Raw genomic sequence first — 141621 nt, forward strand, 5'->3', positions numbered from 1 at the left:
GAGAGGGAGAGAGCGAGACGGAGGGAGAGCGAGACGGCGGGAGAGCCAGACGGGAAGAGAGCGAGACGGACAGAGAGCGAGACGGAGAGAGAGCGAGACGGAGAGAGAGCGAGACGGAGAGAGAGCGAGACGGAGAGAGAGCGAGACGGAGAGAGAGCGAGACGGAGACAGAGCGAGACGGAGACAGAGAGAAAGCGAGACAGGGAGACGGAGAGAGAGAGCGAGACGGAGAGAGAGAGAAAGTGAGACAGGGAGAGAGAGAGCGAGAGGGAGACGGAGCGAGACGGAGACAGAGAGAGCGAGACAGGGAGACGGAGAGAGAGAGAGCGAGACGGAGACAGAGAGAAAGTGAGACAGGGAGACGGAGAGAGAGAGCGAGAGGGAGACAGAGTGAGACGGAGACAGAGAGAGCGAGACAGGGAGACGGAGAGAGAGAGCGAGACGGAGACGGAGAGAGCGAGACGGAGACAGAGAGAAAGTGAGACAGGGAGACGGAGAGAGAGAGAGCGAGACGGAGACAGAGAGAGCGAGACGGAGACAGAGAGAAAGTGAGACAGGGAGACAGAGAGAGCGAGCGAGACAGAGACCGACAGAGAGGGAGACAGAGAGAGACAGAGAGAGAGCTTGTTTCAGGCAGCCAGCAGAGTAGCCAGCAATAAAAGATGAATATATCAAGAAACCCCAATGATCAAACAACTCAGAGACAGAGGCATCCCTGTTCTTTGATTAGCCCAAAACTTTCCATTTCCATTGATTCGGTATGCTCAGAGAGAAACAAGAGCGCTTGTGCAAGTTGCAAGACACTGAAAACAACCCAAACTTCCAACACGGCGGTTCCCAAGCTTCATTAACAATTAATCTGTGGAGCTGGAGGAGCATTGTTCTCGTCAACGTTGACATCATCCACCCAGAGCACAGTGAAGTAATCATTAGGACTGTTCAAGGCAAGGACTCTGAGGCAGAGCAGAGCTAGCTCATGGGTCCTTTGGCCAAGGCTGTTTCCATATCTAGTGCACTAGAGCTCATTGGGCTCTGTCTGCCACTGTCACTTTTCACTCCGTCTCTCACATCATCATAACATTCATTTGATCAGCTCATACGATCCTGTAGAACACACTCGGCCTCTCTCCTATCATTATCACATATATCTCATGTTGCACTTTCATCAGTTCAGATGGTCCTTTAAAACTTCCCCGTAGACACCCAAGTTCACTTTCATCAGTTCAGATGGTCCTTTAAAACTTCCCCGTAGACACCCAAGTTCACTTTCATCAGTTCAGATGGTCCTTTAAAACTTCCCCGTAGACACCCAAGTTCACTTTCATCAGTTCAGATGGTCCTTTAAAACTTCCCCGTAGACACCCAAGTTCACTTTCAATGTCGTCCATAACAGTTTTTAAATATACTTTTATTCACCAGTTTGACTATGTGCTCTGACAGCTATCAGAATATGATCGATTGAATCTAATTAGATTAGGGCGTTGACTTCAGTGTGTCCCCCGATGACCCAGGGGGGGTGTCCTCCGATGACCCGGGGGGGGGGGGGGGTGTCCTCCGATGACCCGGGGGGGGGGGGGGGGTGTGTCCTCCGATGACCCAGGGGGGGTGTCCTCCGAATTGATGTAACAAAGACAAGTTACAGAAGAACTGTCCTATGCACAGTATTCAGTCCAGACTACCTTAACTATGATCAACTCCAAACAGCGGAGGAGACATCTACCCAAACATATTTTTGATAATAAAACCAGAAGGTAGTTACCTTGTTTCTTTTTCATTCTGTTTGTTTTCTCTCATCATGTCGTACATTGGGTCTTCGTGCACCTACAAGAAATAGATGGTTTAGGTACTTATTTACAAAATGTACAGGATAACACACATTGCAAACACTACAACGATAACAAGCATGGCAAGATAAAACTCCATTCAGCTACTGCTCTTAGGCAACATTATTTCCCCCCATTCAACGCTCTCCTCTGCCACATCCGCATTTTTAAATCCGGTTGTTGTATCACAATGAAAATATGATACGCTTGTACTTATGGTAATCATTGCAGTGGCATCGTAGCAAGCAGGGCTACAGAACAACTGCACTGTGTGAATCTGCAGAGCCCAGAAGCATCCAGCTGCAGAGGATAGAGATGCTGGTTGCATCCAAAATCACACCCGTTTCCCAATGTAGTGCACTACTTTTGAACAAATCCCTATGGGCCCTGGTGAAAAGTAGTGCACAAATGGGGAAAAGGGTGTGATTTGGGATGCGGCCTTAATGTATCCAGTTGCATCAAGCAAGCATGCTCCTGGTCCAAGGCAGGAAGGCAGGCACCTAAACGTTCCCGCGAGGTTATACACTGCTCAAAAAAATAAAGGGAACACTTAAACAACACAATGTAACTCCAAGTCAATCACACTTCTGTGAAATCAAACTGTCCACTTAGGAAGCAACACCGATTGACAATAAATTTCACATGCTGTTGTGCAAATGGAATAGACAAAAGGTGGAAATTATAGGCAATTAGCAAGACACCCCCAATAAAGGAGTGGTTCTGCAGGTGGTGACCACAGACCACTTCTCAGTTCCTATGCTTCCTGGCTGATGTTTTGGTCACTTTTGAATGCTGGCGGTGCTTTCACTCTAGTGGTAGCATGAGACGGAGTCTACAACCCACACAAGTGGCTCAGGTAGTGCAGCTCATCCAGGATAGCACATCAATGCGAGCTGTGGCAAGAAGGTTTGCTGTGTCTGTCAGCGTAGTGTTCAGAGCATGGAGGCTCTACCAGGAGACAGGCCATTCCATCAGGAGACGTGGAGGAGGCCGTAGGAGGGCAACAACCCAGCAGCAGGATCGCTACCTCCGCCTTTGTGCAAAGAGGAGCACTGCCAGAGCCCTGCAAAATGACCTCCAGCAGGCCACAAATGTGCACGAGGTTATGGTTGAGACCAAGAGCAGACGTCTCCACGAGGTTATAGTTGGGACCAGGAGCAGACGTCTCCACGAGGTTATAGTTGGGACCAGGAGCAGACGTCTGCACGAGGTTATAGTTGGGACCAGGAGCAGACGTCTCCACGAGGTTATAGTTGGGACCAGGAGCAGACGTCTGCACGAGGTTATAGTTGGGACCAGGAGCAGACGTCTCCACGAGGTTATAGTTGGGACCAGGAGCAGATGTCTCCACAAGGTTATGGTTGGGACCAAGAGCAGACGTCTCCACGAGGTTATAGTTGGGACCAGGAGCAGACGTCTCCACAAGGTTATAGTTGCGACCAGAAGCAGACGTCTCCACGAGGTTATAGTTGGGACCAGAAGCAGACGTCTCCACGAGGTTATAGTTGGGACCAAGAGCAGACGTCTCCACGAGGTTATAGTTGGGACCAAGAGCAGACGTCTCCACGAGGTTATAGTTGGGACCAGAAGCAGACGTCTCCACGAGGTTATGGTTGGGACCAGGAGCAGACGTCTCCACGAGGTTATAGTTGGGACCAAGAGCAGACGTCTCCACGAGGTTATAGTTGGGACCAGGAGCAGACGTCTCCACGAGGTTATAGTTGGGACCAGGAGCAGACGTCTCCACAAGGTTATAGTTGCGACCAGAAGCAGACGTCTCCACGAGGTTATGGTTGGGACCAGGAGCAGACGTCTCCACGAGGTTATAGTTGGGACCAAGAGCAGACGTCTCCACAAGGTTATAGTTGGGACCAGGAGCAGACGTCTCCACGAGGTTATAGTTGGGACCAGGAGCAGACGTCTCCACAAGGTTATAGTTGGGACCAGGAGCAGACGTCCCCACGAGGTTATAGTTGGGACCAGAAGCAGACGTCTCCACGAGGTTATGGTTGGGACCAAGAGCAGACGTCTCCACGAGGTTATAGTTGGGACCAGGAGCAGACGTCCCCACGAGGTTATAGTTGGGACCAGAAGCAGACGTCTCCACGAGGTTATAGTTGGGACCAGGAGCAGACGTCCCCACGAGGTTATAGTTGGGACCAGAAGCAGACGTCTCCACAAGGTTATGGTTGGGACCAGAAGCAGACGTCTCCACAAGGTTATAGTTGGGACCAGAAGCAGACGTCTCCACGAGGTTATAGTTGGTACCAGAAGCAGACGACTCCACGAGGTTATTGTTGGGACCAGGAGCAGACGTCTCCACGAGGTTATGGTTGGGACCAGGAGCAGACGTCTCCACAAGGTTATGGTTGTGACAGGACCAATCCTAGTCCTAGGGACCCATTTGTTGGTTTGAGACCAGCAGTAACACATTATATTCAACTAGTCAAAAGGCTTGATGATTAGTTGAAATAATCTCTTGTGGGCAGATTAGGTAAACATAAATGGTACCGTATATCTGTCTTTATAAACTATGGGCACCAATATCTAACGAGCAGCAATAGTTCTGGTGCTTAGGGTTTGCATCTTTGATTATTTGGACAAACCACGATTTCGCAGGTGTGTAGCATCGTTCACGTTTCGGAGGGGTAGGGGTCAATTCATGCCACAGGAGGGGTAGGGGTCAATTCAGCCCACAGGAAGGGTGGGGGAAAATTCAGCCCACAGGAAGGGTGGGGGACAATTTAGCCCACAGGAAGGGTAGGGGACAATTTGGCCCATTGGAATGGTAGGGGACAATTCGGCCCACAGGAAGGGTAGGGGACAAGTTGGCCCATAGACTTGCCAGTATCTTGCAAATTGAGAGGGTGGAGCTCCTCGTTCTAGCCTCTCTTAACACGTATGGACCCAGAACTTCATCGAGCAGCTGACCAATTACACAAGACTTTAGTTCTGGGTTAACCGAGATGAGTTGAAAGATGGAGGAGACTCACCACTCTGAACTGCTCCAGTTTCTGGTTTCCTTTGGTGAAGAAGGGACACTCTCGGTCCCCCGTCCTGTGTCCATAATGCTTGCATCACCAACCTGCACAAGGGAGAAGTGTCATGTTGGTACCACAAGCACAATCCCTCCTGCTCTCTAAGAAATCACCCAAACAAGTGTTGGAACGTGGAATAGATTCATATACACCTGTTTATCACTTAGCCTACATCTAAACGCAATTCAAAATCAAAACGAATAAATATTCAAACACTTTCCCAAAGTATTATCTGGAAAAGGTAAGACTTTGTAATTCCACAGGACTTTAGACTAACCTAGTATGCTTTATCAAGAACGCGAGTGGGAGTGGGGGCAGCCTTTATTCTTTGAGGAAAAAGCAGAACAGATGTGAATCACTGCTACACCGACGTGACCCTGAGCTCATTCAAAAGGGATGGGTCTATCAAGCGACGCCTAGAGTGTGTCCCAAATGCCACTTAATTCCCTATATAGTGCAATTATTTTGACCAGAGCCCTATGAGTGTACCATGTACCCTGATCACGAGTAATGAACTAGATAGGGAATAGGGTGCCATTTGAGACAAACCCATAGCCACTCTCCTGTCTCTCTCAGTGGGGTTGAATTTAAGTGACAGTATTGAGAGGATAAGGACCAGGACTATCCAGTGGTGAAGACAACTTTATTTGTCTTTCTGCTATATTTCAATAGAGCGCCGTACATGATCACATAAGCATGGATGGACCTCTGCCCATTTCAAGCTGTACATTTTCTAGACCTGTGATAGTGACCCACTTATAAAGGAGTGTCTATTTAATCCCAGTCAGTCGCAGAAGCACTACGTTTTTTAAGGTTATTTCACATCAGTGTGCTGTAGATGAAGGAGGACGAGGAGATGAAGGACGAGGAGAGGAAGCCACTTTAGACTATTGAGATGCACCCTAAAATGTAGGTATCACAGGAGGTTGGTGGCACCTTAATTGAGGAGGACGGGCTCGTGGTAAAGGCTGGAGTGGAATTAGTGGAATGGTATCAAATATACATGGTTTCCATGTGTTTGATGCCATTAAATTTGCTCCGTTCCGGACATTATTGTGAGCCATCCTCCCCTGGTAGGTATGCATCCCAAATGCCACCTTGTCGCTATATAATGCAGAGCAAGGCCCAAAACATTGTAGAAGACTTCAGTCACCCAAGTTATAGACTGTTCTATCTGCTAGCGCACGGCAAGCGGTACCGGAGCGCCAAGTCTAGGACCAAAAGGCTCCATAATAGCTTCTACCCCCAAGTCATAAGACTGCTGAACAACTAATCAAATGGCCATCCGGACTATTTACATGGACCCCCTTTGTTTTTACACTGCTGCTACTCTCTGTTTATTATCTATGCATAGTCACTTTACCCCTGCCTACATGTACAAATGACCTTGAGTAACCTGTACCCCCAAACATTGGTACCGGTACCCCTTGTATATAGCTTCGTTATTTTATTGTGTTACTTATTATTTTATTTTTTACTTTTGTTTATTTAGTAAATATGTTCTTAACTCTTTCTTGAACTACATTGTTGGCTATTAAGGGTTTGTAAGGAAGCATTTCACAGTAAGGTCTACACCGGATGTAGTTATGCATGTGACAAATAACATGTGATTACTTTTTAGCAGGCCCCAGGGTGTCACATAATAACCCTGTGTTTCTACTCACACCTCCTTCCCCAGAGGCATCCACAGCCCCTTGGTGGGGGCGTGAGCCAGGAAGTCTCTAGCGTCCTCATTTCCTGGATCAGCAGGAATACAGTCCTCTGGTTTGTACTCCTCGTCCTAAAAAAACAGCCCCTGTGTTTCAAGTAGCAAGATGGCACATATTCCAGTTTCCATAGCAATCCCTTTACTGATAGACGAGCTGTAGCTAGCTATCACAGTAATGATTTACCTGGCAGTGAGCGGTCATAATGACCTGCCCTTACTATACATTAATGAATCCAGGTGGAGGTTTTTCATAACTGCATAGTGGGGGAAAGAAAACAATGGCGGTGAGAATAAATATGATAATATACTTTGTGTTTTGGTAGGTACCCCTGTTCAAGTGGGATATTTAGCAGTCAGTGGCAAAGCACCATGTAGAGCCATGCTACAGAACCGATCTAGTTAAATTGTCTATGCTGAAAGCTACAGTCATTTAACAATGATAGGCAGCGTTTCTTGCTAAATCACAAGGCCGATCAACTACACTGTTGTTTTATTAATCCACAAGTTCGATCCCACCGAAGCACGTGTGGTTTACTTACGTCTTCACATGCTTCAGCTTTTGCACTTCTTGGATCAGTTTTGTCGCTTGTTTCTTAAGTTTTTCCACGTCGTGTTTTGATTCATTGTGCCTTTTGCGGTCCCCTCTGTCCTCCGAGTATAGCTATCTCTTTCGACTAGACATTGCAACGACATTGGATAAGTGTTCATAAAATAACCCTTTAATTTCAGTTTGATAGGATTTCTCTAACACCAATACATTCGGGACAAGCTAAATGGGGACATTTTCTAGAACTCTACGTAGTTATTTTCTGCTTCTGATTGAGCATGCCATCGCAGCGCCGCCTACATGTCAAAGGGAGTCGAGCATGCCTGGTTTTAATATCTATGCCGGGTTTGCGCAGGTGTTTATTTCCGTATTATCATATACAGCCAGGACTATACTTTGAATGAAAAGGTGTGGTCTGTAGTAGTTTATAAAGTATTCATACTGTACCCTTTTGAGTTTTATTGCAGTTACCCGAGTATTTCCAGCTACCAACTGTAGAATCAACTCTATAATGTGCTTATAAACAGTCCGTATGTAGAGGTATTAAAGGGGCAGCCCGGGATAGATATATCATTAATATAAGAGTCCAAAAATTGATGTATAGTTATTGATTCTTGAAGAATATAACTTAAAAATGTCTCATGAACTGTTCAACTGGCATAACCCATAAACTTGCTTTACTCCATTGTTTGTAAACAATATTATTGTAAACAAACAGTGTTCAAAACATGTACCATGTATCAAAAACAAGCACCCTTTAAAAAGTTATATTTCTAGCACTTAATGAGAGACTTGTTTTCTGAAAACTGCCACTGTGAATACATTGCAACACTGACAGTCGACTTAGTGCCTTCGGAAACTAAAATGGATAAACAAATATTTTGAAAAAACTCAGCAATCTACACACAATACCCCATAATGAAACGTGAAAACAGGTTTTTAGAAATTGTTGCATATTTATTCAACATAAAAAACATACCTTATTTACATAAGTTTTTAGACTCTTTGCTATGAGACTCAAATGAGCTCAGGTGCATCCTGTTTCCATTGATCATCCTTGATGTTTCTACAACTTGATTGGAGTCCACCTGTGGTAAATTCAATTGTTTGGACATGGTTTGGAAAGGTACAAACCTGACTATATAAAGTCAAATAGTTGACAGTACATGTCAGAGCAAAAACCAAGCCATAAGGTTGAAGGAATTGTCCGTAGACCTCCACAACAGTAGTGTCAAAAAAACAGATCTGGGGAAAGGTACCAAGAACTTCTGCAGCATTCAAGGTCCCCATGAATACAGTGGCCTCCATCATTCTTAAATGGAAGAAGTTTGGAACCACCAAGACTCTTCCAACAGCTGGCCACCTGAGCAATCGGGGGAGAAGAACCTGATGGTCACACAGAGCTGTAGAGTTCCTCCTAGGAGATGGGAGAACCTTCCAGAAGGACAACCATCTCTGCAGCACTCCACTAATCAGGCCTTTATGGTAAAGTGGCCAGACGGAAGCCACTCCTCAGTAAAGGCACGACAGCCCGCTTTGAGTTTGCCAAAAGGCACCTAAACGACTCTCAGACCATGAGAAAAAGTTCTCCGGTCTGATGAAACCAAGACTGAACTCTTTGGCCTGAATGCCAAGCTTCAATTCTGGAGGAAACCTGGCACCATCCCTACGGTGAAGCATGGTCGTAGTAGCATCATGGTGTGGGGATGTTTTTCAGCGGCAGGGACTGAGACTAGACAGGATCAAGGGAAAGATGAACGGAGCAATGTACAGAGATCCTTGATGAAAACCTGCTCCAGAGTACTCAGGACCTCAGACTATGGCAAAGGTTCACCTTACAACAGGACAACGACACTAAGCACACAAAGACGACACAGGAGTGACTTTGGGAGAAGTCCGAATGTCCTTGAGTGGCCCAGCCAGAGCCCGGACTTGAACCCAATAGAACATCTTTGGGGAGACCTGAAAATAGCTGTGCAGCGACGCTCCCCATCCAACCTGACAGAGCTAGAGAGGATCTGCAGAGAAGGATGGGAGAAACTCCTCAAATACAGGTTTACCAAGTTTGTAGCGTCATAACCAAGACTCAAGGCTGTAATTGCTGCCAAATGGCCTTCAACAAAGTACAGGGTCTGAATTATTTTGAAATTTTATTTATTTTATTTTTAATAAAGTACAAAAAAATTCAACCTGTTTTTGCTTTGTCATTATGGGGTATTGTGTGTAGATTGATTAGGCAACAAAAACAAATGTATCCATTTTATAGTTAGGCTGTAACCTGTGGGAAGAGTCAAGGGTTCTGAATACTTTCAGAAGGCACTGTATCTTCATGAGTTCTATCATTCAACACAGTAATATTTAGATTGAAAAAAAGTGTAGAAGGAATATAAATGTGAGGTAATTCAGGATTATATGCAATGATACAAACCCACACATTGGATTAATTACAACCAAAGAAAATCTTCGTTACAAAATGCATTATAAAATGTGTTGGATCAAAGCAGCCATTACAACATGCAGTCTAATAGTAATTGTGAATATGAACTAACAGGAAAACATCAACAAGAAACAAACAAATTGTCATTAAATCGCATCACAAATTTCAGCCCTATCGCCTATTTCATTATAAACAGTTGATGTGTCCGATGCATCCAAATAGGATTCTCAAAACCATGAGTAAACAAACATGTGTTTGGCACGGTGATCATAAGATAGTAACAAATGATCAGCCCTACCTGGCTGGTGATCTAACAAGAGGAAGTTTCAAGAAGACACACCTTGTGGAGTTCACCAAAATAAAACAGAGGACAACAACCAAGTAATAAAGAAGTAGGAAACTCAAGCATTAACAAAGTCATATTTATCATAAATGTGATTGTAACAAATAAAAATCACCCTCTCAATCAAAACATGCTATAACTCCAAACAATTTATTTTGCCTGCCTCATCATAAATGCAATGGAAGAGAGGGGTGAGCTTTGCTTCCAATGCCACTCCCACCATCCAATTGGGACAGTGGAATTCCTGAGTGATGTGGTGGTGTGGGACCATTCCCAGTTTGGACAGCTCTACGGAAGGGGGACCTCAGGGGCAGTTGGGGGGTGGCATGTGAAGAAGAAAAAAACATGCCCCTTTAATTCTCTCAACAGGTTGCGCTGTAGCGCTTATTGACTGACAGCCGACTCCTCCCCTCTATAGCCTTGTTGTTCTGAATTCCGAGCAGGACCATTCTGAATTCCAAGCAGGACCATTCTGAATTCCAAGCAGGACCATTCTGAATTCCAAGCAGGACCATTCTGAATTCCAAGCAGGACCATTCTGAATTCCAAGCAGGACCATTCTGAATTCCAAGCAGGACCATTCTGAATTCCAAGCAGGACCATTCTGAATTCCAAGCAGGACCATTCTGAATTCCAAGCAGGACCATTCTGAATTCCAAGCAGGACCATTCTGAATTCCAAGCAGGACCATTCTGAATTCCAAGCAGGACCATTCTGAATTCCAAGCAGGACCATTCTGAATTCCAAGCAGGACCATTCTGAATTCCAAGCAGGACCATTCTGAATTCCAAGCAGGACCATTCTGAATTCCAAGCAGGACCATTCTGAATTCCAAGCAGGACCATTCTGAATACCAAGCAGGACCATTCTGAATTCCAAGCAGGACCCTTCTGAATACTAAGCAGGACCCTTCTGAATACTAAGCAGGACCCTTCTGAATACTAAGCAGGACCCTTCTGAATACTAAGCAGGACCCTTCTGAATACTAAGCAGGACCCTTCTGAATACTAAGCAGGACCATTCTGAATACTAAGCAGGACCATTCTGAATACTAAGCAGGACCATTCTGAATACTAAGCAGGACCCTTCTGAATACTAAGCAGGACCCTTCTGAATACTAAGCAGGACCCTTCTGAATACTAAGCAGGACCCTTCTGAATACTAAGCAGGACCCTTCTGAATACTAAGCAGGACCCTTCTGAATACTAAGCAGGACCCTTCTGAATACTAAGCAGGACCCTTCTGAATACTAAGCAGGACCCTTCTGAATACTAAGCAGGACCCTTCTGAATACTAAGCAGGACCCTTCTGAATACTAAGCAGGACCATTCTGAATACTAAGCAGGACCATTCTGAATACTAAGCAGGACCATTCTGAATACTAAGCAGGACCATTCTGAATACTAAGCAGGACCATTCTGAATACTAAGCAGGACCATTCTGAATACCAACAGGACCATTCTGAATACTAAGCAGGACCATTCTGAATACTAAGCAGGACCATTCTGAATACTAAGCAGGACCATTCTGAATACTAAGCAGGACCATTCTGAATTCCAACAGGACCATTCTGAATTCCAACAGGACCATTCTGAATTCCAACAGGACCATTCAGAATTCCAGCAGGACCATTCAGAATTCCAGCAGGACCATTCAGAATTCCAGCAGGACCATTCTGAATTCTAAGCAGGCACGAGAGACTGGTTCAGTTTCATATCATGGTGGTGTCATGGCTGACTCTTGGGCCCATGCAACGGAGCCCAGTGTTTGTCAGTCATTCAGAGGGAGGAGAGGAAGTCTTTGAGTCCTCCCTTGGTCTTCGTCTTCTGGTTGTCCTCCAGCATGAGGATCCTCTTGAGGCGGGAGAAGGCCGACTTCTTCACACTTGCGGGCTTTGAGGCCGAGGAGGAACCGGTGGACCTGGAAATACAGGAATACTGTCATGTCAGAATCTGCAAGCTGACACTGATTAAAGGTTAAAGAGCGACTGCCTTTAAAAAGCAACACATTCTTTGAAAACAGCCCGTGTGGCATCAATATGAGTCAGAGACAGTTATTCTCTTGACTAATGTAAATAGGATAATTTTCCTCAGTCAGTCTCATCTAAAATGGAGTGTGGAACATCTGTGCGTCACAACAGGTAAATGAAAGATGGGTTTTGATGTGACGATGTTCATTTGTCCACTAACATGGGGTGAACAGCTGCGGTGATCGCTCTCTATCCAATAGCATAGACAGTGAGACCTTCCCAGCAGCTCCGACTTTGTTTACATAAGACAACACGTCACACTTCTTTTTTTCCCCTTGAGAAATAGTGCACCAAAACAGCTTACTTAGATGTAAAATTGCCCAACTAAAACATCCTTGGCAAAAACTTCAAAATGAATTACAGATTTCTTGAGTTATATTAAATTCATTCTGGGGATTTTGAGTAAGTGAAATAGGCTTCTACAGTGTCTCATGGGGGACAAACATCATTAACCAAATGTGTAATTCATCAGGAAACACCTCCAAGATTGAAATCTATTTTTTCTAAATCGCTGTGTTCAGTGACCACACAGTGTCCATCAGTTGAGTGATACCATCTATTGCCCTCACATCTCAAGAAGTCCCTTAAAATGCAGATTTTCAGCTAAGCGAGATATAGTTAATAGAAGTAAAATAGGGTACCATTTGAGGTACCGGTGGCCTGGTATTGTTTGTTTACCTTGGCGTACTGCAGGGCGTCTTGTCTTTGGATGCAGACTTTGGGATGCCCGTGGCATGGCTTCTGTTGGTGGACTGGGGAGTCTTGTGTTTGCCTGCGCTCCAGGGGGTGCCGTGGCTCTTGGAGAGAGTGGCCATGAAGTTCCTGTTGACGCCGTTATGCTTGGACATTTTGTTACAGGTGTGGCATGTAGCCACCTGGGACGGCGAGAGGAGGAGTGGATTAAATTACAAGTAATGATGTCTCTATTTACAGGTGGATTCACACAGGGAACATGATTCTCATGTGGAGATGACACGAGGACACAACGTGTCTCAAAAACAATTCTGGAAGTTAATGTTTGCAAGTGACTAACCAAAAGTGGTTAACTCCCAGATGAAATCAAATTTGATTGGTCACATACACATGGTTAGCAGATGTTAATGCGAGTGTAGCGAAATGCTTGAGCTTCTAGTTCCAACAGTTCAGTAATATCTAACAATTCCCAACAACTACCTAATACACACATCTAAAAGGGGTGAATAAGAATATGTACATAAGTATATGGATGAGCGATGGTCGAGCTGCATAGGCAAGGTGCAGTAGATGGTATAAAATACAGTATATACATGTGATATGAGCACTGCAAAATATGTAAACACTATTCAAGTGGCATTATTTAAAGTGGTATCGTTTAAAGTGACTAGTGGTCCATTTATTAAAGTGTCCAGTGATTGGGTCTTAATACAGTATATACATTAACTCCCAGATTAACTCTCTGGGCACCAGGAGCACACAGACCCGGTCTCCCTGTGCTGAAAACCCACATCCAGACCACTCTCTTTCCATTCACACATGTCAATAGAAACAGGATAACAATCATGATTGTGTTTTGACAGGTTATTGGGCTTAGCCTATTTTCAGCACCTACATAGCCCCATATGTCTATCTATAGCCCTTTCTCTGATACACAGAATCAAATCAATATCCCATACAACTACAGATGAAGTGCAATCCCATGCACTTTCAGAGCCTGGGTGGGTCATCTGCAGACTGCCCCATTCTGTCCATCCCATCGATTGCACTAACAAAATGTCCCCTAAGACCTGAGTGCAGAGGGGCCAGGGTGAGAGGCCAGGGTGAGAGGCCAGAGGGGCCAGGGTGAGAGGCCAGAGGGGCCAGGGTGAGAGGCCAGAGAAGCTACTGTGTGACAGAGGGCTAAAAGGAGAAGGCGCTCATATAACCTGAGTGACACAGGCAACCAGAGGCCTCACTCAGTCACTCATTTCTCAGTTCTCCCCCCCACCCCCCTTCTCACAGCAGACAATTACTTTTACGACTTGTCTCAGGAGGAAAACATTGGCTTATTAAACTCAGTTTCTCTCTGCATCTATCCTATATCTAGGTTACAAAATGGCCTGTGTCGTGTGTGTAATATGGACTTTCAAGTATGTCCTCTTGTTGTGCTTTTACAGCAAATATTGTGTGCAAGTAAACAAAATGCAATGCAATCTAGACCTAACAGATGTACTGTATGGCTTTGGCAATGCACAATTTCAACATCACTGACAAGCACATCCCAAACCCTCTGATACCGACACTAATTCATTTCCCTAAGGAAAACTGCATGCATCCATAGATGTTCCGAAACAGAAACAAATCACACAGTGTCATAAGATTCCGAGTCAGGCTGTTGACAGTGCTGAATGCTGATGCTATGGAACAACTCACCAATACAAAGGTAGCCATGTTGCTGCTGAGAGTCTAACAGGTGGCAGAGTAGAGTTTCACTGAACCAGTGATGATCCGAGTGAGAATGTTTACTACTGAGCCCTGCGTGTCCAGCCTTATAAAGCAGAGAGAAGCACAGAGTCCGAGTCCATCCGGAGCCCAACAGCTAGCCAGCCAATCGATCAACAGGAGGGGTGGAAGGGGATGGAGCCTGTAGATGGGTTGACTGTTGTCCCTGGCAACACTTCCCATGCCAACAGCCCTAATCCATATATACACCCTCCAGAAAAACCCTGGATTAAAGTGCTGGGGGAAAAACACTATGAAAACAGAGCGAAACTCTTGGATACCCTGAAAGCATTTAGCCGGGTTATGTAAGGCCATATACGGAAGTTAGTCAATATGCCCTAGAACACAGAACAATAAGGGGTGCCATTTTCATATATCCTCATAGGCAGGGGAATCCCGACAGAGAAATGACTGTATTGACCATATTCGTTTAATCAATTTAAAAGGAACAAAAACACAATATGGATACCGTCATAGTGTTAGGCTAGTAGGTCGTTGATAGTGCTGTTGAACATATCTGGTGTACCATTGATGCACCTCTGCATTTGTGAAGATAATCATTGATGAGGCTTAGTGAGAGGCCTGCATCCAGCAACCTCACAGGTCTCATGACCCATTTTCTGCAGCTATTTCAGTACAGTGCTACATGGAAAGAGAGAGAGGGAGAGGGAAAACTCCACTGAACTAGTTTCAATGTTTGGAATCACTTGTGAGTTTCTGGATTTTGGGGTAAACTGCACACAGAGACATAAATGGTGTCCACAAGTTCATCTGACTGAGGAAGTAGAGAAAGGGCCTCGTTGCCAACATCCTGAAGTATCCCTTTAATCCTACATTCAGAGCCCTATGATAGAGAGCAGGAGGCGGCCAAAGGGGTGGGCGTGTTTAGGGTGCCCAGGCACCTTTGGTGGATAGGTTAACCATCAGCTGGCAGACGATATCATCCTCTATCTAGTGTGTCATGACGGCGCCTAAGAAAAGTTTATTTTGCCCAGTGATGATTTGCACTTGGTCTGGTATGAACAACTGTAAAAGAGAACAGCTAGGCTTTTATCTCCCTCCTCTAACTTAGCTCTACCTCTCACCAAATCATACATCCACCATGAGAAGACAGACAACACACTAACCCTCCTCTAACTTAGCTCTACCTCTCACCAAATCATACATCCACCATGAGAAGACAGACAACACACTAACCCTCCTCCGGAAAGACCTATCAATTAGGCCTAAACGTCTGTCGAATAGTGACGAGAATCATGATACCGACTCAAATCAAATCTTGCCCAATCATCATCTATCTAATTGACCCCTAATCCATGTATGGTCTGTGTGCCGAGCACCTACACGTGAGACACTGGCTGAGGACAATGAGTGCAGTGTGTTCATCAGCTCATACTATTGATTCTGGGTACAGGGGTACAGGCCTAGAGCGGTCTAGCTAGCAGCATGTAGACAGGGTATATAGGCTGAGGGGTCTATACATCTGATAGTTTGCCAGGGATCAGGATATACAGTACCTAGTATGGGCAGGCCAAACAAAACCACACAGAAGCTTCAATAAAAGACCAATAAGATGAACCCTTCATCATTGAGCATGAACAGAAACGTGACTAGACAAAGGTCACCAATTTATGACCGAAAGTTGACCACTGCAAATGTCAATTTCCTTGAGCCACCAAATGAAGACCAAAAGTAAACCCTTTTCACCTTCCCAGAATGTCTGCCCCCACCCCCTGTGTGAAAAAAAGCACGTGCAATCTATGCACTGTATATAAACAATTAAAGAGGCCTTGTGATGAAATGAGATCAACGTCTATTAACTCCAGTGTCAGGTTATAGTGATGATGAGTGGTAACTCGTATGGCCCCATACAATCCTTCCTATCCATTCCCTAGCAACAGGGGCTATTGGGTAAAGTTTCCCCTACGTACAGGTCTAGGATCAGCTCACCCAATCCAAACCTTAACCATTAGATCAGAGTCTATCTTGGGGATAAGTTCACCCTACTCCGCAGCAGACCTCCAGAGAGACCGGTCAATTTTGGAATTTCTTTATAGCACATAGATCCTTCTGGACTGACGATCAGGCCTTGAAATGTCAACAGCACCTGCTGGTTCTTTTAGACTTTAAATGATGCAATCAGCAGCAAAATACCCTGCTTCCACGTCTTTTTGACAGCACAAACAGATCTGGGACCAGATCAACAAAATATACCACAGATATTGTCTATGTGAACAGGGGTCAAAAGCAAATGTCTGTTCTCCTTGCATATTTCACAAGTTATGCCAGCAGCATACCACCCTGCATACCCCTGCTGGCTTGATTCTGAAGCTAAGCAGGGTTGGTCCTGGTCAGTCCCTGGATGGGAGACCAGATGCTGCTGGAAGTGGTGTTGGAGGGCCAGTAGGAGGCACTCTTTCCTCTGGTCTAATAAAATATCCCAATGCCCCAGGGCAGTGATTGGGGACACTGCCCTGTGTAGGGTGCCGTCTTTCGGATGGGACGTTAAACGGGTGTCCTGACTCTCTGATGTCATTAAAGATCCCATGGCACTTATCGTAAGAGTAGGGGTGTTAACCCCGGTGTCCTGGCTAAATTCCCAATCTGGCCCTCAAACCATCATGGTCACCTAATAATCCCCAGTTTACAATTGGCTCATTCATCCCCCTCCTCTCCCCTGTAACTATTCCCCAGGTCGTTGCTGCAAATGAGAACGTGTTCTCAGTCAACTTACCTGGTAAAATAACGGTAAAAAAAAATAAAAAATAAAAGTTATTTCCTTTGATCTAAATACAAAACATACAATAGATGAGTGCTCTGGTCAGTGTTCACAGATGAGTTTAGGGAATTATTGTCATGCACATTCAACTGGTACAGTAGGTCACCGTGGGTGCTAAGGTTTAAGTAGGTATTGAGAGGAGTCCAGCCACAGTTCAACACCTGTCTGTCAGTCACCTAGCTGACTAGAAGAGGAACTCTGAACATGATCAACCACGAAGCCACCGTGTGGACTGGTCCCAAGGCTACCGGTGTTTCACACTTTCCACCAACACAGGCACTCTCTGGCAAGTTGCAAACACATTGAGTAAATGTACCTACAAACTCAATGACCGACAGACAGCCACACACACTGGACGACAAATATAAGCCACATTATGCACACCGATACATATATAGGAAAACACACCTACACAGACAAGCACTTTAAACACATGCATGCTGACAAACACACACAATCCTGCAGATGGGCTTTTTGTTTTCTATTAATTGGGGAGGCAGGTAGCCTAGTGGTTAGAGCGTTGGACTAGTAACCGAAAGGTTGCTAGATCGAATCCCCGAGCTGACAAGGTAGAAATCTGTCGTTTGTTCTTAATTGACTTCCCTAGTTAAATAAAAACATTGGTCGTGCACCATAAATACTAATCCCCTCTTTCTCTCTACCCAACATCCCTCCCCGTGCTACCCAGGCTGTGCTGACCTTGTCTCTGGGGCTCCAACAGGCACCATTGCCCTTGAGGATGCTGACAGATGCATAATGGGCTGGCTTTATCCGGATTTGGACGTCATGAGGTTTTCATTTCCAGAGGTAATGACAAGTGTTACCGGTTGAATGGATACAGGATAGAGTCTGACAGTGTCTGGGCCCTTAAATTTGCACCCTTGTCAAAATGAGTGCATTATGTAGAGGATATAGGGTGCCATGTTGGAGGCAGGCAGTATTGTAGAAGGGCATTGACAGAATCTGTTGTGATGTAGGGAGGGGCTCAAACAACATGCCCACCCTCCTGGATGCCCTTCTACAATACTGCCATATCATATGCTGTTGTGTTCTACAATACTGCCATGTCATATGCTGTTGTGTTCTACAATACTGCCATGTCATATGCTGTTGTGTTCTACAATACTGCCATGTCATATGCTGTTATGTTCTACAATACTGCCATGTCATATGCTGTTGTGTTCTACAATACTGCCATGTCATATGCTGTTGTGTTCTACAATACTGCCATGTCATATGCTGTTGTGTTCTACAATACTGCCATGTCATATGTTGTTGTGTTCTACAATACTGCCATATCATATGCTGTTGTTTTCTACAATACTGCCATATCATATGTTGTTGTGTTCTACAATACTGCCATATCATTTGCTGTTGTGTTCTGTAATGATGCAGTGGAAAGAGAGGGAGAAGAGCGATGGGCTACACACTAACTGCTGGTTGGCATGCCATAGAGTGGTGTCAGAGGGGTATCTGGTTGACATGCCATAGAGTGCATTCGGAAAGTATTCAGACCCCTTGCATTTTTACCACATTTGGTTACGTTATAGCCTTATTCTAAAATGTATTAAATAAAAACATTTCCTCAATCTACACATAATACCCCATAATGACAAAGCGAAAACAGGTTTATAGAAATGTTTGCTAATTTATTAAAAACAAAAAACAGAAATACCTTATTTACATAAGTATTCAGACCCTTTGCTATGAGACTCGAAATTGAGCTCAGGTGCATCCTGTTTCCATTAATCATCCTTGATGTTTCTACAACTTCATTGGAGTCCACCTGTGGTAAATTCAATTGATTGGACATGATTTGGAAAGGAACACACCAGTCTATATAAGGTCCCACAGTTGACAGTGTATGTCAGAGCAAAAACCAAGCTATGAGGTGGAAGGAATTGTCCGTAGAGCTCAGACAGGATTGTGTCGAGGCACAGATCTGGGGAAGTGTACCAACACATTTTTGCAGCATTGAAGATCCCCAAGAAAAACAGTGGTCTCCATCTTATTGTATTTTGCTTTAACTAGGCAAGTCAGTTAAGAACTAATTCTTATTTACAATGACAGCCTGGCAAAAGGCCTCCTGCAGGGACAGGGGATTAAAAACAAAAATATAGGACACACATCACGACAAGAGAGACACCTAGGGCTGGGTGATATGTCCAATATTATATCACGGTATAAAAATAAAACAAATTGAACGGTATTTTTTGTTTTTGAATAATAAAAGTTGTACATTTGCTTTATGAGTAGTGAGTGATCCCAGGGCGCTTTACGAGTAGTGAGTGATCCCAGGGCGCTTTACGAGTAGTGAGTGATCCCAGGGCGCTTTACGAGTAGTGAGTGATCCCAGGGCGCTTTACGAGTAGTGAGTGATCCCAGGGCGCTTTACGAGTAGTGAGTGATCCCAGGGTGCTTTACGAGTAGTGAGTGATCCCAGGGTGCTTTACGAGTAGTGAGTGATCCCAGGGTGCTTTACGAGTAGTGAGTGATCCCAGGGTGCTTTACGAGTAGTGAGTGATCCCAGGGTGCTTTACGAGTAGTGAGTGATCCCAGGGTGCTTTACGAGTAGTGAGTGATCCCAGGGTGCTTTACGAGTAGTGAGTGATCCCAGGGTGCTTTACGAGTAGTGAGTGATCCCAGGGTGCTTTACGAGTAGTGAGTGATCCCAGGGTGCTTTACGAGTAGTGAGTGATCCCAGGGTGCTTTACGAGTAGTGAGTGATCCCAGGGTGCTTTACGAGTAGTGAGTGATCCCAGGGTGCTTTACGAGTAGTGAGTGATCCCAGGGTGCTTTACGAGTAGTGAGTGATCCCAGGGTGCTTTACGAGTAGTGAGTGATCCCAGGGTGCTTTACGAGTAGTGAGTGATCCCAGGGTGCTTTACGAGTAGTGAGTGATCCCAGGGTGCTTTACGAGTAGTGAGTGATCCCAGGGTGCTTTACGAGTAGTGAGTGATCCCAGGGTGCTTTACGAGTAGTGAGTGATCCCAGGGTGCTTTACGAGTAGTGAGTGATCCCAGGGTGCTTTACGAGTAGTGAGTGATCCCAGGGTGCTTTACGAGTAGTGAGTGATCCCAGGGTGCTTTACGAGTAGTGAGTGATCCCAGGGTGCTTTACGAGTAGTGAGTGATCCCAGGGTGCTTTACGAGTAGTGAGTGATCCCAGGGTGCTTTACGAGTAGTGAGTGATCCTAGGTTGCTCTACGAGTAGTGAGTGATCCTAGGTTGCTCTACGAGTAGTGAGTGATCCTAGGGTGCTTTATGAGTAGTGAGTCATCCTAGGGTGGCAACACACACATTCTAAGTGATTTCAATGGGTCTTTCTCCATTCTGATTGTATTATACTGTTCAATTCAACCAAAACAAAATTCCGCACTTATCATTTCTGCATTTCCTGCACTCAAATGCAGTGGTAGAAAAAGTACCCAATTGTCATACTTCAGTAAAAGTAAAGATACTTTAATAGAAAATTACTTAAGTAAAAGTGAAAGTCACCCAGTAAAATACTACTTGAGTAAAAGTTAAAGTATTTGGTTTTAAATATACTTAAGTATCAAAAGTAAATGTAATTGATAAAATGTACTTAAATATCAAAAGTAAATAATTTCAAATTACTTATATTAATCAAACCAAATGGCACCATTTTCTTCATTTTTAGATAGCCAGAGTCACACTCCAATACTCAGACATAATTTACAAACCAGGCATGTGTGTTTAGTGAGTCCTCCATATCAGAGGCAGTAGATGACCAGGGATGTTCTCTTGACAAGTGCGTGAATTGGACCATTTTCCTGTCCTGCTAAGCACTAAAAATGTAACGAGTGCTTTTAGGTGTCAGGGAAAATGCATGGAGTAAAATGACAGTATTTTCTTTAGGAATATAGTGAAGTAAAAGTTGTCAAAAATAAAAATGTGTTTCGTAAAGTACAGATACCAAAAAAACTACTTAAGTAGTACATGAAAGTATTTTCACCTAAGTAAATCAAATTGTATTAGTCACATGCGCCGAATACAACAGGTGTAGACCTTACAGTGAAACAATTACTTATGATCCCCTAACCAACAATGCAGTTTAAAAATAAAATACAGATAAGAAATAAAAAAGTAACAAGTAATTAAAGAACAGCAGTAAAATAACAATAGCGATATTAGAAATGATAAGTGCAGGGGGGCAAAGGTAGTACATTATACAAGTAGTACTTGAAAGTATTTTTACTTAAGTAATTTCCACCACTGCTCAATTGAGATAATTTCCACACTGCCACGTAGGGCTGCACGATATGGGAAAATAATCTAAGACTTATTTTTAACCAAATGTTGCAATTGCGATTTGACTTGCCAATTAGAACAAAACTGTTGTAATCATGGAAATATAATGACTATTCTAATTCTACAGTTAGAATATAATAGTGGGCACTTTGAATAGTGTTGTTTGAGATGACAACGAATTAAAATGCCAGGGAGGAGTTATTGTGACAGGGTAGGAACTAAAGTGTTGATTAGTGTTTCCTAGGGGACCCTATAAGCTTTGGCTACATTGCATGTTCTCTCTTAGCTACTTCATGTAGCTAACATATTCTTGCTTTGCATATTCCTTTTTGATTTAGAAGATCCTGTTGCACAAACATGCTGATTTAGGTCTACACCATCACTGGTATTATCAGGCTGTATTAGTTAGCTACGTTTGCTCTTACTCAGTACATTTAATAGCTAGCTAGCTATTAGCGGCTAATAATTAGCATCATGATTTAGGGGAACTTGCTAAGAAAATACAAACTAGCTGTTTGTTGACGTAAGAAACACACCAATAGTGTAATTATAGACTTCTAGTGGGTTTATATTAAGAAGCAAAGTGAAAACAGCATCGTTGTCATCAACATTGATGCATGTGCTGTATTGACCATGCAGACTGAAGTGGCACGGAGAGGAAGAGCGGAAAGAGAAGTAGCGAAGTAAACTATAAAAATTGACATTACACACGGCGTATCACATTTAACAAACCAAACATTCAAATACCGGTATAGAAGGTAAAGTAAAAACCCAAACCGGTCCCTGCATCAATACAGGGATATCATAAAATTCGGTATACCTCCCAGCCCTAGAGACACTACAACCCTACATAAAGAGAGACCTAAGACAACAATATAGCATGGAAGCAACACCACATGGTAGCAACATTATAGGGCACAGACAACAGTACAAAGGCAAGAAGGTAGCCAATACATCACACGAAACAGCCACAACTGTCAGTAAGAGTGTCCATGATTGAGTCTTTGAATGAAGAGATGGAGATAAAACTATCTTAAATTGAAGAAGTTTGGAACCACCAAGACTCTACCTAGAGCTGGCCGCCCGGGGGAGAAGGGCCTTGGTCAGGGAGGTGACCAAGAATCTGTTGGTCACTGACAGAGCTCCAGAGTTCCTCTGTGGAGATAGGAGAACCTTCCAGAAGGACAACCATCTCTGCAGCACTCCACCAATCAGGCTTTTATGGTAGTGGCCAGACTGAAGCCACTCCTCAGTAAAAAGGCACATGACAGCTCGTTTGGAGTTTGCCAAAAGCCACATAAAGACTCAAGATTCTAAGGTCTGATATAAGTCCTTGGCCTGAATGCCAAGCATCACATCTTGAGGAAACCTGGCACTATTGTTTGTTCCAATGGTAAATGACGAGACAGAGACATTCATGCGAGTAACCAGCCTTGTTCTGTACATCATGACACTCCCGGGTATCTCAAGCACCCCGGTATAAATACATGAGTTGCAGTAATAAACATTTACCAACAGATGGCATCACTGTGCCATCTTAAACCCATAACATCTTCCCTTTAATAAAATAGGACAGGAGGTGTCAATTCATTAACAAAACAAACCTAGTAATAGTTTCCAACATGAACAGTTTAGTTTTTTTTTTTTTTTTTTTCTCAGATAACAACTTAACACATTTTGATAGTCTCTTTACTTTTTTTTTTTCTTTTAATCTCTTTCTGTCAACCCTGATGGGAAACCTACAGATTAAGTCTTTTTGGTGGCTGAGACAAACGCCCGTAGCGTGAAAAGACAGGGGGCTTGTCTGCGAGGACTGCGGGTTCCCGCACAGGCGTGTCACCTGACTGTCTAAGAGGAGTATTGATGGGCGAGGGAGCAGCCGACCTGTGATCACCTGGCTCTTCGCCCAGTGCCTCAGGCCCCATGTGACTTGACCTGTGATCACCTGGCTCTTCGCCCAGTGCCTCAGGCACCATTGCTGGAGTTCCGTCTTTTGTCATGCGACCCCTTTGACCATCAGGGTTCTGAGTAGGTGCTGGCTCAGCAATCCGAAGGTCAACCCTGTTGCGACGGTACAATGATCCATTCACTTCGACCAAGTAGGAGCGTGGTGCCACTTTCTGTACACAGGATCCGAGTCTCCAGAGGCCCGTCCGGTCCCCTGGTAGTGGCTTCATTCGCACCGTTTCACCCACCCTGAGCTCAGGTAAGTCTTTTGCTGATTTGTCGTAGATGAACTTGGAGACCTGTCTTCTGTGACGTAGCTTCACCAGCACGTCAGTCACCACACAGGGCTCCAGGAGAGTGTTGGCTACTGGCACATTACGGGGTGCACACTGGACAGGCTGGATTGCTGCGTCCAACTCAAAGTGGACTTCCCCGGGAACTGACTCGACCGGGGCGTTGAAGACATCATGGTACTTGCTTAGGAGTGTCTCCTTGCTCAGGGGCCCAGCCTTGACTTTATCTATAATGTTAAGATCAGCTGGGATGGTAAAGTTAATAAGCCCAAGGCGCTCGCATGTAGAACCTGACAGTAATGGCTGTTGACTAGCCTCAACTATTTCAAACTCAAGGGTGTGTTTCTGGCCACGTAAAACACACTCTGTCACAAACAGGCCTAAAGAGGTCATGAACTGGCCTGAATACAGTTTCAGCTTGGTGCTACTCTGTGTGAGATTGTCTCTGGGCGCGAGCCTCCTTTTATCTTTAAGGCTCATAACGTTGCATGTGGCCCCTGAATCTATCTGGCATTGCTGTGGTTTATTATTAAGTAGCAGAGTGACGAACCACTTTTTCCCTTTTGCCTTCACTGCCCCTATGCACTCGCTAGCATATACATCCTCCGTGCTGTTGTTCCCTTCATCTGGGTTTGTTTCAATAGAGTGCACCTTACCCTCCTTTCTCTTGCTTTTCATGCAGATCCTTGCAAAGTGATTAGCTGTACCACAGGATTTGCATATTTTTCCATAGGCTGGGCAGTGTTCTTTTCCTCGTCCATGAGAAATGCCACAATATCGGCATGTATTGGGGTTGTCTACTGCAGAGTTGGCTGTAGTATTAGCATTAGCTGTGGCAAAGGGGAATTTCTTTACTGGCTGCCTGAATGTAGCATTGACATTGTCCATATGTTGCCTTTCTAGCTCCATGGACCTTATCCGTATATCAGTAAGCTCTGCTGCACGGCATGTCTCCACTGCCAAGACCAGCGTCAGGTCACGTTCTCTCAGCAAACGTCTGCGGGTGCCCTCATCAGTTATGCCAAGCACAATCTTATCTCTGATCAGTTCATCTCTTAAAGCACCATAGTCACATGTAGCTGCCTTTTCCCTTAGCCTAGTGACAAAGCTGTCAATGGACTCCCCGTTCTCCTGTTTGCAACAACCAAAAACATAACGCTCGTAGATGACGTTCTTTGCTGGCTTAAAGTAATGTTCAAGAGCATCAAGAATAGTTATAGCGTTACCTTGCTGAGCTGCTGTTAGGTTCAGGTTGTGTTTGTATACGTGTCGGCATTCAGTTCCAATTATAGTCCTCAAAGTGGCAGCCACTACCTCTTCGTCCTTTTCCAGAAGTCCCGTTGCTAGCGCATAGTCTTCCCATTCACCTCTAAACGTATCCCAGTTCGTGCTCCAATCCCCGCTGAGCTTCATAACGGCGGGAGGGGGAATGTTCGCTGCCATGTCTAACCGGTGCTAACAACACTGAAGCTAACTAGCAAACTCACTCTAGCTAAAGCCAATTCCGGCGAAATTTTACTCAAATAAACAATTGTTTGGTAAACCAGAACAGGTTACTCTAATTTGCGGAAAGCATGGTTAGTGATCCCTCTTCTGACACCATGTTTGTTCCAATGGTAAATGACGAGACAGAGACATTCATGCGAGTAACCAGCCTTGTTCTGTACATCATGACACTCCCGGGTATCTCAAGCACCCCGGTATAAATACATGAGTTGCAGTAATAAACATTTACCAACAGATGGCATCACTGTGCCATCTTAAACCCATAACAACTATCCCCACGGTGAAGCATGGTGGTGGCAGCATCATGCTGTGGGGATGTTTTTCAGCGGCAGGGACTGGGAGACCAGTCAGGATTGAGGGAAAGATGAACAGAGCAAAGTACATAGATCCTGGATGAAAACCTGCTCCAGAGCGCTCAGCACCTGACTGGGGTGAAGGTTCACCTTCCAACAAGACAACGACCCTAAGCACACAGCCAAGACAACGCAGGAGTGACTTCGGGACATGTCTCTGTATGTCCTTGAGTGGCCCAGCCAGAGCCTGGACTTGACCCGATAGAACAGCTCTGGAAAGATATGAAAATAGCTGTGCAGCGACGCTCCCCATTCAACCTGACAGAGCTTGAGAGGATCTGCAGAGAAGAATGAAAGAAATTCCCCAAATACTGGTGCCAAGCTTGTAGCATCATACCCAAGAAGACTCAATGCTGTAATCATTGCCAAAGGTGCTTCAACAAAGTACTGTTCATCTAAAATGCCCCCAAAGCAGTCACCCTCCCATCTCCCGGTGTCATCTTGCTGTTTCCACCCTCTCCCAGTGTCAAAGCCCTATGCTGCACTTCTCTAACGTCACGTGCGACAGGGAAACAAGTGACACAGCAGCCAGGTAAGCATCAATGAAAAACAAAATCCTTGCAACATGTGTAATGGAAACGGCAGCTATAGAAGAAACGTTCAAAACATCAACATATTTATCTGCTCGACGGGTGGATTTTTCCTTTTGTCTTTATTGCAACAAAAGATGATTCAAAGTGTTTTTCGAATAAATTCTGATTGCCAAATAATTTTGAAGGTATGCTCCACCACACATTTAACTATAAATGCCTACTGCTTGCAAAATGCGATACAAATTCATGTTTCTTTGCAGGACAAGTATTGTCCTGACTTTCAAGAATCTCTGACATGCTTTACCTTGCTTTTCTGATTGGCTGGATGAAAGTTTCACCATCCAATTATTACAGATCTACAGGAGTGAAAGTTTCACAGCGGCAAGTACAGTAGCAAACATTTCCTTATCTCTCTGCACCGGTTGCATAGATACACCTGATTTTAATAAAGACCCACGAGCTTCACATCAGACAGAATGAAGCTATGGGAAACTCATTCATCTTCCTCTTGAAACCTGGGGGCAACTAATGTGGAGTGATATACAATCAAGGGGCTTTACACCAGGAGATATAAATACAGGAGTAAATAGGCTACATATACATGAATATAAAGTAGCCTGTGTGTGTGTGTGTGGACGTGTTTAACTATTCTTGTGGGGACCAGAAGTCCCTACAAGAATAGTAAACGAACAAAAAGTTGACCAGCTGGGGACATTTTGTTAGTCCCCACAAGGTCAAATGCTATTTCTAGGGGGTTTAGGGTTAAGGTTAGAATTAGTGTTAGAATTAAGTTAAATATTAAGGTTAGGAGCTAGGGTTAGGTTTAGGATAAAGTTTAGGTTTTTGGGTTAGGGTTAAGGTTAGGGTTAGGGTAAGAGTACGGGTTAGGATAAGAGTACGGGTTAGGATTAGGGTTAGGGTTAGGGAAAATAGGATTTTGAATGGGACTGAATTGTATGTCCCCACAAGGTTGGCTGTATAAGACTGTGTGTGTGTGTGTGTGTGTGTGTGTGTGTGTGTGTGTGTGTAACAGCGAGAACTCTAAAAGGGAATTCTGTCAACACTATACAGAAGCTGTAACTAGAAAATACATCTACAACTTCATTATACTAAAAGACTTCCTACATTTATTGGCCAAATGGCCTAGTGAATGCCACTAACCAAGTACTACTCAACAGCCATATAGGCCTAGGAAATATCTCCACTAATTCTAAAATGACAAACAGAAATGAGACATTAAAACAAAGCCCTCTTAAAGCTGGGATCTGTGACCCTTCATCTCTCTCTCCTTCCATTATTTATCACCCTCTTCCTGAGCGAAAGACTTCTGTTGGCAAGGAATGACAGGGAGGGAGGGGGGTTATGGAGTAAGAGAGAGGGTGATATATCTAATCTTCCTGTCTCAGTCTCATCGGCAGCTTCCACTAGAAGGTGTTGACAAATACCAGGAGAGAGAGAGAAGAGACAGGATTCTTCCTATTATCTGCAGAGTGCCTCGTCTGCTTTAAGGGTTATTCACTGCACTCACAACCACGCATGTCTATGGGGGCCCCGCATGTACACAGCTTGTGGAGCTCTGCTACCCACTGCTACTTTATGTCTGGCCGAGTGACCAGGGATCTCGAAGTTGAACGGTAAACATATCTCTGCAAAAAATGCAGCTAAAGAGGATTCACTTACCAGTAAGTCAGACGAATTGAGGGAAAATATCAACGTCTACACAATAGAGTTCCTGTGTTCAGGAAGCTCATCCAGAGTAACAATGAATTCATACTGAAAATGAAGCCATTTGCTCTAGTACTGTTAAAATACACAGCGCTTTCTCTGGATGAAACTAACGCACATTTGAAGTGAAGTAAACCACACTTCAGGAGAGGTCCTTGGTCCTAAAAAACTACCTACAGAGATAAAGCAATACAGATATCATTTCCATGTGTGTAACTTTTACAACAGAATTGGCCAAAATAACTACTCTCTCGTGGAACTACTTGTGTTTGACTCTGACATAACCTAAGCGTTAATCTCGTTTGGCTTTGTCCCTCTCGGTCTCCACTAACTAAATGCTTTCTGTTCCTCTGTGATGGTTATCTGGCTGACCTACCACAACCTGACCCTGGCTGCCTAGGGATTCCTCCTCAGTGAGCCTGACCAGAGAGAGGACTGAGTCTCTATGGGTCCAGTGCTGCATACCAAACAAGTTACAAAACATACTTTATAAATTGTAATTGATTTATTGACATAGCAATCTGTTCGCTCGCACTCTGAGGGTTTCCCTCTACAAAGTTGATGGGAGACTCGTGGTTTGGAAGGGGAATACCTGGACACTGTACAGGAAAGGGGAATACCTAACCTGACTTGAACACACTGGCTGGCAGTGACCATAATCTGTCTTGCCTACTATGTACTAAAACGTACTGATCATACTACATACATTCACCTATTATCAGCTGTTGTCAAACATGTTGGTGTGAAAACATGATTCTCTTCCTCAGTAGTGTGCAGCAAATTCTACTAGATGAAAAGTCTGAACGAATATGACATCCTGGAATTTAAAGCATACTACATTTTTTAAATTTCACTTACTATAAAACTTTTCATTTTCGCATACCCCAAAAAACTACTATTTACAACACAAGTATGGGACACTGCCAGTGTGCATTAGATGCTGCCAGAGATTTTCAATGAGGCAAAGTTTCGCCCGATATGAGTCTTCATTAAGCCATTTTCAGCTCAGATATCTACAGGGCCTTGTCAAATCAAAATGGTTCCTGATTCTGTGTCCCTGATGGAGAAAACTGCCCTCTGACCCCGCTACTCTTGACATACACTATATATACACAAAAGTATGTGGACACCCCATAAAAATGTGTGGATTCTGCTATTTCAGCCACACCTGTTGCTGACAGGTGTCATGCGAGCACAGTCACACAATCTCCATAGGAAAATATTGGCAGTAGAATGGCCTTACTGAAGAGCCCTGTGAATTTCAACGTGGCACCGTCATACTTTTGGTCATGTAGTGTAGTTTCCTTATCTGAACTGGCTTATCAGTGAAGTGGATGGAAACTGCAGAGGTAGAGACCAGGCTCATATCAGAGAGGAAGAGGTGAAATGAGAGGGTTTACTCCGACCAAAATCTGTCCACGAAATTAAGACCACGATTTTTGTATGGAGGTTAATGAGTGTCGTATTTGGTCAACAAAAAATGTAAATGTTAATTTGCTTAGTTGATCGAATAGAAGTTTTGTAATGGTTAGGTTGTTACGAATGCACTTATAAGTGAACGCGTGTGGCAAAACACAACAAAAGTTGTGCCCATTGTTCACGCATGCATCTGCTCTCTCATTGGCTGGAGTGGTCCCACCTGATCTCGCCTCCTCCTGCCTGCCTTCCATCTGTGAGGACATGTATTTCCATTGTTAGAGCAGTCACTTAACTATCTTGTCAATATAATAGATAGTCTTTGGTCATATGAAACTAGAAATCTAACAGAAAAAAAGGGTCCAAAGAAAGGAGGGGCTACCTGAACTTGTCCAATAAGAAACACTTGTTTTTGTTGTCCCCTCCCCATAGCAACATTTTTGTTACGTTTTGCACTAATGAATACAAGTCTCACCAGAGCTGATGAGGAACCCCTGAACCTCCGTAAGATGTTCATCTGAGCCAGGCTGAGCCTCTTGCCCTTGGCCTCCCTCCGCAACACGCTCTGCACCCGCACCGATGCACGCCACTTGGGACGCAGCCGCATGTGGTGGTTGTCTGGGCGACGCCACTGGAAACAGAAGGGACAGAGCTCTTCTTCAGGGACGGGCTGGAACTTGGCTGGAGCTGGGAGAGGAGGTCAAGCACAAGGAGGAATAAAGTACACATTGAGGGATGTTAAGTAATGTATGTGTTTATGGTACAGTGGAGTATGAGGGTGTAGGTTAGGTCAGATGAAACAAATATGTGAACTATGGTAAAGGGAAATGTACAAAATATAACAGTGCTTTGGCCGTTGTCACATTTGACACAAAATAAACATTTGGGTTAGAGTTGAGTGTGAAATTAAATAGATTGAGTCCAGGGGATCATGAGTATGAAATAGTAAATAATAGTGATGAGAACTGTGCAGTACCGAGAGTGTGTGTGTGTCTCTCTCTCTCTGATGGGAACAGCTACCAGTACCCACCAGTGTGATTAACATGGGATTATAGTGTTTTATCGACGACAATGTGCTGCCATTTCTTCCCTCCTGCCTAGTGCCTACAGCACCATGTTGTATGGACATTCTCATACTGTGCTTAAGCAATAGTTGTGATGAACATAGGATAAATGCAAGAGAAATAAACTAGTCTAAATTGTAACTGACAAAATGATTTTGTCAAGGTTATTGCCACTTCTTACCTTTCATTCTCTGGTGTCTCCCCCTGAGAAACAAAAACACAGAAGAAGAAAAGTTAGGTTTTTGTTGTGAAACAGCTGTCACTTCATTATTTATCTGCTTAGATAGAACGGTGTTTGATCTGGGGAGACTCCCATAGCTTGGAGTTGGTGTTTTGGGTTGTTTTTCCTTTACAACGCCCCGAGGGGCGTCAATGCGGAGTTTGAAGGTGAGCTTTACTTTTTAAAAATTCTGCCAAAGCTGAATTTGTAAGTTAATGTTGATTTATCTGTAAACTGAAGAAAGACTTGAGGTGTGTTCTGATACTCCTGAAACACTCTTACTAAAAACTCTAATTCAGTGTCCCAAAATGTATACACAAGTAACTTTTAACAAGTAAGCCTAACTCCAACCACAATGCTAAGGGACATTTGCTATTGTGGAAAAAGTTTGCTCAAGGCTTCCAACGTTTGGCGGAAATCATCCGGGAGAAAAGCCAACAAGGATCCATCTACAATACAGGGCTTCCCACCTCCCTGTAGTCTGGCATTTGTCTACTGTCTGCCTCTTATTTTGGACAAACAGTTGACTAGGCCTTTCCTAAGTCACGCTACAATTAGCCACAGTACACTACGCCAAAAGTGACTCATAATATTTGCAGTCAGGCAACAAACAGGGCGGCACGTGCAGCGGCGAGAGATGGGATAGGGGGCCTTGCTTGGGGCTTTAATCTCACGCTGACCTGCCGAAGGACTGTCACAGAGACACTGACAGCGGTTTGCTAGTCACACACCGTGGCTATAGAGAGATGGGACTTTGGAACTGAAATCTGATGTTGGACAGCCTGACTCATGGTCAAGTCTCAGTAATGTCTCCAAACTACAGGCTGTATTGAAGTATTTAGATTAGGCTAGGGGGGAAGGCTAGGGGGGAAGGCTAGGGGGGAAGGCTAGGGGGGAAGGGCTAGTGTCACAAACAGGGGGAAAAGAAGACAGTGGGAACAAGAGTCAGTGAGACGCAGGAAATGCGCTGGATGAGAAAAACTAGGCTACAGAATAGTCTTTCTACAGACTGTTGAACAAGGTGATTCCTCATACTCCTGTTGGACTAACCAGCTTGTTCAGATAATGAATTGACATTAGATCATTCAAACAATACAGAGGAACATTTAGACTTTTCTAGAAAACATGATCAACTTCTGACTTCTTTTAGCTTTGGGTCGATCATCTATTAACCAGAATGTAACATCTGAAAACCTTCAGAAGTGAGATCAACAGCAGTGACCTAATTCACATAACTACCAATCACTACAGTTTATACAAACACTTCCAAATGGCCCCATTTAGTCACCAACTCCCGACCCCTCCTGTCTCATCCGCCAGAATTTATGCTGCAATAGTTTGTAGGGGGGCTAGGGTCAATCTACTATATCTGGAGTATTTCTCATGTCTTATCCGGTGTGAATTTAAGTATGCCTCTAATTCTCTCTCTCTCCTCCGATCCCGGAGGACCTGAGCCCATGCCTCAGGACTACCTGGCCTGCTACCTTGTCCCGGACCTGCTGTTTTCGACTCTCTCTCTCTACCGCACCTGCTGTCTCTAACTCTGAATGATCGGTTGTGAAAAGCCAACTGACATTTACTCCTGAGGTGCTGACCTGTTGCACCCTCTACAACCACTGTGATTATTATTATTTGACCCTGCTGGTCATCTATGAACGTTTGAACATCTTGGCCATATTCTGTTATAATCTCCACCTGGCACAGCCAGAAGAGGACTGGCCACCCCTCATAGCCTGGTTCCTCTCTAGGTTTCTTTCTAGGTTCCTGCCTTTTTAGTGAGTTTTCCCTGGCCACTTCTACATCTGCATTGCTTGCTGTCTGGGGTTTTAGGCTGGGTTTCTGTACAGCACTTTGTGACATCGGCTGATGTAAAAAGGGCTTTATAAATACATTTGATTGATTGTCTGCCTGGTAGAGGCTCAATGAAAACAGACATCCCATCCCACTCTCCAGATGAGCCCCTGGAGATACAGAAAGGTGGGGGCTCTCTGCCATGCTAATCTACTTAACATTCTTCACATGAATCTCCTTTTAAATGCACACTTAGTGGAAGATAAACAGTGGCCCCTACTACCCAGTTAGAGCAGGGCAAAGCCCACTTTGGGCCAGATGCTATCAACAAAGTGTTTAAAGTGTGGAAATCAGAAAGGCTCAGTCTCTGGGCCTCTATGGACATGTGATACAATCAGAGTGTGGAGGAGAGAGAGCAATGCCCTGTTTACTAACCAAACCTCAGAAATAATGACGCAGATGGTCCAATGCAACAGCTTGGCTAGGGTGGCAGGGGAAAAGAGGGTGAGGGATGGGGGCAAGCCCCCCCCCCCAACACCCCCTGGTGGCTCTACAGATGGCAAGGCCCACAATTTGAGATTGCTGCCCTACACCGTGCAGTCTGGGTCTTACGTTATGGGTCGAGGCAGACAGGGGAAGCTGGGAGAGGCGCAATCCCTCAGGGTCAAGGGGTGAGAGAAGGGAGGGGGGTGACCCTGACCAATGAGATGGGCAGGTGAGGGTTGGAGGGGGAAGGGTGGTGGGGAGAGAAGTCATTGACAGTGACACCAAAGTGCCTTTGCGCTATGCCTGTGACGGTCTAATGAGCTGCTTTGGTCAGCCCGGCCTCGGCCCGTCATTGCCCACATACCTCCCTCAGTGGGTTTACAGGAAATATGAGTAATGACACGAACACTGAAAACAAACACTCCAGTGACGCATGGCTGAAACCATAAGTGGAGACACAAACAGCAAGGAGGAACTTCAGGGAACGTTAAGTACGGTATGCAGGATGACTGCTCTGTGGATAAATAAGTATGGTATGCAGGATGACTGCTCTGTGGCAAAATAAGTACGGTATGCAGGATGACTGCTCTGTGGCTAAATAAGTACGGTATGCAGGATGACTGCTCTGTGGATAAATAAGTACGGTATGCAGGATGACTGCTCTGTGGATAAATAAGTACGGTATGCAGGATGACTGCTCTGTGGATAAATAAGATGATAGAATTTCTGTGTTCTACACATATCATATCCTTACAGGGCCACCAAGTTGCTTTGTTGAGGATGCTTTTCTCCTTACAGCCAGTACACATAAGATTTGTTTCTGGGTTTTGTTCTTCATGTAACCTATAACAAGATATAGTACCAATGAGTAGCCGAACACACAATTGTAGACTTCACATGTAAGAAAGGTCAAATCATCTGTGCTTGAGTGTGGCTCAATGGGTAACACCGACCACAACTATAGTTCTCATAGTCTATATCCCTTATACTCCACTCTGGACCTCCAAGCCAGTTCCACTGCATCTTTTATTGTCTCCCTCTAATCAGGGACTGATTTAGACATGGGACACCAGGTGTATGCAATTAATGATAAGTTCAAACAGAAAAGCAGCCGGCTCCGGACCTCTTGGTATAAGAGTTAAGTATCCCTGGTCTATATATTGTCAGAGAGTGGGGTTCACATCATGGTTATGTCTGTGCTGCATCTCCCCTATCCGTTTAATACATACACAGAAGGAGAATCTATTATCCTTTCAAAAAAATAAAAGATTCAATCAAATGTTTTAAATAAAATGAATTAGACATTGTTTTTGGTGGAGTTCCACTTGAATGGCTTAAACAAGAATCCATCTATTCAACATATATAACCCTCCAGGCATGGACAGCTGTGATATCAGTACGACCTGTTCAACACATTTCCCATAAATCCGTTCTTTCCACAGAGAGACTCAAAAATCTGGATAAACTCTTAACGGGTAGCCTAAAAGTAACAATCCTTAAATCCATCCGTAAATCCATCCCGACAGGGCCTTTTATTTTGATTTCCATTTTAAAATTCTACCACAAATTTCCTGGCTCAGGTGAGTGAGAGGAAAAACAGGCCAAGGGATTCAGAGGTTACTGGCCCAGGCCCAACTCAAACACAGGCCACACTACAGCAGCCAGTGGCAAGAGGATTGCTCCAGAAATTACACTCTCTCTCTCTAACTACAGTATAATGCCATCATCATTCTGTGAAATCAAAAAGGTGATGAAAATGGAATGAGTTTCTGTTTTGATTAGTGGGTCTCAATTTTTATTTTACCTTTATTTAACTAGGCAAGTCAGTGAAGAACAAATTCTTATTTTCAATGACGGCCTAGGAATAGTGGGTTAAATGCCTTGTTCAGGGGCAGAACAACCTTGTCAGCTCGGGTATTCAATCTTGCAACCTTTTGGTTACTAGTCCAGTGCTCTAACCACTAGGCTACCTGCCACCCCAATCAAGGATCGTTCCATGTCAAAAGGTCAAGAGGATTCCGACACCCATCATCTCAGACGGTTCTGAAATCGTTTCTGTAGTCAGACCGCCCACATCCCATCCCAATACCACCCCAACAACCAGTGTCAGTTCTCTGTTTGACAAGTAGTATGACGCTGTGGCTTGTAGTATTGCTTCCCCATACTATGTAATGTATTCCCTGTGAATCTGGAGAGGTCTTTTTTTTTACCACTGTTCAGAGAAGTGTATCATTGAAGTCGCTTGCATTATTTACCATAAAGTAGTGTGAACATACCACGTTTTGGCCACTAGATGCCACTGTTCCTGTATACCGCCACACTATCCATGTTGCTGGTCTCGTGTGTTTATTTAATAGAGCACAACATTTCCTTTTCAACTTTGGATAGAAAACCAATACATTTGTCTCATTATGAAAATAGATTGTCATCTTCACATTTCAAGCCATTCCTGTATGAAAGCAATTCAGTTTTTCCTTCTTTGATATGAAGTATGAAAATGCTAATATAGTCACATGCATTGGATTTGTGCCACAAAATATTTTGAGTGACAGACTGGCACTATAGTAGTGGTCTATCAGCTTCGAGCTCCGGAGCAGTGAGCTCTTAGCAATGTCATGGCATTGATTTCCCGGGGGGCTCAGGACGGCGAGCAAACAGCCAGAAGCACCAACACCGTACGGCACAGTTTCTGGCGGCTGGGTTAGCTCATTAAGGCTGCCTGCTATTGGAATTGATGTATGCAAACATACAGGACAGGAACATGCAAACTTTAAACATTTGTATTAGACAAAGCAGACCTGGTTAGGGACTACCTCTGTACATTGGCAAACGCGTGCTTGCGTGTGTAGCGTATCCATGGCTAATGTGTAGCGTATCCATGGCTAATGTGTAGCGTATCCATGGCTAATGTGTATCCTGTTGATATGTAGTTACAAAATGCATGACATTGTTTCAAGACAACAATAACTATGCAAATGACATTGGTTCTAAAAAAAATATATATATATATTTATATATATATATATATATACATTGTGAAAAGAACAATACAAAAACGGAACAAATTAACTTGGCATGATATTGATTTTCGTAAAGTTACACAATTTTAAATGAATTGCACTGTGCTACTCTGCCACCTAGTGTCACTATATGATCATTACATCATCATATATGAACGAGATGTATCTATTACGTTCTACGTAATAAAGAGAGCGCTTACATGAGAAAACGTGACTGCTCCGGACAAATGTCTTGATACAGTAGCGATGCATCCTTTAAAAACTTGTGACTTGAGCCTGTGGTGTCTGTAAAAGCCATGTTTCTCTGTCTTTGCCACCGACTCGAGAATCCGCGTGTGAGAAAGGCTGGTCACTTCCTGGCCGCCTTGTTTTACCTCTTTTGGAGCGTTGATAAGATAAAGAAGAGTGTAGCAGTCACATTACATTGAAAATTATCTTCAAGAGCAATTGAAATCGATACGATATATGATAGCTAAATTATTTGTTTAGGTTTAAACAGTGATCATTCTCTTTGCATGATAGCCTACCCTACACTTTCCGTCCTAATGTTGCAATCCCACAATGCATCAGGCTAAGCGCAATCATTATGGGAATGCGAGGAATAGCCCTGTGTGCCTCACCGCACTGGATGTAGTTCGATTTATTTGTATTGTAATGAAACAGCAGGGAGCAGGTCTCGAACCCTCGACCTTCTAGCCCGAAGTCCAGCGCCCTATCGACTGTTTCCTGCAAAAGATTTCTTGTGCGGCAGAGTTGATTTCCGCGCTTATAAACCCAGGGTCGTTACAGTATGATACCCCGTTCAACCCACTATGATGATTTACATCGAGTATGAAACACGGAAAATAGTTTGAGGATGTCTTCAAACATTTAGGGGAATTGCAAACATATAATGCTATAATGCCTATATGACAGCCTCTATTTAGTAGGCGAGGCTAGTCAGCATGTTAGTCTATGCCAATAGCCTAAATACTAGGCAAATAGCCGAATCATCATGTGATATCCTTGGCTTTAGGCCTATAATAATTTCACCCCTTCAAAATAAATTAGAGCATCCAGTGCCCCATGAGTCTAAGGTTGGTCATTGTAAGCTGTCACTGTGGTCAGAAGCTGGGCTGGAATGTGATGATGCTTCTACTGATTTGCGCTCTAAATTTTCTTGTGTCAATGGTGATTCCTTGAAAGTCTAATAATGATATCAAATTATAATGAGCTTGTAATGGAAGGTCAACTAGCCTACAACACGTTAAATGATTGCTCTCATAGAAATAGATCCAGATGAAAGATTGGACATCATTACTACCAAAAGAACTGAGGGTGAAAGTTGAACACCGCCCAGCAGAATGAGAATGGACTGTTCGTGGAATCGCGTTTTCAGCGCAATTACTGGCACTGTTGGCTTGAAATTATACACCCTCAACTGCATCTGAGATCATACAAGGACAGACAGACCTCCGTGGTTTTACAAGCCCAGCTCTTGATAGATCCTGGAAAATAATAGCATTGACTTGCCTCCAGCAGAGAATTGCCCCAAGGGTAGTGGATATGAAATTGGATATTTTAAAGCGATGGGGGAACCCACTGTATGACCTGCTGCCCCCCAAAAGAGGTGAATTCTCCACCAGGCTTCTGAGAAAAAACACCACCCACTGCTGTCAGACTGTACATCAGCTCTAGCTCTTAAATCTCTTTTAAAAAATCCTATTTCAATCATTCCATTTTTTAACAATTCAGTTTTCCTATTTTGAAAAAAAAAATCCACTACTATGTTTTTGTGTCCTGTATTCTATTTATGCCGTGTATTATGTATTTTTAAGTGAAACATTTTTCTGAAGTAAATTCTGCTTTTCGTCTGTTTTTAATGTAAGCAAGAATCAATAGTCAAAGTCAATGTCAAACCGCGCGCGCGCTCACAGCAGTAGATGACTCTCGTCTCGCAGAGTGCGGCAAATATCAAACGAAGCAAGCAACACGGTCTTGCAGCCGACCCGCTAGATAAGGCTACGCAGAGATGTGAGTGGATGACAGAAGAAGTGACAGTGGGGCATTGTTAAACACGAATGATATTCTGTAGGACATGATGATGATGATGATGACTAGGCTAGAGACTGCCCCACGTTCCGAGTCCCTGAAGTGAGACACCTTCCGATGGTGTCCACGAAGCAGCATCAAACAGAGGTCCGTCCCTTTTACGCGCACCTTCTCTACAGGACTAGAGGGATTTATCGATCCGCTCAAACTACTGGTAATTATGTGGATATTATTACACATTGTTTATTATAAGCCTATGGGCTATTATTTCATTTATTTAAATACATTTTCCGATTCCTATTGCGCTGATTAAGACCGTTGATATGATATGATGTGATGTTGATGTCTCCAAAACGATCTGTGTATCATTTATGTTATTCCATATTATTTATATCAGTAGACTATAATTGTTTTGGAGGGGATAACGCATAATGACACATAGTGTTTGGGTCTTCTCTTTTTAGTCATATAGCTAAATGACACCATGTCGGCTAGCCTATGTGATTGTGACAGTGATCTGACGGTAATACACGGAGTAGTCTAAAGTGTAAGTGATGGCCCCTCACTTTGTGGGAGAGTAAATATTCTACTTAATCAGGTGCTGTCAGACTTGCGGGGCCCCCATCCTAAAATAGATTGAAATAGCCGAGTATAGCAGTTGTGCGTTACCGCGGACCAAATATATGGTTTTCTCTCACTTCAAATGTTAAATTGGATTGCTGAGTTCCATTTCGTTTAGTCAATGTTGTGTGTGTGTGTGTGTTTGTGTGTGTGTGTGTGTGTGTGTGTGTGTGTGTGTGTGTGTGTGTGTGAGAGAGAGAGAGAGAGAGAGAGAGAGAGAGAGAGAGAGAGAGAGAGAGAGAGAGAGAGAGAGAGAGAGAGAGAGAGAGAGAGAGAGACAGAGGGAGAGAGAGGAGAGTGCGTACGTGCATTTTCGCGCGCTCTTGCATATCCAAAAATGTTATACTTTTAGATAAACATCACAAAATGTTCGAGTCATTAGTCTCACCAATCATCCACTTACTAATAACGAATGACTGAAAGGGATCTTCAATGAATGATGGGTGCATTAATTGGGGGTTATATATTCAAACCAAAAATGATGAAGATTGAAACTACTTTTTTCAAGGAATTCCCATCATTAATGCACATTGATTTAATATAACCTTTATACAATTGCTGTATATAATGGAACTGGATAAAGGATCATTAAAGGGACTGCGCCCAAAGGGACTGACGCGTGCATGTGGAATTAATGGCGCGCCCTCTGAGACAGCGCTTTGAAGATAAGGAAAAATACCACTGCCACCTTGCTCAGCCTTCTGGGACGCGCGCGGAGCCAGGAGTTCTGTCTTTCCTTTCTAGAAGACCTTGAAGAACAGTGCAGGTGTTGCATCCTATCAAACTTAAGTGTCCACCTGACACGCTCATGTGGAATTATTTGGTGCCCTCTGAGCCAGCACTTTGACGAGATGAAAAATACGTCCTCTGGGACGCGCGCGGTGCCAAGAGTCCGGTCTTTCCTCTCTAGAGGACCTTACAGCCCACATGAAAAAATACTACACCTTACTATAGAATACTACAGTACTAACTGTAGAATTCTGTAGTAAACTGTAGAATACTATACTACTCGATCATGTGTAGTACTTACTATAGAATGTTTTAGTATACTGTAGAATACTATAGTAAATACGACAGTGAAGTCTGCAAAAAAAGGTATCTTCAATGGAACTGGATAAAGGATAATTAAAGGGACTACAGGAAATACTACAGTATAGTACAGTCTGCAAAACACTACAGTAAATACTACAGTATACTGCAAATACTACAGTATACTGCAATCCTTTATCCACTACAGTGAATACTATAGTATTTATACCATAGTATACTATAGTATTTTTTCATGTGGGAGGGGAGGAGAGAGGAAAGGCAAACCAAAGAGCCAGCTATGCTATCAGTGTCGTAACGCAACACCAACTCCGATAGTGCTGACAGAGACAAGGAAATCAAGACGAGAAAACGATATAGAAAGATGTGGTGTATGTACATTACGCATCCACATTATGAACTCACAGAGTAATTTCATCAATTTCTACTTACTACTTAATCAATTTTGACTTGCTTAGTCATATAAAGATTGATTCCGTTTAGTATTATAACATGATTAATTCTGAATTAAGTTAAACTACCCAGGAGCATTATGCACCCCAAATATCTGAGTGGGCACAAAGTACGTGAGGATGGCTGGGGGGATGGTCTGGAGGGGTGCTCTACCCCCCTTTTCGGAAGTTGGAACATTTTGCTTTTTTTAAACACCCGACACAGCTTTTTCCTGCAATCTAGAGCCATAATCACTATCCTTAATTCTATGGAAAAAAATATGTTTATTTTTCTGCATATCTAAGCATACCTCTTGAGCTGTCTGTATCCTCCTGACTGGTGTTTTTTTAAAGAAACTAAATATGCTTCTCTGCATCTCTGCTCAAATCTGGGTAAAAGATTGAAAGGAATGTGAGTCTTATTCAGTACATTTAGTAAATGCTTGCTTTTCTAACGTCTACCAACCTTGCCAGCAGGCATGCCAGCTAAGCTAGTTAGACAAGTTAGCTACTGTAACTAGATTGATAGCCTGAAATGGCTTCTTGGTAGCTAGTTATGAGGTTGGGAATCGAGCTGGGTTCTAGCCTGCATTACCAGATCAGTGTCGTGTGCAATTGTGGCTATTCTTGGGGTGCTATAAAAACGTCATTTTATGTGAGGTTGGAGCTCCAGTCCGCCTGACACCAGTCCTAATGATGCTGGCACAGCTGAATAGACTAGAGCAGTGTAATGGTTTTGTAATTAGTCACCTGAGTCAACAGTAAAAACTAAATGAGGTCACTCAATGAGCAGCTCCAATGCCAAGTCTACTTCATGTATTCCATCGCCTATCTGATCTTTACTACTCAGAGGGGTGCCTGTCTTGCTATTCAAGCACTACACATTTGTACATTGATATCATTACAAAAAGACACATTGCCCATTTCAGCTTATTGCCACACACTCCATCTTGATTTGGAGTGTGTATGTGCTTTTCCTGATTCCTGCGGACATACCTCCTCTTAGGGCTGTGGAATAGATTTATCCTTTCAATGCATTCGTTGGAAAGATAGCCAGGTATTCACTCCTCGCCTACTTGTAGGGATGCGTTCATCATAGTCATCCTCTCTGAATTATGGCCAGTAGTAATGCTTTGATTTTGTTTTCAAGACTGAACACCATGTTGGAAACCGTAACCAAAGCCAAACATGGGTAGCGACCAGCAGGGCACAACGTTGGCTAACATTCAAATAGACATTTATTATATAGATTACAACAAACTTGCCTCTCTGGCATGTAATTACGAATCACATCAGCTCTATTCAAGCAATTTCTATCTGCAACCTTCCACAACGTTTGCTTATTGAACATGGCCTTGCTGTGATAATTCAGTCAGGTTCATTAGGCTGTAAACTGGGTGTAGTCTGTTTGGATTGCTCACATGGGGAATTCACAAAGTGGGATAGCCGAAGATTCCTTTTAGGTTCTAGATAGCACCTTTTTTTTCTAGTGTAGGTGCTGATCTAGGATCAGACCCTTGATCCATGTACATATGACATCATTCCTTATAATCTAAAAAACAAAACTGATCCTAAAACAGCACTACTACTCTGAGACGCTTTGTGGATACGGGCCATAGTATTTCAAAGATAACTTGTGCATGCTTCTGTAAATATAGCCAGTCTTGACAGTATCATTTCATTTTCAGCATAGTTTCTAAGTCTCTTGAGACTGTTTCTTGTCTAGCCTATCCCTGAGAGATACCATGACTGGAAAAATAGAGAGGTTGCATCACAAATACGTCCCTCTGTGGGCACTGATCAAAATTAGTGCACGACTTACCCTATGAGCCCTAGTCAAAATGAGTGCACTACTTACCCTATGGGTACTGGTCAAAAGTTGTGCACTATGTAGGTAATAGGGTGCCATTTGGGATGCAGTCAGAGACTACACACTGGGAAAAAACTGCTTGAATCAACGTTGTTTCCACATAATATCAACTAAAATATCTATGTGAGGATGTTGAATCAACGTGGAAAACTGATTGGATTAGAAAAAGTCATCAAAGAAAGGGAATTTAGAGTTTTTTCACCCAACATTTAACCTAAATCTAATGACACTTTTTGTTGATTTCACGTTGAATTTACGTTAGTTGACAATTCAACCAAATGTAAATCAAAACTAGACGTTGAACTGACATCTGTGCCAGTAGGTCCAGACAATTGCACTTTCTTCCCAAGAGTTTTATTCAGGTCTACTGCTTTATATTTTCTAAGAGAGGAAACCTCTGAAAATGTTTTTTCCAGGCTTGCCTACATTAATTATTCCACCCCCCTTTCGATCTTTCTGTCTGCAATATGTACCAGAACGTTCTGTTTACTGCTCCCAGAGTTTATGACAAGCCTTTTAAAACACTGGCATCAAAGTCCGGTTTGAGGCAGTATCTCGTCTCCCCTGATGTCATCCTTCCCTCTGTGTGTGAGCGAGAGAGAGAGAGAGAGAGAGAGAGACACTGGTGCAGAATACCCTGCTAGTGCTGTGCCCTGCATAATCAGGTTTAAGGGAACAAAGATTCCCAGCTTTACAAACGATGGTTGTTTGGTTCAGCACCCAGCAGAACACAGGCTCTTTCAGTGTGTAGCCTACCAACCAGGCGATGATAAGAAAGACCTGCTTTGAACCTTTCAGCCTCGAACCTAGTGACAGGGGATAGTTGTTCCACTCACTTGTATCAGGTGTGGAAAAATATGCTTTAATTATGAGAATATGACCATCTAGGATTAGGTGGTAGGCGATTGTCATCCTCATAATGGCTGTTGATGGACTGCCTTGTTCACACCATGTTTGTGTATTGGTCATGTACATCTCATACGTTGCATCCCAAATGGCATCCTATTTCCTATTATAGTGCACTACTTTTGACCAGGGCGCTGGTCAAAAGTAGTGCACTATGTAGGGAATAGGGTACCATTTGGGATATGCCATAGTCAGGACATCATGTAAAATGGTCATTGTGCAGATTTGATTTTTATCCTCTGTCCCAGGACTCTCATTACATTCCACTGTGAAGATTTAAGTCTACTACGCTATCAAGCCCCGCTGAGGCCATCACCATCCTTTGTAAAAATATATGTTGCTGTTTGTCAGGTCTCTGGATCCTGCTCCATCAACCAGTCAAGATGATGAATTGGTTCACACCAGAGGTGGTTGCCAGCCCAACTAAGCCTGTGTCCCAAATGGCACTCTATTCCATATTCCCCATATGGTTCTGTTCAAAAGTAGTGCACTATATAAGGAATAGGGGGTCATTTGGGATATAAGGAATAGGGGGTCATTTGGGATACAGACGGACTAAGGCTTTGGTTCTCCACTTAAATCAAGGCAGAGCCAGCTAACTCATTTTCTGTGGCCAAGTGTCTCCATTTAGGCTGATATAACTGACACAAACATTTGGTTAGTGACGCGAGCAGCATCTTGTAGGATTGATGCCCACACCCTGGTACCATAGAGATTAAATTACCAGAGCTGGAGCAAGATGGGAGTGGGACAGATAGAACACTAGAACACTGGAACACTAAAACACTATAACACTGGACTGTCATTGTTCTGTGTTGGGTGGAACTATGTTTCCCAAATGGCCCCATATTCCCTCTATAGTGCACAACTGTTGAGCAGGGTGAACTATATAGGGAAAGGGTGCGATTTGGAATCTATTCTAAGTGTGGAACAGGCTGTCTTACACTTTGATCCAGAGCATCCCAAACAGGCTCAATGGGTGACATGTCTGGTGAGATTGCTGGCCATGGAAGAACTGGAACACTTTTATCTCCCAGGAATTGAATACAGATCCTTGCGACATGGTGCTGTGAATTATCATGCTGAAACATGAGGTGATGGCGGCAGATGAATGGCACGACAATGGGCCTCAGGATCTCATCACAGTATTTTTGTGCATTCAAATTGCCATCAATAAAATGCAATTGTGTTCGTTGTCCATAGCTTACGCCTGCCCATACAACAACCCCATCGCCAGCATGGGGCATTCTGTTTACAACGTTGACATCAGCAAACCGCTTGCCCACACAACGCCATACCCGCTGTCTGCCATCTGACGGTACAGTTGAAACCGGGATTCATCCGTAAAGAGCGCACTTCTCCAGCATGCCAGTGGCCATCGAAGGTGAGCATTTGCCCACTCAAGTCGGGTAAGATGCCAAACTGCAGTCAGGTCAAGACTCTGATGAGGACGATGAGCACACAGATGAGCTTCCCTGAGACGGTTTCTGAGTTTGTGCAGAAATACTTTGGTTGTGCAAACCACAGTTTCCTCAGCTGTCCGGGTGGCTGTTCTCAGACGATCCCGCAGGTGAAAAGACTGGATGTGGAGATCCTGGGCTGGCATGGTTATACGTAGTCTGTGGTTGTGAGGCCGGTTGGACCTACTACCAAATTCTCTAAAATGATGTTGGAGGCGGCTTATGGTAGAGAAATTAACATTTACATTTACATTTAAGTCATTTAGCAGACGCTCTTATCCAGAGCGACTTACAAATTGGAAAGTTCATACATATTCATCCTGGTCCCCCCGTGGGGAATGAACCCACAACCCTGGCGTTGCAAGCGCCATGCTCTACCAACTGAGCCACACGGGACCTAACATTAAATTCTCTGGCAACAACTCTGATGGACATTCCTGCTGTCAGCATGCCGATTGCATCTGTGGCATTGTGTTGCGTGACAAAACTGCACATTTTAAAGTGGCCTTTTATTGTACCCAGTACAAGGTGCACATGTGTAATGATCATGCTGTTTAATCAGGTTCTTGATATGCCACACCTGTCAAGTGGATGGATTATCTTGGCAAAGGAGAAAGGCTCACAAACATGGATGTAAACAAATGTTTGCACCAAATTTTAGAGCAATAAGCTTTTGTGCGTATGGAACATTTCTGGGATCTTTTATTTCAGCTCATGAAACATGGGACCAACACTTTACATTTTGCCTTTATATTTTTGTTCAGTGTAGAAAATGGGTGGCCTCTTTCACAGCAGAGCCAAGTTGCCCCTAGCAGTTTTCAATATAGTATTTCATTTTTTTACGTGAAATAGTTTAATCCAAAAGGATATTAGTGTTGAATTTTAAAGATAGCTAATTCCACCTGATCCTTTAAGCAGAGAGATGAAATATGTTCTGAGGCAGACCACGATACTTCAAAGGATCATCCAAACCCTTTGGAACCCTTCTTTCCCCACTGGGCACACCACGTCATATCAACGTGGAAAATTGGGTAATATTAGGTAGATCAATGAGATTCAAACCTATTTTGGCCCACTCAGAAATACAGCCAAAAGTTTGTTGAATTCCCAATGTATTATCACAATTCTTTCAGCCATCTTAAATATACACTGAGAAGAAATTGCTTTGGCATTGCCTGGTTGCTAAAATTTTAAATAGTTTGCCTAATTTCTGTTTATATGACAAAACAAGCAAATGTAGTGTAGAGAATCATTGTACCATCTAAGCAGCTGTGAAATATATTTCCCACAACCAAAAATATTGTATTTCCCCTGTTTGAAGCTGGTCTACAAAACAGAGAGTAAAAGATGCAAAAAACTAAACTAAACCACGGGAAACATAGAAATAGCACACATAGATCTTATCTATAGCGTGTCAAACTTGCTTTCAATGAGAATGACAGATCTATAACTCACATTTCCATGTGAATTTGGTTGCGTCGCCAAAAAAGTTACATATTGCAGCTTTAATGTACAACCAAATTCCAATGGAAAATACATGTCTGATTTTTGGTTTAGTTGTCACCTAAATGTGTTATCACTGCGCTTTCAACCATTTAAAAAACAACCAAGTTCAAATGGAATACAATGTCAGATATTTAGTGTATTTATACAACAACTTATCACTGTGCTTCATCTAATAGCACAACCAAATTACCTGGATTGCAGTTGAGATTACATTAAAGTACATGGCGCAAGTGACTAATGCCGTTTGAGATTCAGTGCAGATTATTATAGCAATTGTGGAGATTTCCACAGACCTGCAACCCAGAACACTTTCTATGATTTCATGAGAAGACATTTATTGTTACAGTAATCTCAAAATGTTGCCGTGGATGTGTTACTCATTTTAAGGTTGAATAAATACTGTAGCGCACTATTGTTTTTTTTAACTTATAGTAGATATCACGTTGAAGATCTTACGTTTCAAAGATACAAATGTAACATATTTTAAATACTGTTTGTCTATGTTGAAAATTTGTTACCATAATGACATAATCCTGTGGTTGAAATTTTACCCTCAGAACAACAGTTGATTACTATTTTCAGATCCAATGTATTTTCCACGTCGATTCCACATCAGAATACGTTGACAAATTCTGTTGAAACAACATTGATGGATCTCACTCTCACTCTCTCTCTCTCTCTCTCTCTCACACTCTCACTCTCACTCTCTCTCTCTCTCTCTCTCTCTCTCTCTCTCTCTCTCTCTCTCTCTCTCTCTTACTCTCACCCCCACTCTCCCTCTCACTCTCACTCTCACTCACTCTCACTCTCTCTCTCTCTCTCTCTCTCTCTCTCTCTCTCTCTCTCTCTCTCTCTCTCTCTCTCTCTCTCTTACTCTCACCCCCACTCTCCCTCTCACTCTCACTCACTCTCACTCTCTCTCTCTCTCTCTCTCTCTCTCTCTCTCTCTCTCTCTCTCTCTCTCTCTCTCTCTCTCTCTCTCTCTCTCTCTCTCTCTCTCTCTCTCTCTCTCTCATTGTTCCTTTCACCTCCGCCTAATCAAACAAACTATGGCCACATTGATTGTTCTGACTTTCATTTCCTCATTACATTCTAATTTAGCCTGGGCTTGGCACATTTTGTCTGAAAAGAAAGGTGGGCATTGAATTTCCCCCTCGGCTCTTCTCGCCTGCCTTTCTCCTTGGACCTTCCTGTTCGTCCTTCGGCTCGCTATCCTCAGTGAGCTCATATCCCTGCAGCCTCACAAATCTACGTTGGACCAATTTCCACACGGGGAGCTGGGAGATGCTTTCGTGATTGCTGAACTTCACTATAAAAGCAGAGAGAGAAAGAGAGACAGAGATTTGATTTGTCACATGCTTCGTAAAAACAACAGGTGGAGACTAACAGTGAAATGCTTACTTACGAAAGAAAGAGATACATTATTTCCCCTGCTATAAGTGGGTGGGTTATACTGGGGAAAGTTTTTTTTTCTGAAGGAAAGAGCAGAAGCTGTTGCAGAAAACGGTTGGTTTTGTTTAACATTTGGCTGTTTTGAATGAACATGAAGGAATGCCTTTGACGGCCTGACATTTAGAGACCTTTAGTGTAATAGAGGCTGAATGGATTTCACACTGACGTGACCTTTCATTACGCACTACAGGTGTCTCTCTCTCTCTCTCTCTCTCTCTCTCTCTCTCTCTCTCTCTCTCTCTCTCTCTCTCTCCCTCTCTCTTTCTCTCTCTCTCTCTCTCTCTCTCTCTCTCTCTCTCTCTCTCTCTCGCTCTCTCTCTCTCTCTCTCGCTCTCTCTCTCTCTCTCTCTCTCTCTATACAATTTCAATTCTATTTCAATTTCAATGTAAGGGCTTTATTGACATGGGAAACATATGTAACAACATTTCCAAAGCAAGTGAAGTAGATAGTAAATAAAAGTGAAATAAACAATAAAAATGAACAGTAAACATTACACTCACAAAAGTTCCAAAATAATAAAGACATTTCAAATGTCATATTATGTGCTCTCTCTCTCTCTCTCTCTCTCTCTCTCTCTCTCTCTCTCTCTCTCTCTCTCTCTCTCTCTCTCTCTCTCTCTCTTTTTCTCTCTTTCTCTCTCTGTCTCTTTCTTTCTCTCGCTCGCTCTCTCTTACACTCTTACACTCTCTCGCATAAATGAATGATAATGATTTGTATTCCCAATGATTCGCTCCAATCGGAACATCTCAGACGTGAGACTTTGCATGTTTTTTCTTCTCCTTCTTCTGAGTAAAAAACGAGCACCAGGAGTCATTAGCCATGGTCGAGCAATTTGGGCCACGGGAGCTTTTTCTCTGGCTGTCTGAGTGTGAATGTGTTTGGGCTAAGCTATTTTCATTACAAGGTGATGAATGTGGTGTCTGTGCCACACAGAACAGTGTTTCTCCTTTTTGCTCTCTTTTCTCACTCTCTCTCCCTTTTCCCTTCCCTTTGCGTACCTTCTCTCCCTATTCCGCCCTCTGCTTCTTCTCTCTCTCTCTCTCTCTTTCTCTTTCTCTCTCTCTCTATCCTATTCTCCTTTCCACCCATTAATTCTCTCTCTCTCACACACACACCAATCCATTTTTGTCTCTCCTTCTCTCTCACTCCATCCGTTGTTCTCTCTCTTTATCTTCTCTCTCCCTCCCTCCGTTGTTCTCTCTCTTTATCTTCTCTCTCCCTCCCTCCGTTGTTCTCTCTCTTTATCTTCTCTCTCCCTCCCTCCGCTGTTCTCTCTCTTTATCTTCTCTCCCTCCCTCCGCTGTTCTCTCTCTTTATCTTCTCTCTCCCTCCCTCCGTTGTTCTCTCTCTTTATCTTCTCTCTCCCTCCCTCCGCTGTTCTCTCTCTTTATCTTCTCTATCCCTCCGTTGTTCTCTCTCTTTATCTTCTCTCTCCCTCCCTCCGCTGTTCTCTCTCTTTATCTTCTCTCTCCCTCCCTTGTTCTCTCTCTTTATCTTCTCTCTCCCTCCCTTGTTCTCTCTCTTTATCTTCTCTCTCCCTCCGTTGTTCTCTCTCTTTATCTTCTCTCTCCCTCCCTCCATTGTTCTGTCTCTTTATCTTCTCTCTCCCTCCCTCCGCTGTTCTCTCTCTTTATCTTCTCTCTCCCTCCCTCCGCTGTTCTCTCTCTTTATCTTCTCTCCCTCCCTCCGTTGTTCTCTCTCTTTATCTTCTCTCTCCCTCCCTCCGCTGTTCTCTCTCTTTATCTTCTCTCTCCCTCCCTCCGTTGTTCTCTCTCTTTATCTTCTCTCTCCCTCCCTCCGCTGTTCTCTCTCTTTATCTTCTCTCCCTCCCTCCGCTGTTCTCTCTCTTTATCTTCTCTCCCTCCCTCCGTTGTTCTCTCTCTTTATCTTCTCTCCCTCCCTCTGTTGTTCTCTCTCTTTATCTTCTCTCTCCCTCCCTCCATTGTTCTCTTTCTTTATTTTCTCTCTCCCTCCCTCCATTGTTCTCTTTCTTTATCTTCTCTCTCCCTCCCTCCGCTGTTCTCTCTCTTTATCTTCTCTCCCTCCCTCCGCTGTTCTCTCTCTTTATCTTCTCTCCCTCCCTCCGTTGTTCTCTCTCTTTATCTTCTCTCTCCCTCCCTCCGCTGTTCTCTCTCTTTATTTTCTCTCTCCCTCCCTCCATTGTTCTCTTTCTTTATCTTCTCTCTCACTTCCTCCCTTGTTCTCTCTCTTTATCTTCTCTCCCTCCCTCCGCTGTTCTCTCTCTTTATCTTCTCTCTCCCTCCCTCCGCTGTTCTCTCTCTTTATTTTCTCTCTCCCTCCCTCCATTGTTCTCTTTCTTTATCTTCTCTCTCACTTCCTCCCTTGTTCTCTCTCTTTATCTTCTCTCCCTCCCTCCGCTGTTCTCTCTCTTTATCTTCTCTCTCCCTCCCTCCGCTGTTCTCTCTCTTTATTTTCTCTCTCCCTCCCTCCATTGTTCTCTTTCTTTATTTTCTCTCTCCCTCCCTCCGTTGTTCTCTCTCTCTATCTTCTCTCTCCCTCCCTCCGTTGTTCTCTCTCTTTATCTTCTCTCTCCCTCCCTCTGTTGTTCTCTCTCTTTATCTTCTCTCCCTCCCTCCGTTGTTCTCTCTCTTTATCTTCTCTCTTCCTCTCTCCGCTGTTCTCTCTCTTTATCTTCTCTCTTCCTCCCTCCGCTGTTCTCTCTCTTTATTTTCTCTCTCCCTCCCTCCATTGTTCTCTTTCTTTATCTTCTCTCTCACTTCCTCCCTTGTTCTCTCTCTTTATTTTCTCTCTCCCTCCCTCCATTGTTCTCTTTCTTTATTTTCTCTCTCCCTCCCTCCATTGTTCTCTTTCTTTATATTCTCTCCCTCCCTCCGTTGTTCTCTCTCTTTATCTTCTCTCTCCCTCCCTCCGTTGTTCTCTCTCTTTATCTTCTCTCTCCCTCTCTCCGCTGTTCTCTCTCTTTATCTTCTCTCTTCCTCCCTCCGCTGTTCTCTCTCTTTATTTTCTCTCTCCCTCCCTCCATTGTTCTCTTTCTTTATCTTCTCTCTCACTTCCTCCCTTGTTCTCTCTCTTTATTTTCTCTCTCCCTCCCTCCATTGTTCTCTTTCTTTATCTTCTCTCTCACTTCCTCCCTTGTTCTCTCTTTATCTTCTCTCTCCCTCCCTCTGTTGTTCTCTCTCTTTATCTTCTCACTCCCTCCCTCCGTTGTTCTCTCTCTTTATCTTCTCTCTCCCTCCCTCCGTTGTTCTCTCTCTTTATTTTCTCTCTCCCTCCCGCCGTTGTTCTCTCTCTTTATCTTCTCTCTCCCTCCCTCCGTTGTGCTCTCTCTTTATCTTCTCTCCCTCCCTCCATTGTTCTCTTTCTTTATCTTCTCTCTCCCTCCCTCCGCTGTTCTCTCTCTTTATCTTCTCTCTCCCTCCCTCCATTGTTCTCTTTCTTTATCTTCTCTCTCACTTCCTCCCTTGTTCTCTCTCTCTATCTTCTCTCTCCCTCCCTCCGTTGTTCTCTCTCTTTATCTTCTCTCTCCCTCCCTCTGTTGTTCTCTCTCTTTATCTTCTCTCTCCCTCCCTCCCTTGTTCTCTCTCTTTATCTTCTCTCCCTCCCTCCACTGTTCTCTCTCTTTATCTTCTCTCTCCCTCCCTCCGCTGTTCTCTCTCTTTATTTTCTCTCTCCCTCCCTCCATTGTTCTCTTTCTTTATCTTCTCTCTCACTTCCTCCCTTGTTCTCTCTCTTTATCTTCTCTCCCTCCCTCCGCTGTTCTCTCTCTTTATCTTCTCTCTCCCTCCCTCCGCTGTTCTCTCTCTTTATTTTCTCTCTCCCTCCCTCCATTGTTCTCTTTCTTTATTTTCTCTCTCCCTCCCTCCGTTGTTCTCTCTCTCTATCTTCTCTCTCCTCCCTCTGTTGTTCTCTCTCTTTATCTTCTCTCTCCCTCCCTCCATTGTTCTCTTTCTTTATTTTCTCTCTCCCTCCCTCCGTTGTTCTCTCTCTCTATCTTCTCTCTCCTCCCTCTGTTGTTCTCTCTCTTTATCTTCTCTCTCATTTCCTCCCTTGTTCTCTCTCTTTATCTTCTCTCTCACTTCCTCCCTTGTTCTCTCTCTCTCTTCTCTCTCCAGTGCAGCAGCAGCTGTTGAAGTGGTGTATCTGAAGGCTGAAGTTGACCTGTGGCTGGGCCAGGGGCTGCAACACAGGACATGGGAGCTACCTGTCCTTCCTGCTCGTGTCTTGTGTTGCAGCCAGTGGAACAGTCGCACCGCTTAACACCGTAAAGAGACACCGAAACAGACGCCAAAGAGACGCCGTGTCCAGCCTGCCATGGACTCCTCCGGTTCTTTCTCCACTCTTCTCTACGCTGTCAACAATCACCAGCAGGGTCCTTTCTCTTGTTTTGTATGTTCAATAGCAGAAGTTTTTAGATTAGCCATGTGAAAATGATAGCCAAGATGCTGAATAATATGAGGCATTGACATTTAAAGTAAAAGCCCTTTTGATGTTTGTTTTTTTGTGAGGGAGCTGTTTCAACAGGAGCAGTGATGAGTTGGGGGGCACTTGCAGAATCTCTCTTTCTGCCAGCAATAAGGCAAACACGATTGTGAGGCAATAGAATTAGGCAAGGTCAACAATGATGCACCTCTGGGGTGAGGTGTGGCATGGCGAGGAGGCAAGGCACTAGAGGCACGAGCTGCCTGGCTGTCTGGGCTGGTATTAATGACCCTTTATAGCTCCCAAGGTCACAGATGAAGAGGCAGGAGATTGCCTTTTCTCCCAGCAAACGGGTGAGGAGAGAGAGAGGAGAGGGGTCACCTGCTGCTAGGTGTAAATATTTGTCCACTCCACACCCGACAACCTCTTCATGGCACAGCGGGGGAGAAAGGAGCATACTCTAAACTAAGTCATTTTCTGACAGGGGTGTCACCTGATTTGAATGTAAATCCAGGGAGCAGGTCATCAATCTAGGCCCTTAACTTGTGTTGTGTCAAAGCAGGGGTTACATTGGCCAACAATGCTGTTGCATCCCAAATGACTACCCTATTCCCTATATAGTGCACTACTTTTGACCAGACCCCTATGGGCCCTGGTCAAATGTAGTGCACTGTGGGCCTCCTGAGTGGTGCAGCGGTCTAATCTCCTGAGCCGTCACTACAGACCCAGGTTTGATCCGAGGCTGTGTCGCAGACCGGGAGACACATGAAGGGGCGCACAATTGGCCCAGCGTCGTCCGGGTTGGGGGGGGTTTGGCCGGCCGGGATGTCCTTGTCCCATCGCACTCTAGCGATTCCTGAGGTGGGCCGGGCAAGATAGTAGCGGTGCCTCCCTCCACAGCTGCATTGTTACGTACTGGACTCTGGCAGCCATGTGTTTTCTCAACGCCAGTGATGCTAGGAGAGTATTATGACCTTTCAGAAACACTCAGGATATGAGTTCCTTCAAAACATTCAGTATTCATAGGGCTGCGTGTTCATACAAATACTCATTCCTGTCTGGAAGAAAGAGGTTGTGATTGCATCCCAAGGTACCTATGCTCACTGGTATCTGCCCCCCCCCCCCCCCCACTAGGTTTTGAGAATGAATAAAAATTGGCCCATTCACCAACCCCATGTGAATCTATGCTATGATTTATTGAGGTCATTTCAGTTATTTCCCCTTGCCAATGTGTACATTGTAGCAAATAGACTTGAATAACCTTGAGCAGTTCCACTTTAAGAAAAGTAATCAAGGATAGCTGCTATGACAGATCTGTCAGATTGCTCATCTCCTGACAGACAGTGCTGCCTATCCTGCATGTTTAGGTGTTTAGGAGGACACTTGCCTCCATCTGCAATGTGCACTTACATATTGGAGTGAGCTGCACTACATAAAGCCATTCAGATCTGTGTTCATTTCAGGTCTTTAAAGGGGCAATCTGCGATTGGTAGGTCACTTTTTGGACATTTAAATGGATGATATATACCCATTGATTCTTGAACTGCACATTGTCCCATTAAATGCCTCAGACAAAATGGTAATGTTGGATAAAATTCATTAGCCAGGGCATGTATTTTTCTCAGCTCAAGACAGAATGTCCCTAGATTGGCCAGACAATAGTTTCCCAGATGAAACATTGCCAAGCAGTTCCATTAACTACCTATCGTATTATTCGTTTTACTATACAAACACCCAGTCTCATAGAATTACACTCAAACATGCCAAATTCATATTTAATAGAAATACCAATCTGTTTGAAGCTTAATTACGAGTTGGTTTATAATCAATCCGCCCGTCTGCAGCGCACTTTGTATTCATTTACACACACAAGGTCAGAAGAGAGAGAGAGAGAGCGAGAGAGAAGGAGGGAGGGAGGGAGGTAGGGAGAGAGAGAGGGGCATACGAAGAGAGAAAGAAAAAAAGAAAAAGGGGGAAGGAGAGAGAGAGAGAAAAAGAGAGAGACGGAGAGATAGAAAGCAACGGAGAGAGAGTTTCTCTTCTCCATAGTAGCTTAGTTCATTATACCCTCGGCTGTGTTCACTTTACAGAGCAAGGAGGACCCTGTAGGACCAGAGAGTGGCACCATCCAAGGAGTCTCAGGCTTTAAATTCAGGCTCCATACACCTCGGCTCTCTCCGGAGAGGAACAATGGCTCTTTATGAGAAACTCTGAGAGATGAGAGAGAGGAGGCAGAGAGAGAAAGAGGAGACAGAGAGAGATGATTCATTAAAATGGAGCCCAAGCCGCCAGCGACAGCTGTGACTTGTCACAGTGTTTAAGACCAACCGTGTGGGTTGGACAGATTATTCAGAAAGGGGGAAAAATGCCTACAAATACTAAGTGAAAAAGTATTGAATAAAATGTATGAGGGACCTGCTAGGATGTGACTGCCCTTGAAGAAAGACTCCAAGAGTACGTCCCAAATGGCACCCTATTGCCTATATAGTGTATTACTTGCACTGTATAGAAAATAATGCACTATATAGAAAATAATGCACTGTATAGAAAATAATGCACTGTATAGAAAATAATGCACTATATAGAAAATAATGCACTGTATAGAAAATAATGCACTATATGGAAAATAATGCACTATATAGAAAATAATGCACTATATGGAAAATAGGGTGCCATTTGGGACGTACTCTTGGAGTCTTTCTTCAAGGGCAGTCACATCCTAGCAGGTCCCTCATACATTTTATTCAATACTTTTTTACTTAATATTTGTAGGCATTTTTCCCCCTTGACTTTGATCATGTAAACGTCTACATATGCTATGCTCCATGAAGCTGGCATCTACAGTTTGGGGAAAGGATGCTCCAAGATTTGAATGAAACCTCCTGCCATTATGAGGTTCAGTGATATATATTTAAGATAGACATAAATTCTATTTTACATCATTAAAGATAATGCAAAATGCTTAGAAAAATGTATAAAATGGATTCTCAATAGGGCAAAGAGCAAATCTGTTTTGGTATTTTGGGGGGTACATTTGATATTGCACAAACAAAATGTATGTGCGTAGGAACTTATCTTTTAAATATCATGTTTGAACAACTGTCAGCATCTCTTAACAGAGAGGAAAACCACTACCACTAGAATCCAAATAAATGTCCTTACTCATCTCCCAGCAGATACTGTGGTCCCTCACGCTCTCATACAAGGTTTCACTTCCAATCATCGCCACTTTTCTGGTGGAGCGGCCCAGGGGAGAGAGGGTATGGCAGGGGATGACAGTGGCCCCTCAGCCTCCCTCCACCGGAGGAGTTGAGCTGAGTGCTGAGTTATGAGGGCAAGTCACTAAGACACAAGGTGACCCTTTGTAACGGTTGCTACTGCTACACTGCAGACTTTACTGCTGACAGTGATAGGTTTTCACATTCAGACTCCGGGGCCAGATTGGGCCCCTGACCCCACCGTCACTAGCATGGTTTATCCATATTCATCTGCATACCAAAAGGCACCCTATTCCTTACATAGTGCACTACGTTTGACCAGAGCCCTGTGGTCAAAAGTAATACACTATATTGCAAATAGGGTGCCATTTTGGACGCAGGCAACACTGACATGTCGACTGACAGTGCTGAGAGGAGAAGAAGATGCTGAAATACTAATGCTGCCAAATGCCCGGGGTAATGTAGGATATTTTCTGTAAGGCTTCTTCTACGATGAGATGGAAGAGACAGTAGAATGGTGTCACATTAATAGATCAGTGATTGTGAAATGAATGGGTTGTTTTTCTTGTCAAGGAGAGGGAATGTTGAGAGAAGATAAGATAATAATTTGACACATTGTCAAATATGGCAGTTTGGTGTTGCATGCTTTCTTCAATGAAGCCACATGCCCATCTGTCAGGAACCAAATGAGAGGCTCATAATATATTCAGCAGTAGGGATTTGGATCGTCATCTTCCAACTATACCCAAATGCTGGCACAGCCTGCCTCACAAATGAGGGGGAAATAGTAAGAAAAACTGGAAAGATTTAGAGATACTGTAAAATTGTAATTTGCAATGGGTTGTGCCGTTTCAGTGTTCTGGGTTTCAGTCATGCACTGGAAGACAGATCAGTTGCCTGGTCGAGGGAGTGAAAATCGCAGTGAACACAGATATTTGCCAGTGGGCCGAGGATGTAGACCTATTTCGGAGGCCAGCGACTATGAAAGCACTTCAGTGAGCGATTTCTCTGAACTATCTTATTGTCCCCGCGTTTTGGGAAATGCGACGAGGGAGGGTAGCGGTAGCAACAATTCCAGCAGTGTTATCAGGTGCAAACAGATGGAGCCAGGAGGCTCCGGCTCCACAGGGTCAGAGATCAGAGCACATGGGCTTCAGGCCATGACTCATCCAGCTGGCTTTTTGACTGTGCTCCCCGGTGTGCTCCCCGGTGTGCGAGGACGAGAGAGAGAAACGGCACTTCAGATAGAATGTTCCTCTAGTCTAGTACTATACGTTTATATTTCAGATTGAATGTTCCTCTAGTCTAGTACTATACGTTTATATTTCAGATTGAATGTTCCTCTAGTCTAGTACTATACGTTTATATTTCAGATGGAATGTTCCTCTAGTCTAGTACTATACGTTTATATTTCAGATTGAATGTCCCTCTAGTCTAGTACTATACGTTTATATTTCAGATTGAATGTTCCTCTAGTCTAGTACTATACGTTTATATTTCAGATTGAATGTCCCTCTAGTCTAGTATTATACGTTTATATTTCCGATGGAATGTTCCTCTAGTCCAGTACTATACGTTTATATTTCAGATAGAATGTTCCTCTAATCTAGTACTATACGTTTATATTTCAGATTGAATGTTCCTCTAGTCTAGTACTATACGTTTATATTTCAGATTGAATGTTCCTCTAGTCTAGTACTATACGTTTATATTTCAGATGGAATGTTCCTCTAGTCTAGTACTATACGTTTATATTTCAGATTGAATGTCCCTCTAGTCTAGTATTATACGTTTATATTTCCGATGGAATGTTCCTCTAGTCCAGTACTATACGTTTATATTTCAGATGGAATGTTCCTCTAGTCTAGTACTATACGTTTATATTTCAGATAGAATGTCCCTCTAGTCTAGTACTATACGCTTATATTTCAGATAGAATGTTCCTCTAGTCTAGTACTATACGCTTATATTTCCAACACAATCTCACATTCAATTCGTGCAATGTACAAAAAGTATTTCAGCAGATTTTGTGCGTTTTTGTGTGGCTTAATTTAGTTTTTATTTATTTAAATTTTATGAAATACGTATTCATTATCTTTAACTGGTTAAATGTTTGTAGTTTGCATGTTTCAGTAATGATTAAAATGGTTGTACATCTCTGCTTGATTTAGCATTTTGTATAATTTGGCATTTTTACACATTCTTTATTTCCACTGAAGAAAGCAATAATTAATCAACACACTACTGTAAATAAAGCTACAGTACCTGTTATAAAATGGAAATTGCTCTCCGTAAATAAATGGTGAGAAATGCTCAGTCTGAAGCCATTCGGCTATGGGGTTCACAGTCCTATAATAATGATACAAGTTATATCAGCTTAAAAAGGGTTTATTTACAACCTATGGGGTATAAGATGTTAGGAATGATGGTATAGGAGAGTCTGACATGAATGAAATACCCTAACCCTAAGCTATGTTCAATGTCAGCAGAAATTTCCAGTGAGAAATGTTCATTCTGAAGCCATTCGGCTCTGGGTTTCACAGCCCTGTAATAACGATACAAGTTGTATCACATTAAAAAAGGGTTTGTTTACAACCTCTGGGGTATAACATGTTGGGAAAAGTGGTTTAGGAGAGTCTGACATAAAACCTAACTTGAGTTCAGTCTTCGCCAATGAGAAGCAAGAGCTTCATCCTTCATGACTGGGAAAGACCTTGATTCTAGGCTGTAGTAAATCCTCCCTCCATCTCATGAGATCAGAACAGGAAAGCCTTGATTCTAGGCTGTAGAAAATCCTCCCTCCATCTCATGAGATCAGAACAGGAAAGCCTTGATTCTAGGCTGTAGAAAATCCTCCCTCCATCTTCTCATGAGATCAGAACAGGAAAGCCTTGATTCTAGGCTGTAGAAAATCCTCCCTCCATTTCATGAGATCAGAACAGGAAAGCCTTGATCCTAGGCTGTAGAAAATCCTCCCTCCATCTCATGAGATCAGAACAGGAAAGCCTTGATTCTAGGCTGTAGAAAATCCTCCCTCCATCTCATGAGATCAGAACAGGAAAGCCTTGATTCTAGGCTGTAGAAAATCCTCCCTCCATCTCATGAGATCAGAACAGGAAAGCCTTGATTCTAGGCTGTAGAAAATCCTCCCTGCATCTCGTTAGATCAGAACAGGATGGATCAACAGTGATTCGTATGACTGGTTTGCATCCTAAAACAAGGATAGTTGTGTTTTGCTGCATAACACAAATTATTTGTCTACCCATATGATGTGGATCATTATCAGATTATTAAACTTATAAGCTTCCGTAACAACAAAACACCATGGTTTTAATAACACTTTAAACAGATTGTTTGTAAATGTGTAGAATGTTTGTTTTGGGTCCACACTGATAAGTTAACTTATGTAAATTAGACAGTCAGAGGATTTTATTCTGAATAACTGGTCAGAGCATACCACTTTCCATTCAGCTTCAGACAACTTTGATGTAAGGCTTGATCACACCTGTAGTGACTACTTCTATCCGTCACGCCTAGTGTTGCTTATCCATTGTTCACTAGATATATCAATGTAATTACACCCAACACAATGTTGAAAAACAGACTGCTTCCCACCACTAAGTCACGTAACTAGACGTGAGCTGGATGTTATCCCAACGCTGCCACCAATGTGATACTTTTTGTACATATTTGCACCAATTGAGTGTGAGTTATATCTGATTGGCTTGATCCTTCCAACCTCCATAATTCCCTCAGAAGCTTTTCTGTTTCTACAGAAGCTGTAGCTATAAAAGAGAAACTGCATTCCATGAATACAGTTAGTGAATAAGCCCATCCTACTGCCTCACCCGTGCCTTAATGCGTACAGATCTACAACAAGCAAACAGATAAATAGTTCTCTATATATCTCAATTTGTATTCAGAATAATTTTGAAGGATGACCAAACACGTGTAGGCCTACAGTATCATCATTATGTAATTATTTTTCAAGCCGTGTCTTACTGATGGACAATAAATGACACATTTTTATCTGCAGCATCTGTGCAATTCCCAATTGGATATCCTTTGTGATGAGACCTCACTGTGATATGATAGGAGTGTAGTTTAACCAAAATGCACTAATACCTCTTTACCTTATGTGTGCCAGTTCTAAGATCCATAAATAGTCAAACAAATACCACTTCAAAAGCTCTCAAGTCCGCCAGCAGAATCTGTCAAATTCAAATGAGAAAGAGCCAGTTGTGGGCAGCAATACAATTAGCTCTCAAATATCTGCATAGATCCTACCAGATCCCACCTCAAAAGAAGTAAGCCTGCCTGCTTTTCTTCCATAGGATTCTTACTTAGAACTTTCTCTGAGGTACAGTCTGCTTTAGCAGCGTACCCAAAACAAGCTTCACACCTCCCTCTCTCCTCCTACCTCCTTTTTGTCTCATGAGCGACACAAACAGCTCCCAGACTGTTGCCTTTCACAGACCGATGTGTTGCCGGGACAACGGGAGGAGAGCCTTGGGGAGTTTGATGCAGCAGAAGGGAGGGAGATTTTGGAGAGAGTATGTGTGTGTGGTACTGTATAAGGACATGGAGTGGTGTGTGTGTGTCATGGAGGAGGCTTGTTTTACAGAGGCTCCTAGTGGGCCCTGTGGCTGGAATGAAACAGAGTCGAGCGGAGAGGGTGCTGAGTGGGCTATTTAGGATGAAGCCATTCTCTCTCACACAGTATCACTTAGAGCAGCGGTTCCCAAACTTTTTATAGTCCCGTACCCCTTCAAACATTCAACCTCCAGCTGCGTACCCCCTTTAGCACCAGGGTCAACGCACTCTCAAATTATATTTTTTTGCCATCATTGTAAGCCTGCCACACACACACTATTAAACATAAGAATGAGTATGAGTTTTTGTCACAACCCGGCTCGTGGGAAGTGACAAAGATCTCTCATAGGACCAGGGCACAAATAACAATATAATAATAATCAATAATTTGCCTCTTTATTTAGCTAACCTCATTTGTTCATCAAAAATTGTGAATAACTCACCACAGGTTAATGAGAAGGGTGTGCTTGAAAGGATGCACATAACTCTGCAATGTTGGGTTGTGATGGAGAGAGTATCAGTCATAAATCATTTTCAACACACAGTCTGTGCCTGTATTTAGTTTTCATGCTAGTGAGGGCCGAGAATCCACTCTCACATAGGTACGTGGTTGCAAAGGGCATCAGCTCGATTTGCCAAGGCAAGAATCTCTGTGCGCAGCTCTATCCAGAGATCTGGCAGTGGCTTCTGATTAAATTACATTTTCACAGAACCGCTTGTTGCAATTTTGATGAGGCTCTCTAGTTCAGATATCGGTAAGTGGACTGGAGGCAGGGCATGAATGGGATAACGAATCCAGTTGTTTGTGTCGTCCGTTTCGGGAAAGTACCTGTGTAATTGCGTAGACAGCTCACTCAGGTGTAACGTTCGTCGTCTGAAGATGAGGAATCATCGGACCAAAGCGCAGCGTGGTAAGTGTTCATGTTCATTTATTAAAACAGAACACTAAACAAAATAACAAAGAGAATGAACGAAACGAAACACTCCTGTCTGGTACAGACACAAAGACAGAAAACAACTACCCACAAAACACAGGTGGGAAAAGGCTACCTAAGTATGGTTCTCAATCAGAGACAACGATAGACAGCTGCCTCTGATTGAGAACCACACCCGGCCAAACACACAGAAATAGAAAACATAGAAAACATAGAATACCCACCCCAACTCACGCCCTGACCAAACCAAAATAGAGACATAAAAAGGATCTCTAAGGTCATGACATCAGGTGACATCAGGTGCTTCGCTATATCACATTTATTTTATTTTAACATTTTTATTTAACCTTTATTTAACCAGGAAGGGCTCATTGAGATTTGAAATATATTTTTCAAGAGCGTCCTGGCCAAGATAGGCAGCACCAAGTCATTACAAAAATTACAGACAGACAACATGAAAAACTACAAGTAATCTAGTAAAAACCATTGAATTCACAAGAGTATAACAATATCAAAAACAGCAAATTAAAAACATTGACAGGTCAGGGAATCAGTCTCAAAATCCTTCATCAGTGATTTAAAAACACCAATCGGGACAAGTTCTTCCAGTTTACAAGTATTTTGTAAGGCGTTCCTAGCCGATGGCGCAGAGTACATAAAAGCCCTTTTACCAAATTCAGTTCGGACATTTGGAACAGTTAGCAGGAAAAAGTCCTGCGAACAAAGAGAATACCCACCACATTTCTGAACAATAAAAATGCCCAAATAAAATGGTAATAAACTCAAAATGGCTTTGTAAATAAAAGTATACCAGTGACTGAGCCTACGAGTGACTAGAGAAGGCCAGCCAACCCTGGTATCCAAAGTGCAGTGGTGCGTAAGTTCATTTGCACATAAAAAAATCATACAATGATGGAAAGACCTGTGTGTTGTCCTTGTTAATGCAGACAGAAAAGAGCTCCAACTTCTCAATTTTGTCCCGCGCATTGAATATAGTTGCGGAGAGTCCCTGTAATCCTAGATTCAGATCATTCAGGCAAGAAAAAAAATCAGCCAGATAGGCTAGTCATGTGGGAAACTAGTCATCATGCAAGCGGTCAGACAAGTGAAAATTATGGTCAGTAAAGAAAACTTTAAGCTTGTCTCTCAATAAAAAAAAACATGTCAATACTTTGCCCCTTGATAACCAGCGCACTTCTGTATGTTGTAAAAGCGTTACATGGTACCCATATCATTGCAAAATGCAGAAAATACACGAGAGTTCAGGGGCCTTGCTTTAACAAAGTTAACAATTTTCACTGTTGTGTCCAAAGCCTCTCAGTTGATGCTGCAGTGTACCCAAGTGGTGTCGGGACAAACTGCTTGCACGCGTGTTACCACTCCACTATGTCTCCCTGTCATGGCTTTTGCGCCATCAGTACAAATACCAACACATCTTGACCACCAACATCCATATGATGTCACAAAGATGTCCAGTACTTTAAAAATATCCTCTCATGTTGTCCTGGTTTCCAGAAGAGGATGTCTTCCTTAATTGACCCCCCATAAATGTAACGGACAAATACCAGGAGCTGTGCCAGGCCTGCCACGTCTGTTGATTCATCCAGCTGTAACGCATAGAATTCACTGGCTTGTATGCAAGCAGTAATTGTTTCAGAACATCTGCCATGTCACTGATGCATCACGAAACAGTGCTGTTTGATGAAGGCATTGTCCGTATAGTTTTTTGGGCCTTGTCCCCCAGCATTATCACAGCCATATCTGCGGCAGCAGGAAGAATAAAGTCCTCCACAATAGTATGGGGCTTGCACTCCTACTCTGAGCCGCTTTGTGGATACGTTGCCAGGACTGGTAAGGTTTGTCAATGAGTGAACACACTAATTGGGTTTTTGACCAATCTTTTGACCTTGGTTGGCCCAGTGAGTGACTCATTACCTGAGTACCCTCAGACCCTCACTCTCCCAAATGAACGTGTCAGAGTATATTTTCATCAATTACAGATGATGTACTACTGTACTACAACTATGACACTGGTTCATATTTCAAATGTTCCACAGACCTCACCCTTACTATTCCTTTCTAATGGCTGAACCTCATAAGGAGAGGAGTCTGAATATGTCAGACCTGGGTTAAAATACTAATTGAAATCATTTAAAATACTTAATCATGGCTTGATTGAGCTTCCCTGGCTTCATGGAAACAATAGAATTGGCCTCCATGCAGGCTAAAGCAAACGCTCAAAGTATTTGAAAGACCTTCCCATAGACCGCTATTCACTGTGATTTATTGCATGGCCGAACCAACTGAACAGAGTTAAGTGTTCAGGACACTGTAGTAATTACATCACCATGCCAGTTGAGTGAGGTCCATTTGAAAATGTAGTTATTGGGGATACATGTACACTGGATAGGTGCAGTGAAGTGTGTTGTTTTACAGAGCAAAAATGTGGGTTAAATGCCTTGCTCAATGATACAGACAGATTTTTCACCTTCTCAGCTCGGATAATATAACCAGTGACCTTTCGGACACTGGCCCAATGCTCTAACTGCTAAGCTACCTGCAGCCCTTGATGTTGTTGAAATGCAACAGTGACACTCCATGGCTTTGGGGTGTACTTTCAGTTTTCTGCCAATTCAGTTCTCTCTCCTTTACATAAATGGCATATCCTTGAACAATGCTCTACATACCAGTGGTGGATGGTGGGCAGAGATATAGAAGGGAGGGCTTATGGTAATGGCTGGCATAGAATTAATGGAACGGTATCAAACACATCAAACACATGGAAACGATGTGTTCGATACGGTTCCATTCATTCCAGCCATTACAACGAGCATGTCCTCCTATATATCCGCCCACCAGCCACCACTGAGACATATGCATTGCAGATAGAAGAAGTTCACATTCTTATGGATGGGATTTGAGGAGATGTCCTTGGCTTGCTCTGGTAAAGTTTGTGGAATCTACGACACGTCTGCTGAGGTGCATGAAGGTGGTGTAAGAGTGAAAAGAAGGAAGCACACTCTGGGTCGATAAAAATGTCAGATGAGTCTTCTACTTTGTGACTTGAACTCCCAGATCTGACAATTGTCCCACCAGAGAAAGTGTAATATAATGTACATTATAAGATAGCCACTAGATGGCATTGTACACTTTGCTAAATGATTTACCACCAAGCAGTAAATAACAACTGGTCTAATATAGAGCGTTTCATATTGAATACTTAAAAATCCATTTGAAGGTCCCAAGATGAGAGAGGTGTTGGTTGATTTTGAACTGTGTTTGACCTGAAACGACCCTCCAGATTACAATAAAATGTTAGAGTCAGACAGCTAATTAAGCTGACAGGCTTAATCAGGCCAACCAGAAAAATAGCCCTTCTGGCCTGTCTATTTTATGCATTTATTGCTGGAATATATTATTTACAGATTAGGATCTGAATCAACTTAATTTGACCTTCATCACGGTCCTTCATGGAATGAGCACAAATTGTTGGTCTTTGTATGTAGGCCTACCACTGTCGTATCATGGATCTCACAGTGATACCATAGTTGTCAACACATTGTAATACATTTTTTAAAAGAATGTTTAATTCTAATCAATGAATTGAATGAACATTTGGATTTATTTAGGAACACATGAATAAGCAAACTTGTACAATTAAATTACATTTTAATTCAGGAATGGTTGAAACATAAGTCTGTACAATAATCACTTTTCTTCAGTCGCTTGAGATTTCGGATCGTATCAGGGAAACGGGACCCCTCTAGTTCCGGCTGGGGGTTCCTGGGTGAGAAAGAAGTGTCAATTGTTTTCAATGGGAAAAAGAGAAGGAGAAAGAGAGGGAAGGGTAGAAAGAGAAAGAGAGAAGGAAAAAGAGAAGGGAGGGGAAAGAAAAGTTCCCTGGCAGGCTTCCAATAGCCACAGGTGTCATGGTGGTTGGCAGCCTGGCACACTGCTGTCCAGCCGGGCCTGGTCCGGTATGAACAGGACCCCTAGAGGAAAAGACAACAAACCAATCCCTATAAAGTCAAATATGCTGAGAGGGAAGGGAGAATTGTGTGCAACTGTGCATAGCATATGCAGACAGGCCCAGAAGTTAAACAGTTAATGAATAATTTTCTTTGGCAATATGTAGCTGTCATTTGTTTCAAATAGGGAGATTATGGTCCACATCTGTTATCTATTATTGAAATTATAATTATGTTATTACACTGTGACACACGATTCTCTGTTTTGTGAATTATTTAACTTATTTAACTATAACTTATTTACAAAAATCATAACTGACTTCATTGAATATCTTCAGCATTTGCGTCACATATTGCAAAATTCCAGTATCACATTTCTTATTTTATCAGTGCTAGTCCCTACACTAAACTAATAACTTCAGCCCATAACTTATTCCACAGCCTGTCATTTCAGATTCAAACCTTAAACCTGTTTTAAGTTATGAAACCATAAACCATGTGTTGGTATTGATCCAACAGAAGAAACATTCTCTTGACACTGTGAACTGAGACGGCATTTAAATATTTCACACAGATCACTTTTGCTAATAGCCGGCTGACATATCATGAATTTTATCTATTGGAATGTAATTCCTTCCATATTTTCAGCGTTTAGGGTTTCAGTGATCTAACTTCGGTCTTCCTCAATAGCTATAGATGTGAACTGGGATGTGGCCACAAATGTTCTCAAGTCAAATTCATTTTATAATTCCTCTTCTTTTACTGTGAGTCAGATTTCCAATGTATTTATTTGACAAATAAACTTCAACTTAAACTGACTGAAGGCTCTGCATAAAATAAATCAGTAAACATGTGAACACTTTTCCACTTGTTCTCATGCCATACCTTTGTTATTAGCATTGCAATGCATATGGAGTCTGTGTACACAGAGTATTCTATAGTTTACTGTTGATATCCGCCACACATGGGCTGCCCTCGGCAACAAACCCGGTGGGGTTGAAGTCCAGTTATATCCGCCACACCTGCGCTGCCCTCGGCAACAAACCCGGTGGGGTTGAAGTCCAGTTATATCCGCCAGAACTGGGCTGTCCTCTAATAGTTTAGACTGAGACTCATGAAAATCTCATTGAACAATGCATGCTTTCTAACCTGTAAACCACACCTCATCCATGGATAGAATATATCTAATCTTAAAGAGGCAGGGATTAACAGGTAAAGTGTCACGTAAAGTCAAACACACACACACACACACACACACATGCACGCTCGCAAGCACATGCACACACACGCACATACAAAATATAAGATGCATTACTTTGTTATTATTTTATTATTTGTGACATTGGAAAAAGTGTTACAAGTGAAACACCCTTGTTCATTTTGGAACATTGTATAAAATTCTGTGCTGTCTTTAATATAATCTTTTCACAATGCTTTGGTCACGTGGTTTATTCAGATCAAATCGCCACATTTACAAACTTCCTAGTGAGTGATCAACAAAGTACATTTACTTGCTCAGTCAGCAAACCAACATTTCGTGAACAACAAGAGGTTTTAAGGTCAGAAATATTTCTAGCACAAGTACGCATACATGTAGTCTCATTTATTACAATGCTTCAAGAATTCCTTTGAAATCGAGTGAAAACAAGAGCTGGCAAGATAAATTCCGGAACGGAAAAGTGACAGCCCGAGCTAGCCAGCGCTCGAGACCATCATCAACGTGAAGAGGATGTGGTTGTGTTGAAAGCTGCAGTCTGAGATCGAGCTAGACAGATGCAAGCCAGAGGTTGAGTCGGAGACAAAACGCCGAGCAGCTTCCAGGAACACGGAATGTAGTGGACTAGGTAATAAAGTAAGAATGAAGTTAATTTGTACACGTGGCTAATCAGGTGTAATCTGATTAGCAAACGAATACATAGATCAGCTCTGGTCGCCCTGGGATAGAGTTAGCTAACTATCAAGTAGGTTAGCTAGCTATAGTAGCTAGCTAGGATTGCTTGGTCTTTTGCTACTGGAACTTTGTGTTAAGTAAATTTACGTTGGATGTAAGTGTCTTGTTCGTGAAGGTTTCGAACCATGGTCATCCAGCTCCCGGTCAGTAACAAGCTAACCGTAGCTAGCTAGCTAACTAGTTGGTAATCTAATCAAAGAGCCTCCATATCTGAGATTTAGTAACCAGCTAATTTCGTTGTCTATCTTGACACCTGAGTTAGGCGAACCTAATAATAGCTAACCCATGTCAGTCCATGCAAATAACTTTTATACTACTGTTATTTTGTAACAAACAGTTGGTAACAACAACATGCATTGGTTTTAGCTAGAGTTTATATTCCCTGATTTAACATGGTTATATGTTCATTCTAAAGGTGCAATGCTTTTAAACCCTTCGCAGTCCGAGTTGAGTTATTATAGCTCACACTCACAGTAAGCCTCATCTTCTTTAAACTGAAGGTGACCTCTAGACTCTGCAGTTTCACCATTCTCAGCATATTTGCATTACTGTGATACGTGTTTCTGTATTGTCTATAATTAAAGCCTGTCAAGTTTCATGAACTAGATATGATTTATTTGCACTCTGTTGGAACAAAATGTAGGCCTTATGCTGAATATGTAGAAATGTAGCTGGACCTTTAGCCATCTACTGACACACCCACTTCGGCTCACTTCAGTTCGCTCCGCTGCATCCAGACCACAACCTAAACATCAGGGAAAACAAGCACTTTGCCAAAGTTTTCCCCAAAGTCTTTGAAACTAAATCTGTCAACATACAAGGAGACATCGGCTATTTTCATTTGACAGTTTGGGCTAACATCAGACAAGATGCATCAAGTCCATTAAAGAGAAAGTAAAGCTGAACGACAAGCTTTCACTGTAGGCTTTAGACAATTTTCGTCAGTGTAACGGAGGTATGTGGAAGACATGTTATAGCCTAACTTAATTTATCAACCTCCTGATCCAGTTTCATATGGTCGGCCGGTCGGACTTACTATAGTGTTTACGCTTAGTGTAATCACTGAAGAGTTGTTATTGTCGTCGAGAGAGCTTTTTCTGTGCCAAATGTCTACAGGGAGTATAGGCCTGTTGGCTCTTGTAGTTCGAGCTGGCCAGCTGGTTCCTGTCTGGTGTACCGTCCAGTGAAATGCCAGGGGAAATTTCCCGTAGGTACAGAGCAAGGATCAGCATCCTCATTTCCAACCTTAACCATTAGTGATGGAAATGCAAAACTGACCCAAGATCAGCGTCTGCTAGAGAAACTTCAAACTACACTATTCAGTGAGACAGATGACATCATAGTAGAATACAGAATGTACTAGCACCTATTTTGAGGTTTTTCAGTGCTGAATGTTTAACAGCGAGTAACCGCTCACATATTGGCCCTCATATTTCATGTTGGCCCGCTGTTCATCTGTGGTGTACCATTCAGCGACACAGATAAAATGTACTCACACAAATGTTCTGAGTTACAGTGAGTGTTGTCAGTGCGACTTGTTTGACTGCTCTGTGAGATGGATGTCACAGTGAAAGCAGCAGCCCTGTTCTGTGTTTGTACTTTAATACGACTGTTGTTGATTGACTCTAGCTCTTTGTCAGTGTCAGGGGTGTTTTTTCTTCCTCTTCGGTTGCAGATGAACACATTGGCGATGCTCCAATGTCCATACTAACGTAACCACTTTTAGAATGCCTGCCAAATACATTCCAGTGACAATGTGTTTCCCCTAGGATTTTTTTCAGCAGTGGTGGCAAGGGTAAGGGGGGAGAGAGCATTGCTACTAGTGTTAGGGCAATGACGTGCTGGCTGTTCCCATAGACTTCCAGTCATTTAGCCAATGACTATCCATTTAAAAGCTTGTCTCTACATACATACATACATACATACATACATACAGTACCAGTCAAGTTTGGACACACCTATTCATTCAAGGATTTTTCTTTATTTTTACGATTTTCTACATTGTAGAATAATAGTGAAGACATCAACACTATGAAATAACATGGGATCATGTAACCAAAAAACTGTTAAATAGATCCAAATATATTGTATATTTGAGTTTCTTCAAAGTATAACCCTTTGCCTTGATGACAGCTTTGCACACTATTGGCATTCTGTCAACCAGCTTCGTGAGGAATGCTTTTCCAACAGTCTTAAAGGAGTTCCCACATATGCTGAGCACTTGTTGGCTGCTTTTCCGTCACTCTGCGGTCAAACTCATCAGATTTCCACCGGTCTAATGCCCATTGCTCATGTTTCCTGGCCCAAGCAAGTCTCTTCTTAATATTGGTGTCCTTTAGTAGTGGTTTCTTTTCAGCAATTCGACCATGAAGGCCTGATTCACGCAGTCTCCTCTGAACAGTTGATGTGTCTGTTACTTGAACTCTGAAGCATTTATTTGCCTGTAGAAAGGTGCAGCAAGCTCATTGATGGCTACAATAATCAGTTGTCTGCAGTTATCTTAAGGTGTGGAGACAAAGTTGTTTTTCAGTTTCAACTTATTTTAGAAGAAATAAGGATTTTTTAAAGAAAAGTGCAAGGGTGACAAAATATTTGTCCGCAACAGTATACAGCCGTGACATGTACACAGTGCTGTGAAAAAGTATTTGCCCCCTTTCTGATATTCTCTACTTTTGCATATTTTTGATACTGAATGTTATCAGATCTTCAACCAAAACCTAATATTAGATAAAGGTAACCTGAGTTTACAAATAACAAAAAAATATATACTTATTTATTTAATATACAAAGTTATGCAACATCCAATTCCCCTGTGTGAATAAGTATTTGACCCGTTACACTCAATAACTGGTTGTGCCACCTTTAGCTGCAATGACTGCAACCAAACGCTTCCTGTAGTTGTTGGTCAGTCTCTCACGTTGCTGTGGAGAAATTTTGTCCCCAAACCATCACACTACCACCACCATGCATCACCGTTGATTAAGGTTCTTACTGTGGAATGCATGGTGGTGGTAGTGTGATGGTTTGGAGATGCTTTGCTGCCTCAGGACCTGGACGACGTGCCTTAATAGAAGGAACCATTAATTTTGCTCAGTATCAGAGAATCCTACAGGAGAATGTCAGGCCATCTGTCTGAGCTGAAGAACAGCTGGGTCATGCAGCAAGACAATGATCCAAAACACACAATCAAGTCTACTTGAAAATGTCTAAAAAGCAACATTTTAAGTTTTGGAATGGCCTAGTCAAAGTCAGGACCTAATCCCAATTGAGATGTTGTGTCAGGACTTTAAACAAGTAGTTCATGCTTGAAAGCCCACAAATGTAGCTGAGTGAAAGCAGTTCTGCAAGGAAGGGTGGGCCAAAATTCCTCCACAGTGAGAGACTGATCAACAACTACAGGAAGCGTGTGGAGTCAATGCAGCTGAAGGTGGCACAACCAGTGGGGGCAATGACTTTTTCACACAGGGGCATAGGGTGTTGTATAACATTGTTTATGAAGCAAATGAAACAAGTATGTCATTTGTTGTGTTATTTGTTCAATTTATCTAATATTAGGTTTTGGTTGAAGATCTTTATTTAACATTCAGTATAAAAAATATGCTAAATTAGAAAGGGAGCAAATACTTTCACAGCACTGTGTATAGGCCTGCAGTCCACATCCAGTGTTCTGCAGAGGTGTAGCCTACATAGTGCAAATGCAGTATAGTGCAGTTAGTATTGCAGGTCATTGACGGCAAGGTGCAGTGTTCGGCTCATATGCAAATTCTCTCTATTCCAGCACACAAAGTGAAATAGGATCATGGCTGGATGTAAATCCTTCAGATGGCTACATCTAAACTCTCTAGCCTCTCTAGCCTACTGTACAGCTAGTCTCTCTAGCCTCTCTAGCCTACTGTACAGCTAGTCTCTCTAGCCTCTCTAGCCTACTGTACAGCTAAACTCTCTAGTCTCGCTAGCCTACTGTACAGCTAGTCTCTCTAGCCTCTCTAGCCTACTGTACAGCTAGTCTCTCTAGCCTCTCTAGCCTACTGTACAGCTAGTCTCTCTAGCCTCTCTAGCCTACTGTACAGCTAAACTCTCTAGTCTCGCTAGCCTACTGTACAGCTAAACTCTCTAGTCTCTATAGCCTACTGTACAGCTAAACACTAGTCTCTCTAGCCTACTGTACAGCTAGTCTCTCTAGCCTACTGTACAGCTAGTCTCTCTAGCCTACTGTACAGCTAAACTCTAGTCTCTCTAGCCTGTACAAATTTATATATATATATATATATATTATTTTTTTAAATCTTCCGATTTTAATCGGTATCGGCTTTTTTTGGTCCTCCAATAATCGGTATCGGCGTTGAAAAATCATAATCGGTCGACCTCTACTCTCTAGCCTACTGTACAGCTAGTCTCTAGCCTCTCTTGCCTACTGTACAGCTAGTCTCTAGCCTCTCTTGCCTACTGTACAGCTAAACTCTCGTCTCTCTAGCCTACTGTACAGCTAGCCTCTCTAGCCTACTGTACAGCTAAACTCTCGTACAGCTAGTCTCTCTAACCTACTGTAACAACAGTAAAGCAGCCATCTGCTCTGTCGTCAGTCAGACCTTTAAGATTAAACACTGCTTTCCAGTCTCCCATGAAAACCCCCTCTGACAGAAGATGCTAGATCAGTTGGCATCTAGATTAGTGACGGCGTAGCAATGGGGCAGTGTAGCCGGCCTTGGATCTAAAGCCTCCTGTAGCTGGTGGCTTAGGCCTACTTGTTTTGGATTCTGCAGAGCTCACACAGTCTTACCTCAAAGAGGAGGCAGAAATTCTCCCTAAGCCTTCTGTCAGACTCTGCTGGTGCAAATCCCTCCCTACCCAGCCCCACCAAGGGCTATCAGATTTAGTGGGAGGAAGGTGTGATGGACGTCTAATATAAAGGAGGTTTTGTTTAGTGGCGTTCTCCATTTTGTAACCCCAGGCCTCGGGAGTCCCTTGGCCAGTGACCAGAGCATTGAGTGTGAAAGAGCCATGGCCTGCTAACATCTTGAAGGACTGAAATGGAGACTCATGCTTAGTGACTCAACAATGGTGAAGCACACACCATTCAAAGAGTCTCCTCAGACCTGAATCTGACAAAGTTTTATGGTGCATTGTGTATATATAAATCTATATAGGGTGCATAAATAAATAATTTTAGGGTGACATCCTCGCTGGCACCCTCAGTTTCCCTGTCATGATCATTGATTATTTTTTTTTCTCCTAGAGTTAAATTGATATTTTAGCAGTAAAGCAGTGTAGTCTGGATTACGGAAGAATCTCAATTGTACAGTAGCAAGCTGGAGTGTGTGTGGACAGATCACCTCATCGGGTGTATCTTCAGTGTGGAAAGACACAGAGTGGATCAAAGTTACTTTCTAAAGCCTCAGTCTGTCAGTCACTGTTGTAGTGCGTATCGCTCCCTGCTGAATTATTAATGCTGCGATTACACTCAATGTCAGCAGTGATGATGGAGACAGGTTTAGCAGTGTCTGCCCTCTTTGATTTGCCTCTGGTCTGCCTGTCTTCTGAGCTGAGCTGTCTGACTCTAAGCTTGTGTGTCAACACCAGAAGAAGTCTGTCTCTAAGCCTGTGTGTCAACACCAGAAGAAGTCTGTCTCTAAGCCTGTGTGTCAACACCAGAAGAAGTCTGTCTCTAAGCCTGTGTGTCAACACCAGAAGAAGTCTGTCTCTAAGCCTGTGTGTCAACACCAGAAGAAGTCTGTCTCTAAGCCTGTGTGTCAACACCAGAAGACGTCTGTCTCTAAGCTTGTGTGTCAACACCAGAAGACGTCTGTCTCTAAGCCTGTGTGTCAACACCAGAAGAAGTCTCTCTAAGCCTGTGTGTCAACACCAGACGAAGTCTGTCTCTAAGCCTGTGTGTCAACACCAGACGAAGTCTGTCTCTAAGCCTGTGTGTCAACACCAGAGGAAGTCTCTCTAAGCCTGTGTGTCAACACCAGATGAAGTCTGTCTCTAAGCCTGTGTGTCAACACCAGAAGAAGTCTGTCTCTAAGCCTGTGTGTCAACACCAGAAGAAGTCTGTCTCTAAGCCTGTGTGTCAACACCAGAAGAAGTCTGTCTCTAAGCCTGTGTGTCAACACCAGAAGAAGTCTGTCTCTAAGCCTGTGTGTCAACACCAGACGAAGTCTGTCTCTAAGCCTGTGTGTCAACACCAGAGGAAGTCTGTCTCTAAGCCTGTGTGTCAACACCAGAGGAAGTATGTCTCTAAGCCTGTGTGTCAACACCAGAAGAACAGTAGAACAACCTTAGGCTTAGACTGTTGCCTAAACATATCGTCTCAAAGAACCTTGGCTATTTAGTACACTCTTAGAGAAAGAAAAAGGCTTCTGAAAGGTTTCTCCGGCTGTCCCTATGGGATAATTATTTGAAGAACCATTTTAGGTTCTATGTTAGAACCCTTTTTCAATTCCATATAGAACCTTTCTGTGAAAATAGTCATTCAATGGTTTTCCTTTGGGGACAGAAGAATAACCCTTTAGGTTCTGAATAGAACTTTCTAGAGTGTGCCATGTGCAATGCCTCCTATATAAAATGTTGGATTTGATTAAGTTCAAGTATCTCTGGGGCCTCCCGAGTGGCGCAGTGGTCTAAGGCATTGCAGTGATAGCGGCATCACTACAGATCCAGGTTCGATACCATGCTGTGCCACGACCGGGAGACCCATGAGGCGGTGCACAATTAGCCCAGCGTCAACCGGGTTAGGGGAGGGTTTAGGCGGCCAGGTTGTCCTTGTCCCATCACGCTCTAGTGACTCCTGTGGCGGGCTAGGCGCATGCACGCTGACACGGTTGCCAGGTGTACAGTGTTTCCTCCGACACATTGGTGTGGCTGGCTTCCGGGTTAAGCGAGCAGTGTGTCAAGAAGCAGTGCGGCTTGGCGGGTCGTGTTTCGGAGGACGCATGGCTCTTGGCCTTCGTCTCTCCTGAGTCTGTACGGGAGTTGCAGCGATGGGACAAGACTGGAACTACCAATTTAAATATCACGGAAAAGGGGTAAAAAGAACAACAAAATATTATAATAAGTTAAACTATCTCACCACAGAGTAGCCTATATAATTAAATCAGCGGTACAGTGATCTATCTTTGCTATTTGTATTTAATTTCAGCTCACATCTAGCCCAGCCCTGAGTTTGTCATTATTGATCTTGGATGATGATGATTGTCATCAGTTTAGTCAATTTGAACGACATCATTAGCAGTTTTTTCTCATTTAGCCGCAAACAGACGTCTCAGTCGAGCATTAGCGCTGCCACGGAATGGAATGAAATTAGCATCAAATCTTATTTAATTTAGCCTTTAAGCGTTTTGTGCTTAATTAAATCTCCCGTTCATGTGGAACGCTCTTGAGTGAGAATTTTAATCTGTCAATATGAAACTTGTTATGAACGCTACTATTCAACTGTTGTAATGGAAATATTTAATATGGCAACGTTTTAATATTTAATTTAGCCTGATCAACACTAAGTTTAGCATATTTGGAGTTTCTGTAACACAGATCGTTTCCAGTGTTCTATTTGCGACTCTCAAGGTGCAAATTGAAGGTCACGAGACTTGTTATGGATTATTCTCATATCTGTTGATAGTGATTGACGCCAGACTGGAGATACAAGGACTGAGGACACACTGATTATTCACTGTTGTATTGATGACGTTCTATGACCACTGTGTGATTCTGTAGCAGCTGACAGTCACAGCGTTTTATTTGGACTTTCTACAAGCCTCTCGGCTGGTGTTTAGAGAACATTTGGTGCTTTTATTAGGATATAAAGTGCCTGTTTCCAAGAGGCCAGTTAGACATTTTCTCTGCTTCTGTGCTGTAGGTGTCACCCTGTTGCAACTTGTAATAAACCAGATTGATTTTTGATTGACTATCTGTGGCTGCTCTCACTGTCGTTTACCTGGGAATTCCTTTTCCACCTGTTATAAGTGGTATAGCGCTATCTGCTCACTGTAATGGTTCAAGTCTGTCATGGAGTGACTTATAACTCAGCTCAAAGTGTCTTACTACTTTTATCATAGACCATACTTTAAACTGGACCTAAACATTTTCTCAGCCCTCCCTGTTGTGTGTTTGTGTTTTCCACAGAGCTGGGGACTTTTTGAGTGGCAGCTGGTGAGTTTCCTCTCTAGTGGTTGCCGGGGGCGATGAGGGTGCGTTGCTCCCGGAAGCTGGGCCTCCTAGCTAAGTCCTTCTTCCTGCTGTGGGTGCTGTGGCTGGGCTACCTGCTCCTGGTCCGTTCCGCCTCCTCCTCCACAGGGAACGATGGAGGGGAGGACGGAGGGGGCCGCAGCCTGCTGGTTAGGCACTTAGCCCCCGTGGAGGAACAGGGGAGCGAGCAGCTGGCCAGGCCGGTGTACGTGAAAGCGCCGGCGGATGCCAACGCTCCCGGGGAATGGGGCAAGGCCACCAGGCTAAACCTCAGCCCGGAGGAGAAGAAGCAAGAGGAGGACAGCGTGGAGAGATACGCTATTAATATCTTTGTCAGCGATAAGATCTCTCTGCACCGACACATCCAGGACAACAGGATGAAGGAGTGAGTAGGCAAATTTTTCATCTTCACACAGTGGGAACATCTCAATTGCGTTCTCGTCGTGTCTTCTCTCCTCGTCTTCTTCTCAAAATTGAGAGGTCCCGCCCCTCTGACCTTGTCCTCCAATGGGTTTTGAGAAGGAGGCAAGGAGAGGGGATGTGAGGAGTATGCTATTGGGATTCAGAGACCTCCCCCCCCCCTGATTTCAGGCTGATTTCAGAAATGTACATGGCTACTTAAATCTGTGTTATGAAGCTGAATTAGACTTGGCTAATCTGGTGTCATGTAAGACAGTGATATTTTCTGTACAGCTGTAAGGGATGAATGAGTAACTTCCCTAACTGGCCTTACTCAGTTTACAAGGTACTCATTGCACTAGAGGACTGAACTTTGATTGATTGCCTCAATAAAAAGTCTCCATCTGTGTTTCATCTTCCCAGCTGTTCACAGCAGAAGTGATGCTCAGTGACGCTGGCAGCACAACACCTGTGTGATAATGTCTTATATTATTACCCCTCACATAAAATCATGTTTGTTTTTAGGAACAAATCATTAAGAGTATACTATAATATACAAAAGTTTGTGAGCAAAATAATTTGAAAAATACAATTTTATTGAGTAAATGTTGGTTTCTTTTCATTTTGATAAGAGATAAATGTACTGATTTTAAGGTTGTGTCATTAGATTTGTAGGGTCGCGAGAAATTCGTGCCAAAAAAAGAAAGGGTCCCTGAATGCTCAAATAAACGTTTAAAGCTAAATCCTGACTTCAAATACAATCACCCAACTCCAACTTTTGTGCAAGGCAAGCATGACGTCAATTAGTAAGTGTAAGTTGAGATCGGGCAATCACATAACAGGAGACTTAAATCTTGTTAGGCACGTAAATTGCTTGGAATGTAGCAGATTTGTTACCTACTACTGTGTTTACCTATATTGTGAAGCATACCGTTGCTTGCATGAAGATCGGCAACAAAACAGGTTACTACTTGTCTATAATCAAGCTACTACTACACACACACACCATTATTACTGTGGTTGAATTCAAGCTTGTGTTTTTGTTACTTTTCATCTGTTTTCCATAAGACGCTGTTCTGCTTGAGTTTCAATGACTTCCAATAAACACTGAATCTGTCTGGGCTCACTGTCAGCTTCCAATAAACACTGAATCTGTCTGGGCTCACTGTCAGCTTCCAATAAACACTGAATCTGTCTGGGCTCACTGTCAGCTTCCAATAAACACTGAATCTGTCTGGGCTCACGGTCAGCTTCCAATAAACACTGAATCTGTCTGGGCTCATGGTCAGCTTCCAATAAACACTGAATCTGTCTGGGCTCATGGTCAGCTTCCAATAAACACTGAATCTGCCTGGGCTCATGGTCAGCTTCCAATAAACACTGAATCTGCCTGGGCTCATGGTCAGCTTCCAATAAACACTGAATCTGTCTGGGCTCATGGTCAGCTTCCAATAAACACTGAATCTGTCTGGGCTCATGGTCAGCTTCCAATAAACACTGAATCTGTCTGGGCTCATGGTCAGCTTCCAATAAACAGTGAGGTCAGTATCCTTTTTTAAAGGCACATGAGCTGTCTCTCCAGTTCTTTACAGAGTAGCACTCTGTCCCTGGCTGAAGAGAGTAGCCCTCTGTCCCTGGCTGAAGAGAGTAGCGCTCTGTCCCTGGCTGAAGAGAGTAGCGCTCTGTCCCTGGCTGAAGAGAGTAGCGCTCTGTCCCTGGCTGAAGAGAGTAGCGCTCTGTCCCTGGCTGAAGAGAGTAGCGCTCTGTCCCTGGCTGAAGAGAGTAGCGCTCTGTCCCTGGCTGAAGCTCTCAAATGCCATTCTTTCTCTAATTTCCCCTTTAGTGCAGAAACCTGAGTCCTGTTTCTCTATTTCTTTACCTACCTCCCTGCCTCTCCTTCTCCTTGCCCCCTTTCTCTCTCACTCTGTCTAACTCTTTCTCGCTCTTCTCGCTGTTCTCTCTCTCCTCACTTTCTCGTTCTCTCTATCTCCCCCTCTCATCACTCCTTTTTCTCCATTTGTTGTCCTCTGGTCTCTCTATGAGAACGGCTCAGGCACGTTGTCCTCTGGTCTCTCTATGAGAACGGCTCAGGCACGTTGTCCTCTGGTCTCTCTATGAGAACGGCTCAGGCACGTTGTCCTCTGGTCTCTCTATGAGAACGGCTCAGGCACGTTGTCCTCTGGTCTCTCTATGAGAACGGCTCAGGCACGTTGTCCTCTGGTCTCTCTATGAGAACGGCTCAGGCACGTTGTCCTCTGGTCTCTCTATGAGAACGGCTCAGGCACGTTGTCCTCTGGGCTCTCTATGAGAACGGCTCAGGCACGTTGTCCTCTGGTCTCTCTATGAGAACGGCTCAGGCACGTTGTCCTCTGGTCTCTCTATGAGAACGGCTCAGGCACGTTGTCCTCTGGTCTCTCTATGAGAACGGCTCAGGCACGTTGTCCTCTGGTCTCTCTATGAGAACGGCTCAGGCACGTTGTCCTCTGGTCTCTCTATGAGAACGGCTCAGGCACGTTGTCCTCTGGTCTCTCTATGAGAACGGCTCAGGCACGTTGTCCTCTGGTCTCTCTATGAGAACGGCTCAGGCACGTTGTCCTCTGGTCTCTCTATGAGAACGGCTCAGGCACGTTGTCCTCTGGGCTCTCTATGAGAACGGCTCAGGCACGTTGTCCTCTGGGCTCTCTATGAGAACGGCTCAGGCATGTGGGACGTCGGTGTGATTTCTTTCCCCTCATATTTCTGTTTCATGTCGTTTCCACAACTCCCCCACAGGAATGAGACCAAATGCTCCTCTCCTGCACTGACCAAAGCAACTCTCTAGCAAACTGTCACTTGTACACTGCTCCAAAGAGTGACTGATTGTGTGGTCTGTCTTGCAGTCAGCTCCAATCATTATGTATAATACTTATGTGTGTATGTATGTACAGTTGAAGTTGGAAGTTTACATACACTTAGGTTGGAGTCATTAAAACGTGTTTTTCAACCACTCCACAAATTTCTTGTTAACAAACTATAGTTTTGGCAAGTTGGTTAGGACATCTACTTTGTGCATGACACAAGTAATTTTTCCAACAATTGTTTACAGACAGATTATTTCACTTATAATTCACCGTATCAAAATTCCAGTGGGTCAGAAGTTTACATGCACTAAGTTGACTGTGCCTTTAAACACCTTGGAAAATTCCAGAAAAGGATGTCATGGCTTTAGAAGCTTCTGAAAGGGGAATTGACATCATTTGAGTCAATTGGAGGTGTACCTGTGGATGTATTTCAAGGCCTACCTTCAAACTCATTGCATCTTTGCTTGACATCATAGAAAAATCAAAATAAATCAGACAAGAAAAAAAATTGCAAAAACTTGCAGACCTCCAAGTCTGATTCATCCTTGGGAGCAATTTCCAAATGCCTGAAGGTACCACGTTCATCTGTACAAACAATAGTGCGCAAGTATAAACAACATGGGACCACGCTGCCGTTATACCGCTCAGGAAGGAGACGCTTTCTGTCTCCTGGAGATGAATGTACTTTGGTGCAAAAAGGGCAAACCAATCCCAGAACAACAGCAAAGGACCTTGTGAAGATGCTGGAGGAAACGGGTACAAAAGTATCTATATCCACAGTAAAACGAGTCCTATATCGACAGAACCTGAAAGGCTGCTCAGCAAGGAAGAAGCCACTGCTCCAAAACCGCCATAAAAAAGCCAGACTACGGTTTACATCTGCACATGGGGACAAAGATCATACTTTTTGGAGAAATGTCCTCTGGTCTGATGAAACAAAAATAGAACTGTTTGGCCATAATGACCATCGTTATGTTTGGAGGAAATAGGGGGAGGCTTGCAAGCCGAAGAACAGCATCCCAACCATGAAGCACGGGGGTGGCAGCATCATGTTGTGGGGGTGCTTTGCTACAGGAGGGACTGGTGCACTTCACAAAATAGAAGGCATCATGAGGTAGGAAAATTATGTAGATATATTGAAGCAACATCTCAAGACATCAGTCAGGAAGTTAAAGCTTGGTCGCAAATGGGTTTTCCAAATGGACTATGACCCCAAGCATACTTCCAAAGTTGTGGCAAAATGGCTTAAGGACAACAAAGTCAAGGTATTGGAGTGGCCATCACAAAGCCCTGACCTCAATCCCATAGAAAATTTGTTGGCAGAACTGAAAAAGCGTATGCGAGCAAGGAGGCCTACAAACCTGACTCAGTTACACCAGCTCTGTCTGGAGGAATGGGCCAAAATTCACCCAAATTATTGTGGGAAGCTTGTGGAAGACGACCCAAAACATTTGATCCACGTTCAACAATTCAAAGGCAATGCTAGCAAATACTAATTGAGTGTATGTAAACTTCTGACCCACGGGGAATGTGATGAAAGAAATAAAAGCTGAAAAAAATCACTATTATTCTGACATTTCACATTCTTAAAATAAAGTGGTGATCCTAACTGACCTAATACAGGGAATTTATACTCTGATTAAATGTCATGAATTGTGAAAAACTGAGTTTAAATGTATTTGGATAAGATGTATGTAAACTTCAGACTTCAAGTGTGTGTGTGTGTGTGTGTGTATATATATATATATATTATACACTGCTCAAAAAAATAAAGGGAACACTTAAACAACACAATGTAACTCCAAGTCAATCACACTTCTGTGAAATCAAACTGTCCACTTAGGAAGCAACACTGATTGACAATAAATTTCACATGCTGTTGTGCAAATGGAATAGACAAAAGGTGGAAATTATAGGCAATTAGCAAGACACCCCCAATAAAGGAGTGGTTCTGCAGGTGGTGACCACAGACCACTTCTCAGTTCCTATGCTTCCTGGCTGATGTTTTGTTCACTTTTGAATGCTGGCGGTGCTTTCACTCTAGTGGTAGCATGAGACGGAGTCTACAACCCACACAAGTGACTCAGACCTCCAGCAGGCCACAAATGTGCATGTGTCAGCATATGGTCTCACAAGGGGTCGGAGGATCTCATCTCGGTACCTATTGGCAGTCAGGCTACCTCTGGCGAGCACATGGAGGGCTGTGCGGCCCCACAAAGAAATGCCACCCCACACCATGACTGACCCATCGCCAAACCGGTCATGCTGGAGGATGTTGCAGGCAGCAGAACGTTCTCCACGGCGTCTCCAGACTCTGTCACGTCTGTCACATGTGCTCATGTGCTCAGTGTGAACCTGCTTTTATCTGTGAAGAGCACAAGGCGCCAGTGGCGAATTTGCCAATCTTGGTGTTCTCTGGCAAATGCCAAACGTCCTGCACGGTGTTGGGCTGTAAGCACAACCCCCACCTGTGGACGTCGGGCCCTCATACCACCCTCATGGAGTCTGTTTCTGACCGTTTGAGCAGACACATGCACATTTGTGTCCTGCTGGAGGTCATTTTGCAGAGCACTGGCAGTGCACCTCCTTGCACAAAGGCGGAGGTAGCGGTCCTGCTGCTGGGTTGTTGCCCTCCTACGGCCTCCTCCACGTCTCCTGATGTACTGGCCTGTCTCCTGGTAGCGCCTCCATGCTCTGGACACTACGCTGACAGACACAGCAAACCTTTTTGCCACAGCTCGCATTGATGTGCCATCCTGGATGAACTGCACTACCTGAGCCACTTGTGTGGGTTGTAGACTCCGTCTCATGCTACCACTAGAGTGAGAGCACCGCCAGCATTCAAAAGTGACCAAAACAACAGCCAGGAAGCATAGGAACTGAGAAGTGGTCTGTGATCTCCACCTGCAGAATCACTCCTGTTTTGGGGGGTGTCTTGCTAATTGCCTATAATTTCCACCTTTTGTCTGTTCCATTTGCACAACAGCATGTTACATTTATTGTCAATCAGTGTTGCTTCCTAAGTGGGCAGTTTGATTTCACAGAAGTGTGATTGACTTGGAGTTACATTGTGTTGTTTAAGTGTTCCCTTTATTTTTTTGAGCAGTGTATATATTCTATATTCATTATCTATATACACTACCTTTCAAAAGTTTGGGGTCACTTAGAAATGTCCTTGTTTTTTAAGGAAAGGCACTTTTTTTTGTTGTCCATTTTTAAAGTAACATTAAATTGATCAGAAATACAGTGTAGACGTTGTTAATGTTGTAAATGACTATTGTAGCTGGAAACAGCTGATTTTTAATGGAATATCTACATAGGCGTACAGAAGCTCATTATCATTAACCATCACTCCTGTGTTCCAATGGCACACTGTGTTAGCTAATCCAAGTTAATGATTTTAAAAGGCTAATTGATCATTAGAAAACCATTTTTGCAATTATGTTAGCACAATTGAAAGCTGTTGTTCTGATTTAAAGAAGCTATAAAACTGGCCTTCTTTAGACTAGTTGAGTATCTGGAGCATCAGCATTTTTGGGTTCGATTTTCAGGCTCAAAATGACCAGAAACAAATAACTTTCTTCTGAAACTCGTCAGTCTATTCTTGTTCTGAGAAATGAAGTATATTCCTTGCGAGAAATTGCCAAGAAACTGAAGATCTCGTACACCGCTGGTTACTACTCCCTTCACTTTGCGCTGTTCTGTGGCTCTAACCAGAATAGAAAGAGGAGTGGGAGGCCCCGGTGCACAACTGAGCAAGAGGACAAGTACATCAGAGTGTCTAGTTTGGGTAACAGATGCTTCACAAGTCCTCAACAGGCAGCTTCATTAAATTGTATCCATCCTATAGGAGGGGTTATTTATGTTTTTCTTTTTTGCTTAAATTGTTACCTATCCCTTAATCTTTACATTTTATTTAGGGACTTTGAAAAGATTAGCCTTTTGATAGGCTGAAAGCAATCCTAATAAACAACATCTCTCTCTTTCATTTGAGTATAGATGCAGAGCTAAGAAGTTTGACTACCGTCGTCTGCCGACCACGTCCGTGATCATAGCGTTCTACAACGAGGCCTGGTCCACCCTGCTCAGGACCATCCACAGTGTTCTGGAGAGCACTCCTGCTGTCCTCCTGAAGGAGATCATTCTCATAGACGACTTTAGTGACCGAGGTGAGACGGAGCTTTTTTGTCGTTGTCTTTTTTTGGGGATAGTTAATAGTCATTTTTACACAGTTTACTTTTCTGTTAGCCTAGTCGGCACCTCTACAAACATTATGTGGTTTGCGTTAGTTTGTGTTTTGTCGTTGTCTATTTAGTGGGAAAAAATTTTAGAACATATTTTAATTTGTGAACATCTGGTTAATAAACTTAGTTTTTATATGAACAATCCTTTATGTCAAGAAAACACAAGTTAGAGAGTAAAAGAAAAGGTTAAAGGTTAAAAGATACCTTAGAATACCTAGCTATTATTTGTCAGGCATTGCGTTTCTCCCCAAAGTTGACGGTAATACAGAACAGAATCCTTACTTAGAACAGTAACGCTGTAGGCCGAACAATGGAGCTTATCTGTACATATCTGACATGAGATGAGCCAGAGAGTTCTGTGAGAGAGAAAGGACATATTCTTCCTTGGAGACAACAGTCACTGCTGAGTGTCAGTACAAGTGGAGTTTCTAGTGTTTATGTGTGGCGCTGGTCAGGAAAAACAAATTATATAATAGGTCTCTATGTATGTGTCAGTGAATAGGCTGTCTCAGACACACACATAAATAGATTGAGCCAAATGATTCAAAATTGCCAACAGTCCACTCATTATAGCATAATTGACCTGAATGGGGGATGTCTGTTCTATTCATTCGATTTTATGCTCAGACATGATAGCTGCTCTCTCTGAGTATCAAATGACCACATATTACAATTTACTCTACCCCGCCCTCTGAGACCAGTCAATTTACTCTCCCCCGCCCTCTGAGACCAACTGTAATATACAAGAGACTGATGATAAGGAGAGAGGAAATTATGGTCCCGTGTGGCTCAGTTGGTAGAGCATGGCGCTTGCAACGCCAGGGTTGTGGGTTCAATTCCCACAGGGGGACCAGGGTTCAATACCCACGGGGGGACCAGGATGAATATGTATGAACTTTCCAATTTGTAAGTCGCTCTGGATAAGAGCGTCTGCTAAATGACTTAAATGTAAATGTAAATGTAAATGAAAGCACTGTCATCAACACTACTGACGGTGTCTTCCCCTTCAGGGAGACTGGGACTATCATTTTCATTGCAGTTGAATAATAATTTAGCTGAGCCTGTTGGTCTGTCAATGTGCAAAGATAAGATCGGTTTATTTGTTGTTCTATTTTCTATTATTGTCTACATTATTATCATTGCACTGTTGGGAAATAGCTCTCAAGGTAAGAATTTCACTGTACTGATTTACACTGGTTGTATCCTGTGCACATGGCAAATAAACTTTTTGAAAACAGTTGGGAAGTAAGGATCTATGCCCTTCCCATACTATCAATTATGAGTTTTTAGAAGTACAGTGGCTGCATACTGTGTGTGTGTGTGTGTGTGTGTGAGAGAGAAGCCTTGACCATCTATCTCTGTATGAAACCCAGTCTATCTGCAGTCTCAGCTGGAGCAGTACATCAGTAACTGGGAGCGTGTCCGCCTCATCCGCACCAACAAGAGGGAGGGGCTGGTCAGGGCGAGGCTCATCGGCGCCACCTATGCCACAGGGGACGTATTGACCTTCCTGGACTGTCACTGCGAATGTGTCCCCGGCTGGATCGAGCCGCTCTTGGAGAGGTGTGTTTCACTTAGCCAGCATATTGACAATTTGATTACAATTACAGATTCAATACTCAATGAATGGGATGGGGACATAGTCATTAGGGTTGCATAGCAACAAGACATTCTGGAGGCAATACAAACAGACTAGTGTTGATTGGCCTATTGGCATTCCTGGTCAAGTATAGTGGCACGTGAATTTCATCACATGTAAATGAGGGAATGTCTCATCATGAAAACCTGAGTGTCCTTTCTTACACCATGCTGTGTATCTTATCCTCCCTCCAGGATTGGAGAGAATGAGAGCACCATCGTGTGTCCGGTGATCGACACCATCGACTGGAACTCGTTTGAGTTCTACATGCAGACAGATGAGCCCATGATCGGAGGCTTTGACTGGAGGCTGACCTTCCAGTGGCACTCCCTCCCTGAGGTCGACCGCAAGAAACGCAAATCCCGCACCGAACCCATCAGGTCAGTAATTCTATGGTCATCAGTTTCTTTCCATATGGGATTTCTGGGCCCATCTCAAACGGCACCCCTTTGGTGCACTGCTTTTGATGGGAGCCCTCTGGCCCTGGTAAACAGTATTGCTCTATAGATAAGTAATAGGGTGCCTTTTGGGAAACAACCTCTGGCTCTCCTCTTAGGAGGAAATTATATAGGGAGATATTTTGAAGAGAAGTTGTTTTGTAAAAGTTATAGTTAGTTCCCAAATACTCTCCTTTCTGACCTAGTTTAAAATGTTTTGAAATGCATCTCACCTTCTCTCCTTCATTCCTTGAAGAAGGTCTAATCACTTAAGTTTGGTCTAATCACATACAAATAAGTGATTACCTCAGGAAAGGGAGAAATAGATTTATTTTAAAAGTCTTCTAATATGGCCTCTGACTGTTAACTGCACACTGTACTGACCTCCATGTTCCACTATGCTTTCTCTCTCTCAGGTCTCCTACCATGGCTGGTGGACTGTTTGCTGTGAGCAAGGCCTACTTTGAGTACCTGGGCACATATGACATGGGCATGGAGGTGTGGGGAGGAGAGAACTTGGAACTGTCCTTCAGGGTGAGTACTACATACTCATTGTCTGTGTCCCAAATTGCACCTATTCCCTTTAAAGTACACTACTTTGGACCAGACTCCTATGGGCCCTAAGGGAATAGGGAATATGATGCCAATTTGGAAGCAACCACTCTTTCAATATGGCATCAACTTCTCAGTGCCAGTAGCATTTGCAGTTGGCACAATGAAGCTATTTCTCAGGTACTTGGTAAAAAAAAGAGACTAATCTAATGCAGAAAGGATATTCTGATCTTTGTACCAAAATGTTTTTAAAATGTCAATGATCCATGTTCCAAAAAGGTTTACAAAGTATATGTTCTATGCCTCAAAAAGGTTTCAATAATAAGTTTAATTGGAGGAAAATGGATATAAGCAGACTGCTATCCCCAGTTCAAATCCAGTTAATGAGCTTGATTCATCAGTGTCGCCTAGAAGAGTCTGGTTGTGTCCCAAATGACACCCTTTTCCCTATGTAGTGTACTGTTTTTGACCAGCACCTGGTCATAAGTTATGCACTACATAGGGAATAGGGTGCCATTTGGGACGTAGCCTAGTTCTCAGCAGGCCCTGATGGCGAAGTGATGTCTCACAGTGTCTGATCTGCTGAATGTGAGTGATGGATGGATGGCGTCGGACACTGCATCCCCATTTAGATAATGAAGGCTACCTTGTTGTTGGTGTCCCTTTCAGCTGTTCACATCAATCATTACTGGCACAGATTTCCTGTTTTTGATCCAAGTGTGTGTTTGTGCGTGCGGGTGTTTGTGACTTTGTGTGTGTGTGTGTGAAAAACTAAAGATGGATGGGGTATCACCCTATATGATGTTTTATGTATGTGGAAATAAAATGCCTCTCTCTGGGACTCTCCATCCATAATTAATGACTTGTGAATTGGTTTACAACTGTGTTTTGGGAACACAAAGGAGTAAGTATGGCACAGAATGAAATGTTTTGATGAGAATGAATAGGGTTCTAGCTAAGTATCCATTACAATGAGAGAATGTGTTGTGTAATTGAGGCATAACTCAAGGAAGTCGCTAAAGGTAGTTAGCGAATAGTGAGGTAGCACCCTGTCGCTCTCCAAAGCTGTTTTATTGGCTGTAGTGGAAAACAAACAATTATAAGATGCAAATTGATACCATAAATCAAATGTCCTGCAGGAAATGTATTCAAATGGGAAAAAGATCCCGCAACAAACTGGTTTTCATGATTCTCTTGTCATTTGCATAGTAGCCGCGAGAGAAGAAGAGCGGCAGTGTTGATTATTCATAGACAACACCCATCTTGGTTTCTATATATTTAAGATTCTTCAAAGTGGCCACCCTTTGCCTTGATGACAGCTTTGCACACGCTTGGCATTCTCTCAACCGGCTTCACCTGGAATGCTTTTCCAACAGTCTTGAAGGACTTCCCACATATGCTGAGCACTTGTTGCCTGCTTTTCCTCCAACTCATCCCAAACCATCACAATTGGTTTGAGGTCGGGTGATTGTGGAGGCCAGGTCATCTGATGCAGCACTCCATCACTCTCTTTCTTGGTCAAATAGCCCTTACACAGCCTGGAGGTGTGTTGGGTCATTGTCCTGTTGAAAAACAAATGATTGTCCCACTAAGCGCAAACCAGATGGGATGGCTTATCGCTGCAGAATTCTGTGGTAGCCATGCTGGTTGAGTGTGTCTTAAATTCTAAATAAATCAGACAGTGTCACCAGCAAAGCACCATCACACCTCCTCCTCCATGCTTCACGGTGGGAACCACACATGCAGAGATCATCCGTTCACCTACTATGCGTCTCACAAAGACATAGCAGTTGGAACCAAAAATCTCAAATTTGGGCTCATCAGACCAAAGGACAGATTTCCACCGGTCTAATGTCCATTGCTCGTGTTTCTTGTCTCTTCTTATTATTGGTGTCCTTTAGTAGTGGTTTCTTTGCAGCAAATCGACCATGAAGGCCTGATTCACACAGTTTCCTCTGAACAGTTGATGTTGAGATGTGTCTGTTACTTGAACTCTGAAGCATTTATTTGGGCTGATATTTTTGAGGCTGGTAACTATGATTGCAATAGGTCGTAAACTTTCCGGTAAATTGCTGGAATTTTTACGAAGATTTTCCATGGGAAGTTAAGCCTGGGAATTTTGCTTAAATTCATCAAAAAGTTATCTTATAACAGTGAACCTTTTTTTGGGATACACACAAGGCAATTCTAGGTCTGGTGGCATATTGTAGTTAAACTATCCCCAATTCAATGGAATTGCAATCCTCTGCATGCACAGTGCATTCTTCCATCACCTGTGCAGTGCACTCTTCCATCACATGCACAGCTGATTCATTCTGGTAAGTTTTGATTACAATACTGGGTGGGGTGAATATATTTTATGACATACATGATTTTTCGGTAAATAGTAGCCTACAGCAAAGTGTGTTTAAATCATTTCTAACTTGTTAACAATTTCTGCTAGTTAGTTTTTGCTACTCTGTACCATGTGGGGTTTAGCTTGCTTGAGCCTGCTAACAGAGGGTTAATTCACCTGTTTCCATACATGTTTCATTTTTAAAACATTTATTGTACAGAGGAGTTGTTTAATCTAACTGCTTAACTATTTATCTGTACAGGGAATTGTATTTGTTATTTACTCATTTTTTTCTCATCTTTACAGGAAAATGCCACGGGCACTATCCTCTGTGTAGAGACATTTCACTGCAAGCTAATGTAGAAGGAAAAGCTGTGTACATTTGCAAATACTGTGCCAAATCATATGTGAAGAATGCAACAAAAATGCAGAATCATCTGGCCAAGTGCATAAAGTTCCCTCAGTGCTCCCAACAAGCAACCTCTGACAAAAGTCCCTCTACTTCTATTCAAGGTGAAAATTATGAATCAGACACCTTATCGATAACAACAGCTCATGGTCCTCCTGGAATCAGAAGTTTTTTTTAGACTCGATGGAGGAACATAGTCAGAAATGCTGATGAATGTCTTGCTCAAGCTGTGTATGCAACTGGTTCACGTCTGATGCTCACAGGTAACGTGTTTTAGAAGGTTTCTGAATGTTCTTCGCCCAGCATACACCCCTCCAACCAGACATGCTTTATCTACTCATTTGCTGGATGCAGAGTTCAACAGAGTTCAAGTGAAGGTCAAGCAAATCATAGAGAAAGCAGACTGTATTGCAATCATCTCTGATGGGTGGTCCAATGTTTGTGGGCAAGGAATAATTGACTACATTATCTCCACCCCTCAACCAGTATTCTACAAGAGCACAGACACAAGGGGCAACAGACACACCGGTCTCTACATTGCAGATGAGCTGAAGGCAGTCATCAATGACCTTGGACCACAGAAGGTATTTGAACTGGTGACAGACAATGCTGCGAACATGACGGCTGCTTGGTCTAAAGTGGAGGAGTCCTACCCTCACATCACACCCATTGGCTTTGCTGCTCATGCATTGAATCTGCTCCTCAAGGACATCATGGCACTGAAAACAATAGATACACTTTACAAGAGAGCCAAGGAAATGGTTCGGTATGTGAAGGGTCATCAAGTTATAGCAGCAATCTACCTCATCAAGCAAAGTGAAAAGAATAAGAGCACCACATTGAAGCTGCCCAGCAAAACCCGTTGGGGTGGTGTTGTCATCATGTTTGACAGTCTCCTGGAGGGGAAGGAGTCTCTAAGAAATGGCCATATCACAGTCTGCCGATATGGACAGCCCCAATTAAGAGGATCCTCCTGGATGATGTATTTTGGGAGAGAGTGGTAAGCAGCCTGAGACTCCTGAAACCTATAGCAGTAGCCATTGCACAGATTGAGGGAGACAATGCCATTCTGTCTGATGTTCAGACTGCAGATGTAAGGGAAGAAATCCGTACTGCCCTGCCCACTTCACTGTTGCTCCAAGCAGAGGAAACTGTAGTTCTGAAATGCATAATAAAGCATGAAGACTTCTGCCTGAAGTCCATACATGCAACAGCGTACATGTTGGATCCAAAGTATGCTGGCAATAGCATCCTGTCTGGTGCAGAGATCAACAAGGCCTATGGTGTCATCACTACCGTGTCTCGCTACCTTGGCCTGGATGAGGGCAAGGTTGTTGGCAGTCTGGCGAAGTACACTTCCAAGCAAGGGCTTTGGGATGGAGATGCAATATGGCAGTCGTGCCAACATATCTCATCAGCCACCTGGTGGAAGGGACTTTGTGGATCTGAGGCTCTTTCCCCTGTTGCTTCCATCATCCTCCAAATCCCACCAACATCAGCCGCCTCAGAGCACAACTGGTCCTTATTTGGGAACACACACGCCAAAGCACGCAACAGGATGACCAATGCAAGGGTTGAAAAATTTGTCAATCGGGCAAATTTGAGGCTTTTTGAGCCTGACAACGAGCCATCCTCAACAAGGTTGGAAAGTGACAGTGAAGATGAGGCCTCAGAGTCTGATGTTCAAGAGGTGGACATTAAGAAGGTCCAGGGAGAAGACAATGAAGCCTGAGAGGAAGACAACCAAAGCTTTAGTTTCTAGACTATCATTTTACAGATGTATGTTGAAAACATTTTTGAGAAATGCGATGGATCATTCAATATTCCCTTTTGTTCAGTGAAATCATCCCATGTGAAGAGTCAAATCATTTAATTAAAGTTCAATTCATAACTAAATTGTTTTTTTTATTTCTATTGGAAGTATTATCATTTGTAATTATGTCTAGGTAAAATGTTTGTTTCTGTCTCAATATGGTAAATATATCCAATGCAAAAAACATTACATTTAAATGGTATGAATTAATTCCCACAGAAAGTTTTTACCTCTGAATATTCCCTAAATGTGCAACCCTACTGGTAACTCTAATAAACTTATCCTCTGCAGCAGAGGTAACTCTGGGTCTTCCTTTCCTGTGGTGATCCTCATGAGCCAGTTTCATCATAGCGCTTGATGGTTTTTGCGACTGTACTTAAGCAACTTTCAAAGTTCTTGAAATGTTCCAGATTGATTGATCTTCATGTAATGATAGACTGTTTTTCTTTGCTTATTTGAGCTGTTCTTGCCATAATATGGACTTGGTCTATCTTCTGTATACCACCTCTACCTTGTCACTAAACAACTGACTGGCTCAAACGCATTAAGAAGGAAAGAAATTCCACAACTTCTCTTTTAACAAGGCACACATGTTAATTCAAATGCATTCCAGGTGACTACCTTATGAAGCTGGTTGAGAGAATGCCAACAGTGTGCAAAGCTGTCATCAAGGCAAATTATGGCTACTTTTAAGAGTCTCAAATATAAAATGTATGTGTGTGTGTGTGTGTCTGCCTGCCTTTGGAAAGTAGTCAGTTCCCTTGACTTTTTCCAAATGTCATTACGTTAGCCTTATTCTAAAATGGATTAAATAAATCCTCTGCAATCTACACGCAATACCCAATAATGACAAAGCGAAAACAGGTTTAGATTTTTTTGCAAATGTATTAAAAACAGAAATATTCAGCCCCTTTGCTATGAGAGCAAAAACTAAGCCATGAGGTCGAAGGAGTTGTCCGTAGAGCTCCAAGACAGTGGCCTCGACACAATCCTAAGTTTGGAACCACTAAGACTCTTCCTTGAGCTGGCCGCCCGGCCAAACTGAGCAATTGGGGGAGAAAGACCTTGGTCAGGAAGGTAACTAAGAACACGATGGTCACTCTGACAGAGCTCTAGAGTTCCTCTTTGGAGATATGAGAATCTTGCAGAAGGACAACCATCTCTGCAGCACTCTACCAATCAGGCCTTTATGGTAGAGTGGCCAGACAGAAGCCACTCCTCAGTAAAAGGTACATGACAGCCCGCTTGGAGTTTGCCAGAAGGCACCTAAAGACTCTCAGACCATGATAAACAAGATTCTCTGGTCTGATGAAACCAAGACTGAACTCTTTGGCCTGAATGCCAAGCGTCACGTCTGGAGGAAACCTGGCAACATCCCTATGGTGAAGCATGGTGGTGGCAGCATCATGCTGTGGGGATGTTTTTCAGCAGTAGGGACTGGGAGACTAGTCAGGTTCGAGGCAAAGATGAACAGAGCAAAGTACAGAGAGATCCTTGATGAAAACATGCTCCAGAGCGCTCAGGACCTCAGACTGGAGCGAAGTTTCACCTTCCAACAGGACAATGACCCTAAGCACCCAGCCAAGATAACGCAGGAGTGGATTCGGACAAGTCTCTGAATGTCCTTTAGTGGCCCAGCCAGAGCCCGGACTTGAACCCCATCAAACATCTCTGGAGAGATCTGAAAATAGCTGTGCAGTGACGCTCCCCATCCAACCTGACAGAGCTTGAGAGGATCTGCAGAGAAGAATGGGAGAAACTCCCCAAAAACATGTGTCAAAATTGTAGTGTCATACCCAAGAAGAATTGAGGCTGTAATCGCTGCCAAAGGTGCTTCAACAAAGTACTGAGTAAAGGGTCTGAATACTTATGTAAATGTGATACTATTTTTAATAAAGTTGCAAACATTTCTACAAACTTGTTTTTGATTTGTCGTTATGGGGTGTTGTGTGTAGATTAATGATAAAATTGTTTTATTTATTCCATTTTAGAATAAGGCTGTAACATAACAAAATGTGGGAAAAAAGTCAAGGGGTCTGAATACATTCCGAAGGCACTGTATATATACATATAAAGAAAACACGAGCAATAGGAACCTCTCCATAAATCTTACATTTGGGATTTATGGGAAGGTTTGAGTCACATGCATACCCATCCTGTATATCTCTTGTCTGGATTTTTGTCCGAAATATCATAAGATGCAAAAAATGTCAAATGGGCTATATTTCTTCCTGTTCCCCAGGTGTGGCAGTGTGGAGGTTCTCTGGAGATCCACCCCTGCTCCCATGTGGGCCACGTCTTCCCAAAGAAAGCCCCCTACGCCAGGCCCAAGTTCCTCCAGAACACGGTCCGTGCTGCCGAGGTGTGGATGGACACATACAAACAGCACTTCTACAACAGAAACCCCCCTGCCAGAAAGGTAGAGTACTGTAGTACACTTTACAGTAAAATGTTATTTTATCTCGCTCCCCATCGTCATATGATCGATGTGAGGTACAGTATTTTCAGTGAGTTGTAGAGGCTACAACAAAGTTACACCATTATGAGGTAGCTAGTGGTTAGAAAGTTGGGCCAGGAAACGAAAGTATGTGAAAATATGTTGTTCTGCACCTGGGCAAGGGAGTTAACACACTGTTCCCTGGGTGCCGAAAACGTGGATGGCGATTTAAGGCAGCCCCCCACACCTCTGACGGGTTAAATGCGGAAGACACATTTCAGTTGAAGGCATTCAGTTGTACAACTGACTAGGTATCTCCCTTTTCCTTAGTAGTGGAGGATGCAGTGATTGTAGATCAGGCTGTAGAAATGCCAATAATAAAGTCACTTATTGTAATGTGCATAATCCCAACAGGTGATAAGAATTAGGTCATGCTTTAGTTAAAGGACCAATCCGGAGATAAAAAAAATAACAAAGCATGCACTCCGACATTTGTTTTGGTAAACCGCTGAGGGATGGTGCTTGAGAACTATAGCCACTCTTAAATTCTTAGACAGCGCTTTGGACTGACCGTCCATGATATCAAAATGATAGTTTTAACCATGTTTTGAAGCTATACAGTGTTTGTTTACATTGACTTTGTTAACAAACATGGGAGTAAAACCAGCTGATATTTTGGGTTCTGATGGGGTATGACAGTTGAACTAAGCTCACGAGGCATTTTTAATATCTGTTCTTCAGGAATCAATGCCTATATACAGTATCAAGGATCATCAACTAGATTGAGCCGCGGGATGATTTTTGTCTTGAGAGCTCGGGGCTGGAACATAATAAATAAATAAAAATTGAGCCGGCAAATTGACCGCAAGGAGCCCAAACAGAGGTTTAAAATGATTATGTTTTAGTCAAACATTTCTTGCATTTATATATGATCATGTGTCTCTCTATGTGTGAGAATATTTGGGAACAGATTTCTTAAAATTAAAATCACTTGGTGCTGATTTCCTGGTGTTTGTAGTCTTTTATGGCCAAATTTGGCCCGCGATGGTCGCCAGTTGGAGAACCCTGCTGTATCATCCACAGTCAAAGGGAATGTAGCAACTCTTGATTGGCCCTTTAGAGCTGTGATAGTTCTACCAAGGATGGAACACCCTAGACTTGATTAATATTGTATCGTAATGGAGTAACTTGGATGGAGATGTTGCTTCACCTGCCTGGGTGTCAGCAGTGGTTGAGGAGGTTGTGTGTGTGTGTCCCTCTCGGCTTTCTTTGTGTTGCCTGATATCAAAGTCTCATGTTCATCTTGGTTTCACCTCTGAAATAAATTACATTATTAATGCCAGGCATCTTTGATCAAACAATAAATTACCCAACCAAAGGTAGCTGGAGACTGGGTGCCAGAGGGAATTGGTAGGTTTAAATTCACTTGGACCTAAACCACTAGTCTTTTGTCTAAACGTACCAGGTGTGTTTTCACAAGGAACCAAGCAGAAGCCAACGGGATGAAACAGAAAACAAAAAACATACCTGAATTTTATTCAGTAAGAAATGGTTGTTTTCATTTTGCCATTGCTAAATGTTTTGCTACGGTGTGCCCTAATGAATACACCCCTGGTTCATCAGTTGCCACAAACATGTGTTTGAATTCCCATCCCTTTTGGTTTAAGGTGGGGAGAACCACTGCTGTCAGTACTACACAGGTGTCATGCTCACACCTGTCATCCAGGAAAACCTTCTCAATGACTTTCATTAAGGACACAACAGCAGTGCACCACCCAGGATTCAAGTTATCAGACCAGGATGTAGCTACACCCAGTACCATCATGGTTAGTGTGGCATATCAAACCACTCCTAGGATTGGCATATTTGGCCAGAGCTGCATTGAGGATTGCAGTGAAATCCAGCTTAATTACATTTACATGACATTTTAGTCATTCAGCAGACGCTCTTATACAGAGCAGCTTACAGGAGCAATTAGGGTTAAGTTCCTTGCTCAAGGGCACATTGGCAGATTTTTCACAGTCTGCTCTTTGGTTACTAGCCCAACGCTATAAACCGCTAGGCTACCTGCTGCCCCGGTTATTATTCTGGTGTGTCTTTTAGAGTTGTGTGTGGGCCTAATTTGTGAAATGCTGGAAATTGATGCAAGCTAAAGTGTTATGTTGTTTACTCAATGTGTCAATGGGTTTAAGTGTATCCATCCCTACTCAAATAAATGTGTTAGATGAAGTGTTATTTTTCCACAGGAGACATATGGGGACATCTCAGAGAGGGTTGTCCTCAGAGAGAGACTGAAATGTAACAGCTTTGACTGGTACCTGAAGAACATCTACCCTGACCTGCATGTACCAGAGGACAGGGAGGGCTGGCACGGGGCGGTGAGTCTCTCTCTCTCCCCATCAACACGATTCCATATCTTAAGCACTAAGGCACTCCAACAAACTAAACATAAAACATGGGTCTGTAATAAGTTGAAGCCAAAATGAACTCCTATGTCCTACCTCGTTGGCCTCCATGTAGATGTGAAATGAGCATGGTAATAGCATTCAAATATACTAGCATCTCCTACCCATCTTCCTCTGCCATATTGCCTGCATACTTTTAGTTCTTCTATATGGAAAAATGTATGCATTTTTTGTCCTCAGAACAGGCTCAATTTGTTGGGGCATGGACTCGACAAGGTGTTGAAAGCATCCCACAGGGATGCTGGCCCATGTTCACTCCAACGCTTCCCTCAGTTGTGTCCAGTTGGCTGGAAGTCCTTTGGGTGGTGGACCAGTCTTGACACACATGGGAAACTGTAAAAAACCCAGCAGCATTGCAGTTCTTGACACAAACCAGTGTTCCTGGGATCTACTACTATACCCCGTTCAAAGGCACTTAAATCTTTGTCTTGGCCATTCACCCTCTGAATGGCACACATACACAATCCATGTCTCAATTGGCACAAGGCTTAAAAATCTTAACCTGTCTCCTCCCCTTAAATCCACTTTTCTTCAGTGTAGATGAAGGGGAGGAGACTGGTTAAAGAAGGATTTTTAAGCTTCGAGACAATTGAGAAATAGGTTGTGTATGTGTGTCAGTCTCAGTGTATGAAGCCTTCTTTACATCAGCAGTTGTCACTATACAGAAACCCAGTCCAAACCCCCAAAGAGCAAGCAATGCAGAGGCAGAAGCACAGTTGTTTGTCTGCTTTAATCTGACCCTCTTTGCAGTCATGGCAGATCTCATGATGCTAATCCAGATAATTCTCATCACAGGTGCGTAGCTCTGGGATCCATTCAGAGTGCCTGGACTACAACGCCCCGGAACACAGTCCCACGGGGGCGCACATCTCCCTCTTTGGTTGCCATGGGCAGGGCGGCAACCAGGTGATTTAATAATGTCTTGTCAGTTTATTTTCTCTCTCTCTCAACCCCCCTGATCCCACGTCCGTCTCCCTGATGGACGGACGGAGTGGTTACTCTGAATGTCAACCATATCCGGTGACTGTGGGAGAATATCCGCCTCATCTCAGCTATCTAGAATTTAGTGTCAAGTGAGATGCTGAGACATCTACAACTTTGGCTTAGTATTTCTAGACAAAGTATCCTAAAGCATATTTTAGGCCTAAATCTACAAAAAACTAATTTTTTATACTTTTATATCTATGTTTGTAGTTAGTTTGCAGATACTTGCTGACTGTATGGATGTATATTTGATGTCCGACAACAGGGAGTAGTGGAGGCCTCTGTCTGCATGCCCATCTCCACCGGCTATATTTCCATCTCTGATTACTCATTGATGCATCAGGTGTCCAACGCTACTAAAAGCACCATGTGTGTGACTGAAAATCAATGTTTCCACAGCCTGCACTGAAACGGAAACCTCTACCTTCTCTTTAGAGAGTTCACTCCTAGTTCCATTTAAAAGATACATGAGAGGGGGGAGGGGGGGAGGGGTGCGAGGAGAGGTGTGCGATGGGAGTGGAAGGAGTGTGAGGGAAGGGGCACAAGGGAAGGGGGAGGGGCGCGCAGGGAGAGAGGCGCGCAGGGAGAGGGGCGCGTGCAGAGAGAGGTGCGCAGGGAGAGAGAGAGGGGCAATCGGGGAGGGGCGTGCGCGGGGGGGGAGGGAGAGGCGCGCGTGGGGGGGGGGGAGAGGTGTGTGGAGAAAGAGGCATGTGGGGGGAGGAGGAGAGAGGTGCGCAGAGAGGGAGAGAGGCGCAGGAAGAAAGGCACGCCCGGAGAGAGGCAGAGAGGCGTGCAGGGAAAGAGATGCGTGCGCGGGGAGGGAGAAAGAGGTGTGTGTGGGGGGAGGGAGAAAGAGGTGTGTGTGGGGGGAGGGAGAGAGAGGCGCGCGGGTGAGGGAGAGGCAGAAAGAGGCGGGAAGGGAGAGGGAGAAAGAGGCGGGAAGGGAGAGGGAGAAAGAGGCGGGAAGGGAGAGGGAGAAAGAGGCGGGAAGGGAGAGGGAGAAAGAGGCGGGAAGGGAGAGGGAGAAAGAGGCGGGAAGGGAGAGGGAGAAAGAGGCGGGAAGGGAGAGGGAGAAAGAGGCGGGAAGGGAGAGGGAGAAAGAGGCGGGAAGGGAGAGGGAGAAAGAGGCGGGAAGGGAGAGGGAGAAAGAGGCGGGAAGAGAGAGGGAGAAAGAGGCGGGAAGGGAGAGGGAGAAAGAGGCACAGGAAGATAGGCGCGCACAGAGAGGGAGAGTGGCGCGCGTCGAAAGAGGCGAGCAGGGAGGGAGAGGGAGGTGCGCAGGGAAAGAGACTTGTGCAGGGAGGGAGGGAGGGAGGGAGAGAGGCGCGGGGGAGGGGGGGCGTGTGGAGGGAGGGAGAAAGAGGCGCGGGGGAAAGAGAGAGATGCACGGGGAGGGAAAGAGAGAGGCGCGCGAGGAGAGGGAGAGAGGCGCGTGGGGGGGGATGTAGAGGTAGAGAGAGGCGTGCGGAGAGAGGGAGAGGGAGGGCGAGAGAGGCTCTCTCTGTGTGTCTCTCTCCCTGATCGCCTGCCTGCGCCTCTCTCTCTCTGCGGGCACCTCTCTCTCTGCGGGCACCTGTCTCCCCCCTCGCCTGCCTGCGCCTCTCTCTCTCTGCGGGCACCTCTCTCTCTGCGGGCACTCTCTCCGGGAGAGAGGCGCAGGCAGGCGCTCAGGGAGAGGGGGAGAGAGCGAGAGAGAGGAGTACGGTGGTTACTATAATTCAGATAAGCAGAGTTTAACCATGCATCTCTCTCTTTCCCCTAGTACTTTGAGTACACGACTCATAAGGAGATCCGCTATAACTCTGTGACGGAGCTGTGTGCCGAGGTCCCCGAGGGACAGACTTACATTGGGATGAAACACTGCCCCCATGACAGAACCCCTACACCCCCCACCATCATCTGGGAGTTCAGAGAGGTGAGTGATGCAGACGCAAGAAAAAACATGCCTGTAAGCAGAGAAATTCTCTTACACACATACTCACTCACAGAAAAACACTACAGATTTCATAGTATGCACCACTGGGCTGATTGAATTGGTAAACACACGACAAGTTGTCTTGTCAGTTAGAAATGGACTATATTCAACTCTTCCATAGCTGTAGTGTCTTCACTGGATGTCTCTGTATTACCACTTCAGGACGGGACCATATACCACCCTCACTCAGACATGTGTGTCACCTCCTACCGCACAGCCGAGGGGCGAGCGGACGTCCAGATGAGGACGTGCACTGCCGAGGACAAGCACCAGCGCTGGAAGTTTGAGAATGGGAGGAACTAGCCTCACCCTAACCCTAATTGACCTTTGACCTAAGTGCAATTACAGTTCCACGGTGGACGATTGAGAGGCAGGATTTTTAAAGAGGGACCCAGCAAAGCCCCTCAGCAAACTACCTACTTGTTCCCTGTGGGAAGACGTCCTCATTTAAAGTGCCTTTGCAAACCAAGTGGGGTCCACACCTGAGGTGACAGTATTTATGTCCGTCTGTCAGAATGACCTCGTTTTGTTGATCTTTCCTTCCTGTCACTATGTGGGCTGAAAAACAATAAGAAAGCTTGAAGGAACAGTCCAGGATTGTCTAGTGGTGTCAGATCTAAAAGACTGGTTTCAAAGAGGATCAATGGCAGGGATCATGGGAGTTTTGTTTTTTAATTCAGTGGGATCGGCATAGATTCGAACAAGTACTGTTGCACTACAGAATGATTTTATAGAATATTTTGGTGGTGTTTTTTTTACAGGTAGACCACAACAAAATAATTGAATGGTGTTGTCCTTAAAATAAGATAAAAAAGTTTAGTACATTAAAACGATTCATTTAGAGGTCTAAATGATTACTCTTTTCTATGTGTGGTTAATCTGAGGTTTGCAATTCAAAGATAACCCTTTGAGATAGCTGAATAAGTCCCAAAGCTTTGTATCATATGAGACTTATCTATACAAGCCCCATCTTGTTGTTTATGTGGAGTTAAGAGGACCCTGTCGTGCTAGTAGGCTGTATGTGTTCTACTCACCAGCGTCCGTCTCTCTGTTTGGAGACTGTTCAAAGTAGGTTGAAATCGGGCTATTCGAACAAGACTTGAAACACTTAAGCTTGTGCTAAGTGCAATTTTCCATTGCCTGAGGATGGTGGGATGTCTGACATTGTTTTCTGGGAGTCTTCACTGTGCTGTGGATTCAAAAACTGAGGCACAGTTAAAAAAATTGGGCAGAATTCTTTTACACATATTTTAATCTTTAAAAAATAAATATAAATCGAATGTGCCTAACATACAATTATAAAGATGTTCATTTGACTTTCATAGTGGCAATATTCTCATATAAGTCTTGGTCTATAGCAATGTTGTCTGCTCTCTTCCAAGGCCTCACCATTGCAACTAACACAAGCATGTCACAGCATTGCTTACTTGTAGCATTTATACTGTATCATGCATCAATTGCTGATCTCTCAAGGGATTGATTCTCTTAAACCTGCCACACAACAGATTCCCTTGTCTTTGACAGACTTACATCAACACCTGCACTCTGCTCTTACTCTCTCTCCTAACCTGAACCTTTCCTATAATATCATGTTCCCTTGATTGGGATTCCAGAACCACATTATGGCCTTAATAACAATGATTCCGTGTTTGTTGCTATTGAAGTGCTTATTGAAATCAGTTGTACCGCCGCAGACTGGTTTTCCTAATGGTCTTTTTGTGGTCCTTTGCACGAGGGCATTTTTTTTTCATATCAAATATTTGTAATGATTGTTTGATCATTCAAAATGACTCCAGCTTAATAGGATATTTCTTGGTATAAAGGGACCTGAATGGGATGTGGCGTATTTAAACTACTGAACTGATTTAATAAGCACAAGAGGTGGTGGGGATTATTGTTTGTACCAGTGAAGAATAAAAGGGTCAAAATAAAATTGGTGTTGACATTTTTTTTATTTAACCTTTATTTAACTAGGCACGTCAGTTAAGATTTACAGTGGCGGCCTACCCCGGCCAGAACCTCCCCTAACCCAGAGCCCAACAGAGCTACCGAGAGTTTTGGAGGATTGCTAGATCAATGCCTTTTAACTCACTGAACAATGAATCCAAAGGAGTTGGTTTTATTTATTTTAGTACTGACACAAGACTCCAGTGAACTTTGACAAGCAAGTAAGAAAGGCTTTTCTTCACTATAGGTATTTCCAAATGTACTGATTTAGCACCATCAAGTGGCGATGGAAGGAACCACTCAATGTCAAATGGGGAAGTGATGCCGTTTTAATCCTTAAGAGTCTATTATTTTAAACAAGTAACCTAATCCCCATCAAAATCTGTCAGTTTAAACTAGAGATATGTTGTTGTTTTGCATAGACTGTCTCAATCCACCTCATATGTCGGCCTTCCGCATCAGCGGTGAAAGGTGGCATAGCTACAGCGGTGTGTGTCAGACCACCAGACATCCCGAACATGTGGTCCTTCACGAAACCGTCTGTAGCGTCCGAACGGTTTGGCTATTATGACCACTATGGAAAGGGGAGAATCTTTACGAACACGATGGTGTTCTCTATTTTGCTCTGACCCCTACCAGTGTCACGGGACTCCTCTGAAGGTAACCCATACAAACGAATGGAAGTATGGAGGCCGTTTTGTGCCAACAAAAATAAGCGTTTAAATCCAAAAATATATATATTTTCTGAGCTTTCTTATATCTCCTAGATATAGGACAGACACTTCAAAACCTTATTCTTATGATGAATATTTGAAGTCTTTTTTGTATTTTTATTTATGAATGTGTTACTCAATGCGTTTCTATAGTAGTGAAGACCAAATTCAATATTTGAACAACAACAAAAAAGTATATGTAATTTTTTTAATACCTAAAGGGGTCCTAAAATTCTAACTCAAATAGTTAAATGATCCATGGTATGACCTTCTTAAAACAATTCCATATGTTAACTTAGCACCCCCCTAACTGCTTTTTAAACCTTACCATGAGCAATTAAACAATCAGGATTTCCAACATTCTTTAGTACATTACATTACCAGAGCCTCTGGTGTTTACTACTTATCCAATCAAATTACTCCATGGCTTTGTGTGAAATGGTAGAATAATCTTCAGGCTCAGCGAAGTGTAATCCTAAATACATTTTGCTTGCCAGAAATTATGTAAATGACACTTGTGCAATGCTGTAGCATGTGCATTACTCTGGATAGCACCTTGAGATATTGCGTCATAAGCACCATGGAAATGAAGCCAATTAACTGGAGGTTAATGTAGTACCATATTAGTTGGCTTCTTGACACTAATGCCACTACATGCACTACTGTCTGAGGAGAGTGTATGGACCATTGAATTTGCATTTAAAGTATCTCTCTTTTACATATTGTTGTATGTTTAATAGGTTAAGAGAAATAATAACCTGTTGGCCTACAAAAAATAATAAACCTGTTGGCCTACAAAATGAGTGTTGACTGTTTATTTTTTATGAAAATGTCCTTATCCAGGCTAATATATGTTTTCCTCCAGAGATAGTAAGACAGACAGGTCAGTGTACCATGGTATATTACAACCCTCTGGTTACCCTTTCTCTGTTGTTTTGACACTAAGAGTATTCAATCAAACAGTATGGCACCCAAGTTACCTTCTCACTCTGAACAGTTACCTCAATTATTGATCATTTTCATTTTCTTAAAGATGTTTGCTTCAAACTAGACTTTTAAAAATATATTTAGGGCTAAGTGACATTCAACAGTGCTAAGAGAAATAATGTAAGAATATTTGTCCATAATGAAGATGACTTTATTGCACCCGTAAATGTTAAACAAATGTCAAATTATATATTTAATAACACAAGCTCTGTTCATACAAGAACACGGAATATCAGTAGTCTCTTTGGAATCAGTGCATGAAAACTACAGTAAACTACAGTCACGTGATATTGTACTTTTTTTACTACTTGTTGCCAACCCGGAAGCAGTCAATTTAATGCTTCATGCATTTGCATAATTATGAATAGGATATCGAAACGAAGCAGCTGTAACATTGTTAAACCGTAACAATTTTTTTCGTTACAGTTTCCTGGAACGTAGAAGACATTGTTTGCACAGCGTCGTTTGTTGATACAACAACTCGTGACACTGGAGAAAGATTAGTGACTGATAAACTTCTGATAAACTTCTTAAATGTATCGACGTGTATGATTTTGTGCGGCTCGCTAACGGAAACCGTTGAAATGTGTGCGTAGGTTGCAGGTAAAGAGCTACAACGTGACATAGTTAATGTAGGCTACATTGTGTCCATGGCGCGAAGATAAGTAGGGTGCGCAAACTGGATTAGGATTTAGTGCTACTGGGACAGAATGGAGCGCTGGACACATTAATTTGACCTTGATTCTTTTTTTTTTTATCTGGGTGTAAATGATAATCCATTTTTAACATCACGTTTATGGAGAAGTCATATTTCAATAAACTTTGACCAAGGAAGCCAATCGCTGGATGACAGAAAACGACCGTTGAAATTTGACTTGGCTAGTCAAATTTGGTCAACCCTGTTAAACATTTTGAAATAAAGTTGATTCAAGCAAAATAGGGGAACTTTTACATTGCACAAAGTTATTATCAAAAGCCAGTTCATGGTGAATTTGGTGGATCTGGTATGGTAATGCACCATGATGCTGTTGTAGCCTACGGGGTATGAACATATCTCGTGAAGGAGGAAGGGAGACACGATGGCACTTTCCCGGCGAAGGAATCGGTGGAAGTTGATAGTTTGCCTTTTTGCGGCGTCTATAGTGGGATATTTTATTTTAAACAGGCATAATAATCACGGTGACATAGCTGGAACACGTCGAAGAGAGGTTCCCACTGAGCAAGATATTGCAAATGAAATGCTTAAAAAGCCTGTTTATGACAAACCGACGTTGGATTTAAATGCCTTGGGAGAAATGGGCAGAGCTGTCAAATTAAACCTCGTTGGAGAGGAGAAGAGAAACGAAGAGGAAAGTATTAATAAACACCAGATTAATACCTATGTGAGTGATCTGGTATCTCTCCACCGCAGTCTACCCGAACGATGGAATCCTCTGTGAGTTTGAGTGTGGTGTTTATGATATTTTCCCAAAATTCTCTTGTGATAAGAGTATTTAATAGAGCTTTTCTAAAATATGACTGACTGAATATGAAGGAGCCATCAACCGATTGTGGCAAATCTCGTTGAGTATTTCTAAATGACAGGCAAGGCAATGCTTGATTTTGCAAGGTTGAATAAAGTCAGATCACTGACAAAGCTCGTTAATTAAACTGTTTATTTTGAGTTTACGAAAGGGCCAAGAATGAGGTATTAAGTGACTCGTTGCGTGTTAAGCCATGTGCAAAGAATGAATAAAGTACTGCGGCCATATCTCAGTCAGACATCCAAGCATATGGGTAACCAACAACATTGACCAAAAACGAACAGAGTTTATTTCTTCCTAGATCAGATCAGCACTCCTACTATTAGACACTTTTTGAATACTGGCCCAGATCTATTAGCCAGGGTGACATATCTGTTGTGCTATAATTACACTCCTTGTCATGTCAATGACAGTGAGTAAACAATGAGAAGCATGATGGAAAGGGGATGTCTGTGGTCAGGCTTGCTACAGATCTATAACAAGTGAACTCCTTCTCTTTACTTCTCCAGTTGTAAGGACCAGAAGTATGACTATAGGTCATTGCCATCCACTTCAGTGGTGATTGCCTTCTACAACGAGGCCTGGTCCACACTGCTACGTACTGTCCACAGTGTCCTGGAGACCTCACCCGACAGACTGCTACGAGAGGTGGTGCTGGTGGACGACTATAGTGACAGAGGTACAATCATGTATATACAGTACCAGTCTAAAGTGTGGACACACCTACTCATTCAAGGGTTTTTCTTTATTTTTACTATTTTCTACATTGTAGAATAATAGTGAAGACATCAAAACTATGAAATACCACATATGGAATCATGTAGTAACCAAAAAAGAGTTAAACAAATCAAAATATATTTATATTTGCGATTCTTCAAAGTAGCCACCCTTTGCCTGTATGTGCTGATCTAGGACCAGGTGCCTCCTGTCAATGCAATTTGTATTAATTGTGATCTAAAAGGCTAAACTCTTACCCCGAGACCCTGTTTGTATGGGCCCAGATTTACAGACATGCTTGGCTAGAGTGACATCACTATGTCTGCCAAAGGCAAAGCGAGCCAATATCTGATGAATATGACATTCAATATGTTAAGGTTAAAGGGATGGTGCACATAGTGCCAACTCATCATCATCAAAGTTTCTGCTCTGTACTGAAAGTGTTCTACCTTGAAAACTTGACTGCTGACATGCACATTTTTGGGGGGATTGTGTTAACAACGGACTAATGAACAAAATACAAAATTAAAGTTTTTAAGTGAACTTTAAATATATTTGAATACCAGTTGGTAAACACGCAGCCTTACTCATAGGCCACTATTTGTCCCTTTCAGCACATGACGTAGTATTGGCCATGGGAGTCGCTCCGAATATTTGATTAGATTTCTGACAAGTAGTTCACATTTTAGGCATTTAGCAGACGCTCTTATACAGAGCCACTTACACTTAGTGCATTCGTATTAAGACAGCTAGGTGGGACAACCACACATCACACTCATAGTAAATACATGTTTCCTCAATAAAGTATCTATCAACAAAGTTAGAGCTAGTAAGGGGGAAATAGTCAAGTGCCAGTGTTGGTTCACATTTGTTTTTGTTTTTGTGTGTTTTCTTTAAAGGTTTAAAAAGGCACCAATATTGACTGAACCTCAAAGGGCATCACTTCCCCATTTGACATTGAGTGGTTCCTTCCATTGCCACTAGATGGCGCTAAATCAGTTCTTTTGGAAATACCTATAGTGAAGAAAACATAGTGAAGAAAAGCCTTTCTTACTTGCTTGTCATTATCAATTAAACCACAAAGTGCAGGCACATCTGTTAGCAGCATTACACATTCTGTACCATTACACACCCTGTACCTGCATGTTACACACATCCCAGTTGAGGAAATGTACACTCTTGTCATGATACGTAAACAGCCCTTTTGGTTCCCTGTCAGCTCATTTGAAGGAGCCGTTAGAAAACTACATCTCCAGCTTGAAGAAGGTGCATCTGATCCGGGCCAGGAAGAGGGAGGGCCTGGTGCGGGCCAGGCTCTTGGGGGCCTCCATCGCCACGGGCGATGTGCTGACCTTTCTCGACTGCCACTGTGAATGCCACAAGGGCTGGCTGGAGCCCCTGCTCGAGAGGTGAGAAACCCCGTAATGGGCCAGGTCAGGACTGTTCTTCAGTCTAGTCGTAGGACCTTAGTTTCCACATGTACAGTAGTGCCTCTCTCCATTCCTTCTACTTTGCTGTTGAATGTATCGTGCTGCTGGCTAGATTTGGATATGTGTAGCTATGTGAACTATTTTCCTTACCCACCCCCTTTCACACTAATCCCAAGCCTCCAAAGGCCTGTTCCATATGGTACCTGGTGAGGCCTTTCTCTCTGTCGTCACCCTGTTATACTGCAACCCCCTGCCCCATGCTTGCTTCTGCTCTCTTCTCCTCTGCCCCAGGATTAAGGAGGAACCGTCCGCTGTGGTGTGTCCCGTCATTGATGTCATCGACTGGAACACCTTCCAGTATCTAGGCAACCCCGGGGAACCCCAGATCGGAGGTTTTGATTGGCGTCTGGTCTTCACCTGGCACTCGGTGCCAGAGTATGAGCAGAAACGCAGGCGCTCTGCCATCGATGTCATCAGGTCTGTGGTACCCTACATTAGAAACAGGCGCTCTGCCATTGATGTCATCAGGTCTGTGGTACCCTACATTAGAAACAGGCGCTCTGCCATCGTTGTCACCAGGTCTGTGGTACCCTACATTAGAAACAGCCGCTCTGCCATCAATGTCATCAGGTCTGTGGTACCTTACATTAGAAACAGGCGCTCTGCCATCGATGTCACCAGGTCTGTGGTACCCTACATTAGAAACAGGCGCTCTGCCATTGATGTCATCAGGTCTGTGGTACCCTACATTAGAAACAGGCGCTCTGCCATAGATGTCATCAGGTCTGTGGTACCCTACATTAGAAACAGGCGCTCTGCCATCGATGTCACCAGGTCTGTGGTACCCTACATTAGAAACAGGCGCTCTGCCATCGATGTCATCAGGTCTGTGGTACCCTACATTAGAAACAGGCGCTCTGCCATCGATGTCACCAGGTCTGTGGTACCCTACATTAGAAACAGGCGCTATGTCACCAGGTCTGTGGTACCCTACATTAGAAACAGGCGCTATGTCACCAGGTCTGTGGTACCCTACATTAGAAACAGGCGCTCTGCCATCGATGTCACCAGGTCTGTGGTACCCTACATTAGAAACAGGTGCTCTGCCATTGATGTCATCAGGTCTGTGGTACCCTACATTAGAAACAGGCGCTCTGCCATCGATGTCACCAGGTCTGTGGTACCCTACATTAGAAACAGGTGCTCTGCCATTGATGTCATCAGGTCTGTGGTACCCTACATTAGAAACAGGCGCTCTGCCATCGATGTCACCAGGTCTGTGGTACCCTAACAACTTCAGTGTACCGGAGAGGAAAAGTCTAATCCTCAGTTAACTATCAAGATATATGTTTAACAATTTGATATGCATATTATGTAGAGATCAACAATTGTTATACATACCATAGGCTATATGATTTATGATAATTATGGAACAAGTTTTCAAGATCTGCTCTGTAAGATGTGTGTGTTTTGGTCCCAGGTCTCCTACTATGGCTGGTGGGCTGTTTGCTGTCAGTAAGAACTATTTCCATTACTTGGGCACGTATGACACAGGCATGGAGGTGTGGGGAGGAGAGAACCTCGAGTTCTCATTTAGGGTGAGTGTAGGTGAGAGAGAGAACGAGCGAGAGTGTGTGTGAGAGTGAGATTGTGTGTGTGTGTGAGAGTGTGTGTGTGAGTGAGAGTGTGTGTGTGAGTGAGAGTGTGTGTGTGAGTGAGATTGTGTGTGAGGGAGATTGATACATTTGAGCTTGCTGTACTCTGTGCTGTTTATCCATGCCTTTTTCCTGACATTTCTGTGATAAGTTAAAAACCCACTGGAATCCAGTAACCCATGGTCACCATACTGTTATGAAATATGTGGGGATTCACACAAGGCTGCAATGTTTACACTTTCATTATATAACTAGGTCACCACTATGCCATTTTGGATAAAGAAAAATGACCTTTCTGTTCCCTAATCAAAATTACATTAAAGAACTTTGAACCAAAAGTTACCTCTGTCAATTAAGGTTCCGCAGTCAATATATTTGCAACGTTTGAAGAATTTAAACCAGCACAGAGGTCATGTTTTCCTTCAGTTACTTCCTGTGGGAAAGAACCAAACCACCATACAACAACAGAACTCCCTCCCCTTTGAGAAAGACACACAAAGCTGTCCATTGTGCTGCCTGATTGAATCATGGTGTGTAGCTAATCATGTCCTCGTGTTGCTGTTGTTGTTGTTATTTAGATCTGGCAGTGCGGGGGCAGCCTGGAGATCCACCCCTGCTCCCACGTTGGCCATGTCTTCCCCAAGAAGGCCCCCTACTCGCGGAGCAAGGCCCTGGCCAACAGCGTGCGTGCTGCCGAGGTCTGGATGGACGACTACAAGGAGTTGTACTACCACCGTAACCCCCATGCTCGCTTGGTAGGCCAGCCCTGAACAGGGACTAGCGAAAGCTAGCAAAATGTGTGGCTTTTGAAAGTGCATGGTGCTGTGATTGTGGGTCAGGATCAGAAGTTTATGGTGCTGTGATTGTGGGTCAGGATCAGAAGTGTATGGTGCTGTGATTGTGGGTCAGGACCAGTAGTGTATGGTGCTGTGATTGTGGGTCAGGACCAGTAGTGTATGGTGCTGTGATTGTGGGTCAGGATCAGAAGTTTATGGTGCTGTGATTGTGGGTCAGGACCAGTAGTGTATGATGCTGTGATTGTGGGTCAGGACTAGTAGTGTATGGTGCTGTGATTGTGGGTCAGGATCAGAAGTGTATGGTGCTGTGATTGTGGGTCAGGACCAGTAGTGTATGATGCTGTGATTGTGGGTCAGGACCAGTAGTGTATGGTGCTGTGATTGTGGGTCAGAACCAGTAGTGTATGGTGCTGTGATTGTGGGTCAGGATCAGAAGTGTATGGTGCTGTGATTGTGGGTCAGAACCAGTAGTGTATGGTGCTGTGATTGTGGGTCAGGATCAGAAGTGTATGATGCTGTGATTGTGGGTCAGGACCAGTAGTGTATGATGCTGTGATTGTGGGTCAGGATCAGAAGTGTATGGTGCTGTGATTGTGGGTCAGGACCAGTAGTGTATGATGCTGTGATTGTGGGTCAGGATCAGAAGTGTATGGTGCTGTGATTGTGGGTCAGGATCAGAAGTGTATGGTGCTGTGATTGTGGGTCAGGATCAGAAGTGTATGGTGCTGTGATTGTGGGTCAGGACCAGTAGTGTATGATGCTGTGATTGTGGGTCAGGATCGGAAGTGTATGGTGCTGTGATTGTGGGTCAGGACCAGTAGTGTTTGGTGGTAATAGTTTGTATGTATGCATGCACAGCTTTTCAAAGTAGTGATCAAATTCACATAAAAGAATGCCTCTGAGGAGCACAACTTCCATTCACACTTGTGGATCATACCTCTATGGTTAAGAGCAGCCATCTTACACTGAAAGAAGGGAAAAGCCCCTCATATTTTTTTTACCTCTAAGACACACACACACACACACACACACACACACACACACACACACACACACACACACACACACACACACACACACACACACACACACACACACACACACACACACACACACACACACACACACACACACACACACACACTTCTCCCCGCCCCCTGCTCTGTAAATGCTCCCCTGATTGAGTGACACTTGTGATGCATGAGGACGGGACACACAAGGTGACACTCCGTCCGGTGTGTGAGATTACCATCGAGAGGCACAGCTCCACGCAGCGACAGTGGGCATCACCCACCCACCCTTCAGTTAGTCAGAGGTGCTCCGTTCTGCGGCAACCCAGGTGCCAGGCTGCCAGCAGGCCTGGGTTCAATACTAGTTGAAATGATTTCAAATACTTCAACTGGGCTTGATTTAGCTTGCCTGGTGCAATGGAACCAATGGAATAGTTCAAAAATTGCAAACTTTGCCCATCTGGCACTCCTGGCAGGCTAAAGCAAATGCAAACAAACGCAAAAAGTATTTGAAAGATTTCTACTAATATTTGAACCTAAGTCTGCCAGGGTACCATGCTGCCAGTGTGTGGCACTCTAAACGAAACACGGATCAGATGGCACTCAGCTTTCTGAGAGGAGGTTGACATGCCAACTGCCAAGTGGGAAGTGCTAGGCAGAACTCTACCTTCTCCACAAACACCAATTTGCTCTCGCTCGCTCTCTATCTCTCTCTATCTCTCTCTCGCTCTCTCTATCTCTCTATCTCGCTCTCTCTCGCTCTCTCGCTCTCTCTATCTCTCTCTCTCTCTCTCTCTCTCCCTTGCTCTCTATCTCTCTCTCGCTCGCTCTCTCTATCTCTCTCGCTCTCTCGCTCGCTCTCGCTCTCTCCCTCGCTCTCTCTCTCGCTCTCTCTCTATCTCTCCCTCGCTCTCTTTCGCGCTCTCTCTCTCTTTCGCGCTCTCCCTCGCTCTCGCTCTCTCCCTCGCTCTCTCCCTTGCTCTCTCCCTCGCTCTCTCCCTCGCTCTCGCTCTCTTCCTCGCTCTCTCCCGAGCTCTCTCTCTCTTCCTCGCTCTCTCCCGCGCTCTCTCTCTCTTTCGCTCTCTCTCTGTGTGTGTGCTCTCTGCCTGGCATTCAGGTGAAGGGGAATGTGCCAGTCTGACCTTTTCAGTAGAAATATGAGATACAATCGCTCTCAAGAATCCAGTGATTCAAATTGATAAAGCTCCTGTCAAGCAATGGGATGTTGTTTTCTAATGGTTGGACTAATATTCCTCAGGCTTGTTTCCTGTTCAACTTTTAATTCACACCAGTTGAAACCTCCATTTTACTACTTACTAACAGAAATCCGAGTGTTCCCGGATGTCCTGCTTATTCCTTCCTGATTCCAGGAATCTTCTAACTCGGGATGTCTGGAAAACCTGGGATGGTCGGAAAGTTTTTGTAAGCCTAATAATTCCTCTAAGACTGCCCCTTACTGCCCCCCCCTCCTGTCTCCCCTGACTTGATTATCTTCCTTCTCTGGGGTCTAAATCAATTGATGGGCAATCAATTAGAGATGTTCAGGCATGCCTCTCCCATCTTTCACCTTCCTCCAACAGTAGGGGGCAGTCACCTTCCTCCAACAGTAGGGGGCAGTCACCTTCCTCGAACAGGGGCTTGTCTCCAAGCAGATGTTCCTGTCCCCAACACTCCTCTGTGGACCATAACTAACACCTAACAATCACAGCCGTACGGCCCAGTACATCACTGGAGCAGAGCTCTCTGCCGAGCTCCATGTATCCTCTATAACAGGCAGGTAGGCCCTAAAAAATGTCAAATGTTCCAGCCACCCAAGTCATACACTGTTCTCTCTGCTACCGCACGGCAAGTGGTGCCGATGCACCAAGTCTAGAACCAACAAGACCCTGAACAGCTTCTCCCCCCGAGCCATAAGACTGCTAAATAGTTAGTCTGAGTAGCTATTTGATTAGCTATCTACAACATTAACCCTTTTTGCACAAACCTTTTGGACTCCTTGCAAACAGTGCTGCTACTGTTTATTATGTCACTTTATTCCTCGTTATATGTACAGTTGAAGTTGGATGATTACATACACCTTGGCCAAATACATTTATACTCAGTTTTTCACAATTCCTGACATTTAATCCTAGTAAAAATTCCCTGTATTAAGTCAGTTAGGATCACCACTCTATTTTAAGAATGTGAAATGTCAGAATAATAGTAGAGTGATTTATTTCAGCTTTTATTTCTTTCATCACATTCACAGTGGGTCAGAAGTTTACATACACTCAATTAGTATTTGGTAGCATTTCCTTTAAATTGTTTAACTTGGCAAATGTTTTGGGTAGCCATCCACAAGCTTCCCACAAGTTGGGTGAAGTTGGGTGAATTTTGGCCCATTCCTCCTGACAGAGCTGGTGTAACTGAGTCAGGTTTGTAGGCCTCCTTGCTCGCACACGCTTTTTCAGTTCTGCCCACAAATCTTCTATGGGATTGAGGTCAGGGCTTTGTGATGGCCACTCCAATACCTTGACTTTGTTGTCCTTAAGCCATTTTGCCACAACTTTGGAAGCATGCTTGGGGTCATTGTCCATTTGGAAGGCCCATTTGTGACCAAGCTTTAACTTCCTGACTGATGTCTTGAGATGTTGCTTCAATATATCCACATGATTGTGGTGTTCTTTGGCTTGCAAGCATCCCCCTTTTTCCTCCGAACATAACGATGGTCATTATGGCCAAACAGTTCTATTTTTGTTTCATCAGACCAGAGGACATTTCTCCAAAAAGCATGATCTTTGTCCTGTGCAGTTGCAAACCGTAGTCTGGCTTTTTTTATGGTGGTTTTGGAGCAGTGCCTTCTTCCATGCTGAGCGGCCTTTCAGGTTATGTCGATATAGGACATATAAAGTAGATGTCCTAACCGACTTTCCGAAGCCATAATTTGTTCACAAGACATTTGTGGAGTGGTTGAATAACGAGTTTTAATGACTACAACCTAAGTGTATGTAAACTTCCTACTTCAACTGTACATACTGTATATCGACTAAGTACTGGTACCTTGTGTATATAGCCAAGTTATCGTTACTCAGTGTATTTATTATTACTTGTTTGACTTTTCTATTATTTCTCTATTTTCTTTTTCTTTGCATTGTTGGGAAGGGCTCGTAAGCATTTCACTGTTACTCTACACCTGTTGTTTACGAAGCGTGTGACAAATCAAATTAGATTTCTGAAAAACCTTGGGAATTTTGCAACCCTAGACTGTGGATTGGAGTGTATTTGTGCTAACCGTGACCAGGATGCAGTGGTGGTCTGCTAGTGGGCAGTGTGTGTGTGTGTGTGTGTGTGTGTGTGTGTGTGTGTGTGTGTGTGTGTGTGTGTGTGTGTGTGTGTGTGTGTGTGTGTGTGTGTGTGTGGGAGGAGTGCTTACGTTTGAGTTGAGATTGTGTACAACAAAAGAGGAGCGTGATGCAAAAGTCTGTTTTTGTAGTGTCAGTGTATGTGGTGGATTTGTGTTTTTATGGGAACATTTGAAAAACCATAGATGGTGCTGTTTGTCAGTTCACAGAATAATACCCAGAGACTCAAACAGACAGGAAGTCAGTTGAACATTTACTTCTGAGCTCATGACTGCATGGCCTCAAAATAAATATAATGATATAATTTTAAAGTCTCTTGTTTTGTTGTTGTTGTCAGGAAGCCTTTGGGGATGTGACAGACAGGAGGAGGCTCAGGACCCAGCTGGGATGTAAGGACTTCAAGTGGTACCTGGAGAACATCTATCCTGATATCCACGTCCCTGAGGACAGGCCTGGGATGTTTGGAATGGTGAGGAGAATGCTACCATTTTGACTCCAAGGTTGTATTAGTTAGACACCAAACAGAAGGTTGTTTTAGTTAGGCACCAAACAGAAGGAAACGGACTGAAACTACCTGAACCTGTCCAATAAGAAACACGTGTTGTCGTTTTCAACCCAGGCGACCTCACATTTGCACAGTGTAACTCAAGTGAAAGTCACCCAGTAAAATGCTACTTGTCTAAAGGTATTTGGTTTTAAATATACTTAAGTATCAAAGTAAATGGAATTGGTAAAATGACCTTAAGTATCAAAAGTAAAAGTATAAATCATTTTAACTTCCTTATATTAAGCAAACCAGACATCCCTATGTTTTGTTGTTAACGGATAGCCAGGGGCACACTCCAACACTCAGACATAACTTACGAACTAAGTGATTGTCTTTAGTGAGTCCGCCAGATCAGAGGTAGTAGGGATGACCAGGGATGTTCTCTTGATAAGTGTGTGAATTGGACCATTTTCCTGTCAAAATGTAACAAGTACTTTTGGGTGTCAGGAAAAATGTATAGAGTAAAAAGTACATTATTTTCTTTAGGAATGTAGTTAAGTCAAAGTTGGCAAAAATATAAAAAAGTACAGATACCAAAAAACCCGACATAAGCAGTACTTTAAAGTATTTTTACTTAAGTAAATGTACCACATTAATGAATCTGTGTTTATTAAAGGGATAGTGCACTCAAGTGTGTTATTATAGGCATCTTGACTGAACTTTCCCTTGACTCCCCACACTCATAGCTGTACTTTAACAGCAGCATCTGCATGTTGTTTCCCTCTAGCTGAAGAACAGAGGCATGTCCAGCTACTGCTTTGACTACAACCCTCCTGACGACCATAACCTGGTGGGCCACCGGATCATCCTCTACCCCTGTCATGGCATGGGACAAAACCAGGTAGCTATGGCTCCATCTTTACTCTCCGTGTCCTTCATTTAAAACCAGGTAGCTATGGCTCCATCTTTAGTCTCCATGTCCTTCATTTAAAACCAGGTAGCTATGGCTCCATCTTTAGTCTCCATGTCCTTCATTTAAAACCAGGTAGCTATGGCTCCATCTTTAGTCTCCATGTCCTTCATTTAAAACCAGGTAGCTATGGCTCCATCTTTAGTCTCCATGTCCTTCATTTAAAACCAGGTAGCTATGGCTCCATCTTTAGTCTCCATGTCCTTCATTTAAAACCAGGTAGCTATGGCTCCATCTTTAGTCTCCATGTCCTTCATTTAAAACCAGGTAGCTATGGCTCCATCTTTAGTCTCCATGTCCTTCATTTAAAACCAGGTAGCTATGGCTCCATCTTTAGTCTCCATGTCCTTCATTTAAAACCAGGTAGCTATGGCTCCATCTTTAGTCTCCATGTCCTTCATTTAAAACCAGGTAGCTATGGCTCCATCTTTAGTCTCCATGTCCTTCATTTAAAACCAGGTAGCTATGGCTCCATCTTTAGTCTCCATGTCCTTCATTTAAAACCAGGTAGCTATGGCTCCATCTTTAGTCTCCATGTCCTTCATTTAAAACCAGGTAGCTATGGCTCCATCTTTAGTCTCCATGTCCTTCATTTAAAACCAGGTAGCTATGGCTCCATCTTTAGTCTCCATGTCCTTCATTTAAAACCAGGTAGCTATGGCTCCATCTTCATGTCCTTCATTTAGTAGTGGTTCAGACACTGGTGTGCTAGCCTATATTGTTTTCAGGACTGCAGTGATTGTTGTCTAGTGTTGTTAGCTTAGATTTTTGTTTAGCATTTTTTTAAATTTAACCTTTTTTAACTAGGCAAGTCTGTTAAGAACAAATTACATCTCATCATCTGTCATGGTTAAACAATGCTTACAGTGCTTTCATTGCTAATAGCCTAACACCTTGACCAAGCCGGCCCTGCACGTGCATTTGCGTGCGCATGTTGATGTTGTCTACACCCAGCAGACGGGTTCATAAGATGCAGATTCAAATGCCTAACCAACTATATTAGTTTGGGGACAGGTTGAAACACATGAAGCATTCATGGGCATTTAGCTAGCTTGCTGTTGCTAGATCATTTGTCCAGGAAGGAAAGCTTTGGATTATTTGACCTTCTTCTTCTGGTGGATCTTTGTAGAATTTAACCTATTTTGAGTCATACACAGTTGTGTGTGCTCTGCTCTGACCATTAGTCCACAGATAAAGGAGAAACCTAGTTAATTTTCTTTGATTTAATCTCTCCTCGTTCATCTTTTAATCACCCACGTGGGTTAGTATGCTCGTGAAAACCAATGAGTAAATGGGAGAGGCGAAACCTGAATGTAATGGTCATTTAATTTTTAACTGGGCCTGGCAGACAGCATGTGGTAATGGAAAGGATATTTGACTCAGAGCTTCAGATTATAATGCAAATTGACAAGTACAAAAGTATTATGTGTATTTGGAGCAAAATGAAAGTGAAGAAAACAGGTACCATTGTGTGTGAGGTCAGCTGTATGGAACACAACAAAAACTCCACGAACCACGCACACGCTCTTCTTCTCTCCTGTTGCAGTTTTTTGAGTACTCCAATGAGAGTGGGGAGATCCGCTATAACACCAGGGAGCCAGCAGGGTGCGCTGTGGGGGACGCTGTCTCCAACTACCTGACCGTGCACCTGTGCAGGAAACCCCGGCAGACTGTACCACAGGACCAGAAGTTTGTCCTCAGAGAGGTGAGCTGGATGGGGACTGTGTGTTCATCCCACGTCATGGCAGCAAACAGGGAGCAGAGGAAATGGTCAGTGGTGGATGGTGGCCAGAGATATAGGTGTACAGGAATTTTGTAATGGAATCAATGTTTTTAAAATGTATTTAACCTTTATTTTAACTAGGCAAGTCAGTTAAGAACAAATTATTATTTTCAATGACGGCCTAGGAACAGTGGGTTAACTGCCTTGTTGAGGGGCAGAACGGCAGATTTTTACCTTGTCAGCTCGGGGATTCGAACTAGCAACCTTTCGGTTACTGGCCCAAAACTAGGCTACCTGCCGTGTAAGGGTATCAAACACATGGAAATCATATGTTTTGATACCGTTCCATTCAACCATTACAAAGAACCAGTCCTCTTAGATCTCTGTCCACCAGCCTCCTCTGAAGAAGGTGGAGAGGAGAGTAGAAAACCCAGATGAACACATGGACGTACAGTGCCATCAGAAAGTATTCAAACCCCTGGACTTTTTCCACATTTTGTTGTGTTACAGCCTGAATTTAAAATGGATTAAATGTAGATTTTTTTGTGTGTCCCTAATCTACACAAAATATCCCATTAATGTCCAAGTGGAACTATATGTTTAGAAATGTTTACAAATTAATTAAAAATGAAAAGCTGAAATGTTTTGAGTCTAAGTATTCAACCATTTTTGTTATGGCAAGCATAAATAAATTCAGGAGTAAGAGTGTACTTAAGTCACATAAGTTGCATGGACTCACTCTGTCTGCAATAATTTTGTGTAACGTGATTTTTAAATGACTACCCCATCTCTGTACCCCACACATACAATTATCTGTAAGGTCACTCAGTGAATTTGTGAATTTGAAGCACAGACTCAGCCACAAAGGCCAGGAAGGGTTTTCCAATGGTTTGCAAAGAAGGGCAACTATTGGTAGATGGGTAAAAAAAAACACACACACTTAAGTGCTCCTTTGAGCATGGTGCAGTTATTAATTACACTTTGGATGGTGTATCAATACACCCAGTCACTACAAAGATACAGGCGTCCTTCCTAACTCAGTTGCTGGAGAGGAAGGAAACTTCTCAGGGATTTCATCATGAGCCCAATGGTGATCTGACTAGTGGTTAGAGCGTTTGGCCAGTAACCGAAAGAGTATTTTGAGTAGATTGTTGACAAAAATTGACAACACATTCCGTTTTAATCCCACTTTGTAACACAACAAAATGTGGGGGAAATCAAGGGGTTCTGAAGGCAGTATATACAGTAGAGTACAGTACGGGTGTAGCTAAAAGTTGGTTTTCACTAAGCACTCTTGTGTTCTGTCTGTTCTGTTGATTTTCTGGTTGGAGCGGCCTCGATGCATTCAGAGCATGTTCAAAGGGAAGCTTTGACAAATACTCACATTAAGCCCTCTCCCCTCTCAGCTCTCATTTTTCTCTCAGCGCTACCTCGCTCTATCAAATCAATTCAATTCAAAGGGCCTTATTGGCACGGGAAACATATGTTAACATTGCCAAAGCAAGTGAAATAGATAATAAACAAAACTGAAATAAACAATCAAAAATGAACAGTAAACATTCCAAACACAAACAGTCCTGGGGTTGTTTGTGAACAGAGCCCAATGACCAGCTTGCTTAGGGGACTCTTCTCTAGGTTAATCTCTCTGTACGTGATGGCTTTATCTATCTCTCCCTCTCAGCTCTCCCATTTTCACTCTCTCAGCTCTCCCATTTTCACTCTCTCTCAGCTCTCCCATTTTCACTCTCTCTCAGCTCTCCCATTTTCACTCTCTCTCAGCTCTCCCATTTTCACTCTCTCTCAGATCTCCCATTTTCACTCTCTCTCAGATCTCCCATTTTCACTCTCTCTCAGATCTCCCATTTTCACTCTCTCTCAGATCTCCCATTTTCACTCTCTCTCAGATCTCCCATTTTCACTCTCTCTCAGATCTCCCATTTTCACTCTCTCTCAGATCTCCCATTTTCACTCTCTCTCAGATCTCCCATTTTCACTCTCTCTCAGCTCTCCCATTTTCACTCTCTCTCAGCTCTCCCATTTTCACTCTCTCTCAGCTCTCCCATTTTCACTCTCTCTCAGCTCTCCCATTTTCACTCTCTCTCAGCTCTCCCATTTTCACTCTCTCTCAGCTCTCCCATTTTCACTCTCTCTCAGCTCTCCCATTTTCACTCTCTCTCAGCTCTCCCATTTTCACTCTCTCTCAGCTCTCCCATTTTCACTCTCTCTCAGCTCTCCCATTTTCACTCTCTCTCAGCTCTCCCATTTTCACTCTCTCTCAGCTCTCCCATTTTCACTCTCTCTCAGCTCTCCCATTTTCACTCTCTCTCAGCTCTCCCATTTTCACTCTCTCTCAGCTCTCCCATTTTCACTCTCTCTCAGCTCTCCCATTTTCACTCTCTCTCAGCTCTCCCATTTTCACTCTCTCTCAGCTCTCCCATTTTCACTCTCTCTCAGCTCTCCCATTTTCACTCTCTCTCAGCTCTCCCATTTTCACTCTCTCTCAGCTCTCCCATTTTCACTCTCTCTCAGCTCTCCCATTTTCACTCTCTCAGCAGTACCTCTGTCAGCACTCTCTCTCGCTCTTTCTTTCTCTTTCTCGAGTCCTTATCCTCCACAGACTCCAACTCCCCTCAGATACAGACTCATCCCAGTATCACTATAGTAGATGTTAATAGTCCTAGTCTCTCTCTGGAGTAGGGGTCACATGATCAAATAATGTCTTCTGGATAGCTTTGATGTATCTCAGGTGATAAGTGTTTTTGTGGCGTTTGGTACACAATGGATCATAAAGCATTGAGGTAGCCTATTGACTGGGTGCACAGTCCGTGCTTGTTGTGGTAGTTTAGTACAGGTACGTGTTCAGTGTTTCCAGCAGGGGAGCAACTTTCACTGGGGATGGGTGAAAGTCCCCCCCACATTTGCATTTTTGTCTCCCCCCAGTTTTATCATTGGAATGTGATACAAAACAAGGCCACGGTGTGCTTTAGGACCATGCCGACGCCTCCGAGCGGTCGGGTAGGCTGTTTGAAATGTTTATCGGACTGGATAAAAAAATAAATGATGTCCCTCCCACTTCTAAAATCAAAGTTGCTCCCCTGGTTTCCAAACATGTTAATAGCTAGAGAGAGAGAGAGAGAGCAATTGACAGAAGGCTAGGGACAGTTTCTGACTCTTCACACTGCACAGCTCCCCTCTCTGTAATGCCTGTATGTAGTCTCTTGTTCCTGCATGTAGTCTACACACCAGTGGTTCACAACTTCACTTCTCCAGGGTTGTAGCCAGTCCTACTGCTGTTAAAATCTTATTTTTTTTATTGATTGGCTAGTGAGTCCACAGACTTGGTTGTTTAGGTAGATATTAGTTTGTTAAAGGGAAGGATTAAGACCAGCATTAGTTAATTGGGACCAGCATTAGTTAATAGGCCTTAAGGACAGTGCTTCTCTACTCTATACTAGTGGTCCATTTGGCCTGGCTTGTAAAATAGATTATATTTCAATAACCTGTTTTAAATAAAGGTAACATGTTTTTAATAACTTCTTTCCACTAGGACGACACCCTCTACCATGTGATGACGCAGAAGTGCGTCCAGGCCGTGGACAAGACTGACAACGGCACCCCTGCCCCTGCCCTGCGGCCTTGCTCAGACCACGCCAACCAGAAGTGGTTTTTTGAGGAGAGGGGGGCGTAGTGGAGCGGGCCAGCCGAAATCCCTATCCCTGGGGTAGAGGGTCAACCAAACTCTTACCCCTGGGATAGAGGGTGAGGGTTGGAGGGCCCCCAAGACCAATACTCAGGTCCAGCGCCCTTATGCCGTGGAGATGACCTGGGTCGTAGTCACTAGATACAAAACAGAAGAAAATGGTCCAAAACGGCGAGGTTCTATCTGAAGTAGTCTAATAGGAATCATTTGTTTTCTGTTGCACACGGTTTGTAAATGTTGTGCTCTAATGAATATGACCCTGGTCAGGCGAACCGTTCTCACCTCCTGTATCTATGCACAACCGTGTGCTTGCTGGACAACGTCAACATTGACGTTTTCGCACATTTGTGAAAACCTGGGAGACGAAGGATGTTGGAATGGACTGGGATATTTAACACATTTTTATGTGTGGGATTTAATGACCTGTCTGTTCATCTGACTGAAAGCCACTCCTACTTTTTATTCCCACTTTCGTTCTTACCTCTCTCTTTCTCTGGAACACAGGACCACTTAGCAGCTGGTCGTGGATGTTTTTGGGCATTGCAGTGATCATGACAGACTCTATGTACTTGCGCATTACATTATAGCTGGAAATCTCAGACTCAACCTCTAGACGGAGCCAAAGCTTCCATCTTGTGTGCTGATCTTTTTCACTCCATCCAGCATGTTCTCAGCTCAGTGATGTGAGTTTTTAATTGTTCAGGTATTTTTGGGAGCCTAGTATTTTGTTTTATACATATTTTATTTTTTAAATACGTGCTTACTACTTCAACCAGTCCCTCCAAGATTTTAATTTTTTTTGTGATATTTTCGGGCAAAATAATCTTGCATGGCAGTATGCAACAATTGTGTTCAATTTGTCGCGAAAGTGCGCTGACGAGAGAAACATTTGTTGCCGTGTAGCTTGATTGAACCATATTATGCTGTGATTGGTTAATTTGTACTGCGGTGATGGATCTGTTTTATGCGGTAATATTGCAATGATTTGACTTTTTTATGCAGAAATTAGTGTGGTGATTGGTCAAATTTGCAAGCCCTCGCAAAATATGTGATGAAATTTTTGATTGCACACAAAAAAATTGCGATGACAGAATCGTGGAGGGGCTTTATAACTTTCGATTGGCTCCGCTTCTAGGCTTAAGACAACACACAGTACCTCTTTAGCCACACGATTACTGGTAGTAGGAGAAATTCCACTCCGGTCTTTAGTTGTGTTCATGAATCACAATTATGAATTTGGATAACTCACGGTAAGCAATTTAAACATTTCTGAAAGAAGGAATACTTGTGGTTTTTCATTGTTTTTTGGTCTAACATGCATCTTGTCAATGCAGTTGACTCCTAGTGAGATTGTTATTTTCCTAAACGAGTGAAGCTACTAAGACTTAACGTAGCTATATTGGGTGTGTTAATTATATTATAATTCTTGTTTATTTTAAATGATATATTTACTCAATGTTTATTTACTTACTTATTGATCATCGTTGATGTCAGCGTGGATTTATTAATTCAGCACTATGTTAAATGAGCCACTTGACTTTATGTATTGCAATTGCAATAACAAATGGGGAAAACAATTGTTGACAATAAATGTTCCTTAAGGCCATCATTTGGGCCATTTTACCCAGAAGTGCCTTACCTGATGCAAAAAGAGATATGGAAAGATACGCATGGAATTCTAAAACAAATCCACATTTTTATTAAAAGAGATTAAGGACAAATCTCAAATGATACCTACCTTATCCCTATATAGTGTACTATAGTGCAGGGGTACTCGCCTACTATTTGAGAAGGTCCGGTCACATACATTTCCTCTGTGGCAATGGTCCGGATGGATATTGTAATTTGTCGTAGTAACAAACCCCAACGTTGCGACCCCCAAGCTGTTCAAACTGTTTACACCCCTCTTTTTGCCAGATATAAAAAATAAAATTGCTGTTTTTTAAAACAGATTTCCTGCAATTCTACACATGTTGACATGTCTTATGATACCTGAGTGGCTCAACAAAATCAGCCGGGGTTCCCTTGGGATGGAGGCCCCTGGGCATGTAATCTGGCCACGATAACTACAAGATGTAGGTAGCTGGTTAGCCTAACTCTCCTATCTAGTTGACATGCGCTAGTGGTAATTAACTGGACATTTTTTCTGTCAGGTTATAAATAGCTCTCTAAGGTCTGTCAGTGGAGGAAGGAAAATTGTCCATACACAACCAAATTTCAATAGTAGTGCATTCTACTATTATAACTCAACAGTAAGTTTAATTTCCCAAAAAATAAATACTATTTATTTATTTAGTCAGGACCTGCGGTCCGTATTGACCCTGTTCTGGGTCCGGATCCGGAACCGCCAGTTGGCTGCTATAGGGCGTAAGGTGTCATTTGAGATATAGCCTAAGTGTACTTTAAGATTGATATCTTATGCAAGGAGATTGTGGGTGAATGGAGTGCTGCATTGATTCCTGTTCGCTTAGCCTAGTGGTATGACTGTTGCGTTTAGGGGGACGTTGGACACACACTCACTAACACACATGCATACACACACACACACACACACACAGGAGTTTACGTGCAGGATCTCTGGATCACTTCAATTGAAATAGGGATATGAGATTTGATTTATACCTTTTTATATCCCATGGCCACAGTTCATAACATGTTTTCTAAGTACATTGACAAGAGTCAGTTTTATTTAAACACGACCGGGTGAATCACAACATGTCAACCTATTGATTTTGGACAGGGTCCAAAGTAGTGCACTATAGAGTACCATTTGGAATGCAGACATATTTTTGCGCCAGGGAGTTGAATAAATATGAGATTGTTTTTCCTGAGTTATAGTAGCGTTATTTACGGTTTTCTTAGTCATCTGGTATTCCAGGCATGTCCCTACATTGTAAAACATGTTTTATTGTATGTTATTTGACATGTTATATGGCCGCAGCAAAATTGATAAGTGACCATTCACCTGGTTTGCTTAATATCTTTCTGGCAGGTCATAGAATGGTGCGGCGCTCCTCTACCACCGTACATCATAAAGTGTTCTGTCTGTTTGGGACACAGTACTCTGGATGCATCCCACATGGTGCCCTGTTCTCTATGTTGACAACTACTTTTTAAAATCAATATGCTGGATCCAACTGGATTTAATTCTAATGCTGTTCATTACATGTGGCCTTTACCATCATAAAAAAAAATTGTTATTAATTCAAGATATTTTTAGGAACTGTCCATAAAATGGGATCGATTGGATGAAACTGAGTTTGTAATCATATTAATGTACCATTTTTCTAGTACCATTCTGGAAAAAGTATTTAATGTGTAATGTTTAATTTCTGAATAATAATACAAAGTAAAACTTGTAAAAATTGTATTCTTGGTTGGTATGTATGTATTTTCTTCAAACCACATCAGGTACCAGTCAGAAGTTTGGACACACCTACTCATTCAAGGGTTTTCCTTTATTTTTTACTATTAAAAATAGTAGTCACCTGGAATGCGTTCCAATTAACATGTGTGCCTTGTTTAATTTGTGGAATTCCATATTATGTCAAGAACAGCTCAAATAAGCAAAGAGAAAAGACAGTCCATCATTACTTTAAGACATGAAAAGACATAACATTTCAAGAACTTTGAAAGTTCCTTCAAGTGCAGTCACAAAAACGATCAAGCGCTATGATGAAACGCTCCTATGAGGACCGCCACAGGAAAAGAAGAACCAGAGTTTCCTCTGCTGCAGAGAATAAGTTCATTTAGAGTTACCGGCCTCAGAAATTGCAGCCAAAATAAATACTTCAGAGTTCAATTAACAAACACATCTCAACATCAATTGTTTAGAGGAGACTGCGTGAATCAGGCCTTCATTGTCAAATTGCTGCAAAGAAACCACTACTAAAGGACACCAATAAGAAGAAGACACTTGCATGGGCCAAGAAACACGAGCAATGGACATTAGACCAGTGGAAATCTGTGCTTTGGTCTGAGGAGTCCACATTTGAGATTTTTGGTTCCAACGGCCATGTCTTTGTGAGACGAGAGAGTAGGTGAACGGATGATCTCTGCATGTGTGGTTCCCATCGTGAAGCATGGAGGAGGAGGTGTGATGCTGGGGGTGCTTTGCTGGTGACACTGTTTGTGATTTATTTAGAATTCAAGGCACACTTAACCAGCATGGCTACCACAGAATTCTACAGGGATACGCCATCCCATCTGGTTTTGCACTTAGTGAGACTATCATTTGTTTTTCAACAGGACAATGACCCAACACACCTCCAGACTGTGTAAGGGCTATTTGACCAAGAAGGAGAGTGATGGAGTGCTGCATCAGATAACCTGGCCTCCATAATCATCCGACCTCAACCCAATTTGAGATGGTTTGGGATGAGTTGGACCGCAGAGTGAAGGAAAAGCAGCCAACAAGTGCTCAGCATATGTGGGAACTCCTTCACGACTGTTGGAAAAGCTTTCCACACGAAGCGTGTTGAGAGAAGTAGGCAAAGGGTGGCTACTTTGAAGAATCTCAAATATAAATATATTTTGATTTGTTTAAGATTAGATTTTTTAGTTACTACATGATTCCGTATGTGTTATTTCATAGTTTTGATGTCTTCACTATTATTCTACAATGTAGAAAATAGTGCACATAAAGAACCCTTGAATGAGTAGGTGTGTCCAAACATTTGACTGGTACTGTACATCAAATACCTGAATTCACACAATCTTTCTCCTTCATGCTATTACAGCACAGTAGACATTTTATTTATGTACATTTCAGATGCCTATGTATGTACTCTGCTGTGGACTACTGCACAGGCAGGTATTTTTGAGTACTGTACCTTTAAAAAATACATTTAAAAAAAGCTCCCCAAGAAAACACTACATATTTTTAGTAACTACTCATATCATTACAATTGTAATAGTTTGTTCCCTTTTCCATATATGACTCATGCATCCCAGTCATAATAATATAGACTGCTGCTGGTGGATCCATTCCCATTATCCTCTTTGCGTAGGGAGAGAGAGTTCTGTTCAAACCATATCTGATTGGTTTTTAACACCAGCTGCTGTGTGAGATGGGGGAAATGTCGAGCTCACGCCAAGTCCCTCTCTTCCCCCTGTGCCTCAGCAATGCCCTGCAGTTCTCCTCAATTACTCATTCATGAAGCTCCACTGTTTGATATTTCATAGGGTGCTTGCGTGGACCTCCTTTGTGTGGTGTCGTCTGCCGAAGCTGGCTATGTGGCGCAGTGAGAGGAAAGGAAGGGAATTAGAACCGTGGTAGTTAGAGCTGTGTTTGCTGTCTCCTCACAGAAACACTGAAGGGAACTAGCTGTGGCCAGTTCAGGAAGGCTGAAATGATCCTTTGTGTTAAATTGTAACCTCAAACCAACATTTAACAAACATGTGATTTTCTTTAAATCATGGAGTATATCTGTAGAGAAGATATCTTATATCTATTTTGGAACATTTCAGTCTGCTGGCTCTCTCACAGAATGACACGCTCTCAGAAGAACTAGCTGGAACCTGTCATTCTGACAGGCACTAATGCTGCCGAGACATCAATCTGCATTAGCTCTAGATCAGCGCTGAGTACTATTCACTCCTTGTATAGTTTATATATTGCCAAAGTGTATCTTGTTCCCTTTGAACAGTGTATGGAATATGTAATGATAAAATTCAGCGTTCCCAGAAATATCATGAATAAGTTGTTAACACGGAAAGACCTTAATAACCTTCTCCAGGAAAGAGATGTATCTTTATGTACACTGCTCAAAAAAATAAAGGGAACACTTAAACAACACAATGTAACTCCAAGTCAATCACACTTCTGTGAAATCAAACTGTCCACTTAGGAAGCAACACTGATTGACAATAAATTTCACATGCTCTTGTGCAAATGGAATAGACAAAAGGTGGAAATTATAGGCAATTAGCAAGACACCCCCCAAAACAGGAGTGATTCTGCAGGTGGTGACCACAGACCACTTCTCAGTTCCTATGCTTCCTGGCTGATGTTTTGGTCACTTTTGAATGCTGGCGGTGCTCTCACTCTAGTGGTAGCATGAGACGGAGTCTACAACCCACACAAGTGGCTCAGGTAGTGCAGTTCATCCAGGATGGCACATCAATGCGAACTGTGGCAAAAAGCTTTGCTGTGTCTGTCAGCGTAGTGCCCAGAGCATGGAGGCCCTACCAGGAGACAGGCCAGTACATCAGGAGACGTGGAGGAGGCCGTAGGAGGGCAACAACCCAGCAGCAGGACCGGTACCTCCGCCTTAGTGCAAGGAGGTGCACTGCCAGAGCCCTGCAAAATGACCTCCAGCAGGCCACAAATGTGCATGTGTCAGCATATGGTCTCACAAGGGGTCTGAGGATCTCATCTCGGTACCTAATGGTAGTCAGGCTACCTCTGGCGAGCACATGGAGGGCTGTGCGGCCCCACAAAGAAATGCCACCCCACACCATGACTGACCCATCGCCAAACCGGTCATGCTGGAGGATGTTGCAGGCAGCAGAACGTTCTCCACGGCGTCTCCAGACTCTGTCACGTCTGTCACATGTGCTCATGTGCTCAGTGTGAACCTGCTTTCATCTGTGAAGAGCACAGGGCGCCAGTGGCGATATTGCCAGTCTTGGTGTTCTCTGGCAAATGCCAAACATCCTGCACGGTGTTGGGCTGTAAGCACAACCCCCAACTGTGGACGTCGGGCCCTCATACCACCCTCATGGAGTCTGTTTCTGACCGTTTGAGCAGACACATGCACATTTGTGGCCTGCTGGAGGTCATTTTGCAGGGCGCTGGCAGTGCACCTCCTTGCACAAAGGCGGAGGTAGCGGTCCTGCTGCTGGGTTGTTGCCCTCCTACGGCCTCCTCCACGTCTCCTGATGTACTGGCCTGTCTCCTGGTAGCGCCTGCATGCTCTGGACACTACGCTGACAGACACAGCAAACCTTTTTGCCACAGTTCGCATTGATGTGCCATCCTGGATGAACTGCACTACCTGAGCCACTTGTGTTGGTTGTAGACTCCGTCTCATGCTACCACTAGAGTGAGAGCACCGCCAGCATTCAAAAGTGACCAAAACATCAGCCAGGAAGCATAGGAACTGAGAAGTGGTCTGTGGTCACCACCTGCAGAATCACTCCTGTTTTGGGGGGTGTCTTGCTAATTGCCTATAATTTCCACCTTTTGTCTATTCCATTTGCACAACAGCATGTGAAATTTATTGTCAATCAGTGTTGCTTCCTAAGTGGACAATTTGATTTCACAGAAGTGTGATTGACTTGGAGTTACATTGTGTTATTTAAGTGTTCCCTTTATTTTTTTGAGCAGTGTATAATAGTGATGTACATATTCTGAACCAAAATATAAATGCATGTAAAGTGTTGGTCCTGTGTTTCATGAGCTGAAACAAAAAATCCCAGAAATGTTCCATATGCACAAAAAGCTTGTTTCCCTCAAATGCTGTGCACAAATTTGCTTACATCCCTGTTGGTGAGCATTTCTCTTGTGTCAAGATAATTCATCCACCTGACAGGTGTGGCATATCAAGAAGCTGATTAAACAGCATGATAATTACACAGGTGCACCTTGTGCTGGGGACAATAAAAGTCCACTCTAAAATGTGCAGTTTTGTCACACAACACAATGTCACAGATGTTTCAAGTTTTGAGGGAGCGTGGAATTGGCATGCTGACCACAGAAATGTTCACCAGAGTTGTTGCCAGAGAATGTTAATTTCCCTACCATAAGCCACCTCCAATGTTGTTTTAGAGAATTTGACAGTACGTCAAACCAGTCTCACAACCGCTAACCATGCCAGCCCAGGACCTACACATCCGGCTTCGTCACCTGTGGGATCTTCTGAGACCAACCACCTGGACAGCTGATGAAACTGTGAGTTTGCACAACTGAAGAATCTCTGCACAAACTGTCAAAAAACGTCTCAGGGAAGCTCATCTGCGTGCTCGTCATCCTCACCAGGGTTTTGACCTGACTGGTGTTCGGCGTCGTAATTGACTTCAGTGGGCAAATGCTCACCTTCGATGACCACTGGTACACTGGAGAAGTGTGCTCTTCACGGATGAATCCCGGTTTCAACTGTACTGGGCAGATGGCGAGTAGTATGGCGTTGTGTAAGTGAGCTGTTTGTTGATGTCAACGTTGTGAACAGAGTGCCCCATGGTGGAGGCGGGGTTATGGTATGAGCAGGTATAAGCCTCGGACAACGAACACAATTGCATTTTATCAATGGCAATTTGAATGCACAGAGATACCATGATGAGATCCTGAGGCTCATTGTCATGCCATTCATCCACCGTCATCACCTGATGTTTCAGCATAATTATGCACTGCCCCATGTCGCAAGGATCTGTTCACAATTCCTGGAAGCAGAAAAATGTCCCAGTTCTTCCATGGTCTGCATACTAACCAGACGTGTCACCCATTGAGCACGTTTGGGATGCTCTGGATCGACGTGTACGACAGTTCCCGCCAATATACAGCAACTTCGTACAGCCATTGAAGAGGAGTGGGACAACATTTCACAGACCACAATCAACAGCGTTATCAACTGTATGCAAAGGAGATGTGTCACGCTGCTTGAGGCAAATGGTGGTCACTTCAGATACTGACTGGTTTTATGATCCAAGCCTTTTTTTTTGTAAGTATCTGACCAACAAATGCATATCTGTATTTCCAGCTCCCGAGTGGTGCAGCGGTCTAAGGAACTGTGCTAGAAGTGTCACAACAGACACCCTGGTTCGAATCCAGGCTCTCACGACCAGCCGTAATTGGGAGTCCCATAGGGCGGTACACAATTGGCCCAGCAGTGTCCAGGTTTGGCCTGTGTAGGCCGTCATTGCAAATAAGAATTTGTCTTAACTGACTTGCCGAGTTAAATAAAATAGAAAATAAATCCATAGATTTGGGCCAAATGAATTTATTTCAATTGACTGATTTCCTTACATGAACTGTAACTCAGTAAAATCTTTGAAATGGTTGCGTTTATATTTATGTTCAGTGTAGTAACATGAAAACTGTACATTGAGGCTGCAAGCCTTCCACATTAACCCACATCCCATGCATATGTCCATTGGTCATGCACATCACACTTCCTACAGTACAACTCCTTTGAGAAGCTAAGGCTCTTTGGTTGTCAGGGGAGGGAGAAACCATAGGAGGCTTGAGTGTGTGACATTGCCTACACATAGTCTATTTCTCTTCTCAGTGCAAGTCAGTGGTTTACATAAACCCCAATACCCATTGAGCCCAGTGGCACAGTGAGCGGCTGCTATAGCTGAATGCATTAGGTGAAACACCTTCATTTCAGGAGGCTTGCCAGACGATGCATTGATTATGTAAGACCTGCATATTGAGGTAGTGCTCAGGAGCCTTGAACCTCTTGTTTAGATTATGTGTTGGTGAATGTAAAGGAAAAGTGGGTTGACTTGGATCTAATTACCACCTGTATTTGGAACTAAGAAAGTGAACACATATGTACGTGATCATCTTTGATCAATCAAGTAAGTACATTCATAGGACAGAAATGCTTGAGCCTACTGACATTTTTAGATAATTTGCATCTCTTCTCTGAATGGAACCCTCTGATCTCATAGAATTCTGGTTTCCCGGGGAACAAGGAAACTAAGTATTTGAAGCATGCAACATTTTAGTACTTCAAGAGCTCATAACAGAACTGTACACAAAACTGTAGACGGGGAAAATTCAATGGACTTTGTTGTGAAGAAGATAGAAGGTACATTTACAGCTAAGTAATTAAACTGATAGTTGAGTGGGATCTTTTGTATGTGCAAACATTTATTTGTACAGTGAACAATCTGAGCTCATGTTGGCTTATTTGGCCCTGAATACACATGCACCATGCTCTCAATTGCAGCAATACTCTCCCACCTCTCAATATATATTTTTTAAATTATTTTGTTCTCTGTTCTGATGTAACCTTGCTTATTTAAATGTGTTACACTTCAAATTATATTTTTTGCTTTTTATCATGGCCACTGAGTGTTTCAGTAATATGTCTTTACATCCTTCTCTGTCTGACTAGAGTTGGATATATCCAGGTATCACACGAAGGGACACTATAGGAAGCTTGGCTCGCCAAAGAATGATACCACAGATGATCTTACTGATAACACTAGGACTGCAGAGAGAGGTAAATGATTATGCTGGCCCTGTTATCCACAAAATATGTAGCCTACATATTTCAGCAAATTGTTATGCTAGAGGAATGAACATTATAAACATTTATCTGGAAAAGGAATGATTGTTCTGATACTTCTGATAAAATCATCTCTTGTTAAGCGACAATATAGCACTCAATATTATTCTAATTTTAGTTCATGTTAGAAAATGTTAATCACAGTGAAATGTTCAGATTCAGTTCCCTTTGTGACATCACTGTTCTGGCCTATGATGATGATGCACATGATTGCTCAAGTGTTATAATCATTTATTACATTTCTATAGCACTTTTCATATCATTTATTAATGAACAGTTATCTACTCAAAGTAGCTGTTGAAACAGTGTAGGCAGGATGCACTAAAGGTCATGAGTGTGGACGCTCTGAGGAGGACTAAGAACAAAAATACAAATATTGTAGAGGAATCATCTGGTATGTTACTCTGTAATGGTTTCAGGTTGCTGCCCTTATGACACTAGTCATGTTATAACGTGATGTCGACATATAAAAGTGTTTATCAGGGCGAGATGACAATGACATGGACATTTCTGAAGGGGAATCTGGTGATCACTCTTGGTAAAAGTACAGATAGACTCAATGGATTTATCCATTTAGATGTTGCTGCTTGATGAAGGTCATGACCTTTAGTGACCTGTACTGCGTCAAACCCATTTCCACCTCTAGCTGTGGGAGAAATTAGTGACTTTTCCCCACTCATTTCTACCTCTAAAAACACTCCAACTGTTTCCATGTAGACTGACTTTTAAGATGCAATGCAGACTAGATTTTTCTTTCATTGATTCAATTTTAGACCACTAATGAAGGCTTGGAATTGTAAACTGCCTGCTGTCTGTACAGGTTGTGAGAGTCAGGTACAGGTGCAGTCAAAGGCCATAGAGACAACTCCCTCCAGACTCAACCCCAGTCTCTCAGACCTCCTCTCTAGGCTCGGCACCACCAACCTGGGCAGCGACCAGCACCCCGCCAGTAGGCCCTCTGACCAACACCTCCACCAAGACACCATGGTCCACAGCTACTCCCTCAACCTGGACACTCAAACCCTGGCAGGGTCCAACAGTTTGACCGGCGCCGACCCTCACCCCCAGCCGCCGCAGACCATGTACTACCACCACCGCTCCGACTCCCAGAGGTCACTGTGCGGCGAGGTGGATCCTCTCTTTATACATACAGTTACGGCTGCAGAATTAGTCTGCGGGGAGAGTAAGTACAGGTGCTCAGGCTGCCTGAGGTACTACGACCACCTGGGGACCCTGCTGGGTCATATCGACCAGGGCTGGAGCGAGGGCTTCAGCTGCAGGGTGTTCTACAGGAAGCTGAAGAGCATGCAGGACCACAGCCCCATGGTCATGATGAGTTGCCAGAGCAAGGAGGCCCAGGCCCTGGATATCGACCCTAAGCACTCTAGCTCCTCCATCATTCGCCTCGGGTCGGCCTCGCTGGCCCTGGCCCACCATCCGACCGATGTTGACGGGAGGAAGGGTCCTGGGACAAGGGACAAGAAGGCAGACATGATCCACATGTGGCTGCAGAAGACAGAAGTGACATCATTGCTTCACTGAGGCAGTTTTTAATGAGTTGATTCGGAGAATGTGTGTACTGTATTATTGTTGCTGTGTTGTCTAGGTGTTTGAAACTAAGTGTGTTAAATAAATGAATGAATACATCAACGTAATATAAGTTCCTACTTCCCTTTTGAATGTGTTTTACTCAGAGTTTAGGATATCTGAAATGATCTTAAAGGCCCAGTGCAGTCAAATTTGATTTCCCTGTGTTTTATACACTGCTCAAAAAAATAAAGGGAACACTTAAACAACACAATGTAACTCCAAGTCAATCACACTTCTGTGAAATCAAACTGCCCACTTAGGAAGCAACACTGATTGACAATACATTTCCCATGCTGTTGTGCAAATGGAATAGACAAAAGGTGGAAATTATAGGCAATTAGCAAGACACCCCCAATAAAGGAGTGATTCTGCAGGTGGTGACCACAGACCACTTCTCAGTTCCTATGCTTCCTGGCTGATGTTTTGGTCACTTTTGAATGCTTGAATGCACTTTTGAGTGCTCTCACTCTAGTGGTAGCATGAGACGGAGTCTACAACCCACACAAGGGGCTCAGGTAGTGCAGCTCATCCAGGATGGCACATCAATGCGAGCTGTGGCAAGAAGGTTTGCTGTGTCTGTCAGCGTAGTAACCAGAGCATGGAGGCGCTACCAGGAGACAGGCCAGTACATCAGGAGACGTGGAGGAGGCCGTAGGAGGGCAACAACCCAGCAGCAGGACCGCTACCTCCGCCTTTGAGCAGGAGGAGCACTGCCAGAGCCCTGCAAAATGACCTCCAGCAGGCCACAAATGTGCACAGCATGTGAAATTTATTGTCAATTAGTGTTGCTTCCTAAGTGGACAGTTTGATTTCACAGAAGTGTGATTAACTTGGAGTTACATTGTGTTGTTTAAGTGTTCCCTTTATTTTTTTGAGCAGTGTATATATTTCCACACTGAAGTTGGAATAATACTGTGAAATTGTGAATATTATGATAATGCCCTTTTAGTGTAAGAGCTGTTTGAAAAGACTGCCTGTAAATCAATTAGTTAGTAAATCAATAAGAAAGACAGTTCATAACTTCTCTACCAATAAAATCAATTTTTCAGTTTTCCCCCATGCCCACTCAGACCACTCCCAGACAATCCTAGCAAAGTTCTTGCTTAAGAAATTGCCCTTTTGCTAAGAAGCTTTTTTTAAATATATTTTTTACCATTTTAATGTAAAACAACCACAGCACTTAATTGTTACCCAGAAATGATTTGATATTGAGATTAAACGACCTGCATTGGACCTTTAATATAATAGTGGGAAAACTCTATTTTGTCATTTAGAGATGAACATAGGATTTCATTCACAAAGGTTCAAGTCTCCTTGCATTCATATCTTCCATGTAGAAAGCACTGCTTGTAGTTTATGCCATCATCCACTGGTATTTAATCTGAGAAGCATTTCCATGGTGTTGGAGAGAGGGGAACCATCAGAACATATCACACTTGTTCAACAGTCTGCAGTCTATGGCTCTTTTCACCCCAAAGTCAATGGACATGGCAGAGCCAATGCAGATGACACATAATGACAAGCCTGTGTAGGAGATTTACATTTATTCAAATGTGTTGGCTAAAAATAGGGAGACGCTCAAATGTGATTACTCCATTAACATTACATGCAGTGCCTTAGGATTGAATTCACACCTCTGAGAAATGTGAGCATGCAAGACAAGAATATAAAACAGGAAAAAATATAGAAATAAGTCCAGTAATCCATTTCCATGTGGTAAACATTCAATGTGAAATTATGTTTTAAGAAAAAACATGTTTTTATCACAAAATGCTCTAGTTTGTGAATTTTGCAGCCTCCTCCGACACACCAAAATGGACAAAACTCTTCTGTAGTTTTCATCTAGCGAGGTTAGAGCACTTTTCCTGTTCCTTCATAATGCTAGATGTTCTCCAGTTCCTTCATAATGCTAGATGTTCTGCAGTTCCTTCATAATGCTAGATGTTCTCCAGTTCCTTCATAATGCTAGATGTTCTCCAGTTCCTTCATAATGCTAGAGGTTCTCCAGTTCCTTCGTAATGCTAGGGGTTCTCCAGTTCCTTCATAATGCTAGATGTTCTCCTCTTCCTTCGTAATGCTAGATGTTCTCCTGTTCCTTCATAATGCTAGATGTTCTCCTGTTCCTTCATAATGCTAGATGTTCTCCAGTTCCTTCACAATGCTAGATGTTCTCCAGTTCCTTCACAATGCTAGATGTTCTCCAGTTCCTTCACAATGCTAGATGTTCTCTTGTTCCTTCACAATGCTAGATGTTCTCTTGTTCCTTCACAATGCTAGATGTTCTCCAGTTCCTTCATAATGCTAGATGTTCTCCAGTTCCTTCATAATGCTAGATGTTCTCCAGTTCCTCCATAATATAGATGTTCTCAAGTTCCTTCGTAATGCTAGATGTTCTCCAGTTCCTTCATAATGCTAGATGTTCTCCAGTTCCTCCATAATGCTAGATGTTCTCCAGTTCCTTCATAATGCTAGATGTTCTCCAGTTCCTTCGTCATGCTAGATGTTCTCCAGTACCTTCGTCATGCTAGATGTTCTCCAGTTCCTTCATAATGCAAGTTGTTCTCCTGTTCCTTCACAATGCTAGATGTTCTCCAGTTCCTCCACAATGCTAGATGTTCTCCAGTTCCTTCACAATGCTAGAGGTTCTCCTGTTCCTTCATAATGCTAGATGTTCTCCAGTTCCTTCATAATGCTAGATGTTCTCCAGTTCCTTCATAATGCTAGATGTTCTCCAGTTCCTTCATAATGCTAGAGGTTCTCCAGTTCCTTCATAATGCTAGAGGTTCTCCAGTTCCTTCATAATGCTAGAGGTTCCCCAGTTCCTTCACAATGCTAGAGGTTCCCCAGTTCCTTCACAATGCTAGATGTTCTCCAGTTCCTTCACAATGCTAGATGTTCTCCTGTTCCTTCATAATGCTAGATGTTCTCCAGTTCCTTCATAATGCTAGATGTTCTCCAGTCCCTTCATAATGCTAGATGTTCTCCAGTTCCTTCATAATGCTAGAGGTTCTCCAGTTTCTTCATAATGCTAGAGGTTCTCCAGTTCCTTCATAATGCTAGAGGTTCCCCAGTTCCTTCACAATGCTAGATGTTCTCCAGGTCCTTCACAATGCTAGATGTTCTCCAGTTCCTTCATAATGCTAGAGGTTCTCCAGTTCCTTCATAATGCTGGAGGTTCTCCAGTTCCTTCACAATGCTAGATGTTCTCCAGTTCCTTCATAATGCTGGAGGCTCTCCAGTTCCTTCACAATGCTAGATGTTCTCCAGTTCCTTCATAATGCTAGAGGTTCTCCAGTTCCTTCATAATGCTAGAGGTTCTCCAGCTATTTCGTAATGCTAGATGTTATCCAGTTCCTTCATAATGCTAGATGTTCTCCAGTTCCTTCATCATGCTAGAGGTTCTCCAGTTCCTTCACAATGCTAGATGGTCTCCAGTTCCTTCATAATGCTAGATGTTCTCCAGTTCCTTCATAATGCTAGAGGTTCTCCAATTCCTTCACAATGCTAGAGGTTCTCCAGTTCCTTCATAATGCTAGAGGTTCTCCAGTTCCTTCATAATGCTAGAGGTTCTCCAGTTCCTTCATAATGCTAGAGGTTCTCCAGCTATTTTGTAATGCTAGATGTTATCCAGTTCCTTCATAATGCTAGATGTTCTCCAGTTCCTTCATCATGCTAGAGGTTCTCCAGTTCCTTCACAATGCTAGATGGTCTCCAGTTCCTTCATAATGCTAGATGTTCTCCAGTTCCTTCATAATGCTAGAGGTTCTCCAGTTCCTTCGTAATGCTAGAGGTTCTCCAGTTCCTTCATAATGCTAGAGGTTCCCCAGTTCCTTCACAATGCTAGAGGTTCTCCAGTTCCTTCACAATGCTAGATGTTCTCCAGTTCCTTCATAATGCTAGAGGTTCTCCAGTTCCTTCATAATGCTAGAGGTTCTCCAGTTCCTTCATAATGCTAGAGGTTCTCCAGTTCCTTCATAAGGCTAGAGGTTCTCCAGTTCCTTCAAAATGCTAGATGTTCTCCAGTTCCTTCATAATGCTAGATGTTCTCCAGTTCCTTCATAATGCTAGATGTTCTCCAGTTCCTCCATAATGCTAGATGTTCTCCAGTTCCTTCATAATGCTAGATGTTCTCAAGTTCCTTCGTAATGCTAGATGTTCTCCAGTTCCTTCGTAATGCTAGATGTTCTCCAGTTCCTTCGTAATGCTAGATGTTCTCCAGTTCCTTCGTAATGCTAGATGTTCTCCTGTTCCTTCATAATGCTAGATGTTCTCCAGCTCCTTCACAATGCTAGATGTTCTCCAGTTCCTTCACAATGCTAGATGTTCTCCAGTTCCTTCATAATGCTAGATGTTCTCCAGTTCCTTCATAATGCTAGAGGTTCTCCAGTTCCTTCATAATGCTAGAGGTTCTCCAGTTCCTTCATAATGCTAGAGGTTCCCCAGTTCCTTCACAATGCTAGAGGTTCTCCAGTTCCTTTACAATGCTAGATGTTCTCCAGCTCCTTCATCATGCTAGAGGTTCTCCAGTTCCTTCATAATGCTAGAGGTTCTCCAGTTCCTTCATAATGCTAGAGGTTCTCCAGTTCCTTCATAATGCTAGAGGTTCTCCAGTTCCTTCATAATGCTAGAGGTTCTCCAGTTCCTTCATAATGCTAGAGGTTCTCCAGTTCCTTCACAATGCTAGATGTTCTCCAGTTCCTTCACAATGCTAGATGTTCTCCAGCTCCTTCATCATGCTAGATGTTCTCCAGTTCCTTCATAATGCTAGATGTTCTCCAGTTCCTTCATAATGCTAGATGTTCTCCAGTTCCTTCATAATGCTAGATGTTCTCCAGTTCCTTCATAATGCTAGATGTTCTCCAGTTCCTTCGTAATGCTAGATGTTCTCAATGGGCTGCTTTCTTCAGTTTAGTCTACTTCTCAAATGCTATACTGAATAGAAATCTGAAAAGTGTAAAGGCCAGTCAGGAGCATTGATATGTGTTCACCTAGCAATGTATTCATAGATCAGGGTTCTTCATATGTACATTCCCCTCATGTATTGTTCTCTCTCCCAGCCTCAATGAGATGGCCACCCTCCCTCACAGTTTTGAGGACAGCAGAGCCGCACTTACGACAGACGCAGTCCATCCCCACTCACCCTCCCTGCATCCCCCTGAAGCACACCCCACCCGGCCCTTATGGACAGGGATATCCACCACATGCACCTCAGCCTTCAGCCAAGGAGCGGTCCAAGTCGGTGGAGCCTAGATACGAGCCACGCCACCTGGACTTTAACTTCCTGCGCATGGCCTCTACCATGGAGCAGGTAGAGGGGGAGCTCCAGTACCGGTGCGCTGGGTGCCTGTTGCTCTATCCCAGCCTGGCCGCGCTGCAGAACCACATCGGCCTCAGCTGGATGAAGGGCTTCAGCTGCCGCGTCTTCTACAGGAAGCTGAGGGAGATCCACAACAGGAACGAAACCAAGAAGCTCCACGAGAGGGTCCAAACATGTAGTGTCGCTGAGAAGCAGCTGAGGCCACCAACGTGCGGGGCAGCGCTGGGCCTTGCTAGAGTGGGTAGGAGTGGAGGGCAGACAGGGCTGAAGCAGGGAGATCCTCCTGGAGCTGCAGGAAGGAAGGACCAGGGGGCACCCAGCCACAGGTTGACTCTGGAGTCGGTGGAGACCATAAGAAGGAACACAGCCGTTCACAAGTGGCTGAATGAGATTGAATATTACCCCTTCCCTGATGTCACCCAGCCACCAGAGAGAACATAAAACATCCCTCTTTTTGATTCATCAGTTTCACTGAATGAGAAAGACTATTGGCATTGAATTAAAGACTATTGGCATTGAATTAAAGACTATTGGCATTGAATTAAAGACTATTGGCATTGAATTAAAAACTATTGGCATTACATTTCTCAGTGTAAAGGTGTCATTGCTGTCCTTAGAGGATTTGCTCTGGGATGGTGGGACTTGTTTGTGTTTTTCACACGTGTGAATTACAATACCATCACTGCTGACCAGGGTTCAATTGTTCAGGTCTTTATTTTCTTCAACTGGTCTCTCACACCGTGACCATGCATCCTCCTCATACCAGCCCCTGGCCACTACTTTTTTCTCATCTGTTTCTCCTTCTGCTCTATTGAAAGTGTGAGCAACATTTATACGCATCAGGCTTTAGGGTTTTAGAAAATACTTTGCTTGCTGTGTAATTAATTATTCTATCCTATTAATCTTATGTAGTGGAGCAGAGGCAGAGACGATAAGGAGTTGTGGAATCAACGAAGCTCAAGGCCAGTCATCCCAGTAGTGGAGCTTCAGCTAATGTTCTTTTAAGAGAGCACAACTTTAATTTTCCTCATATGAGCTGTAGGTCTATCCAGCTGTAGGAAGATTTTTCATACATAATTCATCATTGGCAAAATTATCGGTTTAATGGTTGGTTTATAAAATGACAAACAATTGTTTGTTGAAGCAATGTACTTTACGGTCATTACGTTGTTGATGGTGGCAACTTTAAAATATTTTTCCTTTTACTGGGTGTTGAAAGGCAATGTTTCTATCATATTTCATGGGTACATTACACACAATATCCTCTAGCCACTTAGAAAAATCTGTTGCTCTGAGCCTGCAGTGTATTCCCACAACATCTTGTGAAATGGACCATGTGACACCACAGAGACACACGTCCAGTGGGGTTTTAAAAGCACAGTGGTTACAGATTACAGCTGAGGTCCCTGTCTGACTACCAGAGAGAGAGAGAGAGAGCAAGAGCCAAAGAGAAATAGAAAGTAGGTGTGGAGTGTTGATGAGCATGGCGTGGGCACGGAGTACCGGTGCCTAGCCAGTAGCCAAAGCCAAGTAACCTTTTCCAAGTGGGGTGATTGATAGAGTTCATCGCTGGGGGACGCCGGAACATTCTCAGTTGAGGGGGACAAGAGGGAGGCAGGAAGCTCACACAAACAGTCAGATATAAGGAAGTGCTAATTCCTAAGGAGGGATCCCCACTGGGCCAGCATTGCTGGTATGAACCAGGGGCCTCATTTACTGCCATTGCGTACATTATACAAAACATTTCTACTTGCGCCATTTCTGAAAAGTCTTTGCACTTACAAAACTGTTGAGATTTATAAACTTGCCTCACACCATACATACCCATGTTTCCCATTATAAACCAGACCGGTCGTAAAACTGCGCACATGAACAAGCATTAACACTCCCAGACTGGAAAATGCCTCCATTCACCTTTATTGGTGACAAAACGCCCTTTACTAGTTGTGTAATTTGGAACTTTTGGCATTATTAGGCCACGACATGCAAAAGACAAATTGTTGTAAAATATTTAGTTTTCAATAGATTGTTAGGTTTGTATGGCATAGGCTCTGAGATTAAATAGGCTATGATGTCACGCTCCTATCCTGCCTTGGTATAGGCTCTGAGATTACACAGCAATACTGTGGCCTACCCATACTGTCAAATATTTTACATACACTACTGGTCTATTTACTATGTTGGCAAAATGTTCTAATCTTTAGCAGTATTCTACTCTGTATCTGGAAAATGACTGTCAGTTTCCTGAAAGAGATAACAATGGCAAATTGTAGTAGACCTGTCAGCAGAATGTTTGAATTCAACAATGGTTTATATCAACTTCTCCCCCAACCTAGATATGAGAAACTTCCCGAATTCTAAAACATTGTAGGGCAGGCTACTCAAATAAAATGTAATTACAGTAGTTGCAGTTCTATTTCTCATGTGTTTATGTTATACTTGACTTTATAACAGGCTACTACTGATATTCATTACTGTATTGTTGGGAAAGAGCAAGAAAGGCATTTAACTGTACTTGGGCGCGTGACAATAAACTTTAAACTTGATACATAGGCCTACTTCAATGTAAAAGATCAGCTGTTCACTACCTGTGGGGTAGCAACTCAGAGTCATTATTTGGTTAGAATGTAACAAAATGACGTTAAGCGCTTGTCTTTTCTCCTCCATAGTTTTCTAAACAATGTCGCTGGAGATTTTTTTATACACTTTGCATGTAACAGAGTGTAAGACGGTGGACCCTAGACATTTTGTCGGGGTGCGAAGCATCAGGAGTCAGACAGAATGGTGCAGTAGTGGTATTTATTTACTGGTGTAGAATGTGGTATTTAGGAGTCCCAAGTGGCGCAGTGGTCTAAGGCACTGCATCGCAGTGCTTGAGGCATCACTACAGACCCGGGTTCGATCCCAGTCTGTGGAGACCCATGAGGCGGCGCACAAATGGCCCAGCATCGTCCGGGTTAGAGGAGGGTTTGGACAAGGATGTCCTTGTCCCATCACGCTCTAGTGACTCCTTGTGGCAGGCCGGGCGGCTGCAAGCTGACTTCGGTTGCCAGCTGGACAGTGTTTCCACTGACATATTGGTGGGGCTGGCTTCCTGGTTAAGCGAGCAGTGTGTCAAGAAGCAGTGCAGATTGGCGGGTCGTGTTTCGGAGGACACATGGCTCTTGACCTTTGCCTCTCCCGAGTCCTGTAACTACAGTAACTCCCAATTGGGGAGAAAAGGGGTAAAAGTACAATACAAAAAACATATATTGGAATGTATTTACTGGTGCAGAATGTGGTATTGATTTACTGGTGCAGAAGGTGGTATTTATTTACTGGTGCAGAGCTACGTTAAACTAGGCAGAGCACCTATAAACTAGGCAAAGCACGTTGAGTGTAAATCATTTCTCACACAGCTGAGAGCCCTGGGACAACCTGTCAATCCAGCCTATGCTCAACTCAAAATTAGCAACCTAAACAGGTTAAAAGTCCAAACAGGTATTTCATCAATTAACATGAATTGATGTCTAGCAGTAGGAATGTACTTCAAAACTCTAGCAACATGAACAAACAATTGCAAACATTTGGAATCTGAATTTGGCACCAAATTAGAGGATAACAATGAAATGTCCAAAGTCGTCACATAGAGGTTTATTCCTTATACCTGTATTACACTATCTTCTGAAAATACTCCCGACCCTAACCCATGATGCAAAACACTTCACATCACGTAATGCCATGCCTAATGAAAGTTCAAAGCGCTCTAAGCACTCAGTAGATATTGCTATGGAAATGGTGCAGGTAAAATGTCCCTTCATTCAGCCTGCTCAGTAGTTTATATCATCAGCCTGAAGTGCACGAATATCATGGTATCCAAGACCTGTAAACTATTTCAAAGGCAGAACGTTATTCATTAACATGGTCTGCGATTGATGCACCGTTCCCTGCGTCCCTAACCCCCACGTCTGAATCAACATCTTTAATGGATTTCATTACAAAAGCTGAATCTTATTCACCTGACATATCTTATTCTCCACCACCAGACAGATGCGATATAATATGTTGTTTTTGGTAGCATCACATTTACGTCTCTTTTACCAACATTGTGGAATGAGTCTTCCTACTTTTCCTCTATTTCTCTCCTCGTTTCTTCTTCCCGCTGCTGAGAGAGAGAGAGAGAGAGAGAGAGAGAGAGAGAGAGGGAGAGAGAGAAAGAGAGAAAGAGAGAGAGAGAGAGAGAGAAAGAGAGAGAGAGAGAGAGAGAGAGAGAGAGAGAGAGAGAGAGAGAGAGAGAGAGAGAGAGAGCTCCACACCCCTTGTGTTTCCTGGGTGGTGTTGTGGTCTGTGGTGCTCTGAGCCAGACAGAGCAGCGGAGTGACAGGTTGCCTAGCCGGGAGACCTCTAATGAAGAGAGAGAGTGCAAGCTTTATTGATTGACCGGTCACCTGATGCGTGGCTCAGCCCGTTAGTGATGACTCACAAATACACTGGGGAGCACCAGGTTTGAGGAGTTACCGACGTAACTTAGGTCAACTGAGTTCAACTCGGGATAACCTGATCCACAAAAGTGTTTCACCTTTTAACCAGGTAAATTTTTATGGCAACGAATCCTTCAGAACAAGTCAGGACTAACTATTTAAGCTGAATTAAATGTCTGAGCTGCGAGTTGAGGACCAATGATATCAGATTCTCTCCCTCTCACAAAGATTGCGTAAACATCCACTTAATTTGAAGAAGACAATACATTTCTTTGTGTGTTACATTTTTTAAATGTTAAAATACCTATCACATTACACATTTAGTAATGAGAGAACACTTTTCAAACTTCACGCACAGTAACACTTGTGTGGCTTAATCCAATTATTTTAGTGATAGGAGTGGGGAAAAAGCTGCTTATGCATTGATAAGCACACCAAAGACTGCATTAACGATAAGTAATAAACTTAAGACAGCACTTTGGGAGACAACTTTTCATTTTGTTTTCGGTTCCAATGAAAATATGGCACTGACTCTCACATGGATTGATGTTTCAGTGTTACCTCAATGAAGAGTCATGAAAGCAACAAGAACCAATGTAAAACATACGGGGCTGTAAAATGTATATAGGTTCAGAAATGTTGTTAAATAGCACAGTTACAAATAGAAATCAAACTGGATGGACATCAGAAATAGAGGAAGGCCAGGATTAAAAACAAAATATAACTACTGTAAAATAGATTATGCCTGTAATGTGTGTAGTATGTATAAACTGAAGGTAGAAGCCTAAGTGTTATTGTTTATTAGTTTACTCCAATTGGGGAGATGTGTTAGGGTTTGCGTGAAATAATAAAGGTATATTTAAAAGAAAGTGTGTATATGTATGTATTGTAGCAGGCTCAAGGGGGTGGAGTTTCCACATCACCAAGTTCAATAACCAAACATGTACACGAAGCACAACTAGAATACAAATGGGGAATTTATTAGGGAGATTTACACACTGTGGGAAAGGGGGGAATTTAGTAACCAGTTCAGTCCACAATCCATTGTCGTTGTCCGTTCTGTTCTCCAGTGGTTATCCTAAAACTCAGGTCAGCACACAGTGGTGGTAATCAGACAGTCCAGGTCACACCGGGTAATCACAGAGATAATTCTCTCTTCTCACACATTTCCCTCAGTCCTCCCTCTGTTTGTGCAGCCCACTTCCTATTTTATCCCCAAACACTCCATGACTTAATGATCCACAGGCTTGCATCGTTCGGGCAGGAAGTCCATATAAGCCTCGGGGGTGGAGACAGCAGGCTGCAAGATATCTCCCTTCAATCAATCACCACTTCCCTCACTTCTCCCTGCCATCTGCCGCCACCCCCCCCAAATGCATCGGCATTTCCATTGGCTGCACCTGACCTGTGGACAACAGAGAAAGCAAAGGGCTGTAAGGATAGGAACCAGCGGGTGATCCGGGCATTACTGTCCTAATTCCGTGACATCCAAACCAGTGAAGTGCCATCCCAATAAGACATATTTCAGCGTCTCCAGCGCCCACTTGATTGCTAGACATTTTTTCTCCACTGTGGAATAGCTTTGTTCCCGCGGGCAACAGCTTCCGGCTAATGTACATGACTGGGTGTTCCTCACCGTCTTGTAGCTGTGATAGGACGGCACCCACCCCTGTTTCAGATGTTTCAACCCCAAATCCGTAAACACGGGCACCCTCATAGATATCATCCTAACTAACTCGCCCTCCAAATACACCTCTGCTGTTTTCAATCAAGATCTCAGCGATCACTGCCTCATTGCCTGCATCCGTAATGGGTCTGCGACCAAACGACCACCCCTCAACGGTGTCAAACACTAAACACTAAACACTAAAACACTTCTGCGAGCAGGCCTTTCTAATCGACCTGGCCGGGGTATCCTGCAATGAGATTGACCTCATTCCGTCAGTAGATGATGCCTGGCTATTCTTTAAAAGTGCCTTCCTCACCATCTTCAATAAACATGCACCATTCAAAACATGTAGAACCAGGAACAGATAGTCCTTGGTTCACTCCAGACCTGTCTCCCCTTCACTAGCACAAAAACATCCTGTGGCGTTCTGCATTAGCATCGAATAGCCCCTGTGATATGC

The 141621-nt window shown here is 43.3% G+C and overlaps 3 protein-coding genes and 1 pseudogene across 7 annotated transcripts; 2 read left to right on the plus strand and 2 right to left on the minus strand.

The window, feature by feature from the left end:
• The window catches only part of LOC129820340 (retinitis pigmentosa 9 protein homolog), a 10326-nt pseudogene extending 3555 nt beyond the window's left edge, over positions 1-6771 (minus strand).
• A 495-nt stretch (positions 6772-7266) lies between these two features.
• LOC129820198 (UPF0711 protein C18orf21 homolog) lies at positions 7267-36342 on the minus strand. The gene is made up of 5 exons (XM_055877195.1): positions 35987-36342; positions 30451-30473; positions 29681-29892; positions 12604-12800; positions 7267-11816 (listed from the first exon to the last, which is right to left on the minus strand). Exons 1-5 carry the CDS (start codon positions 36082-36084, stop codon positions 11675-11677), a joined length of 672 nt encoding a protein of 223 aa, XP_055733170.1. The 5' UTR covers positions 36085-36342; the 3' UTR covers positions 7267-11674.
• A 28988-nt stretch (positions 36343-65330) lies between these two features.
• Positions 65331-98820, plus strand: LOC129820200 (polypeptide N-acetylgalactosaminyltransferase 4-like). Of its 3 annotated transcripts, none has more exons than XM_055877198.1 (11): positions 65331-65438; positions 74296-74743; positions 81597-81766; positions 83215-83404; positions 83675-83860; positions 84334-84451; positions 91269-91445; positions 93710-93841; positions 94724-94834; positions 96675-96827; positions 97050-98820. In XM_055877198.1, the coding sequence occupies exons 2-11, from the start codon at positions 74355-74357 to the stop codon at positions 97188-97190; spliced, it is 1767 nt and encodes a 588-aa protein (XP_055733173.1). In that variant the 5' UTR covers positions 65331-65438; positions 74296-74354; the 3' UTR covers positions 97191-98820. The 3 variants fall into 3 exon arrangements, with proteins under 3 accessions (XP_055733173.1, XP_055733172.1, XP_055733171.1); XM_055877197.1 differs by lacking the exon at positions 65331-65438 and adding an exon at positions 65678-66078; XM_055877196.1 differs by lacking the exon at positions 65331-65438 and adding an exon at positions 65678-66070.
• Positions 98821-100868: 2048 nt separating this feature from the next.
• Positions 100869-121255, plus strand: LOC129820201 (polypeptide N-acetylgalactosaminyltransferase 12-like). Of its 3 annotated transcripts, none has more exons than XM_055877200.1 (10): positions 100869-101969; positions 102567-102736; positions 103994-104183; positions 104496-105089; positions 105685-105802; positions 106438-106614; positions 111345-111476; positions 112282-112395; positions 114011-114169; positions 117735-121255. In XM_055877200.1, the coding sequence occupies exons 1-10, from the start codon at positions 101614-101616 to the stop codon at positions 117873-117875; spliced, it is 2151 nt and encodes a 716-aa protein (XP_055733175.1). In that variant the 5' UTR covers positions 100869-101613; the 3' UTR covers positions 117876-121255. The 3 variants fall into 3 exon arrangements, with proteins under 3 accessions (XP_055733175.1, XP_055733177.1, XP_055733176.1); XM_055877201.1 differs by having other exon boundaries at positions 100870-101969; positions 104496-104681; XM_055877202.1 differs by lacking the exons at positions 106438-106614; positions 111345-111476; positions 112282-112395; positions 114011-114169; positions 117735-121255 and having other exon boundaries at positions 104496-105140; positions 105225-105737.
• The last annotated feature ends 20366 nt before the right edge of the window (positions 121256-141621 follow it).

Source organism: Salvelinus fontinalis, chromosome 22 (assembly GCF_029448725.1).
Source record: "Salvelinus fontinalis isolate EN_2023a chromosome 22, ASM2944872v1, whole genome shotgun sequence".
NCBI classification, from domain to species: Eukaryota; Metazoa; Chordata; class Actinopteri; order Salmoniformes; family Salmonidae; genus Salvelinus; species Salvelinus fontinalis.

What these genes read in the sequence shown, in the direction of transcription:
- LOC129820198 (XM_055877195.1), bottom strand. Translation starts at nt 36,084, where the DNA reads ATGGCTTTTACAGACACCACAGGCTCAAGTCACAAGTTTTTAAAGGAT. An exon ending in GAGACACCAGAGAATGAAAG is followed by an intron (nt 29,893 to 30,450) that starts GTAAGAAGTGGC and finishes CTCCTCTCCCAG; the next exon opens with CTCCAGCCAAGTTCCAGCCC. An exon ending in GGGGTTCCTCATCAGCTCTG is followed by an intron (nt 12,801 to 29,680) that starts GTGAGACTTGTA and finishes TCGCCGTCCCAG; the next exon opens with GTGGCTACATGCCACACCTG.
- LOC129820200 (XM_055877198.1), top strand. Translation starts at nt 74,355, where the DNA reads ATGAGGGTGCGTTGCTCCCGGAAGCTGGGCCTCCTAGCTAAGTCCTTC. An exon ending in CAGGACAACAGGATGAAGGA is followed by an intron (nt 74,744 to 81,596) that starts GTGAGTAGGCAA and finishes ATTTGAGTATAG; the next exon opens with ATGCAGAGCTAAGAAGTTTG. An exon ending in ATCGAGCCGCTCTTGGAGAG is followed by an intron (nt 83,405 to 83,674) that starts GTGTGTTTCACT and finishes TCCTCCCTCCAG; the next exon opens with GATTGGAGAGAATGAGAGCA.
- LOC129820201 (XM_055877200.1), top strand. Translation starts at nt 101,614, where the DNA reads ATGGCACTTTCCCGGCGAAGGAATCGGTGGAAGTTGATAGTTTGCCTT. An exon ending in CTGGAGCCCCTGCTCGAGAG is followed by an intron (nt 104,184 to 104,495) that starts GTGAGAAACCCC and finishes CCTCTGCCCCAG; the next exon opens with GATTAAGGAGGAACCGTCCG. An exon ending in ACCTCGAGTTCTCATTTAGG is followed by an intron (nt 105,803 to 106,437) that starts GTGAGTGTAGGT and finishes GTTGTTATTTAG; the next exon opens with ATCTGGCAGTGCGGGGGCAG.